The 136719-nt window shown below is 45.0% G+C and overlaps 2 protein-coding genes and 2 long non-coding RNA genes across 14 annotated transcripts; 2 read left to right on the forward strand and 2 right to left on the reverse strand.

Annotated features, from left to right (window-relative positions):
• Window positions 1-1761: 1761 nt before the first annotated feature.
• Window positions 1762-82199, forward strand: ST3GAL5 (ST3 beta-galactoside alpha-2,3-sialyltransferase 5). 11 transcript variants are annotated; one of them, XM_030921208.1, is made up of 8 exons: window positions 27148-27279; window positions 31795-31882; window positions 57464-57587; window positions 59695-59806; window positions 73112-73455; window positions 74734-74920; window positions 76454-76612; window positions 80979-82199. In XM_030921208.1, exons 3-8 carry the CDS (start codon window positions 57466-57468, stop codon window positions 81225-81227), a joined length of 1173 nt encoding a protein of 390 aa, XP_030777068.1. In that variant the 5' UTR covers window positions 27148-27279; window positions 31795-31882; window positions 57464-57465; the 3' UTR covers window positions 81228-82199. The 11 variants fall into 11 exon arrangements, with proteins under 11 accessions (XP_030777070.1, XP_010380294.1, XP_010380297.1 ...); XM_030921210.1 differs by lacking the exons at window positions 27148-27279; window positions 31795-31882 and adding an exon at window positions 1762-1783; XM_010381992.2 differs by lacking the exon at window positions 31795-31882 and having other exon boundaries at window positions 27056-27279.
• On the reverse strand, window positions 21551-26906 carry LOC104677061. Its single transcript, XR_750000.2, has 3 exons — window positions 26312-26906; window positions 24909-24940; window positions 21551-22099 (listed from the first exon to the last, which is right to left on the reverse strand). It is a non-coding gene; the product is annotated as an uncharacterized LOC104677061 (long non-coding RNA).
• On the forward strand, window positions 53425-56278 carry LOC115894271 (putative uncharacterized protein BRD3OS). Its single transcript, XM_030921216.1, has one exon. It carries the CDS (start codon window positions 54926-54928, stop codon window positions 55178-55180), a length of 255 nt encoding a protein of 84 aa, XP_030777076.1. The 5' UTR covers window positions 53425-54925; the 3' UTR covers window positions 55181-56278.
• Window positions 82200-97568: 15369 nt separating the features above from the next.
• LOC104677059 lies at window positions 97569-110188 on the reverse strand. The gene is made up of 3 exons (XR_749999.2): window positions 109969-110188; window positions 106335-106423; window positions 97569-100344 (listed from the first exon to the last, which is right to left on the reverse strand). It is a non-coding gene; the product is annotated as an uncharacterized LOC104677059 (long non-coding RNA).
• Window positions 110189-136719: the final 26531 nt, after the last annotated feature.

A 136719-nucleotide genomic window follows, 5' to 3' on the forward strand; every position in this document is an offset into this window, starting at 1 on the left:
GCAGGTCCGAGATCGGTGAAGTGTGGAGTGTGGAATGGAAAACAGGGATGGAGGACAGATGTCACTGATTGCTAAACTCAGGGGCTGCCAGACTTTCTCACTGCACAGGGGCCACAACATGCTGGCAGTCTCACCCCACCTTCCAGGCAGGGCCCTGGAGGACTCCTCTCTGGGGATTCTGAACAGCCCAAGAGGAAAAACCTAAAGACACTGCAGCTTGGGTTCCATGGGAAACAGCAAGTCCAGACCCTCTACCGTCTGACCTGGTACCATCCACACATGCTTAATTGATGAGGAAGTGTCACCCATGGTGGGCCTTAGGGAATTTTAAGAGGACTTACAGAATTTGGGGTGGAAGGAATCATACAAGAAATGTGCAGAGGCTGGGCGCAGTGACTGACGCCTGGAATCCCAGCACTTTGGGAGGCCAAGGCGGATGGATCGTCTAAAGTCAGGAGTTGAAGACCAGGTCGGCCAACATGGTGAAACCCCGTCTCTACTAAAAATACAAAAATTAGCTGGGCGGTAGTGGCGTGCGCCTGTAATCCCAGCTACTCGGGAGGCTGAGGCAGGAGAATTCCTTGAGCCTGGGTGGCAGAGGTTGGAGTGAGCTGAGATCATGCCACTGCACTCCAGCCTGGGTGACAGAGTGAGACTCCCTCTCAAAAAGAAAGAGAAGGAAGGAAGGGAGGGAGGGAGGGAAAGAGAGAGAAGAAGGAAGGAAGGAAAGAAGGAAGGAAGGAAGGAAGGAAGGAAGGAAGGAAGGAAGGAAGGAAGGAAGGAAGGAAGGAAGGAAGGAAGGAAGGAAGGAAGGAAGGAAGGGAGCAGAGATAGGATTGTGTGATGCCATTCAGAGACATGGTGAGTAGGGCACTGGGCCAGCCACCAGGCAGGGGAGAAGAAAAAATAGGAGATGAGGTTGAAGAGGCTGACTGGGACCAACAGGTGCCTGATAAAGGATCCCGGGAGTGAGTAGGTACGAGTCGAATTCCCCTTTCCAAGGCCACATACCCCGACATGAGGCTGCATCAGCCAGTGGAGACAGTGCATCTAGCCCTGGAGACCAGATGGAGGAAGGCCTCTAAGGCTGGGTTTAGGAGATAGAAGTTAGTTCAGTAGATAATGGGGAGCCTGCTGAGAGTTTAGAAACAGGGGAGGAACATGGGGGATTGAGTTAGACTTAAGGAAGAATTAATTTCTGAGCCAGACACTGTAAGAGGTGACGCTGGGCTACACCAAAAGTTAACTGGGAAACTCTTTCTGATGAACTCGTGTCTGTATAATAGGAGGAGATGGGAGACTAGAAAACAGGAATTGCTCTGAAAGGAATTGAGCTCTTTGGATGAGAAACAAGAACTCCGAAGGAATGCAGGAGGAAGGATTGAGCAAGAGAGAAGGAAAGCAGCTGCCAACCTATCTAAGTGGAGAAAAAGACCTTAAACACAACAGGGGACTTCACGCATCTCTAAAGGCTTTGGCAGGCTTCTTTGCCTACATCAGCCTCACACTGGAATGCAAGGAAAAAATTATTTCCTTTTCCCGCTGCTGTGGTATTTCAGCTGAAATCAGCCTCATCAAAGCAGCAACTGTGTACCAAGGGGTTGATAAATAGAGGAAATTTGTGAAGTTGGGCTTCTTGGCAAATGTTTTGTCCTTGAAAATTCTGTTCCTCTCAGCCTTCTGCGCAGGGACTTCCCTTACATAGCAACAAGGTCCATCGCCTTAGGAAGACAGAGGGCAACGCCAGCAAAGTGCCCAGCGAAGGAAGCAGCACCACTGAATGGTAAGTTGCTCCTCCTCCCCAGCCTGCCTGTAAACTTGAAATTTTTTCTTTTTTGCTTTTTCATTTTTCTTTTTGAGACAGGGGCTTGCTCTGTCACCTGGGTTGGAGTACAATGGTGTGATCACAGCTCAATGCAGCCTCAACCTTCTGGGCTCAAGTGATCCCTATGCCTCAACTTCCTGAGCAGCTGGGACTACAGGCATGTGCCACCATGTCCAGGCAATTTATTGGTGTTTTTGTCTGTTTGCTTGTTTGTTTGTAGAGACAGTGTCTTCCTATGTTGCTCAGGTTGGTCTTAAACTCCTGAACTCAAGCAATCTTTCCATCTCAGTCTCATAGAGTGCTGGGATTACAGATGTGAGCTGCTGCACCCGGTCTAAACTTGGAATGAATTCCGTACTCTTATATCTGAATAAAGGCATTGAAAGTTTTGTTTACAAGCACAAATAACTGTTTAAAAAGGCAGCAAAAACTTCATTACTAGCCACTCACATCATGGTTTATTTAACAGGAACCTAAGGATATAGGAGATTCCAGGATAAATAATATATATTAATCACACATTAGAGTACAGTGAAGACTTTCACAGGCATTATCTTGATGCTTAAAGCTATGCAGAGGGTCTTATGATTATCAGCCTCTTACAGCTAAGGGAATCAGGACTCAGAGAGGTTCAGTGACTTGCCCAAGAATATGCTGGTAGCTGTTGGCAGAGCTGGGACTTGAATCCCAGGCTCCTGACCTCCAGTCCGATGTCCTTTCCTAGGTGTGGATGGTGGTGTGGGAGCTGTGAAGGTCTAGGGTTATGTGTGGTGCGGAAGGGTGTCCAGAGGACCTGAGAGGACAAACTGGGAATCTGCTTTGGGCCAACCCCACGTGCTGGGTTGAAGTCACAGTCAGGTGCCCCAAATCTCACTTGTTGTCAAGGCCTCTTCCCTCAGCTCTGGGTGAGACGGAAAAAGAGGAAAAGAAAATAGGAGGCAGTGAGCTCCAGGCCATCAGTCCACCCCCAAACCCAACCTTCCATCCTGGTTCCTGGCTCCACTGGAGGGGCTTGTCCTGGAGAGCCAGCCCCACAGTCACTATGAACTCAAGGTTTCCCTATCAGAGGCAAGATTGCAGGGTAAGGGCTGGTGCCCCCTGGGGAACTCTGTCCCCTCGACATGTGACCACGCTAGCTCAGAGTCCCAGGAGCTGCCTGCATGTGTGTGAGCCCAGTCAGTGGGTAAACATGGAGGCTGCTCTTGGGGTAGGAGCTGGACATGCTCCACGAAGGACTCTGCCTTCCGAGCTCGGGCCCTGGACAGATGTTCACAGGAACTATGAAAGAGATAAAGAAACAGCCATAACTCTACATTCAAACATTAGAGCCCAGCTGGGCTGCCACTTGAGGCCAAAGCCACCCTTGTTCAAGGGCTGTAGGGTAGGGGAGATCCACGCACAGAGGAAAACGCCAGGGGGAGGAACAATTTATAAGTTGTGGGAACTCTGGCCCCAACCCCAGGAGTGGAGACCAACAAGACTTCCTTTATCTTCAGGAGGAAGGCTAAAGTGCTCTCTGAAGCTGGACTCCTTTCGGAATTCAGAGACCTCTGAGCTTTCACTGCTCACCCCCACACACAGTGCACACGCACTTAACAGTTTGTACACCATAACCGGAGATGCACAGATCCAATGCTGCCCATCTAAGGGCCTCAGCTGGAAAACCCAGGACCCAGAATGAGACTGGGTGACCACTCCTCACCCCTTTCCCTCAGGCCTCTCTGGGAAGAACAAGAGACTGAGGAAGGCCACCCCCGTCCCATCCCCAACTCAGATCATGTCTCTAGCATATAATGTTAAAATAAATCATTGTTAAAAAATTACTGGGGTGAGGCTGGGTGCAGTGGCTCATGCCTGTAATCCTAGCACTTTGGGAGGCCAAGGTGGATGGATCACCTGAGGTCAGGAGTTCGAGACCAGCCCGGCCAACATGGTGAAATCCTGTCTCCACTAAAAATACAAAAATTAGCCAGGTGTGGTGGCAACTGCCTGTAATCCCAGCTACTCAGGAGGCTGAGGTAGGAGAATCGCTTGAACCAGGGAGGCAAAGATTGCAGTGAGTGGAGATCGTGCCACTGCACTCTGGTCTGGGCGACAAAACAAGACTCTCATCTCAAAACACACACACACACACACACACACACACACACAATTAGCTGGGCATGGTGGCACACACCTGTGGTCCCAGCTAATTCGGGAGGCTGAGGCACGAGAATCACTTGAACCTGGAAGGCGGAAGTTGCAGTGAGCTGAGATCACACCACTGCATTCCAGCCTGAGGGACAGAGCAAGACATTGTCTAAAAAAAAAAACAAAAAACAAAAACAGGATGAGCATTCATCTGTCACCCATTAGAACATCTTTTGTGCTTTAATGTTCTTAATGGCCTAATGAATGCAGCTTGCTCAACATGGCCCTGTAAAGGGCCTACTTGAGTCAGGCTAGCTGGGGGATGCTGATGATACAAAGAGGAATTCAGTGTGATCATAGAAGCAGTCACTGTTTAATCAGGGAAACACATACACTACTTGTCACCATTCAAGCCAGTGCTAAGCAGAGTTATGGGAGGACAGGGAGGAAATTACTATTTCTGGAAAGAGAGGGAAAGTTGGGCTGCAGGTTTTGAGAAGAAGAGATGTAGGGGACTTTGCACCTTTGCCAGACAGGACTCCTGATCAAAGGACAGTGGTGAAACACAGGTGTGTTGAAGAAGAGGCAAGGCTCTCATAGGGCTGATGCATGACATCTGGGAGTCCTGGGGAAGGGGAAGGAAAGAGGTGAGCTGGCCACGATCCCATTTGCATCTGGGGCCCAGTAGAACATGGATGAGGATGGGGAAGAAAGTACAAGAGTGAGAGATTCATAAGAGGACATTACAATATGAACACTTGGGCATTGTTAACAGAACTGACCAGTTTCTCCCTTGAGAAGTAGTATGTATGGTCAGAAACACATCGAACCAGGGATACCATTCCTAGCTCTGTCACTCACAGGCTGGGGGATGTTGGATAAGGAATTCCCTCTTGGGTCTCAGCTGGCACCCATATAGGTGTGAAAAATGTGTGCCTACCACTGGTGGGGTTTGATATTGCATCCCCCTAGCATGAGACAGATGGCCTCATGAAAGGGGTAAGTGAGGAGGGCTTAATGAAGGGACTATTTATAAAGGGGTGGGCATGGTTAAGGGAACCAAGAAGAGATGGGGAAACTCGGGAGACTTGCAACAGCTGGAAGCACTGTCACTCCTGTACCTGAAAGGGCAAAGGGTTGAAACTCTCTCTACAGCCATGAGAGAGGGGTTGCCTGATGAGACCCATGGCCTTTGTTAGAGAACACAGTCACTGCCAACTGGGGCAGGGTAGGGTGGAGATCAGGGTGATAAATATCCCAATCTCTGACTACTGTCCAGTGCCTCTTGGCTGAATACACCCCGAAGCCATAAGACAAGAGAATCAGTTGAGGTTAGCCTGTAGAGGCCAGCTTCTGAGACAGAGCAGGACAGGAAATGGATCAGAAGGAGGAGATAATGGAAACTATCTCACACGGGTAGTAGGCTGACACATTTATTGTAATAGTTGTATGTTAATTTTAATGTGTAATAAAAAGAATATACCTTGCATATCAAAGCTATGAGTTCACAGTTGTTATTGCTTAGGATAAGTCTAAAGCAGATATTTAAATGAAAAAAAGACAATTTAAAGAAAAATGTAATAGTATGAGTGGTATGAGGATATGACAAAAATCACAAAGAGGACGTTTGTAAAGATGAAATTTGGGAAATTCTGGGTAGGATGATATGTAAGACTTCTTCCAGCTCTGACATTCCGGGTTTCTAAGTGCCTACATGCAGCTGTACCAAGTACAAGGAAAATACCAGGATCCGTGATAATGCACTTTCAGACCATCTCAGTACAATGTTATGATCGCGAGTAATGTGGTGAGATGATCACAGAACTCCTAGTTGTTCCACTACTCTTTTTAGATTTTTTTTTTTTTTTTTGTCTTAAAGGTTAAAAAAAAGCACAAGGCTGGGAGGCCAAGGTGGGCGGATGACCTGAGGTCAGTGAGACTAGCCTGACCAACATAGAGAAACCCTGTCTCTATTAAAAATACAAAATTAGCCAGGTATGGTGGCACATGCCTGTAATCCCAGCTACTCGGGAGGCTGAGGCAGGAGAATTGCTTGAACCCAGGAGGTGGAGGTTGCGGTGAGCCGAGATAGCGCCATTGCACTTCAGCCAGGGCAACAAGAGTGAAACTCCGTCTCAAAAACAAACAAACAAAAAAACAAAACAAAAAAACCCCACAAGGCTACCAAAAGATTTGAGCAAGAACATTCATAGCAGCATTATCTGCTATAGCCTCCAACTTGAAACAACTCAAATATCCACTAAGGGGATTGAAAAAATACTGTGATCTATTTATGCTATGCAGCAATGAAAATAAACATGTTTAAGCTACCTGCGGCAACATCGATGAATCTTACAGGCGCCATTTTGAGTGAAAGGAAGCAGACAGAGAGAGTCCACACTGTAGGATTTCTTTTACACAAAGTTCAAAATCAGGCTAACCTAACCTGTGGAACGGAAGTCAGAGGAGTGGCTGCCACAGCAGGAAAATAGTGAGAGGGTAGTGACCGGAAAGAGCCATGAGGCAGGCTCAGGAAGGCAGGCAATGTTCTGTTTCTTGGCCTAGGTGGCTACATGGTATGCTCATTTAGAGAAAATTTATTGAGCTATATACATTTATGGTTTTGTAAATTTCTGGTATGCGTCTTATATTTTTGTGAATACATTTATTGTTCTAGGTGTATAAGAAAATGAAAAGGTATGATTTTTTTCTTGTTGACCCTAGAAAAATGGCCACAAAGGCTGACGCTCTCTGGGATAAGCAGAGATGATGTGTCCCTGATGATTGAAGGCTTGATTAGTTCTCCCATTTCCACTATCTCCCTTCTCCTGTCTGCTTCAGCCTCCATTCTTGGTGGAGCTTCTGCAATCCACAAACATTTCACAATGTGATTGGCATTATGATTGTTTAGAAACAATCCTGTGGGATTGGCAGTAACAGTGCTCTTGTTCTAAATCTGGTTCTACCTAGTTGACCAGATGGCTGATTTTAGCCTCTGTTTTTTATATGGAGTCAGAAAAATGGGTCAGGGGCCTGCTCCTTCGCCTGTGGTTGGTACTTTTCTTCCTATTTACCATTAGTCTGGCACTGGACATCAGCTGCCCCGGGGTCCACAGAGATGCCACCACCATGCAAAGCCCAGCCACAGTCTGGACCATAAGACTTCCAACTTCCTGCACAGCTGTGGCATTTAGTGGTCAGTATCTGGGCATTCATGGACATTTCTATCATGCACCTTAGGGGAACTGGGCACAGGTCCTGGCCTCTCCAGGAAGCCCTACCCCTCTAATACTGCTCTATCCCACTACACGTCAGTAAGGGGAAACCTAAATCCCTAGGGTGTAGATCTCCTGAAGGGGTGAAGGGAAGAAACAACATCTCCAGTTCTCTGAGAATGAGACTAGAGGGAGGAGGAGGAACTAAGGTTGTTTGCCCTACCCACTAAAACCCAGGCACTATGCCCTTTTCCATGGAATGTTCAGAGAAAATGAAGTTTCTGTCTCTAAGAACCTGAGAGCCCAGTTGAGAATATAAGTGCATCCCTGAGTTTAAGAAAACACTAAAACAAAAACTGGCCAGACAAGCTAGTGTTTGAAGAGGCAGCAGAGGCCTGGGATCGACCTCTCCAGTTAATCTTGCATAGTCTACCATGTTACCATTTCGACATCACCACCTTCATCAGACCTTCAGGCCCTCCATGTAGAAGTTTTGTTTCACCCACACAGAATTTGTCTGCCCCGCAATTAAAAACATTTTTAAACTTGTTGTTAATATTTAAAAACTGAGATAATTCAACTTTTAAAAATCCAGATTTCTGACCTTTCTTGAAAATTCTAAAGATCTAGCGACACAGGGTGTTTCACTCCTATAAGCCAGCAATTGGCAGAAGTTGAGCAGGGACTGTCCCCTTTAGATGGAGCTCTCCAACTGCCATAGTCCCTACTACCTATTGTCCCACTTACTATTGCCTCACACCCCTTTATTTTGATCTTGAAAGATTTCCTTATTTCTACAATTCAAGGTTGACAGTTATCTTCTCCTAGAACTTTGCAGACACTCCCTGTCTTCTGGCAATTTTAAGCATAATTTCTATTTCTCCGTAGATAATTTGTCTTTTCTCTGTGGCTTCTTTTAAGACCTCCTTTTTGTCTCTAGTGATCAGCAGTTTCACTCTGATGTTTCTAATATTCCTGTTAACTTTCCTGCTTATTGATTTTGGGCGGTTCTTAAATCTGAAGATTGTGTGTTTTTGATTCTGGAAAAACTTCCATCGTTATTTCTTCTGTTATTGCCTCTGAACCATTTTCTCTATTTTTTATTTCTGGAAATCTGAGTAGGCATGTGCTAGACTTTTGGCTTATTCTATCCTCCACATCCCTTAATCTCATTTGCATTTCCTGTAACCTTTTTTCTGTCAGTGTTGCATTTTGGGTAAATTCTTTGTATCCATCTTTCAGTTCACTAATTGTATGTTTCTCTCTCTCTCTTTTGTTGTTTAACTGGTCTACCGAATTATTGTTGGTAGTTTCTTCCTACTCATACTTTCAATGCCTTCTTTTTTTCTAGAGATATATTGAACAAACTTATTTTATGTTTTGAATCTTCTAATTCATTCTCTGAATCTTCATTTTATTATTTTTGCCAACTCTCATGTAAAATGAAATTTCCTTACCTGTACTGTGATGTCTTAAATTGCAAATTTAAATTCTTTGGAATTCTGGAGGAGCTAGAGAGCATGCCGCTAGAGGTGATTTGCTTTTTACAAGTGTCTGAGGGAGTTACCAACCTAGGACAACTTTAAAATAATGTTTGGCTTGAAGCTTTTTACTCACAAAGGTGGTATGAATTCCTGTCCAAAATGCATGAATGTGGGCTTTTGGTTAGGAATTCTTAGGGGAAACTTTTGTCTTTGTTTTGGTTCCACTCTGAGCAAAAATGAGGTATCTTAAGGCAAATTGACTATCTTTGTTCAATTCCTTTGTTTCCTATGGGGAGAAAAGTCCAACCACCCTTGCTGAAATTTCCACCCTTTGAGGGCTCTGGTGTGCATAAGGATTTCCAATCTGATTTCACCCTCTGCTCCAGTCTAGATTTTGTCTCCTATCTCCAGCCTGCTGCTTGGCCAGGATTAGCAGGTGGCTCCAGGGCAAGTGCTGGCTCCTGCTCACCTCTCAGGATTAACACTTTCTCATTGTTCGACCTCAGAGGAGTTCCCTCCCATTCCTGCCAGCCCAGCCTTGCTACAAAACATGTCTTAATAGTTTTCCCAGTATCTTAGGGGTTTTGAGTTGGAAGATTTCTCCAGAATCTGGTTTGCTGTGTTGCTAGAGACATGGCCCTCACTTTTCTAGCATCATTTTCCAATAGTTCCCCAGAATCCTTTGCACATTCTATTTCTTCTTCCTAGACAACCCTTCCTCATCTTCTCCATTTGCTAAATCATATTATGGTAGGCAGAATTCTAAGATAGCTCCCAATATTCCTGGCTCTCGGGGTATGCACACTTTCAGTCATTCAAACATGAATCTAAGTGTTTCTGTGAAGAGCTTTTGCAGATGCAATTAAGGTTCCAAATCAGTTGACCTTAAAATAAGGAGATGATCTAGGCAGGCCTGCCCTAATCACATGAGCCTTTTAAAAGCAGAGAGTTTTGTCTGAGTGGTAGCAGAAGAGAAATTTATAGAGCTGTGCTCTAGTTGCCCTGGAAGAAAGCAACTGTCCACACCATGAACTTCCCATGGGACCACATGGCAAAGAACTTCCTATGGGGCTACCTTAGGAGCTGAGGGGGGGGTCTCTGGCCAACAGCTAGCAAGAAAATGAGAACCTCAATCCTATTATAACTGTAAAGAAAAAAATTCTGCCACAAAGCAATGAGCTTGGATGAGGACCCTGAGCCCAGATAGAAACTGGCCCTGACCACCACCTTGACTGATTTTTTTTCCTTTGAAAAAGAAAGGAAAGGGCATGGCGCCAGGCTGTCTGCCTGTGGATTTCATTTCTGCCTTTTAGTTTTTACTTCTTCTTTCTTTGGAGGCAGAAATTAGGCATAAGACAATATGAGGGGTGGTCTCCTCCCTCATTCCCCCCCTTTGAGACTCTCACTCATTTTATTAGTGGGAGTTCACACCTTCATTTTCACAACCTATGTCTTTCTGCATGACAGATAGATAGTGATTTACGTAGTACACTTGTGCTGAAGCATTCTGGTAAACTAGAGTAGCAATGAAACCTTTTACTATTTGAATGAGTACAGGTAGTAAATAAGGGATCAGTAAGCAGGTTCCTCTTACTACTATAATTTTTATTATAAGAGTTTTAAATCCTCTTAGCGCTGGGAACTATTTTTAAACATGGCCTTAGGGTCAAATCCATGCCACACTTGTACAGGCATATGTGCCAGTTTCGTCATGTCTTTAACTATATCTTCGACTACTTGCCCCGATCATGTATGTGCAGGCAGCAATTGGTAAGGTTAAATTTCTACAGACTTCTCTTTCAGCTGCAAGCAAGTAGTTGAGAGTCAATCTATTTTGATAGATAGTATTTCTCATCTGAGTTTCTTGCCGGGCCAGGACAGTCAAGGTTTTACTGGTTTTATTAGTGATGATCTCCAAGACAGCTTGCAACTCTATGATTCAGTTGAGCATGTAAATGGGGGTCCGGTATCCCTACAAGCCATCTTATGCCCAAGTGGCAGGCCCATAGTATTGTATAATTTTTTCAGGTGGCCATTTATCATCTTTTTAATTATCTATGGCTATGCTTCGCTTTTCACAGGAAGCATAGACAGGGAAGCCTAGGAGTTTGCCTGTTCTTACTAGCAGTAGGAAGAAAGATGGTTTAATAGTGCCAATAACACACTACCTGTCCACTGGTCAGGCAGCTTAGCGTAGGCTCTATGTCCACATATCCAGTATAGCCCAGTGGGGGCTGTCTAGTCCCGGTGGGATTCTGGGTGGGCCTAAACGGTCTGCAATTTTGGAAATTTACTGAATGGATTTTTCTCTGTGTGGTTTGAACTCCACCATGTAGTCTTCCTACAGGAAGGGTGAAGTTCTTTTCCACTCTTGCTATACAGTATTGTCTAATGATTGAGGCTTTTAGGACCTAGAAGTGATCCGGGTGATGCTTTTGGGCTGGGAATTCAACAGGAACTCGCTCTGTAGGTACTAATTCTTGGGCTTTCTATGACCATTGATTTCCTATTACAGTTCCTCCACATACATAACATGAAGTGACACTGAGAGACTGGGCTACATGCTCAACTAATTACAAAAACAAATTTCTTGTTTTTCCTGGAATTTCTGGTACTGGCATATTTAGTTTATCATAGAAGGTTTGAAATACTGACTCAGGAGAGTGCTTATAAACTTTTTCTCAAACCACGATATTTACTTGAAGATCCAGTCCAGCTCCATCAATTTTTAGGGTTATACATTTCCCTTTTTTCTAGCGAGGATTAAGGGGTTGGTTATTACTAGTTCTAAGGGGTTACACTGACCACTGGTACAGGAAGGGCTACTTTTCCCTTGCTGAAGGTGGACAGGATTTTTTTATTTTTTTTTATTCAAGTAGTCTAAATGACACAAGACCAGTATCTACATTTATTTTTACACAGTCCTAATTCATGATACATGTGCTTATTTTCTGCCATATAGCCTCTTTCCTAATTAAGAGAACCACATCCTATTTTTAACTTATTATTATTAATGACAGCACAGCATCAAATTTTGACGTGACTTGTTTGGGCACCTCTTTTGTTTTCTGTTTTGGCTAACACTTTACTCATATCATTTATGAGCCCCCACCAGTCTTCAGTTCTCAATCTTATTTTAAAAACTGTAGTCATGGGAGGCTCAGATGGGTCATAACACACATCAGGTTGGTCATTTCCTGGGCTACATACCTTGTATAGAATAACATTATACAAATAAGTTCTTTTTAGAATTCCAGTACACTTACAATAACCGTAAAATAATAGGACCATAGCAACCTTTTGTCCTACCTCAGTGACTTGATGTATACACTGGGAACAGCCCTCAGTCTGAGGGAGGTCAGTGGAAGTCCTTATTGTACAAGTCCAAATTTTAAGGAAAATGAGTCCCGTGATGAGTTTCCCCATGCTTCATTCATGCGTGGACCAGTCAGCTTCCAGGTGTGACTGGAGTAGGGCTTGTCATCTTCTTCAGAGTCACTTTGCAGGGGTTGGTAAAGCTGCTCCTATCCACATACAGCTCCCAGTCTACTGATGTTTAAGGATGGTCTCAGAGGTTAGGCCCGCTAGAATAAACTGAGTCCAATACCTCTACATAGTTATGTTCAACTGGGCTCTCTGATATCTGGAGCAAGGCGGTGGCATTTAGAATGTTGTAAACTTCAATGGTTATGCAGGGATTTTCACAGAGCAAGCTTTGGTATCTAGTTAGCCTAGCATTCGTTAGCTAATGATGTCCTTTGATATTTATTAAAGTCACCACAGCATGGGGGGACTTTATGTTTAGGTTTTGCCCAAGAGTTAGCTTATCTGCTTCTTGTGCTAACAGGGCCGTTGCTGCTAGGGCCCTTAGACATGGGGGCCAGCCTTTGGAAACCCCATCTAGCTGTTTTGAGAGATAGGCCACTGGTCTTGGCCAGGGCCCTACAGTCTGGGTTAAAATTCCAACTGCCATTTTTATTTTTCTGACACATAGGGTGTAGAGGGTTTTGTCAGGTCAGGTAGCCCCAGGGCTGGGGCCGACGTAAGTTTTTCTTTTAACTCATGAAAAGCTTGGTGCTATTGGTTGTAATAGATGTAGTTTATCTAATCTACATTTTTATTTACTGTCACCTACTAAAATATTGACTTAAATCCTGTAGCTATTTGATTTCAAGCTTTAAATTGATCTGGTATTCCTTGTGGGGCTCCAACTGCATCTAGATGTGCGAGTTGAAAGACCCATAAGGGGCTTCTCTCGCTTTACAATGTCTTATTTTTTCTCCCTCTGGTTGATGAAATGCCAGGGTGAAAGGCATAGCCAAACAGACTAAAGCACAAGTGCCACTCCAGTTATTCAGCAGAGTGCCCAGTAAAGGTCCACCACAATACCACCACACATCTGCTCAGGGATGAACAAGGGCTGACCGACTGATAAGCTCTTGAAAATTCTTAAGCTCATCACATCCCTTCAGGTCTCCAAGGAATGCTAAGTTTCTTCCCTGTCATGAGAGACACGAAATGAACTTAGTGTTGGGAGACGGAAGCTGGATGGCCCTCAGGGGCTGACCTGCAGGGTGCCAGACTTTGGACATAGCAGAGAGAGCTTGGCATGACTTATTACTCCAGGCTGTAGAATCCTGGGAAAGAGCTACCATGCAGCCTACACCTGGCTGACTGGAGGACCACCTTAGTGGAAGGGGGACAATCTGGGCCTCTGGCCTACCATGTGCACAAGCATAACAATTGCTTTTGTTTAATGTGCAGATGGAATATTTGATCCATTTTAACCAGGCATTTGCATCTTGGTATCTTGTCTTTATTGCTAAAGTTTGTTTTAAGTCTTTAACTTCTATGATCCTCTAGTAAAATGAATGTATGATTTTAGGAAATTACAAAAACCGGTTGAGGTGGTCTATCCTTGCTCTTTAGTGGTCCACAGAATGTTGGACCAACTACGGCATAAAAGCTCTACATTCGGGGCAAGACTCCTGGTTGGTACTGGGGTCTTTATTGAAATCTCCCTGGATTAAATGGTCCTAGTTTACTAATGTCCAGTCTGAGGAGAGCCAGGAGGGACAGAAGTACTTTTCTGAAGTAGAAAGCTATCTTTGACTTGGCAAGTCTCCACAGGGTATAACAAGGCAAGCATTAAATGCAATAGTTTGAGGCAAAATTGACTTGGTTATGTTAATAACTAGATGGTTAGCAATAGAATGAGGAAAGAAGGAAGAGTAATAGAATAGAAGAAAAGAGTTAAATTTTTCTTAGCTTTAGTTTGGTAGGGTTTTCCCCTGGGACTATGGCCCACGACTCTGGAGTGGGTGGCACTTTCTTGACTGGTGTGATGAGTCCATCCTTTTATGTTGTATGAACAGCAGTCTTGGTGGTTAGCAGCACAAGTTAGGGTCCTTCCCAGGCTGGCTTGAGTTTTTCTTCTTTCCAGCCTTTGATGAGAACGTGATCTTCAGGCTGGTGCTGGTTTACCAGAAATTCTAGGGGTAGTACACGTGCTAAAATACTTTTCGTTTTTGAGGGAAAGGAAAGTGGAAGATAAACCAAGTATATAATTTTTAAGAAACTGACCTTTTGTTTTAAATGTGGGGACCTTGGCAGGGGACTTTATAGTCCTTAGTGCCTTTTTACTGAGAAATTTCCTTTAGCACCTATTTTTATTAGTTTTTAAACCAAAGAAAGCCAAATACCATTTTATACACAATGCCTTTTGTATGATTTTTATACCAGATAAGCTAAATTTTATCTTTATATTAGTGGGTTACTAATGTTAAACTTAATTTTAATAAAACCATATAGACATATTTATCCAATTTTTAATGTTTGGCCATAGGTAAGATTTTATAGACTCTTTTTAACCTTTTATAATTTTTGCTAAAGAGCAGGTTGGTGATTTAAGAAAAACCTGCTATGATTTTATTTTAATGTCAAGTTTACAGAAAAACTGGATGATACCTCTTTAACTTCAGCCAGTGTTTACACACAGAATCTTCTTTCCAATTAACATTTTAAAACTTGATTAAACCTTTAAAACAAAATATTCATATTTTTAACCTTTTAATGTAGGTAAAAATTTATATTCTTATGCCTCCTTATAATTCTTTTACCAAAGGTATATTTTACTTTCCTTATACACCTTGCACATAAACTGTTTTTTTTAAATTATACAACATTTCTTGCATAAATTCTTTTTTTATAACATTTTTCTCTTTCACGAGTTTCGCAGACAATTCTTCGACATGTTTTAACTTTCTGACTTATTACAAATATTTATTTCTTTAAACAACCAGTTAATTTATTTCAGGACAAGAATTTACCATATAATACTCTTTTTATATAAATTCTGTCCCCCCCAACCTTTTTCCCCTTTTTTTTTTTCTAACAGAATAGCCCCATATTTTAAGATTTTTGAGTTAGTAAGCTACTTTTTTGCTTTTTTGATTTAGGATTGTTCTGTACTGAAATAGTGAGGTGTGCTCACAATGAGGTTTCCTCTAAAAGTTTTTTTTTTTTTTTTTTTTTACTTTTTTTCTGTTAGCAAAGTAGTTGCTGCTACAGATTGAATGCATTTGGGCCATCCGCGGGTTACTGGGTTAAGGGTTTTTGATAGGAAGGCCTCAGTGCTTTCAGGATACACCCTTGTTTACACTGACAACAAAGTAGTATTGGAGCACTATGGGGTTATGGAGAATACCTTCAATTATCAATTATAGATTTTAAATTTACCTTGGCTTTTAAAAGAATAGGGTACACTGTTTTTTTTTTTTTTTTCTTAACTACTTGTATATATCTCTCTTTCTCTCCTTCTTTCTCTCTTTGACTTTGTCTTTCTCTCTTTGACTTTCCCTTTGCCTCTGTCTCTTCCTCTCTCTCTCTCTGCCTCGCTTATGCTGCAGTTCTCTAAAGCACTGTGGAGAGATCTAAAGCCAGCTGTAATGAAGCATCTGTGCACGGGAACTGGTCTGGGTGCCCTGGCTTTACAGGTTACTTTGTGCCATACCTTTGAAACAAGGGACCTGTCCAGGCTTCCTTCTGATGGCCAACCTACCTCTAATGCTGGCAAGTCTATTTACACAAAGTTTTAAGTTTTCCTGGTGTCATAGTAATCCATAGTCTCCCTTAAATCCTTTCTTGAAATTTTTCGACATAGTTCCTAATAGGGTGGGCTTATTTGTGCCTCACCCATGCTTCTTTGAGACAAAACACCACGCTCACACCGCACGCACACCCCAAAACAAAGAACAGGTAAAAAGGCCACACACACACTTTTGCAGTTTACACCAAACCAAAATCAAAACCAAAATCAGAGTATCCAGAAATCCAAGCCAAGTCAAAGCCAAAACCAAAGCATCAAGCAATCCAAGTCAAGTCAAAAACAAAAGCCAAAGTGCCGGTACAGGCACACCGTGGGTGATCAGGCCACAGTTCCACCCAAATGGAGTAGGCAAGTTCCCAAGATCAGTCCCATCAAGCAATTTAAACCAAGTCAAAACCAAAACCAAAACCAAAACCAAAGTGCTGATAAAGGCATGCCATGGGTGATCAGGCCATGCTTCCACTCAAATGGAGTGGGCAGGTTCCCAAGACCAGTCCTGTCAAGAAATTCAAACCAAGTCAAAACCAAAACCAAAATCAAAGTGCCAGTAAAGGCACTTTGTGCTTTTAAGTGCACACTGTGGGTGATCAGGCCCCGCTGCCACTTGAATGGAATGGGCAAGTTCTCAAGACTAGTCTTACCAAGTTTCAGATGTCTGGACTCCAAGTACCACTTCCTTCCTGGTGTTCAGCCACTGTGTTGATCCTCCACGGGGGCTGCCACACACTGCTCTGCCAAGGCGTCCCACTGGGGCAATTGCCTACCCAGGAGCGCTCTCAGAATCTGTGTTGCTCCGGCTGGTCGGAGTCCCCTGCAGGGATATTCCACAGGGCAGGCTAAAGCCACCTAAGGAGTTGCCTCAACCATCCACCAATCACCTCGCTTCCTGGCCAGGGAACCAAGAAACGTAGCAGGATGAGCTGCAGACAAAACTCCTTAGACACCGAATTAAAGAATGAAGGAGTTTATTCGGCCAGGAGCATTGGCAAGACTCCTGTCTCAAGAGCCAAGCTCTCTGAGTAAGCAATTCCTGTCCCTTTTAAGGGCTCACAACTCTAAGGGGGTCTGCATGAGAGGGTCATGATCGATTGAGCCAAGCAGGGGGTATGTGACTGGAGGCTGCATGCACCAGTAATCAGAACAAAACAGAACAGGACAGGGATCTTTACAATGCTCTTCCATACAGTGTCTGGAATCTATAGATAACAGAACCAATTAGGTCAGGGGTTGATCTTTAACTACCAGGCCCAGGGCACGGCGCCAAGCTCTCTGTCCATGGATTTCATTTCTGCCTTATAGTTTTTACTTCTTCTTTCTTTGGAGGCAGAAACTGAGCATAAGACAATATGAGGGGTGGTCTCCTCTCTTAATCTGAGTTCCTTTCTCTGGAAACCATCGGGCCTTCCAAATAGTATCAAGGAACAGAAACTTACATATCACTGAATCTGGACAATGAGATGCCAGACCCCTTATCTGCCAGAAGACCACTTGCTTCCTATTGACCAAGTCCTCTTCCTTACCCCTTTCTAATTCCTATTTTCACACGCATGGTTACATTTCTTCCCTGCTATTTAAATCCCTAATTTTATTTATTTATTTTTATCTATTTATTTATTTTGAGATGGAGTTTAGCTCTTGTCACTCAGGCTGGAGCAAAATGGCACAATCTCGGCTCACTGCAACCTCCACCTCCTGGATTCAAGCAATTCTCCTGCCTCAGCCTCCCAAGTAGCTGGGACTACAGGCACATGCCATCATGCCTAGCTACTTTTTGTGTTTTTAGTAGAGACAAGGTTTCGCCACATTGACCAGGCTGGTCTTGAACTCCTGACCTCAGGTGATCTGCCTGCCTCGGCCTCTCAAAGTGCTGGGATTACAGGCATGAGCCACTGCACCCAGCCTAAACCCCTAATTTTAGTAGGTCAGGGAAATAGATTTGAGACTGATCTCTCATCTCCTTGGCTGCAGCTACAGACTAAAGCGTTCTTCACTGACAATACTTGTTGTCTCAGTGATTGGCTTTCTGTGTTGGGAGTAGTGGGACTTCGACCAAAGCCTTAGTATTTTGGTAACAGTTTCAGTCATGTGAGCCCCTGGGTGGAGAATCCAGTTACACTGTACCTGACTTAAACTGTCAGATAATAAAGATGTGTTGTTTTAATCTAATTTGTGGTAATGTGCTACACAGAAACAGAAAATGAATATAGCCTGAAACTAATATACCTATCAATATACCTACCTTATCCTTCAAAATCAGTCTTCAAAATCAAGGTGGCCTTGAGCTCCAAGACAGATTCTGCTGTGCCCCTGAAGCTCCCAGGGCTCTTTTTTGGGGGGTGGGAGGACAGGGTCTCACTCTGTCACCCAGGCTGGAGTGCAGTGGTTTGATCATGGCTCACTGCAGCCTCAACCTCCTCAAGCAATCCTCCTGCCTCTGCCTCCCAAGTAGCTGGGACCACACATGTGAGCCACCACACTCAGCTAATTTTTTGTATTTTTTGTAGAGATGAGGTCTCACTATATTGCCCAGGCTAGTCTCGAACTCTTGGGCTCAAGCGATCCTCCCATCTCGGCCTCCCAAAGTGCTGAGATTGCAGGAGTGAGCCACTGCACCCTGCCTTTGGCTATTTGTTAGTAGTTTTTCTCTTATATCTTGTTGTTTTACTGGTTTTGTTTGTTTGTTTGTTTGCTTGTTTGCTTGTTTGCTTGTTTGAAGTGTCTTTCTCTTCTGTTAGATCATTTGCTCCTTCAGGGTGAGGACTATGTCTTAGTGTATTTGTCTGTTTCCATGCTGCTGATAAAGAAATACCCATGACTGGGTAATTTATAAGAAAAAGAGGTTTAATGAACTCACAGTTCCATGTGGCTGGGGAGGCCTTACAATCACATTGGAAGGTGAAAGGCACGTCTTACACGGCAGCAGATAAGAGAGAATGAGAACCAAGTGAAAGGGGTTTCCCCTTATAAAACCACCAGATCTCATGAGAGTTCTTCACTACCACAAGAACAATATGGGGGAAACTGCCCCCATGATTCAGTTATCTCCCACTGGGTCTCTCCAACAACATGTAGGAATTATGGGAGCTACAATTCAAGATGAGATTTGGGTGGGGACACAGCCAAACCCTATCATTTAGGTAGGCTTGAGGCAGGAGAATAAGGTCTGGAGGCAGGGAACCTAAGACTGATTTGCATTGACTTCCTAAAATTGAATCAAATGGAAAACCCCACCTCTCCACATCCAAGTAACAAAAGGATTAGAGGCTACTCCCTCAGCACTGCAACACAGATGAAAAATGGAAAGTACCTCTGATTGGTCCTCTCCTGCAACCAGAGTGGTCATGGTTCACTCCTTCATTTTCATAGGGTATAACTAAGTAACCAGTGGGAAACCTCTGGAGGGTATTTAAACCCCAGAAAATTCTGGAACCAACCCTCTTGAGCCATTCACTCGGGCTGTTCCCACTCTATGGAGCATACTTTCATTTCAATAAATCTGTGCTTTCTTTGCTTCATTCTTTTGTTGCTTTGTTTGTGCATTTTGTCCAATTCTTTGTTCAAAATGCCAGGAACCTGGATGACTACTGACTCGTCAGGACCTTCTACTGGTAACAGGCTCTGGACTCTGACATCCTGGGTTTGAATCCTAACTTTGTGACCCTGGGCAGGTTATTTTATCTCCTTAAGTTTCTCAAAGCCTCAGGCTCCTTGGGTAAGATATGGGGATATGAGACCCTACCTCAAAGGGATACTGTGAAGATAAAATGAAGTAATTTATGTTATGCACTTAGCATGACGCCTCACATATAACAGGCTCTCAGCAAATGTTTGTAGAATCAATATATGGGTGAGGGACAGACAGAAGGGCGGTCTGAAGATGTGCCTGGATATGTTAATATGTGTCTCTCCACTTCCAGAAGAATTCATTCCACGAGGGATTCTTTCCTCAATCTGAGCCTCTTCTGCCAACTACCAGCCTTCCCATGATGTTTTTGTGTCGTCTTTTTCCCTCCTTTGTTTCTTTTACTCCCACTTCTCCTGTGATTGCTCACAGGAAAACATTCCTAGAAAAACCTCAAGAGACCAACTTATTTTGTGCTTCAGGGCAGCAGACAGAGCCTGTGTTCTGTTGGCTGCAGCTGTGCTCCAGCTCCTGAGGGCCTGCGGAAGAGACAGCCTCTCAGGGGGACCAGGCGGGAGTCCAACAGAAAAAGACAATGCTTCAGTAAGTAACCTGGGCCCGAAACTCCAACACAAAAAGGTTATATCACAGGGCAAGGGACCTCTCACCCCTCCTGCCTCACAGACATCCTCGGTCTTGGCTGCCACCAACATCTTTCTTCCCTCCTTTCCTTCTGGCCACCTACAAAACAGTCACATCAGCATCACCCCTAACAGTTTCAAAGACACTGGGCTCTCAGGGAAGGCACAGCTTCTGTCTTGGTATGGGGTGAGAGCCATTTGGCAGACAAAAAGAAACAGGCCATCTGGAGAGGCCTCTGAGACCTCAATAATTTGAACCAATGACTCCCTACATTTTTACTTATTGCAAAAAACAACATTATAACAACATTAAAACAGATTTGCTAAAAAGGAAGAAAGATTATTTGTGATCCCACCACCCTAACACAACTATTTTCTTTTTTCCAAATTATCTTCCAGTTTTTGGCCACATGATAGATGTTTGCATACGATCTGTGTTGCCTTTTTTATTTTTTTCATTTAATATTATATCCTAAATCTTTTCCAGTATTGACATATGATCTTCACATTGGCCATATTTTTTTTCCTGCAAATATTCCAGCCAATTAGACTGAGGCACAATTAATGATTTCTTAACCTTTGGGGATTCTTGTCCATCCCCTGGAATCTTTGAGGTTGGCTCTTGGCAAAGCTGTAAAGGAAAGTAAGTTTGGTTTTGGGGCCCATCTGCATCCCTTACAAATCTTCTTTCTTCCCTGCTAGCAGTTCTAGCCTTAGAGTTCTATTGCCATATCCCATTCCCCAACCTGTTCTCTAATATTGCACTGCCAGTCATCGTACTATCAGAAAAAGTAATAATATAGGTTCCAATTTTTCCTCAGTGTAAAAGCAATACATATGCATGTTGTCCAATACGGGAAACACAGAAAAACAAAAATAAAAACAAGAAGTAAAAATCTGCTATAATCTTGCTATTTATGATCATATGCCACGAAGATCCCATTTGTCTGAGTTAGGTACTTTCCTCCTGGACTCTTCTCTGCCTTCCAGCCTCATTTCATCATTGCAACTTGTGTTGCATAAGTAGGTACATGGCAAATCAGTTGGGGCACCTGGGGTTGGCTAGTTGAAACCACAAAGGAACTTCCTATCTCATACAACTGAAATGTACAGAGGCAAGATGGACTTCAGGACTGGTTTGATATAGTGACTCATATATGTCATAAAGGAAATGGTTTCTTTCTAACCGTGGTCTTCTGCTTCACATAGCATTACTTTCTTCCTAAAATAAGCTCTTCTTGTAGTTCAAGATGTCTGTCTTATCAACAGCTTCTGAGGCTACTTACTGCCTGGTTCTTATCTAGCAGAACATGAAAGCATCTCTCCCCCAGCATCTAATAAATTCCTGAGACTTCCTCTGATTGGATCAATGTGGTTCCTATGGCTACCCATGAACCATTCCTAGTGGCAAGGAGGATGGGGCAACGGGCTACTCTGGGTGGCTGAGACCATTAAGTCTCAAACTCTGGTCTCAGGATCAATTTACACACCTAGAAATTACTGAGGATCCCAAAAAATCTTTTTAACACAGTCTTTCTCTTGATATTTGCCAAATTAGAAATTAATACTGAGAAAGTTTTAAATATTTAATTTAAATATTTAAAATTTAAAATATTTATTAAGTCATTAAAATAATAAATCTGGCTGGGCATGGTGGCTCACGCCTATAATCCCAGCACTTTGGGAGGCCGAGAGGGGTGGATCACCTGAGGTCTGGAGTTCGTGACCAGCCTGGCCAACATGGTGAAACCCCATCTGTACTAAAAATACAAAAATTAGCTGGGCGTGGTGGTATGTGCCTGTAATCCCAGCTACTTCTGGAGGCTAAGGCGGGAGAATCACCTGAACCTGGGAGGTGGAGGTTGCAGTGAGCCATGATTGTACCATTGCACTCCAGTCTGGGTGGCAGAGCAAGACTGTCTCAAGTAAAAAATAAATAAATAAAATAATAATAATAATAAAACCATTGCATGTTAATATATATTGATAAAAATAACTTTCTTTTTTTTTTAGACAGAGTTTTGCTCTGTCACCCAGGCTGGAGTGCAGTGGCGTGATCTTGGCTTACTGCAACCTCTGCTTCCCAGATTCAAGCAATTTTTCTGCCTCAGTCTCCTGAGTAGCTGGGATTACAGGCACATGCCACCACGCCCAGCTGATTTTTTGTACTTTTAGTAGAAACAGCGTTTCACCATGTTGGCCAGGCTGGTCTCAAACTCCTGACCTCAAGTAATCTGCCCACTTTGGCTTCCCAAAGTGCTAGGATCACAGGTGCGAGCCACTGCACCCAGCCAAAAAATAACTGGTTTTGGCTGCATGCAGTGGCTCACATCTGTGATCCCAGCACTTTGGGAGGCCCAGGCAGGAGGAACACTTGAGCCCAGGAGTTTGAGGCCAGCCTGGGCAACAGAGGGAGACCACTGTCTCCACAAAAAATTAGAAATTAGCCTGGCATGGTGTTGGGTACCTGTAGTTCCAGCTACTTGAGGGAGGCTGAGGTAGGAGGATTGCTTGAGCCCAGGAGGTGGAGGCTGCAGTGAGCCGAGATCGTGCCACTGCACTCCAGCCTGGGTAACAGAGTGAGACTCTATCTCTAAAAAAAAAAAAAAAAAAAAAAGTGTTGCTGTTGCTGTCCTGGATTTGTAAGTAGCCTGAGTGACTCTTTGCTAGTCACTATTCAGAAGCTTCTCTGAGATCAGCCACTGACTTGGAGAGATACCAGTAAAGCTTTGAGATGTGGAGGCTGATCTTAGTCTGCTGTTCCGAGATCTCTGTCTTAATCCAGAATAATAGCTATAATAGCTAAGGATGTCTCTGTGGCTGGTGAAAAGGAAGTTTGGGGGTCTGCTTGTCTTGCTCCCCAAGTGGGTCAACCTAATGTGAGTGGAGTGAATGAGGTAGTAAGGGCTTAACAGATGTCTTGTGAGGCTTCAAGTCAGTTGTGATCATGCCACTGCATATCACCCATGCCTGGGCGACAGAAAAAGACCCCGTCTCAAAAACAAAAACAAAAAGCTACTATTTCCCAAAACAAAAAGATTAGTGAGAAAAATGACTTTCTTTTTCTTTTTCTTTTTACTGAATCCCAAATGTGATAGTAAGTTGTTGTTTTTTTTTTTTAAAAAAAAAAAAAAAAAAAAAAAACATTTTTGGAAGTCTCTTTAAGTCTAGCTTAACAGAAGACTGCTGGATTTTTATATCTGCTTCTGTATTCAATCTGTTGCAAATTATTTTGGTTGTAGCACATGAAGAAAACCCGGCCTCACATTGATTTGTAATTGGAAAGTTATGAGTATTTTAATCGCCTTTTAAGATAATTGTGAATATTTGTCTTTGATACTACACCAAAACTCTACAAGAGGTTGTTTTTAAATGTTTTTTGCACTGTGGAATCTGAAAACTTCTCTGTAAACTTCTATTGTTAAATTAAAATCCATTGTCTGCCTTGTACTTTAAATGGATCTTTACTCATGGATGACATTGTAACATCATGTGTTAACCATTTGGAAGGTAATGATTCACTGGGTAAATGTAGTTGTTATACATTATCCAGTATCCAAAAATCACATTCATTAATGTCACCATTGAGCTCATCAGAAAGGCCTTAAATATTGAGAAGCTGTCAAGCTCATGGTGATGCACGTTTTCCAAAATTCTAAATTTCTCTTGGAAAGTTGGAATTTTTTCATCATTGGCAACAAATAGTCCATTGTTTTCCTTGAAGACACAGGCTCATTTAGTTCATTTTCAAGAAAATACGTACCAAATACCCAAGTCAGAATAATCATAGTTTATCAGACATTTTCTCAAGTAAAAATGGTGTTCCATAAAGAAAAACAGCAAGTTCAGCTTGCAATTCAAACAATTGTACATGTGCTTTTTTAAGTTAGAAAATGATCTCACTTAGACAACCATGTTACATAGACAACTATCTTACATCTGTTTGCAGCAAAAGTACTTTACGTGTAGTTTTCGTTTTGTCATATTAAATAATAAAAATCCGTGACTCCACTTTGGGAGGCCGAGGCAGGTGGATCACCTGAGGACAGGAGTTCAAGATCAGCCTGGCCAACATGGTGAAACCCCTGTCTCTACCAAAAATCCAAAAATTAGCCAGGCGTGGTGGCAGGTCCCTGTAATCTCGGCTACTCGGAAGGATGAGGCAGAAGAATTGCTTGAACCCAAGAGGTGAAGGTTGCAGTAAGCTGAGATTGTGCCATTGCACTCCAGCCCGGGTAATAAGAGTGAAATTCCATCTAAAAAAAAAAAAAAGCCATGACTCAAGTTTTCAGATTTTAATAATTTTGCTGCCACTGCCTTGATTTCTGAAGGTACCAGTTGTTTGGCCCACCTTTGTTTTTGTGCTGTCAGTCAAGAAGGTAACTGATGTCTTAGATTATTATGAGATAGTTTTGATTTCAGAGTTCCCCTGAAAGGTCCTCAGGGACTGCCAGAGGTCTTTGGACCATATCTTGAGAACCCTGGCTTAGACCAATCAGAACCCTGTCATAGACTGTGGTAAACTCACTTAAAAGGTATGTTATATCACAAAGGAGGAGGGTGGATGGATGTTGGGGGCAACCACAAGGCCTGCTATGAGAATGACCAAAGCAATCAGCATAAGTAAAGAATTAGGCCAGGCACGGTGGCTCACTCCTGTAATCCCAGCACTGTGGGAGGCTGAGGCAGGAGGATCACTTGAGGTCAGGAGTACGAGACCAGCCTGGCCAACATGGTGAAACCCTATCTCTTCTAAAAATATGAAAATTAGCTGAGTGTGGTGACCCTTGCCTGTAATCCCAGCTACTCAGGAGGCTGAGGCAGGAGAACTGCTTGCACCCAGAAGGTGGAGGTTGCAGTGAGCCGAGATCATGCCACTGCACTCCAACCTGGGTGACAAAGTGAGACTCTGTCTCTTAAAAAAAAAAAAAAAGTGTTGCTGTCCTGGATTTGTAAGTAGCCTGAGTGATTCTTTGCTAGTCACTATCCAGAAGCTTCTCTGAGATCAGCCACTGACTTGGAGGGATACCAGTAAGGCTTTGAGATCTAAAGGCTGATCTTAGTCTGCTGTTTGGAGATCTCTGCCTTAATCCAGAATAATAGCTAAGGATGTCTCTGTGGCTGGTGAAGTGGAAGTTTGGGGGCCTACTTGTCTTGCTGCCCAAGAGGGTCAACCTAATGTGAGTGGAGTGAATGAGGTAGTAAGGGCTTGACAGATGTCTTGTGATGCCAGGGCAGGAGGTAGCTTCAAGTTCCTTTTCTTCCTCACCCCCACCTTACACCCATCCTTGGAAGCTGGGATAGTGCTGACTCTCATGGCAGCCATAATGCTATCAGGCCTGGCTTTGCAGACAAGGGGAATCTGGAAGAGAAGGGTAGGGGCAGGGGAGACAGAGAGAGGTAAAGAGTGTTGCATCAAGCACATGTGTCAGAGGCATTTAAACCAGAGGCCTCCATTTTGAGTGAAGACTAGAAAAATGAGGCTGGGACTTGCTAGGCTGCATTCCCTGAAAGATAGGCATTCCTGGCCTCTAGATGTTTATGGTTAAGAGAACAAATTAATAATGCTTACTAAACAGACCCAGACTTGAGAGTGTCCAGATATCCTGATATCTGGAGAACAAAGGCATTCCTAATTTTGCTTTAAAAATAATAACATAGATTATTGCAAAATATGGTAATTAGGAAAATTAATCCTTTATCACAAACCCTTGTAGCAGAAGACATCTCCCCACATATACAAGCATTACAAGCATTGTACCTTAGTTGGATACGTCCCTCCTCTTATTTTCAGGAATGCCCTGCTGGAGTGCAGTGGCGATCTCGGCTCACTGTAACCTCTGCCTCCCGGGTTCAAGCGATTCTCCTGCCTCAGCCTCGTGAGTACCTGAGACAACAGGCTTGCGCCACCACGCCCGGCTAATTTTTGTATTTCTAGTAGAGACGGGGTTTTGCCATGTTGGCCAGCTGGTCTGGAACTCCTGACATCAGGTGATCTGTCGTCTCAGGCTCCCAAAGTGCCGGGATTACGCGTGAGCCACCGTGCCCAGACACCACTTTACTTTCTTAATAAACTTGCTTTTACTTTGCACTGTGGACTTGCTCTGAATTGTTTCTTGCATGAGATCCAAGAACACTCTCTTGGGGTCTAGATCGGGACCCCTTTCCTGTAACACATGGACCTTGGGCTGATCTCCAAGATTAAGAGGGCAAGGTATTCAGCTGCAAGGGTCAGCTGTCGCTGACCCCGGCAGCTGCTCTGCCTGGCTAGCCTCGGCCAACTTACCGGATTTAAATCGCCCAGTGACAGGTTTTCCTCCAATGTTTTCAAAATGCTCCCACTATCCTCACGTTAGAACAATCCAGAAATAGTCTTATGGTAAAACCCTTTTGGGAGGTGTGAAAGTAGAGTCCTCCCACCGTTTCCTTCGCAACGCTTTTGCCCCAACCTCGATCGCCCAGGCAGCACTTTTTTTTCCGGCACCCCCACCAAGGGAAGAAGAGAGACATCTCCAAACCAGCTGCCCTGCGCCAAGCTGTTACAAAAAAGAGCGACGAGGCTCCCGGTTTATGCAAACATATTTGGCTCGGTGTCTAGGATCTTCTTTTTCAAACCCAGAAAGGGATCACAGGCACACGGCCGCGGTGCTGGGTCTGCCGCTCTGAAAGGAAGTCGACCGACTTGACTGGCTTCACTGGACTCCGGTCCGAAATCACCGGAAAGTTGCAGGCGCACAGTATACGCTCAGTTGTGTCCAAAAAATAACCTATCAATCACTGCCTTAAGCTTTGTTTCCTTCCTGAATTTTTTTATTTTCACGAATATTTATGCTTTTACAAACTGTTTATCATTTCCTCTCCAGAACCAAGGACTCACCCCAGCCCGGCCCCCGCCCCGGGTGCGTCCCTGCAGGGGGCGCCCTACTCCGGCAGTGCCCACTGCACCGCAGGGCGGACGGGCCGCGAGCCCGGGGGCGGGGCCTCCGCTGAGTCATCGTGCTCTCCGATTGGCCTTCCGCACCCTCGTGACGCCAGACCCCGCCCACGCGCCCCTCCTCCGCATCTGCACGGGGGAGCGGCGGCCCCCGGCTGAATGGGCGCGAGCGCGGCGCCGGGGGCGGGTGGGGGCGCTGGGTCCCGGGCTGGCTGTCGGCCGGCGCCCCCTCACTAGTATGCGGACGAAGGCGGCGGGCTGCGCAGAGCGGCGTCCCCTGCAGCCGCGGACAGAGGCAGCGGCGGCACCTGCCGGCCGAGGTACGTGGCGCAGCCCCCTCCTCGGCGTCGCGGGGGCTGGGGGCTGGGGGCTGCGGCGGCGACCTGTCTCTGCCCGGCCCGGCTAGGCGCAGCGTTTCCGGGCAGGGAAACGGCAGGGCACGGCAGGCCAGGGCACGGCACCCTCAGGCGAGCCCGGCCGGGGCGCGGGCGAAGGGTCGTGGTCCCGGGCCGTGTGGACTGGGCAGGGGCGCCCGGGCAGGTGTGGACGCGGTGGAGGGTGGGGCGGACCGCCGGTTGTCGGGTCCCGCCGCAGTGGCCCTTTACCCACCGCTTTCCGCTGCAGCTCGGGATTTAATTCATTGCTGGAAGCTTCGGAGCTAGCAGAGCCGAGTTAACTCGTTTTCCTGGGATGGGCTTAGGGGACCCCCTGCAGGGTTACTAGCAGCTCCTGAAACCGCTCTCTGCATCCATCGGGGAGGCGTGATGTCGGGCCGCTGGTAGAAATTCGCCGGTGACCTTCCCTGCACCCTCTCTGCAGCCAGCCTTAAGGAGAAGACAGGTTTTGGCGACCTTTTGATTTCTTCTGAATTGTAAGCCGTGACTTGACGCGGGTGTGCATTCATTGTACGCCTTGCGTGTGTAAGTAACGCAGGGTTTTCCGAGAGCATCCCCGAGGAGCCCTGCCCCTACCCCACACCAGCTTGGTGACCTTGGCAGACACTGATCCCGCTGTGGGGCTCGGGCTCTTGGTGTCTCCTGAGAAGCTTACCCTTATGGCCGAAGTCCCTTCCAGGCCCCAGGTTTTTCTAATGACAAAAAAAATACGTTTACGAGGATAGAGGGTCCTGCAGAATCACTAGCTGACTCGGCAGAAGAATTTTATATCCTCATGTCTTAAGTCATGCATGCGGCCTTTGCTTAATTAGGCATCGTTCATTTGAAGGGGAAAATGGTTTTATGTGCTGCCCTTCATCTGGCATCGGTGGTTGCCTGCTCCTCGTGCCAGAGCCGTGCTGGGTGTCACAGAAAGGAAGGAGACTCGTCTCTTGCCCTCTGGTGTTTAGCTGCCCTCCCCCGGGCTTATGGCTGCTAATCCTTTTCCACGGAAGGATACAACTGCTGAAACTGTGGAAGAGGAATCCATTTCTGCTGCATGAAGGGGCACAGACTTGAATACAGTCAGGACAGGTTGTGGTTTCCGTTGTGTAATCCTGAGAGCTTGATAGCTTCGAGGAGTGTCCAACATGGCTAGTCACAGAGCTTGGAAGCACCTGAATTCAGCTGTCACTTTGAGAAGGAGAGATTCATACGAACTGCGAGAGCGTATAACCAGCATGTCTTGAGTCTTTTACCCGTGTGCCTGTTATATGGGTGCTGCTGTTTTTGTAAGATGAAATGACCCTTGGATATTCTTGGTTATGATCAGCGTTTCTTCGTCTAGGCAAGAAAAGAAACAGGTGAGATAGGAAGGCATGAAGGGGCTCATGGAAGAGAGAGGGCTGGCAGGCATAAATTCTGAGAGCTCACATTTACGACTGTTTGGACGGTTCTTATAATTTTGGCATAAATTGTAAATTGTTGCATGTTATCAAAATAGATTGGTGATGAATGTTAAGGATATATCCATGGCAGAATAAGAACACACTCTTTGTTCTTTGGTTTGCCTCCTCTGGTTCTTCTCTGCTTGCCTTGTGGGACTATTTGCAGCGGTGAGGGGAATTTATCTAGCAGGTTGACTCTCAGGAAGCAGTGAATGAAAAGAGGTTAGTGAGTCCTCTGTGGGAGCCCATTCCAGGTCCTGGAGGGCTGAAGTGGGTGTCTTGGAGCCAGCAGTTTCTGGGAGAAGGGATAAGGCTCTCACCTTCCACACTCTCCTGGCTCCTGAGGAGCAATTTAATCCGCACTGCCTGTGGACACGATGGAGGACTGAGATCACGATGGAGGACTGAGATCACTCCCAAAGGGCATGCTCCGTGGTTTTAGTCTGCTAGGAAGCTCTGGCAGAAGTAAAACAACTGAGAATATACACACGTTAATGATGCTCCGAGCTCCCTAACTGCTGAGGAAGGAAAAGCAAGGGCTGGATCAGTGTGGGTGGCATAAGTTATCAGAGTCATCCAAAGTGGGGTGAATCACAGGCCTGGTGTGGGAGGAAACCATAAATATGTTGGTGACACGCAGGCTCGCCCAGGAGACAGCCAGCTTAAGCACATGTGCAAAGGAGAAGCAAGTGAAATGCATAAGGGAGCAGGAGAAAGGTCAGCTTTGAGGCTTCAAGGACACTACCAGGCTTGTCTTACCTGGACACCAGACAGACAAAGGTTGGTTTTTTTTTTTTCTTTTTTTAAAGTATAGCATAGATACTAGGAAAGTAGACATACCATAAGTGTCCTGCTTAATGAATTTTCCAGCCTGAACATGCCCATGCACTCAACACTTAGATCAACAAACAGAACTGGCCAGGACCCTGGGAGCTCCCCTTGTGTTGTACTCCAGTCATGGCCTCCCCCAGGATCAGCCTTGAACTCCTGAACTCAAGCAATCCTCCTGCCTTCGCCTCCTCAGTAGCTGAGACTACAGGCGCACACCACCAGACCCAGCTAATTTATTTCATTTTATTTTTGTAGCGACGGCTCCCACCATGTTGTCTAGGCTGGTCTCCAACTCCTGGCCTCAAACTGTTCTCCCACATTGGCTTCCCAAAGCGCTGAGGTTACAAGGCATGAGTAATTGTGCCCGGCTAGTGTATGTCTTCTTTCCTTAAGCATTGAGTTTCTGAGAGTCACTCACGGTGCTGCCCATGGTTGAAGCATGTTCACTCATTGGTGATAGGGGCCATCAGGTAAATATACCACATAGTCACGCATTGTCAGTGGACATTTGGGCAGTTTCAGCATTTGTCTGTTACAGAAAGTGCCACTGTGACCACTCTAGAGTCTGGCTTTGGTACATATGTGTATGCATTTCTGATAGGTCTATACCTAGGCGTGGTATTGCTGTTTTAGGAGCCCTGGGCACACCTGTTTTATTCCAGTTTTGAAATGACCACATTGATAGTTCCTCACTGTTAGCTGATGAGGGCGACAATTCTAAGGAGACTGGGGCAGGAATCAGGAGTCCTTCTAGCAGTCAAGATCAGTTTCTACTTGGCTGTGTATGGTCTCAGTAAGTGTCGTCACCTATAGGCCGCAGTCTCCCAGTGGGTCAGGCAGCAGGGCAAGCTGAGCTGTGGGGAACCGTTAGCTCCTAAAGAGCCTCTGACCTAAGGGAAGTGTTTCTCGGGTGAAACTGCCTGGCTTGGTCTCAACTCCCACCCTTCTTGCTGCAAACCACCCCCCCCCCCTCCCCCCCCCCCGAGCTCTCATAACACTGTACTTCCGATACTTTATGTCTACTTCTCTGGCCTGCTTTCTCTGCATTTCTGCTCAAAATTATCCGTGACCTAGAGGAAAAGCCCATTTCTTATTTGGGTTTTTGAGGCCATGTAAGACATTTTTGTTGTCCCATTATTACAGCATGGAAGAATATTCAGAATTAAGTTATTGGATGGTTCACCAAGTCCTGTACCCATGAATTCTTTCCTTTTTTCCTTCAATTTTTAACATCTGGAATTGTAACAGTTAAGTATCATGTGATAGGATAGGATCAGTTTGATAACAGATTAGAAAGGTCTGCTTTGGTGGAATAGTACTTCTGTCTTTTGACCGTTAAGGCTGTGTTTAAGACCATGTCTTTTTCATCATTCAGGGTTTATGTGTATTGAGTTCTGAGCAGGGGCAGTTTTTCTGTTACACATATCATTTCTTCCTCAGCCCTCCTCTCTCCTCAGCCTCTGCATTTTTATCCTCTTCTGCCCTGTTCTTCACCCCCTTTTTGCTTTTCGTAAACATCTTATTCTCATCTCTAATCTATACCCTAGCGGAAGAGAGTAGGACAAGTATGGCCTCTGATACTCTCCTCTCTTTGCTTGTCACTTTCTGCAATCTAGTTGTTGTCACCCAGGACTTGGGAACTGATGTGGGCTTCTTGCTCATCCTTCCTCTAGATCACCACTGTCCAGTGGAAATATAACCTGAGCCACACATCTAATTTTATATTTTCTAGTAACTACATTTTAAACATTGAAAAGAAACAGGTGGATCAAAGTTTCAATTTCCCAAAAAGTTTCCATTTCTAAACTCTTATGCACCTAATAACACAGCTGCACACTATGTAAATTATTAATGAGCTGCTTTATACTCTGCTTTTCACAGTAAGTTCACTCCCTGCCCCCACAAGTGAACCCACATGCTACAAAACATAGATATGACAAAAAGAAATAAATGCTTTCCTACTCACTTTATTCTCATCTATTGTAGACATGTTATATATACTAACTAATGTAATTTTCACCACAGCCCTAAGTGTTTGGTGCCATTGTCATCCCCATTTTATAAAGGAGGGTATTGAGGAACAGAGGTTAAGCCCATAGGGGCAGAGCTGGGTTCAGACTCAGGCAGTCTGGCCTGGAGGTGGTAAATGAGGCTGTCGTATCCATGTCTTTGTGGTCTGTAGTGCATTCCCAGCCTGCCCCGTGGAACGGCTCCTGGTGAAGTTGGCCAGGATGATCTCAGGGACCTGAGAGATGGCTGCATCCTGTAAGGTGAGTGCACTCCTGGGCAATGCCATCATCGCTTGCTTTCAGCTCCATAGCAACCTCCTAACTGGTCCTGCTTCGTGAGAGGACTTCCCCGTCTCCAGTCCAGCCTCGAGAAAGGTCTCCAAAATCCAGTTCCACTTTAAACCACCCCTCCACCGATTGCTCCCTTTTATGCTTAGAGTAAAATTGTGGCCCCCTGTGGCATGGACTGCTTGCTTTTCTAGCGTCTCAGGGTGCTGTGCCCTCCTGGGTAGACCCTTTAGGCACACTGCACTTGGCATTCTTTAGGCACGCTGCACTTGACAGTCTGCCATCCGTCCCCACTGTCCCTGTTCCCGAGGCACCTGCCTCTCCCATCCCACTCCAGTTCCTATTCAGACCTGGGCAGAAACATTCTTTCCTCTGGGAGCCCTTTCCTAAGACACACATTGTATTAGTCCGTTTTCACACTGCTGATAAAGACATACCCCAGACTGGGCAATTTACTAAAGAAAGAGGTTTAATTGGACTTAAGGATCCATGTGGCTGGGGAAGGTCTCACAATCATGACAGAGGGCAAAAGGTACTTCTTGCATGGTGGAGGCAAAAGAGAAGGAGGAAGAAGCAAAAGTGGAAACCCCTGATAAACCCATCAGATCTCATGGGACTTACTCACTATCGTGAGACTAACACGGGAAAGACCGGCCCCCATGATTTAATTACCTTCCCCTGGGTCCCTCCCACAACACGTGAGAATTCTGGGAGATACAATTCAAGTTGAGATTTGGGTAGAGACAGAGCCAAACCATATCGTTCCTCTCCCGGCCCCTCCAAATCTCATGTCCTCACATTTCAAAACCAATCATACCTTCCCAACACTCCCCCAAAGTCTTAGCTCCTTTCAGCATTAACCCAAAAGTCTACAGTCCAAAGTCTCATCGGAGACAAGCCAAGTCCCTTCTGCCTATGAGCCTGTAAAATCAAAAGCAAGTTAATTAGTTCCTAGATACAATAGGGGTACAGGCGTATTGGGACAGCCATTCCAAATGGGGGAAATTGGCCAAACCAAAGGGGCTACAAGCCCCATGCAAGTCCGAAATCCAGAGGAGCAGTAAATTTTTATTTTTATTTTTTTTGAGACAAAGTCTCTCTCTGTTGCGCAGGCTGGAGTGCAGTGGCATGCGATCTCAGCTAACTGCAACCTCCACCTCCTGGGTTCAAGTGATTCTCCTGCCTCAACCGCCCAAGTAGCTGGGATTACAGGTGCATGCCACCACATCTGGCTAATTTTTTTTTTTGTATTTTTAATAGAGATGGGGTTTCACTATGTTGACCAGGCTGGTCTTGAACTCCTCACCTCAGGTACTCCACCTCAGCCTCCCAAAGTACTAGGATTACAGGTGTGAGCTACCGCACCTGGCCCAAATCTTAAAGTTCCAAAATGATCTCCTTTGACTCCATGTCTCTCATCCAGGTCATGCTGATGCAAGAGTTGAGTTCCCATGGTCTTAGGCAGCTCTGCCCGTGTGGCTTTGCAGGTTACAACCTCCCTCCTGGTCGCTTTCATGGGCTGCTGTTGAGTGCCTGAGACTTTTCCAGGCACATGGTGCAAGCTATCAGTGGATCTACGATTCTGGGATCTGGAGGACAGTGACCCTCTTCTCACAGCTCCACTAGGTAGTGCCCCATTAGGGCTCTGACCCCACATTTTCCTTCCGCACTGCCCTAGCAGAGGTTCTCCATGAGGGCCCCACCCCTGCAGCAAACTTTTGCCTGGGCATCCAGGCCTTTCCATACATCTGAAATCTAGGCACAGGTTCCCAAACCTCAGTTCTTGACATCTGTGCACCTGCAGACTCAGCACCTCATGAAAGCTGCCAAGGCTTGGAGTTTCCACCCTCTGAAGCCACAGCCCAAGCTGTACGTTGGCCCCTTTCGGCCACGGCTGGAGTGACTGGGACACAGGGCACCAAGTCCCTAGGCTGCACACAGCATACGGACTCTGGGCCTGACCCATGAAACCACTTTTTCCTCCTGGGCCTCCAGGCCTGTGATGGGAGGGGCTGCTGTGAAGGTCTCTGATGTGGCCTGGAGACATTTTCCTCATGGTCTTGGGGATTAACATTAGGCTTCTTGCTGCTTATGCAAATTTTTGCAGCTGGCTTGAATTTCTCCCCAGAAAATGGGGTTTCCTTTTCTGTCGCATAGTCAGGCTGCAAATTTTCTGAACTTTTATGCTCTGTTCCCCTTTTAAAACTGAATGCCTTTAACAGTACCCAAGTCACTTCTTGACTGCTTTGCTGCTTAGAAATTCTTCCACCAGATACCCTAAATCATCTCTCTCAAGTTCAAAGTTCCACACATTTCTACAGAAGGGGCAAAATGCTGCCAGTCTCTTTGCTAAAACATAACAAGAGTCACCTTTGCTCCAGTTCCCAAGAAGTTCCTTATCTCCATCTGAGACCACCACAGCCTGGATTTTTATTGTCCATGCTACTGTCAGCATTTTGGGCAAAGTCATTCAACAAGTCTCTAGGAAATTCCAAACTTTCCCACATTTTCCTGTCTTTTCTGAGCCCTTCAAAGTGTTCCAATTTCTGCCTGTTACCCAGTTTTAAACCTGCTTCCAGATTTTCGGGTATCTTTTCAGCAATGCCCCATCTGCTGGTACCAATTTACTGTATTAGTCCATTTTCATGCTGCTGATAAAGACATACCTGAGACTGGGCAATTTATAAAAGAAAGAGGTTTAATTGGACTTAGAGTTCCACATGTCTGGGGAAGGTCTCACAATCATGGTAGAGGGCAAAAGGCACTTCTTACATGGCAGCAGCAAGAGAGAATGAGGAAGCAGCAAAAGCAGAAACCCCTGATAAACGCATCAGATCTCGTGAGACTTATTCAATATCATGAGAATAGCACCAAAAAGACCAGCCCCCGTGATTCGATTACCTCCCCTGGGTCCCTCCCACAACACATAGGAATTCTGTGAGCTACAATTCCAGTTGAGATTTGGGTGGGGATCCAGCCAAACCATATCACATATACACCCCAAATCTGAAACGTCATCTGACACTCTGCCCCCATGTCCAACATAGATAAGTTAAAATAGACCTACTTGTCTCCTTTTTAAAATGAAATTATGAGAGTTTTTTGTTTTGTGTGTGGTTTTTTTTTTTTTTTTTTTTTTTTTTTTTTTTTTTTTTGAGACAGATTCTTGCTCTGTCACCCAGGCTGGAGTGCAGTGGCACCATCTCGGCTCACTGCAACCTCAGCCTCCCAGGATCAACTGGTTCTCCTGTCTCAGCCTCCCGAGTAGCTGCGACTCTACAGGTGTACACCACCATGCCCAGCTAATTTTTGTATTTTTAGTAGAGATGGGTTTTGCCATGTTGGTCAGGCTGGTCTTGAACTTCTGACCTAAGGTGATCCATGCACCTCAGCCTCTCAAAGTGCTGGGATTACAGGTGTGAGCCACCATGCCCGGCCTGTGAGAGCTTTTTGAAGTAGGGACAGTGTATGTGTTTCTTGTTGCTGTCTCCCCAGGCACATACTCCTATTTGATCAAAAATGGATTGTGTAATTAAAAACTGTTATGTCTGTTGGGGAGCCTGCCCAAATGCTGGTTTCCCAGAATTTCAGAGCCAACAGTAAAAGGGATGTGATTGGGGCATAAAAGGAAATTATATGTTTTAGTTAGACCTGAATATATGTTGTTGGTTTTAGAAATGGAAATGTAGCTTGTTTTGAGTTTTAAGCAGCCCAAACAAAATCTCCTTTTGTCTCCTGTACAATACATTCTCCCTCTCCTTCCAACCCTAAATTACCAGGTCCTGCCAAACTCCAGGTTATCACTGTCTCAGTCACTGTCCCTCCAGTTCCTTTTCTAGGGTCATTATTGTTTTCTGATTTGGGGCTTTCTATGAGTCCTTTGGTTCTTCTGTTCCTATGAGACATACAGGATTACTGAATACTATGGGTTATGGGAAAAACTGCCTAGCAAATTCCCCACCTTCCCTTCCCATCCACTTGGACAGGGTGTTCCCTGAGGAATATTTCTAAGGTCCTATTTGGTGATACCACTTTTATGCTCCAAAACCTTAAGAACTTTCACCCTTACTCTTTCTGGGGCAGTGGGCTCTTCATTGTTTTAGAATTTGCTCACAAACTTTCCCATCATCTGATACCCTGTGTTCCCCATTCTGCTCAAGTTTAGTAAAAGCCCCACATGTTGGAGCCTTTGGGTACTGGATCCCAGAATTGCTTTTTGTTAACAGTCAGTTCTGCTGACTTTCGCTTTCTCCTATTAAGTATTATTTATTCAGCCCAACTACTTGTATTTCCTTTGGGTTAAGAGGGAAGTGTTCCATTAAACATTTAGCTTCTAGATTTTGCTTTATTTGAGACATTCATGGGATTGCCACAGAGTTGTTCTCTCGTAGCAGATTCTATGTGTATAATGTGCTGTCACACAGGCCCACCACAGGAGAGCTATTATGTAAAAGCTTGGTGGGACCTCTAGGGGAGGGGCAGTTTTGGGGCAATTTCTTCAGTTTACTCCTAGGGTCATGTCTTGCTCCCTCTGGCCTCTTTCTCTTTGAGGGACACCCTTACCTTTGCCATTAAATCATCTTGAGAAACAGTAACATTTGAAGCCTTCTTGCATACCTTCTCCCCTGCACCTCCCCCTCTTTAGCCTCCTGAATTTGTTACACAGGATGAATCTTGGCTGGCCTAGTGCTATAATAATAGCCCCTCCTGGCTTGGTCACCAAGTCCTGTGGCACGTTCCTCCTCCACATCTCTTGGTTGGCCACCTTCCGGCCTTTCTGGCTGTGGCTCAGCTCCTCCGTCACCCCTCACCGCACTGATCTCAATGGCCTTTTGACCACCCTGTCCCTTGGCCTCTTTCATTCCAATATGAACTCACCACTCTCCTCCTTAAGAACCACTTAGGACCATCTCCTTTATGTAACATAAGAGGGCCTGGTTCCTTCCTAGCTGCATCTTCTGCCCACTCCTCCCCAGGCCCCAGCATACACCTCTCTCTGTGTGTCTTGGCATTACTTTCCGTCTGGAATGCCTCCTCCTCTCTCTCTTCTGTCTCCAGAGTCTTAGTCATTCTTCAAGGACCCATTCATACATAACCTCCTCAGGGAAGCCTCCCTGATTCCTCTGATGAAGCCTGTGGTTTCCTGCCCAGGATGCACAAGGTCTACTGTAGCTCCTCTATCACAGCATTACTTGGTATTTTGAGTATTTGGGCATTTTCAGTTATCCTAGCTGGATTATTTATTTAAAGAGGAAAGTGGCTGTGTCTTATTTATTTTTATATTCCCAGTGCCTGGTGTATGGAAGAAGCTTATGAAATTTTTATTTAAAGGATTGCTAGGTAAACAAAGGAAATTAGACAACCATACAGGCCAGCTCTTCTCAACTGAGGTTCTACAGGAGACTTTTGCCCCAATACTGTCAGGCAACCATTGTATGTTATGAATTAACTTCTCTCCTTGCTTCTGGAATGATTCTAGTTATAGATCATTCCTGGGAGAATTGAGAAAAATCTATCCCTTTTTGTAGGACTTCATTCCCAAGTGGAATGCACTTTGAATGAGGCTGGTGTAGATAGCATGATCCCTGTCATGGTGATATATCTATGCAAAGAGCAGAAGCTGACAGAATACAGACCAGAATGTTAACAGTGGGTATCACTGGGTTGTAAGATAACGGTGATTCTTAAATGTTCTGTTCTTACATTATTTTCTGAAATTTCTATTTGTATGCTAACAGGGTTTTAAAAATATGTCTTGGATAAGGCAAATCAGAGTTTCTAAACCTGTTCATCAGTTGAGAGTAGAGTTCTTGTTTTTAAATGTAGCACCCTACATTGTGCCACACTGAGCTGGGAATCACCAAGCTGAGCCACGCAGCGTTGCCCTTGGAAAATTAGGCATTGGTGTGAAGATGGCTCCAGCTGTTAGCTCTCTGGACCTGGGTATCTCTTCTTGCTGCCACTGGACACTTTGTGAATGGAAAGGCTAAGGTTCTAGCAGACATGGAAGCACCAATAGAGAAATCACCATACTCCCAACTTTGTATTCTCAAAAGCAAATGTAGAGGTTCTTTCTTTTTTTTTTTTTTTTTTTAATAGCTAAGAGTGAACATAAACGGGGGAATTAAGTCTGGTACGAGTCTTACATGTTATTTTTTGTTCATCACTTACTGTTTTATCCAGCCCTAGTTTCATTCCTGAGTTTTGAATTTGTTTGACCTCACACAGTCATATTCTTCTCCTTCAAGAATCTACCAGTCGATACTGAAACAAGTAGATTTGGCGATAAACAGGATATTTACTTAGTCTCTAAGTTTCTCGCATCAAGTCACTATTAATTACGAAGGGAAAATAGTTAACTCAACAGTGGAAAAACCTAGCGTCTACCACCTTAACCCTTAATCGAATCAACATCACATGCCTCCTGAGAAGTGCTTTGAGAAGGGCACAGGATCACTTCTGTGATATTCCAGCCAAAAATGCATAAATTGAATCTAATCATGAAGAAACATTAGACAAGCTCTAGTTGAGGGACTTTCTACAAAATAAGTGGCCTGTACTTTTAAAAAATGCCAAGGTCGTGAAAGACAAAGGAACTGTTTCAGATTAAAGAAGGCTAAAGGAACATGACAGTGAATGCCAAGTGATCCTAGACTGGACCCTGTAACAGAAAATAACATATATACTTGCTGTTTTTGTTCTAAGGGCAATCATTGGGGCTAGTGGAGAAATTTATATAAGGTCTTTAGGTAACAGTACTGAATCAGTGTTAATTTCCTAATTGTCATTATGCTGTGGTTGTTTAAAGGGGATGTCTTTGTTTTTAGGAAATACTGAAATATTTAGGGGTAGGTGTCATCATGTCTTCAACTTTCAAATGGTCCAATAAATATGCACACAGTATACTAATGGAATGGCAGCACAAAGGTAGTAAAATGGTAACAACTGGGGAGTCTGGTTAAAGGGCAGATGGAAATTCTTTGTACTATTTTTGCAACTTTAAGTTTGAAATTATTTCAAGATACAGTTTAAAAACTGCAGCCTCCAGATTGTGGGTGCTGTGGCCAGTCTAGCATCGGAAGCCAACGTGGGGCTTCTCAGTGTCTGCCCTTTCCATGGTCATTACAGAAGTCATGCCCACAACACTGAGCTTTTTTGCAGAATTTGTTTTGTCTCCTCTGGTACCATCAGAAAACAGGGTGGAGGGCCGGACGCAGTGGCTCACACCTCCCAGCACTTTCGGAGGCTGAGGTGGGCAGATCACTTGAGGTCAGGAGTTTGAGACCAGCCTGGCCAACAAGGTGAAACCCCATCTCTACTAAAAATACAAAAATTAGTTGGGTGTGGTGGCGTGCGCCTGTAATCCCAGCTACTCAGGAGGCTGAGGCGGGAGAATCGCTTGAAACCTGGGAGGCGGAGGTTGCGTTGAGATCATGCCACCTCGCTCCACAGAGTGAGACTCCGTCTCAAAAAAAAAAAAGAGAGAGAGAGAAAAAAAAAAGAAAACAGGGTGAAGGAACACTAACAGTGTGGCTTTGCTGGACCACAAGGTTCCTTCTAGCCCCCAACCACCCATTGTCACTGCTATTTTAGGGGACTGGCAGTCCTTGTAGCTCTCAGGCATCTGGTCAACCAGGTCTGACCCATACATTTACCTGGTTTAGACTAGCCCTACAGCTGCCTCTGAAAGAGGCTTTCCAGGCAGAATATAAGTTTTAAAATATATTTAAACACATTTGAGGGTGTTTATGCAAAGAGATCAGTGCACTTCACCAAGGTGCTTTGGTGGAGCCCTTGGAGGGTGCGTTTTATCCAAATCCTCAGCATTTGCCAGTTAAAGATGGGTCTCTCCGCCACCTTGACAGAACTCAGGTTGTATGTTTTGGCAGAAATCGCGAATTTACTATGTTTTGCATGATGAAGAGGGTCCTTCCTCAGCCCCACTTTTAAAATCCAGTTTAGGGCAACTTTCTACACTTCTGGCTGGAACCTCTCCTGTGGGGAGGGGAGCAGGCGGCAGGGGCAGGTCTTGGAATCAGAGGAGGATCTCTGAGGTGCTGCCTGTAATCGTTTTGTGGGTAGGTCTGCTTGTAAGAATTTGTAAAGAGGAGTTCCTCTGAAACTCCCCAGCCCCGGGAAGCAGAAGGAAGAACAATGCTGGGCTTCTCTTCCTGTTCCTGGCTTTTCCTTGGAGTTCTCCCTTCCCAGAATTTCCTGTCTCTCAACCTCCACTCTGTTTTCTCCACCCCAGTGTTCCCCCACTGTCTTTCATTTTTATGTCTTAAATCCATCTTCTCCCACTTATTCCAGCTTTCTGGTTTTCTCCCCTAGATGGCTGTAACATATTTACATCCATTGAGTAAGCTAAGCTTCATGTTTCTTGTTCTTCCTTTGAAATGTAGATGAGTGAGTATCGTAACATTTTACTGGAGGAAGGGGCCACAGAAATCTTGTCACCCAACCCGGCTTTTTACAGATCACCAAACATCCTCAAAGAGATTGAGTGATTTGGCTGTTAATCAAATAGCCAAACAGTTGAGTATTTCATCTCTTTGCTCTTCTCTTAAAAACAAAAACAAACAAACAAAAAGGCAAGTGTGGTAACTCACGCCTGAAAATTCCAGCACTTTGGGAGGCTGAGGTGGGAGGATTGCTTGGGGCCAAGGGTTTGAGACCAGCCTGGGCAATAAAGCGAGACTCTATCTCTACAAAAAAATTAAAAATGTAGCTGAGTGTGATGGTACACACCTATCATCCTAGCTACGGGAGGCTGAGGCAGGAGGATCACTTGGGCCTAGGAGTTCAAGGTTACAGTGAGCTATGATCATGCCACTGCACTCCAGCCTGGGTGACAGAATGAAACCTTGTCTCAAAAACAACAACAAAGAAAAAAAAAAAAAGATCCATTTGCCATTTTCTTCCATGGTGGGGGGAGGGGATGACAGTCATTTTATACTGTTCCCCTAGCCTTCCCTCAACAAACACATACGGTGGGTCTTGTTTGAAAAAGGATCTTAGTCCCTGTTTTCCATGTGCCTGGTGCCATCTGGACATTTAATAAACACCCAATGATTATGATACTTGGACACCTAAAAGGTGTGGTCTTCACAGTGGTCTCTTGTTAGGACCATAGTGAATGTGGGTTAACTTTGTGTGGGGAGATCTAGTTGCAGGCCACTGATCATTCATTCTTCTGTTCATTCATTCTGCAGGTACTTGTTAAATGCCTTTTATATGCCAGGTACTTTTTAGGTTCCTGGATTACAGCAGTGAACAAAATGGACAGTCCCTACACTGGGAGTCTTATATTTTAATAGGGAGAGCAGAGAAGAGGCAAATATGTGTCAGTGGCAATGAATGCTATGAAAGAAAGCAGGAAAGTGAGGGGGTAGAAGTGGTGTTTTACAGAGGGTGGTCAAGGAAGGCAGCTCTTGAATGAAAACCAGAACGGAGATGGTGGGGAGGGAGCCAACCAGAGGGGCAACAGAGGAAGGGCAAGTGGAGCACGAGGCGCCCTTGGTTGACATGGAGTGAGGAGGAGAGTGTGACAGGTGGAAGTGGAACTGGGCTCTGAGAGTAACCGCCCTCCTGACATCTTTACCACTTCAGTAAAGTCTTGGCGAAATCCCATCATGTGTGCCGGGCACATTACAGTTTTAGAGAATGTTCATATAGTCCAAGGGCTCAGAATTAATTGCCTTAACACTTTTACATTTATAAAAAGCAGGTAATGATGTATTCTCAACACTAGAGGAATAGTAGATTTGAAGTAGATTAAAAAGCATGAGAATCAATGAAGTGCTTGCATCTTGGTTGATGGTCAAAGTTAGTACAGTGTTGATTGTGCATTCACACAGCAACATTTTAATTTTTTTCAATGCAAAAGGTAGGTCCTTGTAACTCTGCTCAGTTTGTGGGAGAATCTGAAAATATGTAGGCTAAAAATCTGTTGTTAATTACACATGCTTTCCACCAGCTGTGAGAAACTTGCTGGTGGGCAGGATTTCTCAAAGTGCTGCACCCACAAAACACTGGGGAACTTGGGTAACATGCACAGTCAGTGTCCTCACCTGGATCTACTACTAGGTGGGGCATTCTGGGGATGAAGTGTGGGAATCTGCATGCTTTGCATCTTCTTCCAGTGTTGTTGGGTTTTTTATTTTTATTTTATTTTATTTTATTTTTTTCTCTCTTGAGATGGAGTCGTTCTGTTGCCCAGGCTGGAGGAGTGCAGTGGCACGATCTTGGCTCACTGCAACCTCTGCCTCTCGGGGTTCGAAGCGATTCTCCTGCCTCAGCCTCCCAAGTAGCTGGGATTGCAGGTGCCCAGGCCGGCTAATTTTTGTATTTTTAGTAGAGACGGGGTTTCACCATGTTGGTCAGGCTGGTCTCAAACACCTGACCTCAGGTGATCCACCTGCCTCACCCTCCCAAAGTGCTGGGATTACAGACATGAGTCACTGCGCCTGGCCCTCTTCCAGTGGTTCTTGTACATGGGGAGGTTGGAGAATTCCTGGTAGAGATAGTGGTGAGGGTGTTTATAATTTAAACTGAACAAATACCAGGAGCTAGTGGGAAATGGTTGGGTGCGGTCTCAGCACCAGCACTTTCTCAGTGGTTTTGATTTCATGGGTGATATTTCACACTCCTAAGAGACAAATGAGACACTGCCCACTCAGTTGAAATCGGAAAGTACCGTATAGTGGGGGTATTTTTCCTTTTGGTGGCAGGAGTGGAGTGAGATGGTTATAAAGAGGCCCTGCTGCGGTGTGTCAATCCAGGAGTGGGTGCTTTCCTCCTACGTCTGTGTACAACTCTGCACAGCTGTGCACTCTGCATGGGCCAGCTGCCCTGCCTGGGTCAGTGTGTGGATTCAGGCCCGTGTGTGTCTGTTGGCTTAGGCACCATTATACAGGTGAGGACACAAACACGTTTCCCGATGAGTCAAGAATTTTTAAGATTGTGCAATCCAAACAAACCTAGAAAAAGATTAGATATTAAAACTTATATTATCCATGTTTATACCACAGGCAATATTGCGTTGTCTCATTACCCTCATTGACTTTAATAATAAGGCCATGTGGAAATTTTAAGGTATACAATGACTTGATCCCAATGGTTAAAATCAGGGGTGACTTTGCCCTCCCCCGGGGATACTTGGCAATGTCTGGAGACATGTTTGGTTGACAAAACTGGAGGGGAAGAGAAAGAGGACCAGAGATACTACTAGCATCTAGTGGGCAGAGGCCAGAGCTGCTTCTGAACATCCTGCAATGCACAGGACAGCCCCTAGCACAAACGATTACCTGGTCCCGATGTCATTAGTGCGGAGGTTGAGAAACCCCACAAAAAGATCAATTGAATACCATATATCTGCATTATGATAGATTAGGATTCTAAGTGAGTTTTGATGTAAAAAAGAGTTCCACTGCTAAAACTAGTTTGAAATTAGCAACCTAGATTTTACAAGGATGACAAGCTTCTTGGGAGGACAAGGGAGGACAGGTTGACTTCTGGAATCATAAGAGAGAAGTAACGTGTCAACAAGAGCTCAATAAGCCACAGAGAAGGCCCGGGGCTGGGGTGCTCTTGAGCATTTCCAACTAGAGTGTTGCCCCCTGCCCCACCCCAAGCTGCTGCTCCCTCTTGGGTAGGGGTAGAGGAGAGTTAGGTTTAGAATATGCTTGCACTCCCTGGATCCTCGCCTCTGGGCCCCAGCTCTGTGGCTGTTGTGGCTGTTGTCATTATACCCATGGGTGGCATCAGTGAGCCCACCTTGGGAACACGCTCTCTGACCTCACTGTGTGGGTGCTGCGTGTCAGACATGCTTCGGAAGGTCCCTTTTCCATAAAGCTCTCTCCACACTGCTGTAGTTACAGTCTCGTTATTTCTCAGGACCTTGGGTTTCTGGAGAGCTGGAACTTGGTCCATCATCTTGTCTCTATGTCCTCACATAGAGGGCTCCACAGTATGTTGGAGGAATCAGTGAAACTTCTAGAAATTACACTTTTTTGTGGATACAATGGGAGTACCCGTGTTACTTATAATTAGGTTAAAGTGATTTTAAATGCATTTTGTTTAGGAACTAGTGTGTTGCTTTCTTAAATAATGGTCATTTCAGAGTCTGAAACTAGACTTGAAATCGGCACATGGGAATTCCACATTTTGTTTAACGCTTCCTTTCTTTCTCTTCTACTCCTTCACGGTCAGTTTTCCCGAAGTCAAGATAGGCCTGCACTTTGTTCTTCAACCCTTACCTGTTTCTGGTAGCCGTTAACTGTCTTCTTTATTTAAATAGCCCCAGGTCCTTTCCTCCAGCTGTGGCAGACCCTACTAGTGCCTTTTAAAGCTGCTCTCTCTCTTCCTTTCTTACTGACAGAACCCTAACTTTGGGCAAGCAGCCTGCCCAGCTTATAAAAAGTTCCCAGCCCACTCTGCAGCTGGGGCAGCCATGTGATGGGGTTCTGGCCAAGGAGATGTGAATGGAAGGCCATCAGGGGTCTCAGGAACAGTTTCCCAGATAAACTGATCTAGGAACTGCTCCCTTCCTGCATCTTCCTTTTTGCCTGATGTCGGAGCCACCCCTCTCTTCCTGTGTCTCCCTCTCCTCCAGCCTGAATGGGGCAGAGGTTGGCCACGTGCTGATGCTGGAAGAGCAGAAGATGCCAGGAGCTGGGGACTTCCTGACATTGCAGATCCACCGCACCAGCCCTGGTCTGCTTGTCCCCAGACTTACTGTTCTATGAGAAAAATAAACCTCTTCTTGATTAAAGGCCACAGCAGCCAGGTTTCCATTACCCAAAGCCAAGTGCAATCCCTGACTGATGCTCCAGCTTAGGTCCCTCCTGGGGTGTCAGGCCTGTTTATCAGCTGTTTGTGGGATTTACCAACCTAGCAGCCCACAGGCTTTTGGGACTCTGCAAGGCGAAGCTGAACTTAGTGTCTCCATGGCGTTTTCTCCTCGTGGCCTCTCTCTACAGAGGGCTCCTCTGCCCTCCTTGTGACCTGAGTCATCCTCTCCCTTGACTCTCGCCTCATCTGTTCCATCCCAGGTCCTATCCATGCTGAGCCTGTGGTGCCCAGAGCACTGTGATAGTCCCCCAGCAGCCTCCCTCCTCCCTTGTCCCCGCTGCTGCCCCATGATTTTCTCCACGTTTCATGTCCCCCTCCTGAATAAAATCTTCCAGGGCCCCTCATCATCCATGATCTTCCTGAGCTTGACCTTGATCTACCTTGACCTTGCTGACCCAACTTACCATCCTAGAAGCAGAGCCTGGGACAGGGGTTCAGGGACTCCTGATTTGCTGAGGGAGCTCCCAAAATGAAGAGAATAGGACCAGGCAAAGCTGAGCAAAGCTGTGGTCTCAGCCCAGACCTCGGTAGCTTGAATTGCTCTCACGGTGGTCCCACCTCGAGGCAAGGGGGCCAGCCTTTAACACGTCAGTCATTTAGTGTCTGGGGATGGAAGGTAGATGTGCAGAGAAGGGGGCACCCGTGTTCTAGTAGCAGCCAACATTCAGTGGCCATAGCAGGGCCACAACACTGCTCTCGTCCTGCCTGCACCCCCCAGCCCCACCTTGGGGCAGGACTTGCTTGGCCCCTTCATTCTGTCTGCCTACAGCACACCACGTCTTCCCTCCTCTTGGCCGCCCCCCGTGCCCCTGCTGTAGTTGTAGCTGCTGCATGTTGTCGCTAGGCGACTTTAACCTGCATGCATCCCAACGCTGTCTTCTTGGCTGAGGTAAGGCTTCCTGCCTTGTCTTCCTTTCTCCTTTGCCAAGTGGAATTCTTCATGTCAAACACAAAACTCCAGCGGCGACTTGAATGGCTGTTTTCTCCCTTCCCCATGGATGATAGGTCCCTAGTACCAGTGTAGGCGCATGGGAGAGGGCAGTTCACTTGTTCTGCACAGTGGGTGACCTGCTGCAGAAGTTCCAGCCGGCCCCATGCACGTTCGCAAGTACCACCTGGACATTTTTTTTTTTTTTTTTTTTTTTGAGATGGAGCTTTTAACTCTGTTGCCCAGGCTGCAGTGCAATGGCACAATCTCGGCTCACTGCAACCTCCGCCTCCTGGGTTCAAGCAATTCTTCTACCTCAGCCTCCCCAGTAGCTGGAATTACAAGCATGCGCCACCATGCCCAGCTAATTTTTGTATTTTTAGTAGAGATGGGATTTCACTATGTTGGCCAGGCTGATCTCAAACTCCTCACCTCAGGTGATCCACGTGCCTCGTCTCCTGGACATTTTCATGTGGTAATTTATCATCTCAAATTCATCATCTCCACTCAAGGACAAAAATTGACTTCCATTCCTATTTATTTCTCTGATTGGGACCAAGGTTTATCCCTGTGTGCTTTTGTTCATCACCAGTCTTGCTTTTGTTCTGGCTCAGAGACTTCTGTCCCCATTCCTTCCCCATCCCCCTCACCAGGGTAGGCCTCAGGCTCCCCTCCTGCCTGGACACCACAGTAGGGAGGGCCCAGGATCTTGCCTTGTTGCCCACCCAGCATGCAGCAGACTAGGCTTCCTAGGCTTCCTTGTCTCCTGCTGTTCTGGGAAGTCCTTCTGTTCTTGGAATCCTCCCACCCCACAGAGTATTCTCTGCTGGCCATATTAGCCTATAAGCTGCACCTGCTCGCCTTCCCACACAGTCCACTGCAGCCATGTTGGTTTATTCTCTGCTTTCCCAACTTCAGATTTTTATTTATAACCATCTATGCCCTGGTGTGACTTTATTATTTTAAAATGCAGCCCCCTCCCAACATTACAAATACCCTCCTGTTGTTCCAGGTCCTCCCCATCCTGACCACTTTGCTGCTGGAAAGGCATGGGTGTGGAGGTGGGTAGATGTGGGCTGGAGTTCTCAGCTCTGTGTCTACCCATGTGTATCCTCTGGCAGGTTAAATGCGGATAGCAATCCAGTGATATAAGTTTTTTTAGGATGTAGTGAGATCATATGCAGGCTTATCCTTCTCAATAAATATCAGTGTGCCTTACTCATGCACCAGTAATTAATCTCTATAGTTAATTTGGCAATACATCATGTACTGCTTTATGGTATTTATTATACTCTTATATTAAATGGTTAATTCTTAATTTTGAAGAAGTTAAATGTCTTACAAATTGAAAGCCCAAGTTTGCCCTTATATGTCTTCATTTGGGCCTTAAGAATTATTGAAAATACAGAAATAAGTTCTAGTGTTTGATAGCACAGTAGGGTACCTATAGTTAACAGTAATTTATTCTGTAATTCAAAGTAACTAGAAGAGAAGATTTGAAATATTCCTAATACAAAGAAATGATAAATGAGCCTTGGCAGCATAGCGAGACTTTGTCTCTACTAAAAATTAAAAAAATTAGCTGGGTATGGTTGGTGCACACCTATAGGTCTACCTACTTGGAGGGCTGAGGTGGGAAAATTGCTTGAGCCGGGAGGTCAAGGCTGCAGTGAGCCATGATTGCACCACTGCACTCTAGCCTGGGCAAAAGAGTGAGAGCCTGTCTCAAAAAAAAAAAAAAAAGATAAATGGTTGAGGTGATGGATATCCTAATTACCCTGATTTGATCATTGTAAATTGTATGCATGTATCCAGATATCACATGTATTCCATAAACATTTAGGATTCCAGCACTTTGGGCAGCTGAGGCGGGTGGATCACCTGAGGTCAGGAGTTTGAGACCATGGTGAAACCCCGTCTCTACTGAAAATACAAAAATTAGCTGGGCATGGTGGCAGGCGCCTGTAATCCCAGCTACTTGGGGGGTTTAGGCAGGAGAATCACTTGAAACCAGGAGGCAGAGGTTGCATTGAGCCAAGATGGTGCCATTGCACTCCAGCCTGGGCAACAAGAGCCTAACTCCGTCTCAGAAAAAAAAGTGTATATTTATCATTTTAAAAAAACACACAAAAAAATTATTTCTTTATATGGGCTCTTTAAGAAGAATCTGTTACATTTTAATATGTGGGTAGAAAAATATAATTTTGAAAGTCAGGCCTTCTCTGCATCAAGGTGGTTGGTGAAACCATGATGCGGAGGCTGTTCCTGGAAACCTGAGTGAGAAGAGGATCAAATTGTTAAGCCCTGGGGATCCTAACTCTTAGGAGATGAAAAAGGAGAAAGAGGAGGTAGCCACAGGACAGAAAAAGACAGAGCAGCCTTGTGATGGTCTGCCAACAAAAGCCTTGGAGGAATGCCTGTAACTGCCATCGCCTCCAAAACCCTCATAAGAGACTGCGTATTTATTCAGTAAACAGATACAGATGCTCTTTATGTAACTCTTCCCCGTCCTAGGCACTGTGAAGGCAGTGGTGTGCAAAGCAGAGACCCCTGCTTGCATGGAATCTGCATTCTAAGTGGGGGAGACAAGACAAACATGTAATTCAAAAGTATAAACTTATGAAGAATCACGTGTCTCATGATTAGTGTTAGAAAGAAAAAAGAAAGCATGCATACAGGAATATCCATATAAGCAATTTTGGTAAGTAGGGCACATCTGTAGTTTTATTATTCTAACCCAAGCATTCACATTATGTAAGTTAATTGAATTAAGGAGAGGGTCTCGTTTGCTTAACTGAATGGAGGCTGTGTGTGCATGTGTGTGTGCACGCACCATTGGCTGGGTGACTTTAGTGTGGGAAGGTGTTTGTGACACCCTGTGTCTCTAGCTGAAGCTGCAGTGCCAGAACAGATCAGGTGAGAGTGTGAGCCTTCTGAAGGGAGGGGCCTCTGTCATCCTTTGTCCATCAGGGATTCACTCACCATCTCTTTGGAAGCCCAGTGAGGCTTCCACAGAAAGGGAGCAGGCAGCCCAGTTTCTGCACCCTGAGGCAAACTGGACTTGCTGAGTGCCGACATCCTTTATTTTGCATCTCCATAAATCTATTTTTTTCCAGCTCAGCAAACGTGTGGTCCTTTCTTAGTGAAGTTCCTCATGATTTGTTTCTGCTTTTTAAGTCTAAATGCTTAATTTGGGGGATATTTTTGTCCCATACTAAAGAGATGATCAAGGGGTCCTAAAAATATTTTGTTTGGGTGATTTTCAAATGTCTTTTCATAGCTTAAATTTCAATCATAGCTTAAGGATTTCCTCCCTAAGTGAAGATAGTTTCAGTTTTTCAGAAATAGAACTGGTAATGCATGGAATTCAGGTAGTAAAAAAAGGAATGCAAAAAGAAATGAGCTCACTCAAAATGGCACCACCAGGCCACGCATGGTGACTCACGCCCATAACCCCGACACTTCGGGAGGTGAGGCGGAGGCATCGCCTGAGGCCAGGAGTTTGGGACCAGCCTGGGCAACATAGAGAGACCCCATCTCTACAGATAAACAACTGGGCACAATGGCACGTGTCTGTAGTTCCAGCTACTGAGAAGACCAAAGTGGGAGTATTCCTTGAGCCCAGGAGTTTAAGGGTGCAGTGAGTTATGATCACACCACTGCACTGTAGCCTTGGCAACAGAGCAAGGCTCTATCTGTAAAACAACAAAAACAAAACAATTGTACCACCTGTTGATGACAGGTGTACTTTTTTCCATATGCCTCTACACCTATAATTACCTATGGCTATATGAACATTCTTCCCCTGCAGTCTGATCATTTTTTCTTGGTTAAAAGTATGATTGCCGGCCAGGTGGGTGGATTACCTGAGGTCAGGAGTTTGAGACCAGCCTGGCCAACATGGTGAAACCTCGTCTCTACTAAAAATACAAAAATTAGCCAGGTATGGTGGTGCATGCTGGTAGTCCTAGCTACTCGGGAGGCTAAGGCAGGAGAATCACTTGAACCCAGGAGGCAGAGGTTGCAGTGAGCCAAGATCACTCCAGCCTGGGCGACAGAGTGAGACTCCATCTCAAAAACAAGCAAACAAAAAAGTATAATTGCCAGCTGGGAATGATGGCTCACACCTGTAATCCCAGCACTTTGGGAGGCCAAGGCTGGTGGGTCGCTTGAGCCCAGGAGTTAGAGACCAGCCTGGGCAACATGGCAAAACCCCGTCTATACAAAAAAAAAAAAAAAAAAAAAAACTAATAATAATACAAAAATTAGCTTGGCATGATGGTGTGTGCCTGTAGTCCCAGCTACTCAGGAGGCTGAGGTGGGAAGATGGCCTGAGCCCACGAGGTCGAGGCCACAGCAAGCTGTGATCACACCACTGTACTCCAGCCGGGGTGACAGAGCAAGACCCCGTCTCAAACCAAAAAACAAAAATATGATTGCTATTGAAATTTATGACACAATTATTCTAGCAATTAACAAAGCATGTCCCTGATTCAATGTTCATATAATCCAACCTTCAATTGCCACCTTTTCACCAAACAGAACATCGCAAACAAAAGAAATGAATGAAAACAGTCCAGATGGTACCAAGGTGATCATGACTTTCAGCTGATAAGCCCTGGCTTCTCCAACGGATCATGGAAAGGCCACTCCACTGTTTGTCTGTTGTACCCAGCTTGGCCCTTCTCTTGTGACGCTGAGGGACGTGGAATCCACATGGTCCCTTGCAAATCAGAAGAAGTAATACCTGCTGAGCTGAAGTAGAGGGATTTGATGAAACTTCTTGGGAAGTCAAACTCATACTGTGGAGGCTAAAGCAACCCCATCTTTGATGCTAATCTGCCATGTTGACTTCTGACCCCAGTCCCAGGAAGGCTTCTAAGGTTTCTACATTCACATACTTACTGTAAATCTTGCCCTTAGGTCAAAATAGTCTTGCAGTTATATCATAAGTCCTGCCCTTCGGCAAATACTTGCATTTTCCTGACGGTTGGATGTCAACGTCCTATACATTCCTTCAGTATGGTGTATAAGACCTGGATGTATAAGCCCTCAGTCTGGGGAGTAATAGCATGGGCAACCATTATGCTGTCTCGCCGCCACCCAGGACATGGCCTCTGTTTGTAAGTCCCCATCACGGATTTCTTTCTGAGAAACTAGATTTGTCAGCCTCTTCCTTGGCCTATGGGGGTGGGTTTGCATATGCCTGCCCACCACAGAGCACATACCTTTAATAGATATATCCCAGGAGATAACTACATGTGTAGATGCATAGATTTTTTTTTTTTTTTTTTTTTTTTTTTTTTTTTTTTGAGACGGAGTCTCGCTCTGTCGCCCAGGCTGGAGTGCAGTGGCCGGATCTCAGCTCACTGCAAGCTCCGCCTCCCGGGTTCGTGCCATTCTCCTGCCTCAGCCTCCCGAGTAGCTGGGACTACAGGCGCCGCCACCTCGCCGGCTAGTTTTTTGTATTTTTAGTAGAGATGGGGTTTCACCATGTTAGCCAGGATGGTCTCGATCTCCTGACCTCGTGATCCGCCCGTCTTGGCCTCCCAAAGTGCTGGGATTACAGGCTTGAGCCACCGCGCCCGGCCTGATGCATAGATTTTTATAAAACTGCCTTTTTCTTACATTTTTCAGTGTCAATAAATGTAAGTACTGAGTACTTTAAGCTAGTGCTTCTCAAACTTTAATGTGCACATAAATGTCCCGGGATCTCATTAAAATGCTGGGGCAGGGCCTGAGACTCTGCATTTCTAACCTGCTTCCAGGTTACACTGATGCTGTCGGTCAGAGACCCTGCTGTATAGTGAGATCTTAAGTACTGTAGCGTATTCATGTAGTTTGTGCTGTAATTTACCACCAAATTTCCTGCTGTTGGACATTTTAGATGTTTCATTTATTATTTTTTTTTTTGTAGAGGCAGGGTCTCACTAGGTTGCCCAGATTGGTCTCAAACTCCTGGCCTCAAGTGATCCTCCCATCCCAGTCTGCCAAAGCGCCAGGATTACAGGTGTGAACTACCACACCCGGACATTTGGATGTTTCAATAGAGTTTATGCTTTATTCTTGCCATTATAATTTCTGTTAACCTTCAGTTTTAGTTTTACTCTTAACCAGTATTGAGAAAATGCTTTTCTTGGAAGTTTATCTTGTTTGATGTCAGGCTACAGACATGTAATGCACATTTCATTCCATTTGAGATGTTTCTTATGGGGCTGCTGTGTGCCGATCTCTGTCTTAGGTGTTAGGGATACAAAGGTGAACAGAGTTCTGGCTCTGCAGCTCATTCCTCCAGGAGTCTGCAAAAGAAAATTCAGTTCATTTTGGTAAACAGAGATAGGGACGTGCCCACGGATAATTGTGGTGTTGAAAAATGACCTCAGAGATAAGGAAAGAGATGCTTGAGCTGGGTTTAAGGATGAAAAGTAGTTCACCAGGCAGATTGTTGGGTGGGATTCCAGATTGTGGGCACATCATGTGCAAAGGCACTGAAGCAACAATTTGGCACATCCAGGTTTCTAACAGTACTTCTTTGTGCAGTGTGATAGACAAGTTTGTCACATGAAGTTACAGAATCTGAAATAAGCTAGGAACAAGTAGGCAAAAATGTATTTTTGAAAGATGGCTTTGAGAAGACAAAATTGAGATCAGGGCATTCCAGGTGAGTGATTTCTATTAAAGGCATGTAGTGAACAGGAGAAATTCAGGAGGTATTATCGGCAGGCCCTGGGGATTGACTAGGATTGAGAATGAAAGTCTGGTTGACCTGCAGGTTTTCATCTTATGGCTGAACGGGTGGTTCAGATACCAAGGAATGAAAGGAATAGAAGAAAATGCCAGGTTCTGTTTAGGAATGTTGCCTGAGGTGAGGATAGCAAGCAAGTCATTAGGTATATAGGTCTGGGCTTAGGTGAGAGGTCCGCATTAGATGGATTTGGTCTTCAGGAAGCCATTGTCACCCCTAGTCTGAAGCTTGTACTTGTCACAAAGTTGCTGGAAGTGCCACGGCATCTGCTGCCTAAAAACCCAAGAACCCAAATGCCCACGACTGCTGCAGGAGTCACATGTAGACACCTTCCCTTGCCTGCTACTACTGCTGTCCAGAGCTTCACCAAGTCAGGGGAAAAGAAAGATTGTCTCCCAGTCTTTCACCAGCACATCCTAGGATCACAACTTCATGAGAAGCCAGCTGGTAAGAGAGAATTTGGAAAATATTTACAGGCTTATAGTCTGACGGGCAGAGTAGAACAAGAGCCAGAGCACTGTATGGCTCAGCAACAGAGCACGTGGAGGCGGAGGCCCCAGAGTCTTTCTCATACTCTTACCACAGTCATCTTTGTTCTCTGGAGGTCCACTTTGGTATGAAGTGAGTATCATTCCAGTCATCTCAGAAGCTTCCATTTTAAATATGCACAGGCTACAGGTAGCCTGCTGGTTCCCACCACTTGGCTGACCATACATGAAGTAACCACAGAGTTGTGGTGTTTGAAAACCTTCCAGGATCTCGGTTGTTCTAACTTCTCATTTAATAAATCAGCAGATTCTTCAGCAAAGGTTTATAATCAAGGCCCTCAACACTTACTGAAACTATTTTGATAGAATTATACATAATGATAAAAATTCTTGCTACACAGAATTAGAATTAAGGAGTTAAGGAAGAGATTGTTTACAGTAGCAGAAAAAAAAACAACTTGAATTTTTTTCAAAGAAGATGGCAAAACCCTAACGGGAAAAATAAAGTGATTAATGAATGAGATATAACTTCTTCCATCCAACTAAAAACTATAGTGAAGACATTATTTCTTAAATTAATATATGCATTTATTATAATAATAACTAGTGCCTATATTAGTTAAGATATAACTTTGCCTTTAATTAACAATTCCTTAAACAAGACAGAAGCTTATTCCTCTATCATAGACCAGTCCAGAAGTAGAGTGGCAGGTTTCTGCCCTATGGGGTTGTCCCAGGGGCCCCAGCTCCTTCTCTTGTTGTTCCACCATCCTTGAGTAATGTCCTCTCTGTGTGGTCCAGAGTGGCAGATCATATGTCCATATTTCAGTCAGGAGGAAGAGGGGATAAAGGAGAAAACAGAGTATGCCAAGGGATGCACCTTGAGAATTGCACAGGATGCTTCTGCTCATATCCCATTGGCTAAAACTTAGTCTTGAGTCCTATCTCCAGGGAGGCTGGGAAATGTAGTCTTCATTCTGGGAGGTACTATGCCCCCACTAAAAATCCAGAGCTCTATTAAGTTGAGAGTTAGGGGAAAGTGAATATATGGGGGAGGCAGACCAATTTCTACTACAGTACCCTTTGGAATATTATTTAGAACTTGAAAATTGTGAATAAAATTATTTCAAAAGAATAAATAGGGGAGCCCTGCAGCGCCTCGCCCCGCTGCCCTTGTCTCCGAGGCTCGCGACGCGCGGGGCCTCCCGGGAGCTGGATGCTCGGAGCAGAAAGGCGGCCCTGGGGGCCCCTTCCGGTCCCGGGGCTGACGCCTGGCGGCGTCGCCGGGAACCCGCGCCCTTTCAAGCGCCGCTGGCTCCTGTTTCACAGATGGAGACCCTGAAGCCCCAACAGGCAGCCTCCCCAGCACCGCCCAGTGACTGAAAAAGCTGGCACTGGGCGCCCGTCTCACTCCCCACCCAGCTCCCAGGCTGCCCCACGGGAGCATCTTTGGGGAGAGACGAGACCTGAACAGACGCTGGGGCCGGATCCCCAGGGTGGGTCAGAACAGCCGCTGCCCTGAAAGCCGTCTCGGACAGATGCGTGCAGGGTGTGCCACCGGAGCTCCTTGCAGCTTGCGTCTGGGGCCACCATGTCCCTTCCTCAGGGCGCTGGATCCATCTCTTCAAGCTCAGTGGTCCAGGCCATGGTGGCAGAATCACCCCCCAGGGTGTGACGCCACGTCTTTATCAATTCCACACAGCTGCACCCGGAAGAGCTGTGGCTGGGCGCTGCTCTGACCTGTGTGCGGTCCCCTGAATGGGTCTCAGGTGTCTTCAGAATGGCAAGGCCGCCTCATTTCCTTGCCACACAACCCTCCTGAGGACGCTGCCTGCAAATGGGCTGAATTCCTAATTTCTACCATTCAATTAAACGAGGGCTCCTTAAACCCCAAAGCTGGGAAAGCTGTCCGTTAATTTAGTGCGAAGCTTGTGGCAGCTGTCCACTCGTGGGCCATCTCAGAATAGCAGGATTCCCAGGAGTCCAGCGGGACAGGGGAGGGGATGAGTGGCCGCGTCCCCCTGGCAGAGAAGGCCTTGTCTGAAGGCTACGCCCGCCTCCGATACAGAGACACCTCCTTGCTCATCTGGCAGCAGCAACAGCAGAAGTTGGAGTTGGTGCCACCTGGGACATACCTGAGCAGGAGCCGAAGCATGTGGTACTCACAGTATGGAAATGAGGCCATCTTGGTCCGAGACAAAAACAAGCTCGAGGTCTCCAGGGACACAGGGCAGTCCAAGTTTTGCACAATCATGTAATTCCGATGTGAGCACCTGAGCCCAGGACCACACTTCGAGGAAAACAGACCCGAGTTTCATTCAGTTGTCTTGATTTCTAATCCTTGCTGGAAGATTTTGAATAATGAATGTGAAGATCAAACTGTGGCCTAAGAACCCAAGCAGCACAGAATCTGCCCCCGAGTCCCTCAGCACAGCCGCGGTCTGACTGGTGCACAGGACACTTCCCCTGTAGAGTCCCCTCTGTAGTCAGCTGTTGCGACATTCAGATTCTCCAGGTGCTGCTAGGGACAGCATAGGCCTGGGCATTGCTAGATGCTTGGTTTAACCAAGCCAAGAGTAACCCTCACATCCCCGTTATAAACCACCTTTTCAAGTTTGTATAGGTTTTAGTTTTTTGTTTTTAGCATAAATGGCGGAGTAGCCGCAGCATCTCACCGGGAGCTTTGTCGCACTTACATTTTGTTTTTTGCTTTTTTGAGACGGTCTCGTTCTCTTGCCCAGGCTGGACTGCAGTGGCACGATCACAGCTCACTGTAGGTTCGATCTCATGGGCTCAGGTGATCCTCCCAAACTCAGCCTCCTGGGTAGCTGTGGCTCCAGGCGAACTACTGTGTATAGAGACAGGGTTTCCCTATGTTGCCCAGGCTGGTCTTACACTCCTGGGCTCAAGCCTCCCATGATGCTGGGATTATAGGCGTGGGCCACCGCACCAAGCCCGCATTTATATTTTGAGTTACCAAAATGATCGTCATGTGTGAAGCATCATGGTAGCTTCCAAGTATTTGCGGCCCACCGGCCAGTGGCTCCAAAACACATTCAGGAAACCTGAGAGTTGTAAGTTGCACATGTGTGGCGTACAGTGATTTCCACGTAGTAACAGGGCTGAGCAAGGCAGGCTCTCCATCAGACTTAAAGCATTCAGCCTCTCTGCCCCCAGGCCGACACTGACATGTGTTCACTGTCGCTGCCACAGCTGGCCACCGGTGTGTTCAGTCTCCATGAAGGATTCACCCTCTGCTCTGACATCTCCTTGGCTACACAAATGTGCAGGTGTCTCTTGTCAAAGCTAATTTTTCTTTTCTAAATAAACATCTTTTAATACAAAAAAAAAAAAAAGAATAAATAGGCAGGCACAATTAACATATTTTTTAAGAAAAGTTTTTTTAAATTGCCATATTCTCTTTTTTTCTTTTTTTCTTGATGTAACACTTCTGCTTTTAATGTAATTTTCTTTTTAAACTTTTTTATTATATAAATTTTAACCATACACAGAAATGGGGAGAATCGTGTAGTGAGCCCTAGTACCCATCTCCCAGCTTTAATAGGTTACCAGCTTAAAGTTAGTCTTATCTATTCTCCCTGGCCCTCCACTTATCACCTTCCTGAGTTTTTGAAGCAGATCTCATTTTCGCTCTTTGATCTGTAGATATTTCTGTATGTAGCTCTAAAAGGTAAAAGTCCTTTTTTAAAAAAATAAACTTTAAAGTTTAGGATAATTGTATTCACATGCAATTGTAAAACACAGTCTAGAGAGATTTTATGTACGCTTTACTCATTTTCCCCCACTGGTAGCATCCTGCAAAACTATAGTACCATATCACAGCTGGAGTCTGACATGGATACAGTCAAGATGTAGAACATCTCCATCCCTTTGTGTTGCCCTTTTATAGCCACATCTACCTCCCCTTCCACAGCCCCTGACACTCTCTAGTCTGGTCTCCATTTCTATAATTTTGTCATTTTAAGAATGTTAAAAATCAGCTGGGTGCAGTAGCTCATGGCTGTAATCCCAGCACTTTGGGAGGCCAAGGCAGGTGGATCACGAGGTCAGGAATTCGACACCAGCCTGACTAACATGGTGAAACCCTGTCTCTACTAAAAATACAAAAATTAGCCAGGCATGGTGGCACACACCTGTAATCCCAGCTACCCATGAGGCTGAGGCAGGACAATCACTCGAACCCGGGAGGCAGAGGTTGCAGTGAGCCGAGATTGGTGCCACTGCACTCCAGCCTGGGCAACAGAACAAGACTCCATCTCAATTAAAAAAAAAAAAAAGAAGAAGAAGAATGTTGTTAAGAATCATACAGTATGTAACATTTTGGTTTCAGCTCCACATAGTTCCCTCTAGATTCATCCACTTTATTGCATGTAACAACAGTTCATTCTTCTTTATTGCCGGATAGTATTCCATGGTATGGATGCAACATATAAAGGCTCTTTGAAAACCATAATCCATCCTCCTGACTCTCCCCTCTCTTTCTCCCCACTGCCCTCTTCACTCTTCCCCTCTCTTCCCAGCAATGCCAAGTGAGTACACATATATGAAACTGAGAAGTGATTGCTCAAGGCCTTCCCTGCAATGGTACACCCGAGCTCAAAGCAAGATGAGAAGACCCAGCTTGTTATTAAAAGACATCCTCAAGTAAGTACCGCCCCTGGGACTGTAGATCCCCCTGCTTTGGGTCAACTGTGTAGAAGGAGGAGAAAAATTCAGTGAGAGTCTCAAGATGGCTAATGTTGGAGAGGCACACTTGGTCAAAGGCTCATTCAAAGGCACGTCTGAGTGAAGACTGAGTGCACAGCTGGAGTGGGCCTGAACAGCTGACTGTATAAAATTGGTAAGTGCACAGTGCCCAGTAGCTGCTCAGGCCCTGTACCTTGGCCTGGTTGCCTGGGAGAGCAACTCTCACCATGCACTGCTCTTCATGCCCTTATTTAACAAAAGAGGGCTTTTCCCTTAGCTATTGTAAGTTAATCTAAAATATGGTTAATTAAATTTCCCTGAAGGCACTTGAATACTATTAAATATCGAATACTAAAAATGATAACAGGTGTTTGAGCCAGGTCACCCTTACATGCTAATAAGTGGTAGAATTAATGAAGGAGGAACTTGGCAGGTTTTTTTTTTAACATATATACCAGTCAAACCCAGTTGAAAATTGCCCTTTTTTCATGTCTAAACATAGAAATCCAATCTTGCAATCTAGTCTTCTGTCTCACTTTACTGACTTAGGAGGTGTAGGAAAAAAGAAAATTTATAAGAATAAAGCTTATGTCATATTCAGCCTCCCTTTAGTCACCAACCAGTATTTATTGAGGCCCACAACGTGCCTGACATGCTGGACACCAGCCACAAGGCAGCAGGGGAGATAGACCTGCGTCCTGTGCTGCTTAGGCTATAGGTGAGGTGGACTCACACCGGGAATTAAGGCACAGTCTGATATATGCTACAGACACTGGGCTTGCCTTCACGCCCTTTTCTTTTCTTTCTTTCTTTTTCTTTTTTTTTTTTTTTAACTAAAATAAGGGAAGTATATTCACTGAATGTAACACCTTTTCTGGGGCTGAAGAGAAGAATAGGTAATATTAGGTTTACAAGATTAAAAATTCAAAAAGTATTAAAGAGTCTCAGTGAAACAGCTTCTCATCCCTGCTCCCCATTTCCCCTCCATACTTAAAGATAACCAGTGTCACCAGTTTCTTGTGTATATGAGAAATATTGTGTGTGTGTGTGTGTGCTCTGCCATGCCCCCTGCCCAAATCCACTTTTACACAAATTGATAGCATCCTGTTCACTTATCATTGTACACAATCCCATTGTACACAAGGGAAGAATTAAGATGCTTGTCCAAGTTGTCATGGGAAGCCTGTTTAAATTAGAATTTTAAAGTTTTAAAAACGCTCCCACCAACACTTCATTGTATTCTCATCCTCAAATATTAAGAAATATTTTGTATGTATTATGTATAGAGTATTATGCTAGATGCTTTTTTTGAAAAAAAAAAACTGCCCCTTTGTTTAGCAAATGGATTATTTTCTCTTTACTTATTTCTTACATTTGTTTTTTCAAGAACAGAATTGTTTAAAGCAGTGGTTCTTAAACTTTGGTTGGAACTTTTTAGCTTGTGGTTTGTGTCACTGGAGAACTTAGTAAAAATGAGATTTCTAAAACTAAGACTAGACTCAGCTCTTTTCTCCAAGTCGTGTGTGTGTGTGTGTGTGTGTATGTGTGTATTAAACCATATAATAGTGTGAATTTATCAGATCTTTAAAAATATTTTTTAGGTCATCTTAAGGGTAACTAATGATCTCACTTCCCAGTCAGCCTCACTTCTGGGTAGAATTCTTTAGAAATACTATGAATAGACTGTGTCTTTTTTTTTTTTTTTTTTTTTAAGGACTGACAGAATTTTAAAGTCACAAAAGATTGAAGCCAAGATTCTATCGCTCAAGTCTATTACTTGATTTGAAGTTCAATAATTGGCATTGTGATTCAGGTTTTGTTACAGTGCTCTTGCAAAAAAAAGGTTATTCTGTGTTTGCTTATAACAAAGACAGTCATAAATGACTAGTTTATCTTGTCAGGAAAATAGGAAATGGCCCCTTCCTTTCACCCCAACGTCAACGTAAAGATTGTAGTTTTATGCTGCATAGCAGGCAGACTCATTTAGGATTCCGTTTTCAGTTTCACATTGCATCTCATGATTCTCACATGACTACATCATAATACCTAATTGATTTTTTTCCAGATGTACATTGCTTGTGTTTGGAGTGTGGATCCTTTATATCCTCAAGTTAAATTATACTACTGAAGAATGTGACATGAAAAAAATGCATTATGTGGACCCTGACCGTGTAAAGGTTAGATATCCCATTGGTGTGGTTTAAATGAAAACATTGCCAAGCATATGCTTAAATTATAATATCATTAGTCTACTATGTTACAAATATATGTTAATAAAAGTTTGAACACAGAGGGGAAAGTACTTAATCTCAGCACTCCAAAACCAAAGACAACCTTCTTCTAAAAACCTACCACTAACTACTCCACAGTAGCATTCTCCCATTTACTGCAGCTGGGATGTGGGATGAGGTAGGCTCAACCCAACAGGCTCTAGGGCTCCTCTTGGAATTAATTTGTCCTGATGCTGTAAAGTAAACAACAAAGAAATTCTCTTCTTGTTTGCTTGTCTCCCTTTTTTTGTTTTTGTTTTTTTTTTTGAGTCAAGGTCTCGCTCTGCACCCAGGGTTGAGTGCAATGGCAAGAACACGGCCACCTCAGCCTTCTGAGTAGCTGGGACCACAGGTGTGCATCACCATGCCTGGCTAATTTTTTAATTTTTTTGTGGCGATGGGGTCTTGCCGTGCTGCCCAGGCTGATCTTGAACTCCTAGGCTCAAGCTATCCTCCTGTTTTGGCCTCCCAAAGGGCTGGGATTACAGACATGAGCCACCATACCTGGCCAGAAATTCTCTTAATATCATCTGTCCTTCCTATGTTTTATTTTTAATTTTAATGAATTCACATTACATTGCAAGATTTTTCTTTCCGCTTACATTTATGTTTCCAAATCAAGTGACATATCGAATGCTCATTTCACTGATTATTTTAGTTGCTGGATTATCCGATAACATTTAGCCCAGGATGGAGGAAGAGATGATTTTAAATAAATTAGCATGGGAGGAATGATAACTGACATGTATGGATGCTGTATATATATTATCTCATTTAGTCATTGTGACTGGGAGAGATCGCAGTACCATCTCCATCTTACAGATGATGGCTTGAAAGGTTGAGCTGCTCACCCAAGTTAATGTCTAGTTTAGCTTGCTAGTTTATAATGTAGTTTAGTGCTCCTGTGTACCAGGAGGTGTTCTAAAAGTGTATTAGCAATGTTAGCTCATTTAACTCTCATCACATTCCTGGTGATGTAGTTGCACAATCATCCCCATCTCACAGGCGGGGAAACTGAAGAGCAGGGAGATTTACTAACCTGCCCAGGGTCACCTGCGGCAGTACGTAGTGAAGCCCAGGCTTGAACTCAGTGGTGTGGTTTCAGAGTCTGAGCTCCTGACCACTCTGCTCTCTGCCTGGGTAGGGAGTGTCCACAGAGAAGCCCAAAGTTAAAAGCAGCATGGTGCAGAGAGGAAAGAGCTGAAATGTTTTACCTCAATTCAAATCTGACTGCTACTTAGTAATGGTGAAACTCTATGCAGGTGACTTGATTGTTTTGAGTCCCAGTTTTCTCAGCTGTGAAATGTAGAAGTTGAGTAAGACAATATACACAAAATTCCTTTCTTGGTCCTAATCTTTACTCTTACGTTTCTACGTTAATTTGTGCATCCTTTGAAGTGCCTCCAGTTTTTTTTTTGTTTTGTTTTTTGTTTTTTTTTTGTGTGGTACAGACAGGTATAAACAAATAAATGAAGAGCTTAGTTAGCAAAGGCATAGCTTGGCTTCTGCAAAACTATTGAGTCTCGGGGTCTTGCTGTCGCAGGGCCAGCCTTCCCGGCATAGGTGTCCTCAGGTGTCTGTTGGCTCATTTCATTTCATCAGCATTAACACATCTGCTTTGGTCGAGTAGGATGTGCCCTGTACCCTCTGCTCAGGTTTCCGTCTCCTCCTGCACTGTCTGGCCTTGCAAACATACCTCCCCCCATCCTTTCCAGTTCCACGTCCCTTCACAGCTCTCTTGGATAAAGGTTTTAGACACCCGGTCTCTGTTTTTGTCTCCTGAGAAAGTCTTTAAACGATGGCACTTGGTAAGGCTTACTGATGGGCTGGGAACTCTTCCCTTTGTTTCTTTGCTGCTGTTCTCCACTCTGTATGCATCCTCTTTTTCCTGTCCATTACCATCTGACCGACTGACTGCAAAGTGATTTTTCTAAAGTCTGGGTCAGTTGAGGAGAGAGGTGAGCTTTCCTGTACAAGGCCAAGCATACTATTCCACAAGCACAGGGTGGAGAAGGTGTGTTTTAGTAATACCCTGGGGGAAATCAACTTGGTAGTTTTCCTGTCCAGTCAGGGCCATGTGTCAACCCGTGCCCCGGCTTCCTGTGATCATTTTGAACTTAAGCCACATGGTCTGCTTGTCTTTGCAATGGTCAGTCAAGTGCTCTGGTTGTTAGGCTGTTACTTGTTAAGGCTCCCCTAAGGAATCCTAGTGATTTGTGAGAATGAGCAGACGAGAAACTCAAGATCACCGCCCTGAGGAATCATGGAAGGGATAGGAACATCTGCGTAGCTTTAAGGAGAGAAGACCTGGTGCAGGGCACATGGCAGTCAGTGTCAATGAGATGCCACCCCCGATACAGGCTGCAGAAGGATGGGCATGCCCAGGTGGCCTTAATGGCAGAGCTCTGTATCAGGGGGTGGCAACCAAGCTCAAAGGAGAAAGGTTTGACAGTCCCAGGCATCCAAAGATGGGATAAACAGACCGCCTTTGTGGTGACTCTCTGGAGGTCTTTAAGAAAGTCAGGGGTCTGGCCGGATGTGGTGGCTCACAGCTGTAATCCCAGCACCTTGGGAGGCTAAGGTGGGTGGATCATGAGGTCAGGAGTTCAAGACCTGCCTGGCCAACATGTTGAAACCCCGTCTCTGGCCGGGCGCGGTGGCTCAAGCCTGTAATCCCAGCACTTTGGGAGGCCGAGACGGGCAGATCATGAGGTCAGGAGATCGAGACCATCCTGGCTAATATGGTGAAACCCCGTCTCTACTAAAAAATACAAAAAAAACTAGCCGGGCGAGGTGGCGGGCGCCTGTAGTCCCAGCTACTTGGGAGGCTGAGGCAGGAGAATGGCGTAAACCCGGGAGGCGGAGCTTGCAGTGAGCTGAGATCCGGCCACTGCACTCCAGCCTGGGCGACAGAGCGAGACTCCGTCTCAAAAAAAAAGAAACCCCATCTCTACTAAAACTACAGAAATTAGCCAGGCGTGGTGGCAGGCACCTGTAATCCCAGCTACTCAGGAGGCTGAGGCAGGAGAATCACTTGAACCTGAGACAGAGAGGTTGCAGTGAGCCAATATGGTGCCATTTCTCTCTAGCCTAGGCGACAAGAGTGAAACTCTGTCTCAAAAAAAAAAAACGAAAGAAAGAAAGCCAGAGGTCCTGTAGGTAGAATTCAGACATCAGACAGGGAGGGGCTCAGGGACCTTTCTGATCCCTTCCATGTCTGAGATTGTATGGTTCTCAGCAATTCGCCAGGGCCTGACTGGAAAATGAGGCTGGTTTCGTAACCTGGGGCTTTCCCAGTTCTGAATTCTGGGTGGAGTTGTCTCAATCAGAAGGCTGTCAGAGAACACCTGCATGCAGCCCCGCCATTCCCCAACTCCGTGACTTTCAGACTGAACCTCACTGCTACTTCCAAGCTCCTCTGAAGCTTGCCAGAGTCCATCGGTATTATCCTAATTCATGTGAGCTTCTCATCCTGCCATCTAAAATATAAGTTACTTGAGAGTAGGGACTATGTCTGTAAAAATACATAGTTCCTGGTATTCCAGGGAAAGGCGTAGTGAGCCAGGGCTGCCCTTTAGAGTCTCCTGCTCTTCCCATTGCCCTGGTTGTGCATCTCCTTACCTGCCATCCTGCATCCAGCGATGCCCTGCTGTGGCTGGAGTAGTCGTATTCTACAATTTGAATCTAATATGTTGCTTCCCTCCTCAAAACTCTTTGATGCCTCTCCTTTACCTTCAGGAAAATACCCAGACTCTTTAGTCTGGCCCATGAGACCGTTCATGACTTGATTCCTACTGATCTGTCCAACCTCTTTGTGCCACCTCCATTGTCCCAGCTCTATGTATTTTAGGCACACTCAACCCCTCAAAGGTCCTTGGGTGAACTTCTTCTCTTCTTTGCTTTTCTCTCTCTCTCTCTTTTTTTTTTTTTTTTTTTTGAGACGAAGTCTCACTCTGTCTCCCAGGCTAGAGTGCAGTGGCACAATCTTGGCTCACTGCAACCTCCACCTCCTGGGTTCAAGTGATTCTCCTGCCTTAGCCTCTTGAGTAGGATTACAGGCATGCACCACCATGCCCAGCTAATTTTTGTATTTTTAGTGGAGACGGGGTTTTGTCATGTTGACCAGACTGGTCTCGAACCCCTGATCTCAGGTAATCCACCTGCCTCGGCCTCCCAAAGTGCTAGGATTACAGGCGTGACCCACTGTGCCCAGCTTCTTTTCTTTCCTTTTCAACAGGGCCTCGCACTGTCACGCAGGCTGAAGTGCAGTGACCTGATCATTGCTCACTGCAGCCTCAACCTTCCGAGTAGCTAGGATTATAGCTTGTACCAGCATACCTGCCAAATTTTTTTTTTTTGTAGAGACAGGGTCTTACTATGTTTCCCAGGCTGGTCTCAAACTCCTGTACTCAAGGGACTCAAGTGATCCTCCTGCCTCAGCCTCCCAAAGTGCTGGGATTATAGGCATGAGCCACCATGCCCTGTCCTCAAAACACCTTTATTGAGATATAATTAACACACCGTATAGTTCACCCATTTAAAGCATACAGTACAGCCGGGCGTGGTGGCACCTGTCTCTAATCCCAGCTTTTTGGGAGACTGAGGCAGGAAGGATCATTTGAGGCCAGGAGTTTGAGACCAGCCTGGGCAACATACCAAGGCATCATCTCTATTAAAAATAAAAACATTAGCCTTGTGTGGTGTCTCACAACTATTGTCTCAGCTACTCCAGAGACTAAGGCGGAAGGATCACTTGTGCCCAAGAGTTTGAGGTTACAGTGAGCTATAATCATGCCACCGCACTCCAGCCTGTACAACAGAACAGAACGAGACACTAAGAAAAAAAAGGGAGACAGTGCAGTGATTTTGTGCAATACACTGTGGTTTTAGTGATTTACAGAATTGTGCAGCCATCACCATGATCTAAGTTTAGAAGGTTTTTATATCCCCAAAAGAAACTCCATATCCATTGGTAGTTACTCCCTATTTCCCCCTACCCACAAATCCTAGGCAACCAGTAATCTACTTTCTGTCTCTGTAGATTTGCCTATTATGGACATTTCATGTTATCCATTTCATGGTCTCTTGTGACTGGATTCTTTCACTTAGGATAATATTTTCAAGGTACACACACGTTGTAGCATGTATCAGTACTTCATTATTATTTCTGGATAATACCTCATTATATGGATATACCACATTTTGTTTATCCATTCATCAGTTTGTGGACGTTTAGGTTGTGTCCACTTTTGGCTATTATGAATAATGCTGCTGTGAACATGTGTATGTAAGTATTTGTGTACCTGCTTTCAGTTCTTTTATGTATATACTAGGAATATAGTTGCTGTGTCATATGGTAATGATGTTTTGCTTTTTGAGGAACTGCCAAGCTGTTTTCCAAAATGGTTGCATCATTTTACATTCTGGTGAGCAAGGTACCAGAATTTCAGTTTCTCCGCATCTTTATCAACATTTGTTACTATCTTTTCTTTTTTACTGCTGTCATCCTGATAGATGTTAAGTGATATCTCATTGTGGTTTTGATTTGCCCTTCCCCGATAGCTAATGATGCTGAGCATCTTTTCCATGTGCTCTCATTGACCGTATGTGTGTGTGTCTTCTTTGGAGGAATGCCCATTCAGATCCTTTGCCCATTTTTAAATTGGGTTATTTGACTTTTTATTCTTGAATTGTAAGAGTTCTTTCTGTGTTCTGAATACCAGTCCTGTATATCTGGTATGTGATTTGCAAGTATTTTCTCCACTCTCTAAGTTGTCTTTTCACTTTCTTGATGGTATCATTTTTAGCACAAAAGCCTTGAATTCTAATGAAACCCAATTTACCTGTTTTTTCCTTTGGTCATTTGTGCTTTTGGTGTCATATCTAAGAAACCATTGCTTAGTCCTAAGTTTTCTTCTAGTGTGTTTATAATGTACTACCTCTTACATTTAGGTCTTTGATTCATTTTGCATTAATTTTCGTATGTGGCATATTAGTCCATTTTTGCTACTGATAAAGACATACCCGAGACTGGGGAATTTACAAAAGAAAGAGGTTTAATTGTAGTTACAACTCCACGTGGCAGGGGAAGCCTCACAATCATGGCGGAAGGCAAGGAGGAGCAAGTCATGTCTTACATGAATCGCAGCAGGCAAAAGAGAGAAGCTGTGCGGGGAAACTCTCGTTTTTAAAACCATCAGATCTCGTGAGACCCATTCACTCTCACAAGAACTGCACAGGAAAGACCCACCCCTGTGCTTCAGTCATCTGCCACTGGGTCCCTCCCACAACACATGGGAACTATGGGAGCTACAAGATGAGATTTGGGTGGGGACACAGATCCAAACGATATCAGTGTGAGGTCAGGGTCCAGGGTCATCCTTTTGCATGTGGTTCTCCAGTTGTCCCAGCACCATTTGTTAAAAAAGAACTTTCCTCTATTTGCTGCAATCTTTCTTTCTTTGCTGCCTAGAGCCTTTCCCTGCCTTTCCCCCTTCTGTTATTCATATTTTAAGTCAAATCTCAGGTCAGGGGTTACCCCTTCTAAGAGGCTATCCCTGACCATCCCTCTCTGTGTGTGAGAGAGCCCCCTCATGCCTTAATCCTGATGTTTATCATTGTAGGATTTCAGCTGTTCATCTTCCCACTTGTTTTCCAGGCCAGGTCTTGGGAGACAGGGGTTGTGTGCTTAATATTTTACATTACTTAATACGCACTTATTTATATTCAGCTTCAGGGGGAAGGGGAGGTAGTACTTGAATCACAGTGCAATCTTCCATTATCTGTGAACTCTAGATTGTACAGAAAATCTAGTTATAACATGTAATTCTTTGAGTGCATTCAGTAATGCACCTTAGGTTTAATGTGAGGAACAAGACTGATAGTTCTCCTCAACCCTAAACATCCACTGGTAGACAGGGAAAATCCCAGCACCAGCTCCCTGCCCCTTCTCCCTGAACCATGGAATGTAAGTCCTTTCATTAGGCTGCTGGGCCAATGTTTAGACCTAAACTCATGGCTGGACTGATAGCAGCCCTCATAGATGCCAATGCCCTGCCTTGATGGGCCTCAGTGAGGACTCCTGACCAATCACTGATGAGGGGAATGGGAGGACTTCTGATAGGGGAGTTGGCCTCTGCAGTCCCACACCTGCCTGGAGAAGGCCAAAGCCACCTAAGCAAAACTGAGCAGCAGCCCACAGTGTCCATCTACCATGTCACCCCAGTGCTGAGCGACTTCTAAAAGGTTACTTTTTTCAATTATTTAAAAAACACTGAAAATTCAAGTAATACAGAAATAAGTAAAGGAGAAAGTCCCCTGTAATTTTTCACAGGGAAAGAGGAAGGAATGGGGGGCAGTTTTGTAAATCAAACATGTTTGTAAAACTCTGTGAGTTTGAAATTAGTAAAATAGAAAGTGAAAGCCTGCTGTAATTATGGTGGAATTGAGGATGTCTTATTGTGTTACTAGAGACTTTTTTAAAGTAGGTTTTTAACATTTGACCTTGTTAAATGCTCCACTTTTCAAAACAGTACTGACAAGATGTCCTGCTTCCTTCCATGCAGAAGAGGTGGTTTGTGCAGAAGTGCAGGCCTCAGAAGGCTTTGCACATGAGGGGAATGGCAAGAGTTGCCTATCACTAAGGATCTGAGGAGGAGGGATCACAGGATATGGGACTGAAAATGAGACAGGGCCAGATAGCGGAAGGCCTTGAATGGTACACTAAGCACGAAGCAGCTCCTTAATTTGATATCTGGTTGTGCGTCATTGAAGCATGAGTAGAGTGGAGGACATGGCCTGTGTGGTCCTCGTGTTCTGAGTAACTGTGAGATGGAGTTCGAGTGTGAGTGCTCTACAAAGAAAATCCCGTCTCCAGGCAGTCAGTGGGATTTGATCCTTACCACAAGAGCACATGGACAAATTTGAATTATTGTGGATGTATATTGGCAGAAGAAGGTCTCAGAGCCATAAGGGTGGGACCGTGTTAGCTCTGTTGGTTCCACTCAGCAACTCTGTGAGTGGGACCCTGCCAGCCCTGCTCGACGTGAGCATTGTCTGGTGACACTGGTCCCCGCCTGCATGACTGCAGCAGAGGAGGTGTGGCTGTGACAGTTGTGGGTTTTGTATTTTCTATTTAAATATGTCCCTCAGTGTGCCAGTTGTTAAAAAGACTACCAGTGGGCTCTGAAGGGATGTCTGCACACTTTGAAAGTGTGGTTCAGATGTGAAATTGCACTTAAAAGATGTTTGAAGAGAGATGAGGGAACGTTGATGTCAGTTTCGGTTTGGGCTGTGTCGTAGCAGCATTTTGAGCTTGGCCCTCTCTCCTCTCTGAGAGCTAAAGACCTAATCTCCCTGCGGATGGCATTGCGTGCAGTTAATTATGGCCAAACGGACTCAGCTGCTTCTTCGTCGTCTTCTCTACACCGTGCCTTTAAAGGAAGCGGGGTCCTCCCTGCTGAGGCGTTCAGTTAGCCCAGGCACCAGCACCTCCAAACCGAGTCTTTTCTCTCCTTAGTGCTGCTTCCCCCTCTCCAGGTCTTCCTGGGATGTCTTAGAGGTAAGAAAACTGAAGACTTGACCTAGGGAGAAACGCTTTAACAAAGACGACGCTGCTAGTTAAATCAATCTAGAACTGAGTCCAGCCTCCAGATCTCCTGATTATTTTTTTTCTAACAGTTGACGGGATGAAATCTATGTAAGATTTACTCCTTTGAAGCCCATTATTTGATGAGTATTAAAAACTTATGCAGCCACGCCTCTGTCACCCCAATCCCACTTTAGCACATTCCCATGGCCCAAGGGAGTTCCCTGGAGCCCCTTTGCACTCAACCCCCACCCCAGGCTGCCACCGACTGGTTGAGTTTATACTGTAGTGTTCTTTCTGTGACTTGGTTATTTAAATTTTTCTCTGCTTTTAACTGGGTAAAAGTTATAACTTAAATGTGAGTAAAATATGGCAATAACTTGACCCTCAGTTACTGTCCTTGTGTGATATCATACTAGTCTCCACACATGCCACGTACTGGGCAAAATGCTTTGGGCATCAGAGCACCCTGCGAGGAAGCGACCAGCTCCAGCATTTCCAGGTGTGGGAAATGAAAGTTCCACAAGGTCACTGATGCCCCCAGATCACGCAGTCTGTGACAGAATTGAGCCCCTTCCCACATCTCATTAACTCCAGACAGGAGTTTTCTTTCGATCTGAATGTTCTGCCCTGTTCCGGATTTTTTAAAAAAAATAATAAGTGCAATAGAACATTGCCTTTTACTAAGAATTATGCCACTTACTCGTATATTTGAGAAGGGTTGTCCTTAAAATTTCAGAGTGGAAATGAAAGTGGGGATTTTGCTGAGGAAAATTACTTTGTTTTTAATGCCCTTCTGTGAATTTTGCATGATGTTTTATGGCACGCTGCCACAGCATTCACAGTTGGCACTACCAGATGTGTACTTTGTCTTCATCATGGGCAGCCTGCAAACTCAGCCTGGAAGATGTTAAAAACTTAAACCTTTATTTTTGTCCCTGGATTTGAGACCAACGGGAGTTCTTGTATTTTACGAGTCACCAGCTCCGGCTTCCCAGTGAGCCTCATCTGGATGAATGCCATCCGGGCCCCAGCTGATGCTTCCGAGGCCTTCCTGGAAGCTCTGGAGTCCTCACGGCCTAGTCACACTGCTTCCTCTCTTCATTGCAGCTCCTGAAGGTGGGGCATTCCCCTTGAGGCATTTTCTTCTGAGCTGTGAACCACAGGCAAGCAGTGGAGAGGGAGGAGAGCAGCTGAGACAGATGCCGGTTCAACCCTATTTTAAGATGTGGGACAAGCTCTGAGGAAGCCCCCAACACAATATCTGGTTGCGCGCCATTGAAGCAAGAACAGAAACCATCCCAGAGTGGAAGACATGGCCCATGTGATCCTCGTGCTCTGAGAGGCTGTGAGATGGAGTTCCATGTGAGCTCTCTACAGAAAAAGCCCTGTCTCCAGGCAGTCAGTGGAGATTTGTTAAACAAGTTGAAACAAAAGAGGACAAGGAATTGCTGTGGCTTTAGACGTTGCCGGGGCATGTAGAACACTCACTCAGGATTTACTTACTGCATCTGCCACGAGTTAGGCGCAGGAAGGGTCACAGTCAGAAGGTGACTACTGAGACATGTGCCCTGCCCACAGTATAGAAAATTAAGTTTGGGCCGGGCGCGGTAGCTCACGCCTGTAATCCCAGCACTTTGGAAGGTGGAGGCAGGTGGATCACTAGGTCAGGAGTTCGAGACCAGCCTGACCAACATGGTGAAACCCTGTCTCTACTGAAAATACAAAAAGTAGCCAGGCGTGGCGCGTGCCTGTAATCCCAGCTACTCAGGAGGCTGAGGCAGGAGAATCGCTTGAAACCAGGAGACAGAGGTTGCAGTGAGCTGATATTGCACCACTGTACTCCAGCCTGGACAACAGAGTGAGACTGTCTCAAAAAAAAAAAAAAAAGAAAAGAAGAAAGAAAAGACAAGAAAATTAAGTTTGAAGCCTGAAATTGACCTCTTGGTGAGAATGGAAATGGAATGAAATTTCATTCCTCTCCAGATGAAGCTTCTGAAGAGGAGACCTGGCTGCCTGGCGAGCATCCAGCTCACTCATGCACCTCTTTCTAGTCCTGTGGCCATCAGTGAGCTTCTCCGGGTCCCTCTTGCCACTTCTCAGATGTTCCTTTCTGTCCTAGGAGATTTGTAAAACCAGACACTTGGGATATGATTCTCTAGTGGAGAGTTAGGCCTCTAGGTCTCTAAAAATTGCCATTCATGACCTTCGGGCCTAGGGTTTAGAGATGAATGTGCAGTGTGGGTGGCTGCTCTGTGTGTCGTGCCTCCACCAGCTTGGCATTAAGCACCCAGAGCATCGCCTGCTGGGCAGGCCTGGCCGGGGTGAGCCCCTCCACTGAGGCTCAGGGTCATGGCAGATTCCTTGCTTGCTTTTCCTGCTGATTCCTCATGAAGATGCCGATTCGTATTTAAATGTTTGTTCTCAACGGTGGTGTTTGTGTGCTGATTTCTATAGGTAGAGGCTATTGTTTTAGGAGCCAGGTTTGCTGTGCTAGTTCAGACCTCTTACAAAGTGAAGACACTAATGATCATCTTGCAAGGTGCCATAGTGTCATGAGGGTGAACTGAGGCAGTGGCTATGCATGGTGTCTGCAGCAGCGTTTCTGAGGCTCCAAGAATATCAGTTCCTTTTTCAGAAATGAGGTCAGATCCTTGGGATGTAGACAGTGTTCTCTTCACAGATGCTAACAACTTAGCAAAGCTATAATATATTGTTTCCGCTATAATAGGATAGATGCATTCCTAAAAAAATATATTAAGCAAAAATCAGAAAATAAAAATAACAAGACCTTGAGGAAAAACACAGTTGGGGCGAACATTTAAACCTATACCCCAGTAATAATCCTCATAATGACACTGACAAAATTGAAGAGATATGTTAAATTCCTAATAATATACCAGTAAACATAGGATTACACACAGACACACACACACACACACATTTTTCTGCCTGCGAGAAGGTAGTGAATAGGGGGGTAATGCAGAGCCAAGGCTGCTAAATACGGAGACAAGGACAAAAAAGCACAAAGATTAGGAAGAACTACCTGACGGGGTTCTGAGGCAGCATTTGTCCAACTGAGCCAAGAGGAAGACTGGGGTAAATGGACACACATACCATATTCCCCCAAGGTTGTGTTTTTGTTTTTGTTTTGTTTTGTTGTTTTTGTTTGTTTTTTGAGACGGGAGTCTCACTCTATTGCCCAGGCTGGAGTGCAGTGGTGCGATCTCAGCTCACTGCAAGCTCTGCCTCCCGGGTTCATGCCATTCTGCCTCAGCCTCCCGAGTAGCTGGGACTACAGGCACCCGCCACCACGTGCCCGACTAATTTTTTTTGTATTTTTATGGAGACGGGGTTTCACTATGTTAGCCAGGATGGTCATGTTTTTGTTTTTATTTTAGAGACAGGGTCTCCCTCTGTCACCCAGGCTGGAGTGCAGTGGTACGATCACAGCTCACTGTAGCCTCAACCTTCCAGGTCGAGGATCACTCGATACTCATACCTCAGCCTCCCATGTAGCTGGGGCCACAGGTGCACACCACCACACCTGGCCTATTTTTGTTTTTAATTTTGTGTAGAGGTGGGGTCTTACTATGTTGCCCAGGCTAGACCCGAACTTGTGGGCTCAAGCAATCCTCTCACCTTGGCCTCCCAAAGTTCTGAGATTATAGGTGTGAGCTGCCGTGCCCGCCTTTCCTCTGAGGTTTGGTACATTCAACTGGGCTAATGAACTTGGCATTTAGTGGCAGCTCCTGGCTGAGGCAAAACATTAAAATGCATATGGAAATGCAGGCTGGGAAAATGCTTTGAAACCAATGCAATTTCTATGTCAAGGAGACATTGTTCCCTGATTCTATTTCAGGTAATTTGCATTCTAGACTGTGAGGTTCTGTGCCTCAACTGATAAATAAGCCTGTTCGTCATCCTGCTAGATGAGAACCTGATATATGAAATCTTTTTTTAATTGTGACTTAAAAAAAACATAAAATTTACCATCATAATTATTTCTAAATGTACCATTTGGCAGCGTTAAGTATATTTACACTCTTGTGAAACAAATTTCTAGAATGTTTTCATCTTGCAAGACCGAAACCTGTACTCATTAAACAACTCCCTTTTCTCCCTCTCTTCAACCCTGGTAACCGCCATTCTTTCCTGTTTTTATGAATTTGACTACTTTAGATACCTCATATGAGGCAGGTCAGACAGTATTTGTCTCTTTGTGACTGGCTTCACATAGCATAATGTCCTCAATATTTAACCAGATTATAGCTTGTATCAGAATTTTATGAAACATGAAGTCTTAAATACCCCAAAGTACATTTTTACCCCAAATGTATTTGAACAATGTTAGGCAGGGAGTGGGAGGTGGGAGTCCTTCTTGCTTTGCCTGTGCAATGAAATGAATAGCCTGCTGTGTTTATCTCCTTGTCATGTGATTCTCCCAGGTTGTTTCTTCAAGTTTCTGAGCCTAACTTAACTCTAAAAAGCAAATATTCTGTGTTAAAAGACAGTAATCAACACGGGAACTACATCAGACATCATAGGACAAATTGTCATCTAGAAGAGTATATTTTTAACGCAGGAGAGTTTTTAAAACCCAGATTGGTGTGATTTCATTCCAGAGAGCTCAGAAATATGCTCAGCAAGTCTTGCAGAAGGAATGTCGTCCCAAGTTTGCCAAGACATCAATGGCGATGTTATTTGAGCACAGGTATAGCGTGGACTTACTCCCTTTTGTGCAGAAGGCCCCCAAAGATAGTGAAGCTGAGTCCAAGTACGATCCTCCTTTTGGGTTCCGGAAGTTCTCCAGTAAAGTCCAGACCCTCTTGGAACTCTTGCCGGAGCATGACCTCCCTGAACACTTGAAAGCCAAGACCTGTCGGCGCTGTGTGGTTATTGGAAGCGGAGGAATACTGCACGGATTAGAACTGGGCCACACCTTGAACCAGTTTGATGTTGTGATAAGGTACATTGCTTTTTTGTTGTTTACTTATTTTTATTGTTTATTTTATTTTATTTTTTGAGTCAGGGTCTCACTCCTGTCATCCAGGCTGGAGTGCAGTGGTGTGATCTCGGCTTACTGCAGCCTCAACTTCCCAGGCTCAGGAGATCCTCCCACCGCAGCCTCCCCAGTAGCTGGGACCCCAGGCACACACCACGTGTGGCTAATTTTTTACATCTTTAGTAGAGATGGGATTTCTCCAAATTGCCCAGACTGGGGTACATTGCTTTTAAAACCAACCTTTCTTCTCTAGAACTCAGTGCACTGCTCTTGGTCAGTGCGGCTCCAGGAAAAGTGAGGGATGCAGGAGGCTGTTCATAGTCCCTGCTCGCAAGGGACTTACTGTTTGAGAAGTTGAAACAAAAACACAAAATGGTTGGATGCTCCAAACTGTCATACTGACCCTAAGTTGGAGGAGCATGCTGCCGGCTGCAGTAAGTAGCAGAACCTTGTCAGAGAAGTGAGGTTTGGAAGGTGGGTAGATTCAAGTAAAACAGCAAAGGACCACAACTGCCAGGCAGGGGCAAGAAGAGGACACAGAAAGAGACTTGAGTCAATGAGGGGCCTGGCTTCTGGATAAGGGGCTTGGGGCTAGTGAGTGCTGGAAGGCAGTGCTGGCTGGTATATGGAAGGCACACAGAGAAGTTCAAACTCACCATCATAGCCAATAGGCAGTCATCCTAGATTCTTTTTTGGTTTCACTGTTTAAAAATTGTTTTCTGGCTAGGCACAATGGCTCTTGCCTGTAATCCCAGCACTTTGGAAGGCCAAGGCAAGAGGATTGCTTGAGCTCAGGAGTTCAAGACCAGCCTGGGCAACATAGAGACAACTTGTCTCTACAAAAAGTCACCAGGCATGGTGGACGAGATTTTCCCTTCTGATTCCTTTTTTGAAATTCTGGCAAGAGCTAATATCTGAGCACAGTGGGAAATTTCCGTGGATATTTTACTGGCACCCAGAGAAAGTCCCAAATGTAATATGCTTAGATTGAGTAAAAATATTAGAGCTAGATGAAATTGCTTGACATTCAGGGATTAGATACAAATGTTCAGTCAAGGACTAAAGGCTGCATTCCTCGAAATCCTAGAAAGACAGAGCTGGGAGGGGAGATGAGGCTGCAAACCATGCACTGATTCTTAGTCATAAGAAGACATGGAGGACATGACATGGATACTGCCTGGTGTGCAGAGATGGTTGATGGCCTGCTTTGTCAGTGTGTCTTTGTCTTTTTTATTTAAATAGGTTAAACAGTGCACCAGTTGAGGGATATTCAGAACATGTTGGAAATAAAACTACTATAAGGATGACTTATCCAGAGGGCGCACCACTGTCTGACCTTGAATATTATTCCAATGACTTGTTTGTTGCTGTTTTATTTAAGAGTGTTGATTTCAACTGGCTTCAAGCAATGGTAAAACATGAAACCCTGGTAAGCACTAATACTTCTATTAAATCTGCCTTAGTAAAAAGTGGAGTCTTAGTTGTATTTATAGCCTTTTATTTTTAAACATGCACAGTGGAATGCATACTTTTGTGTTGTCTTTCAAATGATGATCACTCTCTTTGTAGAAACCCCTCAGCAATTCTTTTTTTGGGGGCAGAGTGGGGGGAGGCGGTGCAGGGATGGAGTCTCTCTCTGTTGCCCAGACTTGAGGGCTGGAGTGCAGTGGTGCAATCTCGGCTCACTGCAGTCTCCACATCCCAGGTTCAAGCGATTCTCCTGCCTCAGTCTCCTGAGTAACTGGGATTACAGGTGCCTGCCACCATGCCCGGTTAATTTTTGTGTTTTTAATAGAGATGGGGTTTCACCATGTTGGCCAGGCTGGTCTCGAACTCCTGACGTCAAGAGATCCACCCGCCTCGGCCTCCAAAAGTGCTGGGATTACAGGCATGAGCCACCGTGCCCAGCCACCCCTCAGCAAATTTGCTGCAAATTGCTTTTAGAACCTAATTAAGAGACACATGAAAATGATGATCATTGCTTAATGGGAATATCCAGATTGTGACCAAAATTGCTATTACTGAGATTGTTCACCCACCTTGTTCTCCAGACATGAACTTGCATAGCTTTTGGCTAGTTCCAGAAATTAGATTTACTTAGATGGATGTAAGCCTTTTTGAGGATATTCAAAAGAATATAAAATCGATAAGGAATACTCCTGAAGAGCTTCTCCAAAAATGCTTTGGTTGGTGGTTCCCTTGTTGGAATAAATTCATGGCATTCCAGAAGGGCAGCTGTGGAGGAGATGGCCCTCACTTGCTCATATTCCTTTTGTCTCTATTGATCACATTACTTTATAGTCCCACCCATTATATTCAAATACATTTCAGAGGTCAACTGTCGAGGAGTGTGTGCACATTTATAGACATATGCACAAACTAGCTGTCTGTGAAACTCACGGGACATATTAGACTTTTCACATAAACTCCATGTGATGATGAATTTGTATTTCCAAAGCTGATTCTGTACCAGTCATCATGGTCTTCTGGATTTTCTATTGGGCAGAAGTTCTAGCTGGAAGATGAAGCATATATGAAATGACTTCAGTCAGTTGCCAAGAGACTTCATGGGACTAGGAAATAGAGTAAGTGGGAGAGGATGCAAGGTGAGGGCAGTCACAGCACTTAATAGCCTTAAATTCGACCTATTCGCTTGGGCTTCCCTGGACAAAATGATAGCTTTAGCGCCATTGAGGAATGTCTACCTCAAACAAATACAAGCTGGTTCTGCAATTCCTGTCTTTGTCCAGTGCCGCCTGTGTGAAGTGGCTATTTCAGAGTTACTTTTTTGAGTTGAAGTGGTGGATTTCCATCGCTTTTGCAATCTACAGAACTAGATTGCTGCAGAAGGCAGTGCCCAGGGCCACGTGGGGTCACACCCATGGCCTTGGCCTGATGAGTGGGAATGCTTTCTCCCCTCCCCTGGAAGGATGACTAACGACTGCTTGCTTGCTTTCCTTAGCCGTTTTGGGTGCGACTCTTCTTTTGGAAGCAGGTGGCAGAAAAAATCCCACTGCAGCCAAAACATTTCAGGATTTTGAATCCAGTTATCATCAAAGAGACTGCCTTTGACATCCTTCAGTACTCAGAGCCTCAGTCAAGGTTCTGGGGCCGAGATAAGGTATTTTTGTTGCTACTCAAAGTTAATCGTTCCCTGTTTGAGGGGAGATGTGTACAAATTTCACTTTGGCTCAACTATATACCCAGAAGCATCTCCAGTGGAGAAACCTAGCCTTTGATGAGATGCTCCATATGTGTTTACCACTCTGCACTTGGCTGCAGGGCTCCTCGTTATTTAATTGGCCTTCTCTCCAATGACTCTTCTCTTTTTTTTTTTTTTTGTGTGTGTGTGTGTGTGTGTGTGTGAGACAGACTCTCCAGTGACTCTTCTCTTTTTTTTTTTTTTTTTTTTTTTTTTTTGTGAGACAGAGTCTCGCTCTGCCGCCCAGGCTGGAGTGCAGTGGCCAGATCTCAGCTCACTGCAAGCTCCGCCTCCTGGGTTTACGCCATTCTCCTGCCTCAGCCTCCCAAGTAGCTGGGACTACAGGCACCCGCCACCTCGCCTGGCTAGTTTTTTGTATTTTTTTAGTAGAGACGGGGTTTCACTGTGTTAGCCAGGATGGTCTCGATCTCCTGACCTCGTGATCCGCCCGTCTCAGCCTCCCAAAGTGCTGGGATTACAGGCTTGAGCCACCACGCCCGGCCGACTCTTCTCTTTACTGTAGGCAGCACATTAACACTTACATCAGTGAGATACTATTTAAGGTATTCTTACTCCAGGACTCCATATAACTGCAGGACACTGAAAGGTACTTTTGTGATCCGGAAAGTTATTTACATTTTATTTTTAAATTTTTTTTAAATTAAAAAATTGTGTACCCCAGAGAAAAGTCATATTTACATTTTCACTCTGTGGGCCACTCAGGTGAGAATTGATTTTTATCACCACTTTGTGGGTGATAGTTATAAAAGTCAATCCTCAAGAACAGTGTTTTTCAGTTAACGCCTGGGTCTCATCTCAGACATTAATTGTTTTGTGTTTTAAGATTTTCTAAATTCCCTGGACGATTTTTATTTTGCAGTCTAATTTGGGAACTTTGTGTTTTAGGCTGTTTATTGCAGTAGATTCTTTACCTGCAATTAGCAAGTGCTGCCACCAGGGGCGTGGGGGTACACATACCTTTATTACTTGCAGCTTCTTGATCTGAATAACTTGATCTGTGTCTTTAAAACTTACGACTGGTGTGGAAATTATCCCATGTACAATGAGAGTAAACACTCTCAGAATACAGAGTTCTTATTAAATCAAAAAGTAAAAGATGAACCAATAGAAAATGGGCAAAGAATAGGAATAGACATTTCACAAAAGGAGAATTAAAATAGCCAAAGAATGCATGTAAAAATGTTCAACTTTACCAATAATCAAATAAAAGCAAATTAGAGCCACAATAGTATTTTTGCCCACTTTCTTAGCAAAGACTTAAAAGTTTGATAATGCCCTTGTTTGACAGGAATGTACATAGAATGATCAGTTGGCACTTTTTCTGGAGGATATTTTGGCAATATTAAACCGTTTTAAATATGAATCATCTCTGACCCACCAATTTTACACTAAAAATGTTATTACAAGGAAATTAGAGAAATTTGCAAAGATGAATATTCTAGGATGTACACTATAGCATTAACAGCAGAGGACTAAAAACAGCCTAAATGTTCATCACTATGGGATTGTTTAAACAAATTATGATAAAGTCAGTGCAATATTTTCTGACTGTTAAAGATGAAGAAGATAGGAAAACACCTCCATAGTATATTAAGTAAGAAAATAAAGATACTAAACACTAGGCTGGGTGCAGTTGCAGACGCCTGTAATCCCACACTTTGAGAGGCTGAGGCGGGCAGATCACCTGAGGTCAGGAGTTCGAGACCAGCCTGACCAACATGGGGAAACCCCATCTCTACTAAAAATAAAATTAGCCAGGCGTGGTGGCTCATGCCTGTAATCTCAGCTACTTGGGAGGCTGAGACAGGAGAATCGCTTGAACCCAGGAGGCAGAAGTTGCGGTGAGCCAAGATTGCACCATTGCACTCCAGCCTGGGCAACAAGAGTGAAACTCCGTCTCAAAAAAAAAAAAAAAGAAGAAGAAGAAGAAGAAGATACAGAACACTTTAAAAATAAAAGTATGTGTTTAGTGTAAAAGCTTGGAAATAGACTTTTATTGTAAAGAATGCCCTTCTTCAGAGGGCAAGTCTGTAGAAGACTTCTCCTTTCTGCTTTATAATCTCTTAGTTAAGCTGAATATTTGCCTATTTTTATAATTGATAAAATGGCATTTTTCTTTTGGATAAAAACAGTAATTTAAAAGAGGACTTCTGATCTAAAATTGCAATATCAGAAACTTCCTCATGTATATGTCCTTCCAGCAGATGAAGAAGCCTGTTGAGCAATAGGAGATGTGATCTCAAAGGGCATGCTGTGGAAATAACATGCTTTGGAGAGTTTTTCATCGTTGTTTTAGTTCTCCCCATATGTCACTCCAATGGACAGTTGATTTCACACACTCCTTCCACAAACATTGAATATTCCCTGTGTGCCAAGCTCATCACTGGGGGTATGGGGTTGGAGAAGACAGAACAACACCTAGAGCCCTGGCTAAACAGGAGGAAAGTGTCCTTTGTGTTTATTTCTCTTGGTTTCTATTTCCAAGCATGCAGAATGGCTGTTGAGTTCCTTTTTAACAAGTGAAGTTGGCTTTGAGAGGTAGATGCATCAAAGAGCAGGAAGCAGATTTTAATAAATGATGGCCTCAGTAGATGTTCCCTAATCCCACCTGAATCTGTGAACTCTGGAGGGTCCACTGTTGTTCCACTTTACAAAAAAGGAAAGATATTTATGGTAGCCACTGGTTCAACTAAGATGAATGAAAAGGGAGGCACATTTTCACATAAAAAACTATTCAAAAGGATGCTAATATTAAGAGTATCAGTAGATTGGCGGCAGCCTTCGAGGAAGCATAGTGAGCTGCAGGGCCCTCTGTATTCCTCCCGTCCTGTGTACTATTTTTACCCAAGACTGACATGGAGATCCAGAAAGCACGATGCCACATTTGCACGTTCCAGGAGGCACAATAAGATGCCAGACATCAGGAGGGAGTGGGGACACCATTAGAATCTAGAAAGGTGTAGACAATGGAGATTCCAGACCAAGGTCAGTAGGATACATTGTTAAAGGAACAAATGTGAAAATATTTAATTCAGGACTAAAAATATAGTTGTGGCTGGGCATGGTGGCCCATGGCTGTAATCCAAACACTTTGGGAGGCCAAAACAGGAGGATTGCTTGAGCCCAGGAGTTCAAGACCAGCCTGGGCAACATGGTGAAACCCTATGTCTACAAAAAATACAAAAATTAGCTGGGCATGGTAGCATATGCCTGTAGTCCCAGCTACTCAGGAAGCTGAGGTGGGAGGATCACTTGAGCCTGGGAAGGTCAAGGCTGCGGTGAGCCGTGATCATGCCACTGCACCCCAACCTGGGCGACAGAGTGAGACTGGCCCTGTCTCAAAAAATACATATACAAACAGAGGGTGGGAAGAAACTGGCTTTGCAGCTCTACATAGGGAAATGGCCTGCAAGTGCTATTTGCCAGCAAAGCCAGTGGGGCCCTTAAGTGGCATGTAGCTGGCGGTGGTGTGAACGCAGTCTTCTGCAGTGAGAACTGAGAATCCTCTGTTCTCAGGAAGGGATGCGTTCCAGAAACTGTGCCCTGGGAAGGACCATGGAAGGTCCTGTGGCCACTTATCCCAGAGCAGACCTCTGTCATTTGTCATTGAGAGAGGAAATAGGCTTTTTTTTTTTTTTTTTTTTTTTTTGGTGATTCTGGGCGTCACATGTAGGACCAGTGGGGCAGACATTTTAGAAGGAATACCTTTTTTTTTTGAGACGGAGTCTTGCTCTGTCGCCAGGCAGGAGTGCAGTGGCTCAGTCTCGGCTAACTGCAACCTCCGTCTCCCGTGTTCAAGTGATTCTCCTGCCTCAGCCTCCCAAGTAGCCGGGACTACAGGAGTGTGCCACCACACCCGGCTAAATTTTGTATTTTTAGTAAAGACGGGGTTTCACATATTGGCCAGGCTGGTCTTGAACTCCTGACCTCGTGATCTGCCCACCTTGGCCTCCCAAAGTGCTGGGATTACAGGCGTGAGTCACCGCGTCCGGCCTAGAAGGAATACCTTTTAACTTGGTGTAAGAATTGTCGGACTGTCCCTTGAAAGCGTGTGAACATCAGAGGCCATGTTTTAGAGCCTAGATTCCTGACTTAAATGGGAAGTTGAACTCTAAAGTTCATGATGTATAAAATTATGTGATGTATGAAATTGCAGCCCCCAATGTAGCTTTCATGACCCTGCATAGCATATATAATACCAGCAAAATGATGACTTGTGCTAAAACTGTTTTTTAACTTTTTGGTCTTCTTTTCTGTTTTTCAGAATGTCCCCACAATCGGTGTCATTGCCGTTGTCTTAGCCACACATCTGTGCGATGAAGTCAGTTTGGCGGGTTTTGGATATGACCTCAGTCAACCCAGAACACCTTTGCACTACTTTGACAATCAGTGCATGGCTGCTATGAACTTTCAGACCATGCATAATGTGACAACGGAAACCAAGTTCCTCTTAAAGCTGGTCAAAGAGGGAGTGGTGAAAGATCTCAGCGGAGGCATTCATTGTGAATTTTGAACACAGAAAACCTCAGTTAAAAATGCAACTCTAACTCTGAAGGCTATTTTTGACAGCCTTCTTGATGTATTTCATCCTGCAAATAATTTGAAGTGCAGCTGGTGTTTTTAACTTTTAATTTAAAAACACACAAAATATTTTAGCTCTTTCCACTGTTTTTCCCTATTTATTTGAGGTCAGTGTTTGTTTTTGCACACCATTTTGTAAATGAAATTTAAGAATTGAATTGGAAAGACTTCTCAAAGAGAATTGTATGTAACAATGTATTGATTTTTAAGAAAGTAATTTAATTTGTAAAATTTCTGTTCGTTTACACTGCACATTGAATACAGGTAACTAATTGGAAGGAGAGGGGAGGTCACTCTTTTGATGGTGGCCCTGAGCCTCATTCTGGTTCCCTGCTATGCTGCTTTGTGTGACCCATGGAGGATCCACTTCCAGGATAACGTGCTCCATAGCTATGCTGCTGATACAGGGTCTGCGACGCAGCAGCATGAGGCCTGGGCTGGTCGGAGGAGGTCACAGCCCTTCTCTGTTGGTCTGCCCTCTGCCGAAAGACTCAAGAACCAACCAGGGAAGCTGTCCTGGAGGTCCCTGGTCAGGGAGGGACATAGAATCTGTGTCCTCTGACAACTGTGAAGCCACCCTGGGCTGCAGAAACCACAGTCTTCCCAGCAATTATTACAATTCTATTTTTACTGCCCTTTCAAAGCACTTAAGTATTAGATCCAACGTGTTTCAGTGTCAGTCTGAGGTGGCTTAAAAAATCAGAACAAAACCTCTATTATCCAGAGTCATGGGAGAATATACCCTTTCCAGGAATAATGTTTTGGGAAACACTGAAATGAAATCTTCCCAGCATTCTAAATTGTGTATTTAAAAAAAAGAAACTTATCTGAATGCCTACCTGGCAGTGTATACCAGGCAGTGTGCCAGTTTAAAAAGATGAAAAAGAATAAAAACTTTTGAGGAGCTCTCGTAGTCTGGTTAATTTCAGTGCTTATGTCTCTGAGTCTACCCAAAACCTCCTTCTTAGATGCTGCTGCTAGGTGGAGACCTCTCTGTGGATGCCAGTAGTGAGTGACAGAGAATTAAGGTGCCTGGTCCTGCAAGCTGCTTGAGCCCAGACAACTGAACCCTTCTGGATAGATGCTGGGTGTCGGTGGCTTCCTCCCCAAGGACAGGCTGCCCCTAGCTTTGTCTCAATGGCTCTAGCCTCTGATATCAGAAGATCTCCTGCTACTCTGTTCCCAGCCTGCCCCAGACTCGGCTGCCACCATCGCTGTTCTCCACTCTGGCTGCCGTTGTCACTAATGCTACCTCCCTCCACTTGCCCTTTCTGCAACTGCTTGTGCAGCCCCAGTGCAGCCTTGACCCCCAGCCCATTCCACCGTCTTCCCACCTCCCTCCTCGGCATAGGAGGTCACAGCATTCAAAGCAGAGTCCCTTCAGTCTCCAGGGATCTGGAATCCAGCTCAGAGTGGCCAGGAGAGCAAAAGTCATATTTCTCTGGTTTTGTGTCTTTACAAATAATTTTGTATGAATTTTATTTCCTATGCTATAAGCTACTGCTTGTTTAAGAGAAAAGGTTTTAAGATTATCACCCAACAAATGAGTTTAGAAAATTGAGATTGTGGAAGATGGTCCACAGCTCCCTTGTGGCTCAGGTGGGGCTGGGCTTACACCACACAGCTCCACCTCACATCCCTCAGGGGCTAATTGGAGAAGCCGGAACTTCCTCAGACAACGTTCTTAATGCTACGAGCACCTCCTTGCTGGTATGTGGAGACTTGCCCATCTGCTTCTCAAGGCTACTGGGATGTGTCGCACTCAAAGCTTCCACTTGGTCAGCTTGCAGCAACTCTCAGGCCCGCTCCCATCCCAATTCCTCCTCCCTATAAGGCCCTTCTTGCATCCTTAGGTTGCTTTGCTCATGTCTCTCAACTTTTACTTACTCAGGCAGTAAGTACATACCCTAAAAAGGCATATTTTTGTAGACCTATTATAGAGCCCACCAGCCAGTAGGAGTTGGCTGGAGATCATTCTCAAGAACTTTTCACACTTTGGCATTCATTTGTTGGAAGTTTCATTTTCACTTCAGAGCTGCGCCCCCATTACTCCCCCACCCCATGCACACTCGTCTGAAAACAGACCTTTGCTAGGTGCCTCTGGGTGTTCTAAGGTTGATCTCCAGTAACTGAGAATTCACTGTCGCTCTAACAGCTTTGTATTGCATTCTAGACCGGCACACACACCCTCTGACATAATGAAATCACTGGTTCTGAGGCAACTTAGGAAGACTTACACATGTTCTGTATTTTAACATACTTCTAGAACTTTGAGCTGCAGAAAATTTCAGTTTTAGCTTTTTTTATTTTAATTTTTGATTGATACATAATGATGTCCATATTTTGAGGATCCATGTGATAATACATTCATGTAATTTTAAGGAGCAAATCTGTGTAACTGGGATATCTGTCACATTAAATATTTGTCTTTATGGCAGAAACATTTGAATTATTCTAGTGATTTTGAAATACACAGTAAATTGTTGTGAACTATAGGCATTCTACTGACCTATCAAACACTAGGTCTTATTTATTCTACCAAACTGTGTATTTGTACCCATTAATCAACTTCTCTTCATTTCCCCCTACCCTTCTTGGCCTCTGGTAACTACCAATCTACTCTCTGTCTTCATGAAATCCACTTTTTTAGCTCCCACATAGGAATGAGAACATGTGATATTTGTCTTTCTGTGTTTGGCTTATTTCACTTAACATCACCTCCAGTTCCATCCATCTTTCTGCACATAACAAGATTTCAGCCTTTTTATGGCAGAGTAATATTCCATTGTGTGTATACACCACATTTTCTTTATTCATTCACCCATTGATGGTTGATTTCATATTTTGGCTATGTGAATAGCACTGCAATAAATATGGGAATATAGATAGCTCTTCAATATGTCTTTTGTTTTGGATATTGATGTGGTTTGGCTCTGTGTCCCCACCCAAATCTCAAATTGTACTCCCGTAACTCCCATGTATTGTGGGAGGGACCCTGTGGGAGATTATTTGAATCTTGGCGGTGGTTCCCCTCATACTATTCCCATGGTAGTGAATAAATCTCACAAGATCTGATGATTTTTTCAGGGGTTTCCACTTTTGCATCCTCCTTTCTTGCCACTGCCATGTAAAAAGTGCCTTTTGCCTCCCACCTTGATTCTGAGGCCTCCCCAGCCATGTGGAAAGGTAAGTCCAATTAAATCTGTTTTTGCTCACAGTCATGGGTATGTCTTTATCAGCAGCGTGAAAACAGACTAATATGGATATAAAGTCAGTAGTGGAATGGCTGGATCAGATGGTAATTCTATTTTTAGGTTTTTGAGGAAGCTCCATACAATACTCCATAGTGGCTGTACTAATTTACATTCCCACTAACCATGCACAAGCATTTCCTTTCTCTACATCCTTGCCAGCATTTATATTCCCTGTCTTTTTAATAAGAGCCATTTTAACTGGGGTGAGATTATATGGTGGTTTTGATTTGTATTTCTTGATGATTAGTAATATGAAGCATTTTTTCCATATACCTCTTGGCCCTCTGTCTTTTTTTGAGAAATGTCTCTTCAGATGTTTTGCACATTTTAAAATCAGTTTGCTTTTTGCTTTTGAGTGGTTTGAACTCCTTATATATTTTGGTTATTAACCCCTTGTCAGATGGATAGTTCACAAATATCTTCTCCCATTCCATGGGTTGTCTCTTGACTTGTTGATTGCTTCCTTTGCTGCACAGAATCCTCTTAGCGTGATGTAATTCTATTTGTCTGTTTTTGCTTTGGTTGCCTGTGCTTTTGAGGTTTCACACAAAATATTTTTGCCCAGACCAATGTCCTGCAGTGTTTCCCTAATGTTTTCATGTAGTTTCATAGTTTTAGGTCTTAGATTTAAATCTTTAATCCATTTGCTTTGGTTTTTGTATATGGTGAGAGATAGGGGTTCAGTTTTATTCTTCTGCATATAACTATCCAGTTTTCCCAGCACCATTTATTGAAGAGATTCTCTCCTTTCCCCACTGTATGTTCTTGATGCCTTTGTCAAAAATGAGTTGGCTATAAATGCATGGATTTATATCTGGGTCTGGGTTCTCTATTCTGTTCCATTGGTCTGTATGTCTTTTTATGCCAGTACCACGATGTTTTGGTTGCTATAGCTTTGTAGTATATTTTGAAGTCAGGTAGTGTGATGCCTCTAGCTTTGTTCTTTTTCCTCAGGATTGCTTTGGGTATTTGGGGTCTTTTGTGGTTCCATGTAAATTTTGGAATTTTTTTTTCTATTTCTATGAATAAGGTCACTGGGTCCATAAGCATGAAATACCTTTCTATTTTTGGGTGCCCTCTTCGGTTTCTTTCATTAGCGTTTTATAGTTGTCCTTAGATAGATCTTTCACATCTTTGGTTAAATTGATTCCTAGGTATTTTGTATTCTTTGTAGCTACTGTAAATGAAATTGATTTCTTGATTTCTTTTTCAGATTGTTTGCTCTTGGCATATGTAAATGCTATTGATTTTTGTATGTTGATTTTGAATACTGCAACTTTACTGAATTCACTTATCAGTTCCAACAGTTGTTTGGTGGAGTCTTTAGGTTTTTCTAAGTATAATATCATGTCATCTGCAAACAAGACTAATTTAAACTTCTTTCTTTGATGCCCTTTATTTCTTTCTCTTGACTTATTGCCCTGAAACTTCCAGTAGTGTGTTGAATAAAAGTGGTGAAAGTGGGCATCTTTGTCTGGTTCCAGATTTTAAAGAAAAGGGTTTCAGTTTTTCCCTATCAGTATTATATTAGCTATGAGTTTTTCATAGCTAATAGCCTTTATTATTTGAAGTATGTTTCTTCTATACCTAGTTTGTTGAAGGTTTTTTCCTTATAAAGGCATGTTTAATTTTATTGAATCTTTTTCAGCATCTATTGAAATAATCATATCGTTCTTGTTCTTGGTTCTCTTAATGTGATATATTGTGTTTATTGATTCGTGTGTTGGACCATCCTTGCATCCCTAGGATGAATCCTATTTGGTCATGATGAATTATATTTTTAGTGTGTTGTTGAATTCCATTTGCTAGTATTTTTTGAGGATTTTTGCATCTATGTTCATCAGTGATATTGGCCTATAGTTTTCTTTTTTGGTTGTGTCTTTGTCTGGTTTGGTATCAGGGTAATGCAAGCCTCATAGAATGAGTTTGGAAATATTCCCTTCTCTTCAATTTGTATGAAGCATTTGAATGGAATTAGTCATCATTGTTCTTTAAATGTTTGGTGGAATTCAGCAATAATGCAATCAGGTCCTAGACTTTTCTTTGATGGGAGACATTTTATTATGGCTTCAATCTCATTACTCATTATTGGTTCGTTGAAATTTTCTATTTCTTCATGGTTTCAATCTTGGTAGGTTGTATGTGTCCAGGAATTTGCCCATTTCTTCTAGGTTTTCCAACTTGTTGGCATGTAACCGTTCATAGTAGCCTCTAATGATTCTTTGTATGTCTGTGGCATCAGTTGTTATGTCTCCTGTTTCATTTACAATTTTATTTATTTGAGTCTTCTCTCAGTTAATCTTGCTAAAGGTTTGTCAATTTTGTTTTTGCCAAAAAAAACTTTTCATTTCATTGGTTTTCTTTATTTTTTAGTCTCCATTTATTTCTGCTCTGAATTTTATATCTTTTCTTCTAATTTTGATTTTAGTTTGTTCTTTTCTAGTTTCTTGAGGTACATCATTAAGTTGTTTATTTGAAGTCTTTCTACTTTTTTGGTACAGGCATTTATTGCTACAAAATTCCCTCAGTACTATTTTTGTTGTGTTCTACACATTTTGGTACATCATTTTCCGTTTTCATTTGTTTCCAGAAATTTTTAAAATTTTCTTTATTTCTCCATTGGCCCTAGGTCATTCAGGAGTGTGTTAATTTCCATGTGTTTGTGTATTTCCCAAGGTTCCCGTTGTTATTAATTTCTAGTTTTATTCCATTGTGGTCAGAAAATATCCTTGATATGATTTCTACTTTTTTGCATTTGTTGAGACTTGTTTTGTGGCCTAACATACAGTCTGTTTTGGAGAATGTTCTATGTACTGATGAAGAAAATGTGTATTCTGCAGCAGTTGGGTGAAATGTTCTGTAAGTGTCAGGACTAATTTGATCTAGTGTGTAGTTTAACTCCAGTGTTTCTTGATTTTCTGTCTGGATGACCTGTTCATTACCTACAGCAGAGTGTTTAAGTCCCCTACCATTATTGTATTGCAGTCTATCTCTCCCTTCAGATCTGTTAATGTTTGCATTATATACTTGGGAGCTCTGTTGTTAGGTACATAGATATTTATACTTATTTCCTCTTGCTGAATTATTCCTTTTATCATTAGTGATCTTTTTTGTCTCTTTTTACAGTCTTTGATCTGTAGTCTGTTTTATCTGATATAAGTACTTACTTATATCAGCTACTTACTCCTGCTCTTTTTTGGTTTCCAATTACATAGAATATCTTTTTCCATTCCTTCACATTAGAAGTGAAATGATCTTCTTGTAGGCAGCATACAGTGAGGTCTTATTTCTTTATCCATTTGGCCATTCTATGTCTTTTAATTGGAGAACTGAGTCCATTTACATTCAGTGTTTTTGTTGATAGGTAAGGAGTTACTACTGCCATTTTGTTGCTTGTTTTCTGATTGTTTTGTAACTCCCCTCTTCCTTTCTTGCTGTCTTCCTTTGTGATTTTCTCTGATAGTATGTTTTAACACATTGCTTTTTATTTTTAGTGAATCTACTGTATATATTTATATAATCTGTAGGTTTTGCATTGTGGTTACCATCAGGCTTACCAAAACAATCTTATGGATACAACAAGTTATTTGTAAAGAGATGGCAACTTAGATCACACAGAAAATAGAAACAAAGAAAAACGTAAAAACAAAAAACTGAAAAAACCTCTACACTTTAACTGCATCCTCCCCACATCTTGGCTTTATGTTATCTCAATTTATATATCTTTATATTCCCTATCTCTTAACAGGTTGCTGTAACTATAATTGTTTTTGATAGATTTGTATTTGGGGCTTTATACTAGATAGGTAGATTTGTATACTATAGTTATGATGTGGATTATATACCACAATTACAGTATTAAAGTAATACTGGGTTTGTTCATGTATTTAATTTTACCAGTGGGTTTTAAACCTTCAAATATTTTCTTTTTGCACATTAGTGGGTTCTTTCTTCTTTTCCTTTTTTAGTTTCTTTTCTTTTACTTTTCTAGTTTCTTGAAAACTATCATAGCTCACTGCTGGCTCGAATGCTTGGGCTCAAGCAGTCCTCCTCCCTCGGCCTGCCAAGTAGCTGGGACTACAGGCACTGCTGTGCCCAGTGAATTATTTTGTGTAGAGACGGGGTCTCACCATGCTATGCAGGCTGGCCTCAAACTCCTGAGCTCAAGCAATCCTCCCACCTTGGCCTCCCAACATGCTGGAATTACAGGTATGAGCCACCACCTTCCAGCCAGTATTTTTCTTTTAGATTGAAGAACTCCCTTTGACATTTCTTGTGAGTATGGTGGTGGTGAATTCTCTCCACTTTTCTTTTTTTTTTTTTTTTTTTTTTGGTCTGGGAAAGACTTTTATCTCTCCTTCATTTTTGAAGGATAGCTTTGCTGAATACAATATTTTTGGATAGCAGATTTTTTTTCTTTCCATACTTTGAAAGTGTCTTCCCATTCTTTCATGGCCATTGAGAAGTATGGTTTCGGTTGAGAAATTTTGCCAGACAAATTGGCCCTACTTTATATGTAATTATTTTCTCTTGCTGCTTTTAGGATGGTTTTTTTGTCCTTGGCCTTTGACAGTTTGATCATTATGTGCCTCAGGGTAGATTTATTTGGTTTGAATCTGTTTGGTAGTCTCTGACTTTCCTGTACCTGAATATTATCTGTTTCTCAAGTTTTGGAAAGTTTTCTATTATTGTTTTTTTGAATAAGTTTTCTACTCCTTGCTCTTGCTCAACTTTTTCTTGAATGCCAGTAATTCTGAGATTTGGTCTTTAAGGTAATTTTCTATGTCTTGTAGTCCATTTTCATTTCTTTTTCATTCTTTTTTCTTCTCTAAGAACAAAAACTAACTGGGATCTTATCAACAACTTCACGTGTTCTAGGTGTTCTGTTGCTTTCTTCATCCGTCCAAGAACATGTCTGTAAGGCATTGGCAATGTCTGTTTCCACAAACTGTGGGATGTTCATTTGTTGGACTCAGTAGCTGAAATAACTTGTCAAACCTGTCTATTGCCTGGACTGCTCTTTAGTGAATAACGACCTCCTGGTTACCAGTGATTTGTGTAGCAGATAAGGCCTTGGTTATAACAGAGAAAAAAAGTGATGGTCACACTGCAGTCTAGGTTATTAAAGATTTCTATTTATTTTAAGATAGGGTCCCACTTTATCCCCAAGGCTGGAATGCAGTGGTGCAATCTTGGCTCACCACAGCCCCTGCCTCCTGGGCTGAAGCAATCCTCCCACCACAGCCTCCTCTATAGGTAGGACTACAGGTGTGCACCACCATACCCAGCTAATTTTTAGTTTTTTGTAGAGATGGAGGTCTCACTATGTTGTTCAGGCAGGTCTTGAACCCCTGGACTCAAGCAATCCTCCTGCTTCAGCCTCCCAAAGTCTTGGGGTTACAGGTGTGACCCACCATGCCCAGCCTGTTAAAGATTTCTAAAACCATGAATCACTTTGTTTTGGCTACATTCTAACCCTATCACTTTGGGACCTCTCTAGATATAAAAATGATTGTAGAATTTACCCTTTTCCTGTCTCAAGAGAGCCTTTTAGGTGAGCACTGTAGGAAAATTAAGCAATGGTGACATATTCTCCTCATCAGGTTTACAGCATTCAAGTGCGAGTTATTTTTTCATTCTTTCTTTGGAGCACTTCAGTAAGTCCGCTGACAAAGAAGAAAAATCCCTGTGGTTCAGCAGAATTTCCCTTCTAATGAAGTGAGCTTTTTTAGTACACTTGTGTATAGCAAGCAAGAACTGTGGAACAATGGACCCCTTCCTTCATACACACACCATGACAAAATACTTCTCTCAAAGGTCCATATGTTTGCTGCCAGTGGGACAAGTGCCCTCTTTCCAGGCACCAACCCTCCACACAAGGTACCCAGATGATGATACACTCAGCTCTCGACTAGTGGGTAGCAGATTCCAGTGCATCAGAGAGCACCTGAAAACACATCTCACTCCCTGCCCCTTGCACTGGAAGGCAAGACACCTGGTCCAAACTTCTAGCTCTATATTTTCTCTTTTTCCAGTTTCTAGGGTCATTTTACACAGCATGGATTTGTATTCGTGAAGCAGGGTATTTGTCTGAGTTGGGGTATTTGTGAAGCGGGATATTTTTGAAGCAGGGTATTTGAGTTGGAGTATTCATGAAGCAGGGTATTTGTCTTGAGTTGGGGTGACCCTTGCCTACAACCAACACTCAATATAAAACCAAACTAAATTGGGAAGGAAGACTATTCATTAAACCACATACACAAGTTCTATTGACTAAAAATTATGTTCCTCATATGAAATTGCTGTCTAAACTGCTGAATGTTTGTTTGTTTGTTTGTTTTTGAGACAGTCTCACTCTGTCACCCAGGCTGGAGTGCAGTGGCATGATCTCGGCTCACTGAAACCTCCGCCTCCTGGGTAAGCGATTCTGCTGCCTTAGCCTCCCGAGTAGCTGGAACTACAGGTGCACACCACCACACCTGATTTTTGTATTGTTAGTAGAGATGGGGTTTCACCATGTTGGCCAGGCTGGTCTTGGACTCCTGACCTCAAGTGATCCACCAGCCTCAGCCTCCCAAAGTGCTAGGATTACAGATGTGAGCCACTGCACTGGCCTGCTGAATATAATTTAACTTTCGTTATCTGAATGACTAGATTGGACTAATTTCCAATGTTAAATTTCAACCCATTTAGCAAAGAAGAAAAGCATCCCATATTAGCATAATATGAAATTTACTTTTAGTTGCAATTTTTTTTAAATTGGATTTTTCCAGTGAGTTGTGTCAATAAAGCATGCAAGAAGGAAGAGAAGTTTATAGATTTTCTTCTGTCTCAGGGAAAGAAGTGAGATATCAAGCTGTGCACTGGTGTCAGGCTGCCATCCAAGACTGTGCAAATGCTGCCGTTATAGCCTTTGTGTAGCTGGAAAAGTTACAAAATGTATTTTCAGAAAACAACTATTCAGTAGATACCTCATGGTAGCTGTGCACTAAGAATTTGGAAGTCCTAACGAAGCAATATGCTTTCATTCCATCCTCTGTTACCTGGCTTATGTTTGACTTATTGAAGAAAATCAGTTCCAACAAAAGATTGACATTTATGACAATGAGTTCATTTAAAATATTAGGTCCTTCATATGAAATACCACCTTAAATTACCAAACAGTGGTATGACCTCAACCAATGACTAAAGACAGGGGTAGTATGCACTGAGGTTCAGTTAAGGCTGATTAAGAACAGTAGTCAAGGCCAGGCACGGTGGCTCATGCCTATAATCCCAGCACCTTAAGAGGCAGAGGTGGGCGGATTGCTTGAGGCCAGGAGTTCGAGGCCAGCCTGGCCAACATGGTGAAATCCCAGCTCTACTAAAAATGTAAAAATTAGGCCAGGCACGGTGGCTCACGCCTATAATCCCAGCATTTTGGGAGGCCAAGGTGGATGGATTACGAGGTCAGGAGTTTGAGACCAGCCTGGCCAACATGGTAAAACCCCATCTCTACTAAAAACATAAAAATTAGCCGGGCATGATGACAGGCACCTGCAGTCCCAGCTATTTGAGAGGTTGAGGCAGGAGAATCACTTGAACTTGGGAGGCAGAGGTTGCAGGGAGCCAAGATTGTGCCACTGCACTCCAGCCTAGGTGACAGAGTGAGACTCCATCTCCAAAAAAAACTGGCTGGGCGTGGCAGTGCGCACCTGTAATCCCAGCTACTCAGGAAGCTGAGGCTTGAGAATCACTTGAACCTGGGAGGCAGAGGTTGCAGTGAGGGGAGATCCCGCCACTGCTCTCCAGCCTGGGTGACACAGTGAGACTCTGTCTCAAAAATTAACAAGAACGGTAGTCAAATGAAAAGGTAGTTTCACATCAACTGTTACTCATAGTATATCAAGATGTCCCATCAGGCTGGTTCATTTGAAGTAGGAAGAAATTGACCATCAGCCCTAAAGCAATGAGTAATTCAAGTGTACATCTGTAACTAAGTTATAAACTCTTCAGTGAAAGAGTTTTATTATTCCATCTCAAGAACATATAACAAGGCCTCGTCTGTCATAGGCATTAAATAAATATGTTTTGATTTTATTTGATTTCATATCTTTGGTGGAACGTAAAGATGGGCAGTTGATGGTCTAAGATTGAATACAATGAAGAGCTCTTGGGTCTAGAATCTGGGGTAAGGGAGTCTTGCGCTAAGAGGAATGGAATATAGGTAACTGAAGCAATAAAAGAACAGTTGCTTTTATATATATATGTAATTGTCCTTGTGATTTAAATGATATTTTAAAATGTGTCAAAAGCCAGATAGGCCCATTTCATGTCTGTGTACATATCCATACATTTTGGAAAACCAGCTTACTGCTGAAGTTTACAAAATACGTGTGCACCCTACCTTTTCAGAGACCTGCCAAAGGTATATCAAAGTGTGGGCTGGAGTTTCAAACTCTGATAGGGAAGTTCCTGAGTCAGAGGCTCTGTGTTTTGTGTTCAAGGCAGTTGTCATGAATTTATTACATGGAATTTGGAAACCAAGGTAATATAACTCTATTGTATTGAATATTTGCTTTTAAAAATTTTTGGCTATCCATTATATACTCAATAAACATTATTTTTAAAAGATGGTAATTACTACAGATCTAATCATTTTGAATTGTACAACCCTGTCTTTAAAATAATGGTGGGCAAAAGACCTTTTGACTGTGGGGTTTTATTCTAGAGCTGTGTGAGTTTCCATTGTGATAGGATGAAAAGAGGGTGACCTTCAAAACCTTCACACACACACTGTCTTCATGTGCTCGGGTTGCTACAACACAATACCACAGAATGGGTGGTGTATAAACAACAGAAATGCATTTCTGTCTGTTCTGGAGGCTGGGAAGTTCAAGACCAAGGTGCAGTGTCTGGTGAGGTCCTGGTTCATAGATGGCTGTCTTTCTGCTGCATCCTCTCGTGGTGGAAGGGGCATAGGAGCTCTCTGGGACCTCTTTTGTGAGGGTGTTAATCTCACTCATGAGGCTCTATCATCATGACCTAATCACCTCCCAAAGGTACCACCTCAAAACACCATCATATTGGGGGTTAGATTTCAGTATATGAATTTGGGGGTCACAAACATTCAGACCATAGCACATACCGACTCCAAACAAACGAAACTGTAGATTCCAGCCTAAACCAAGCATCTTGTCCTTGAACAAAAGGTTGAGTGGAATATCATGTCAATGGCCTTCCCTTCTCCATCTTTTGCCGATGGCTCACCTGTATCACTTTTGTCAGCAAAACTTGGCCTAAATTTAAGAACATGGTGTGCACTGTGATGCCAGGGGGGCAGCTAAGGAGAGGTCAGAGGGACAGGCCTCCTGTCTTCTTGCTAAACTCTCCAGCTCTCCCAACATGACCACTATTAGTCCCACAGGAGACTGACAAGGCATGGAAAAACCACCTCGTTTAACCTTCTGCTTCACAGAGGAGCAGCTCCTTTCGGGTTAATGCACACTGGGGTGTGCAACCTCGGTTCCTACACTGCCCAGTCAGCAAGTCAAATATCCTGAGGTTGTCTTTGGACAATATGACCACCACACTCACTGCTTTATGTACTTATTCCTAATAACCTAGTTTATGTTTTTAACACCTTTATCCCAAGACGTTTGGAGTCACTTTCAGAAGGGGCTCTCCTGATGACATCTATCTCAGCCTGACACTCAAATTGTCTCCAGAATTTTCCTCAGTTCCCCTCCATAGACAGCCAGTCCTGATTTTCTTTCCCTCTCCCGTCTCTCTGCCAACCCCTCTCCCTCGCTCATTTCCTGCCAGGAGTTCAAGACCAGCCTGGCCAACATGGTGAAAACCCATCTCTACTAAAAATAGGGATGAATATAGTTTAACTTTCATTATCTGAATGACTAGATTGGACTAATTTCCAGTGTTAAATTTCAACCCATTTAGCAGAGAATCATTATCCCAAACTTGCCCACTTCCTGCGTTGTACATTGGTTTAACTTCCCCTCAACTAGACCACTTCCTGCATTGTACATTGGTTTAACTTCCCCTCAACTAGAAAGAATCCTCTGTCTTCAGGAAGTGGACACGTTTGGGATAACAATTTTGAGAAGATTCTGGCTGGGGCCAAAGAGCCAGATTCGAAGACCACAGTCTTGTTCCTGTTTGTCAGAGTCAAAGCTTCCTGCAGAAACAAAGGACTGCCTAATTTTTATTTATTTATTTATTTATTTATTTTTATTTTTGAGATGGAATCTCACTCTGTTGCTCAGGCTGGAGTGCGGTGGCACGATCTCGGCTCACTGCAACCTCCGCCTCCCAGGTTCAAGTGATACTCCTGCCTCAGGCTTCCGAGTAGCTGGGATTACAGGTGCCCACCACCATGCCTGGCTAATTTTTATATAGTTTTTAGTAGAGACGGGGTTTCACCATGTTGGCCAGGCTGATCTTGAACTCCTAACATCAAGTGATCCACTCACCTTGGCCTCCCAAAGTGCTGGGATTACAGGTGTGAGCCACCACGTCCAGCCCCTGGACTGCCTAATTTTTATTGTCCAAGTTTGAATACTCCCCTCAAAAAAGATTTTAAATATTTGTAACATTGAAATATGAACTAGAAAGGAGAAAAGCTCATTTAGATCATTTTTTTATTTCTTTAGGCTTCTGGAAGTTTCTATGTACATAAAGAGGTGACTTCCTTTGAGTAACAAACTTGCCTTCATAGAGGCCCTCAGCTGTCCCGCCCACGCACTAGGGAAATTCAGGACCTCTATTACTACCCCCTGATGCAACTTGCTGTGAGAGGGAAGGGAGAGGAAAATGTTTTGAAGAGTTTGTCCTATGGGCCAACAACCCTCGTATCCACAGGAATGGCATGGCTGGGTGCTTGTCACCCCTCGGCTTTATGGGTACCTCCATGTTGTCATTGTCTGGCTCAAGGATCTACTGGCCCCAATTCTGGTTGAGTTCTGACTGGGTTGGAACAAAGGTCCTACTGACACCTAGCTACTACAGATGCACCCACACATTTTCCAAAACTTGGGACTGAAATCGGGCTCAACGATTGCTTTATTTTCCCACACACTAAAATACCCCCGGTTCTGGAATATGGAAGTGACAGTGACAGAGGGGGTCCTTCTGCAGGACCCTCAGTCCTGGCACTCTGGCTGACTGTTCTGGCAGACCATGCTGTTCTGAACACCATTTGTTCAGACTCTGAAACCAGCTGATGCTCTGCCCATCATTCCAGACACTCTGGGCTGTATCTTAGTACCCAGCAGGGCTGTCCTCGAGATACTGTCCTGTGGCTCCTGGCGCCAGTTCCTATACTGCCCTGCCAGCACCGCCACCTTTAGTTTCCACGGCCTATAGAGAGCCATGCCTGGACGCTGATAACAGGCTGCGCATAACAAGGACCCTGCCTGCTGTTCTGGAGCTTCAGTCTAGAGGGAAAATATGCTAAACAAGTCAACAAGACAAAGCAGGTGTCAAAGCAAAGGGGAGGTGCACCGCGGAAGCGCACCAGGGAAGCCAAGTGAGTCTAAACTGAGACCAAAATGCTAATTAGGGGCCGGGAGGAGGGCAGGAGGAGCGTTCCAGGCAAAACCAGCAGCTTTCGAGAAGGGTTGTTAAAGCAGGACATGCTTTAACAACCAAATCACGAAGTGAGTGTAGGCTCAGGGTGTGACTGCGATGAGGGAGATGAATGTGGGGGTAAGGAGCAATTTGGAGCCCCTGAGGGATGTTACAGGGGCGGGGGGCGTGGGGAGTGACTCAATTTGGCCTAAACTGAAAATCATGTGGCTGTGGGTGGAAAGAGAATGGGGAGTGGGGAACCAGGAGCAGAGAACTGATGGAAAAGTCACAGAAGGTGATCTCACCGCAAGCAACACTGAAAAGCGGGTGATGCTGGGGACCTAGACGGGTTTGGTGGACCTCACATCCTTCCAGGCTGCCTTCTGACTGGGTATTCTGCCAGCCACTTTTCTAGATCCCTTTGGGGTGGGTAGGTGTTGACTGGAGAGAGATCCTGGGATAGGAGCCAGGAGGCGAGGAGGCAGCCCCAGCTTTGCCACAATGCCCCTGTAATGCTTTCAGGAAGGTCACAGCCCCTCTCAGAGGTTCCAATCGGTTGAACAGGGGTTTGGTGAGACCCCAGCTCATTCATTTGTCGTTAATGAAAAGAAACCACCAGGGCTAAGAGGAGTGGCTGTTAGAATGGTCCACCGCGCCACCTGGTGTTGTGAGGCCGCGTGCACAGCTCTCAGCGCTGGGCTACCAGGTGGCCCCCAGCGGGTCTGGCCCATTCTTTGGCAAGGTTCCCCCAGGCAGTAGGCTCTGGCACCGTCTTTAGCTGCTGGGGCACTTCTCTCCTCCCTACACAATCTGGATTTTCTCCTCCTTCTCTGACCACTTCTCGGGCTCCCCTCCCCTCTCCCACATCTCTGCCCCTGATGCTTTTTTCTCTTCCTGAGATGGTCCACTCCCGTGGGTCCAATTACTGCCTTTGATATTGCCTTTTTATTCCCATACCCAGGTCTGCAGCAGGGTCTCCCTTCAAGTCCCCAGAGCCCCAGCACATCATGTCCACATCCTTCAGGACATCATCTCCTCCCAGTCAGCCAGGACCTCAGACTCTGAAAGCTGACAATGCTATGTGTCACCTCAGAGCTGACACAGCTCCTCGTCTGAAGAACTCAGTCTCCTCAACCTGATAAAGGACATCTAGAAAAGGCCACGGCTAATGGGTTTTCACTCAATGCTGAAACACAAAATGCTTTCCCCAGAAGATCAGGAACAAGACAAGGATGTCTGTTCACACAGCTTCTGTTTGTTCAACATTGTACTAAAGAGGCCAGCCAGGACAATGAGGCAAGGAAATGAAGTAAAAGCCATCCATATTAGAAAGGAAGAAGTACAATTGTCTTCATTTGCAGATAACATGATCTTGTATATTGAAAATCCTAAGGAATTCACTAAAAAGGATTAAACTAATAAATGAGTTTAGCAAGTTTACAAGGATATGTGGTCAGTGTGCAAAACTCAGTTGTATTTCTATACAATAGCTATGAGCAAATCAAAAATGAAGTTAAGAAAACAATTCCAGTCTGGGTACAGTGGCTCACGCCTATAATCCCAGCACTTTGGGAGGCTGAGGCAGGTGGATCACTTGAGGTCAGGAGTTCGAGATCAGCCTGGCCAACATGGTGAAACCTTGTCTCTACTAAAAATACAAAAAATTAGCCGGGTGTGGTGGTTGGCACCTATAATCCCAGCTACTTGGGAGGCTGAGGCAGGGGAATCACTTGAACCAGGGAGTCAGAGGTTGCAGTGAGCTGAGATCACACCACTGCACTCCAGCCTTGGTGACAGAGCAAAACTTTGTCTTAAAAAAAAAAATCCCATTTATATTAGCATCAGAAGGATACTTATGAATATACTTAACAAAAGATGTACAAAACTTATGCTCTGAAAACTACAAAATACTGTTGAAAACTAAAGAAGATCTAAATGAGTGGAAAGATATTCTATGTTTATAGATTGAAAAACTTAACATTATTAAGATAGCAATGCTCCCAGATTCCAAATTCAATGCAATCCCTATCAAAATTCTGACTACAGCAATGGACAAGTTGCTTTTAAAATGCGTGTGAAAATTCAAGAAAACGCAAATAGCCAAAGCAGTCTTGAAAGAGTTGGATAATTCATGCTTCCCAATTTTAAAACCTGCTACAAAATGAAAGTAATCAAAACAGTGTGGTATGGGCATAAGGACAGATCTATACATCAACAGAATGGAACTGAGAGCCCAGAAATTAACCCATATATCTATGGCCAGTTGATTTTTAGCAAGAGTGCCAACCTCTTTCAATGGAAAAAGAATAGTCCCCTCAGCAAATAATGTGGGGACAACTGAATTTCCACATGCAAAAGAATGAAGTTGGATCCATATTTCACACTGTATAAAAAAACTAACCCAAAATGGATCAATGACCTATAAATAAGAGCTAAAACTATAACTCACAGAAGAAAACATAGTGATAAATCCTTATGACCCCGGATTTGGCACTGCATTTTTAGATTGACACCAAAAGCAAGATCAACTAAAGAAAAAATGGATAAACTGGCCATCAGAATTAAAAACTTTGGGGCTTCAAAAGACACTATCAAAACAGTGAAAAGACAACCCAAAGAATGGGAAAAAATTGTTTGCAAATTATAAACACGGTAAGTTGCTTGTATCTAGAATACATAAAGAACAATTACAACTCTAGAATAAAAAGACAAATAGCCCAATTAAAAAATGAGCAATGAATCTGAATAGATATTTCTTTAAAAAAAGATATACAAATAGCCAATAAGCACATAAAGAGGTCCCGAATATTATTAGCCATGGGAGAAATGCAAATCAAAACCATAATGAGATATCACTTCATGTCCACTAAGATAGCTTTAATTAAAAAGTCAGATGAGGCCGGGCACGGTGGCTCATGCCTGTAATCCCAGCACTTTGGGAGGCTGAGGCGGGTGGATCACAAGGTCAAGAGATCAAGACCATCTTGATGAACATGGTGAAATCCCGTCTCTGCTAAAAATAGAAACATTAGCTGGGCATGGTGGCAAGTACCTGGAGTCCCAGCTACTTGGGAGGCTGAGGCCGGAGAATCGCTTGAACCTGGGAGGCAGAGGTTGCAGTGAGCTGAGATCACACCACTGCACTCCAGCCTGGGAGTGAGACTCCGTCTCAAAAAAAAAAAACAGAGTCAAATGATTTAAAAAGTTGAAGAAAATGTGGAGAAACTGGAACCCTTATACATTGCTGGTGGGGAGGTACAATGTTGTAGCCACTTTGAAAAACAGTCTGGATGTTCCTCAAATGGTTATAAAGTTACTATGTGACTCAATTCCACTTCTAGGCATATGCCCAAGAGAAATGAAAACACATGTCCCCACAAAAGCTTGTACATGAATGTTCATGGCAACATTATTCCTGACAGCCAAAAACATGGAAACCAACCCAAATGTCCACCAACTGATGAACAGATAAATAAAATGTAGTATATCCATACAATGGAATGTGATTTGGTCATAAAAAGAATGAGGAACTGATATAACCTGGATGTACCTTGACAGCGTTACACAAAGTGAAAGAAGCGTCGTATATTGCATGATTCAGTTTATATGAAATGTCTAGGACAGGCAAATCTATGGATACAAAAAGGAGATTAATGGTTGCCTGGGGCTGGGGAGATAGAGGAATTAGGGTGACAGCTAAGGGGTGCTGGGGTATTTTGAGTAAATGAAGAAGTTCTATAATTAATTGCAGTGATGAATCCTCAGCTCTGTAAATATACAAAAATCCATTGAATTGTACCCTTTAGATGGATGCATTCTCTGGGATGTGAATTATATCTCAATAAACCTATTTTAAAATGTTGTTCAAGTTTTCTTCATCCTTCTGAAGACACTAAAGCTGTTGGCTCTGTGGCCTCCTCAAAACCCATGACATCTCTTTGTGACCATTTGGGTGCTGCAGGTCAGGAATCAGTGATGTTCAACCTCCTTTGCTGAAGCCACCCTCCAGTTCCAGCTGAAGCCAACTTCCGTGACACGCATCCCACCTCACCCCACCCAGCATGGATCCAGCTGTCCTTTCTGCTGCTTGACCAGGCTCCACTTCCAAAAAGCATCTTGGAACCTCAAAGATTACACGCCAGCAATCCTCAGCTGCCAGGGAAGACATTGGAAGTGTCTTCCAATCTGGTCAGCTGCTGCTGCTCACTCTGAGGCTGGATGGACACTCCTCTGCAGACTCAAGGAAGTGCAAAAGTCAGTGAAGGGGACATCATCTCCTTGACCCAAAGAAAGGCTCCATGCAGCTACCTGCATAGGCCCCTGCAAGGCCAGAGGGAAGACTCTGATGGCTCTTCGGGACCATCCTGTGAGATACCCTCCCACTTCCTCACTTTCCTGGCTACAGAAATCTCCTGTTACCAGGTGTGAGGGTTAATACTGAGTGTCAACTTGATTGGATTGAGAGATACAAAGTATTGATCCTGGGTGTGTCTGTGAGGGTGTTGCCAAAGGGGATTAACATTTGGGTCAGTGAGCTGCGAAAGGCAGACCCACCCTTAATCTGGTGGCCACAATCTAATCAGCTGCCAGGGAATATAAAGCATACAGAAAAATGTGGAAAGGTGAGCCGGGCCTAGCCTCCCAGTCTACGTCTTTCTCTCGTGCTGGATGCTTCCTGCCCTCAAACATCAGACTCCAAGTTCTTCAGTTTTGGGACTCAAACTGGCTCTCCTTGATCCTCAGCTTGCAGACAGACTATTGTGGGATCTTGTGATCCTGTGAGTTAATACTTAACACACTCATATATATATATATATATTAAACAATTAGTTCTGTCCCTCTAAGAGAACCCTGACTAATACACCAGGCCTCCAAATGGTTACCGAGGCTAGCTGGCTGTGCCCTGGAGGCTGCGTCCCTATAACCTCAGAACTTCCTTCTTCACATGTCCTGGAGCCCAGTCATAAAGAGAGGGAGAGAAGTTTGCAATGGACAGCTGTGCACAGAGAGGCTGACCCGCCCTGCCTGGAAGGAAATCACCAGCGGAAGCAGATTTGCCTGAAGCCAGTGGAGCTTAAACTCCAGGGCACTCACGTGTACGTGCCCTTTTCAATTCTATTGTGATTTGACACCATACTTTGTATGATTTCAATTCCTTTACATTTGTTAAAGTGTGTTTTATTGCCCAGAAGTGTTCTCTCTTGATGTCTTCATTTGCTCAGGCTGCTAAAACAAAATACCATACACCAGGTAGCTTAAACAACAAAAATGTATTTTCTCACAGTTCTGGAGATTGGAATTCCAAGATCAAAGTGCCAGCCAGGTTGGCGTCTGGTGAGGGCCCTTCCCTTGGGTTGCAGACAGCCACTTTCTTGCTTTGTGGTCACACGACCAATGTGGAGAGGGAGGGAGGAAGGGACAGAGAGAAGCACAGGAGAATGCAAGCGCTCCTTGCTTATAATCCAGCGGAGAGCCATGGCTCACACCTATAATCCCAGCACTTTGGGAAGCCTAGACAGGTGGATCATCTGATCCCAGGTGTTCAGGATCACCCTGGACAACATGGTGAAAACCTGTCTGTATAAAAAATACAAAAATTAACTGGGCGCGGTGGTGCACGCCTGTAGTCCCAGCTTCTCGGGAGGCTGAGGTAGAAGAATCACTTGAGCTGTGGATGCTGAGGTTGCAGTGAGCTGAGATCTCATCCCTGTACTCCAGCCTGGGCAACAGAGTGAGATCCTGTCTCAAAAGAAAAAAAAAACACATCAATCCTATTGGGTGGGGTCTCCCCTCTTAAGACCTCATTTAACTTTAATTACATCCTTCAAGACCCCATCTCCAAATACAGTCACATGGGTGGTGAGGGCTTCAACCTATGAATTTTGGAGGGACAGAAACATTCAATATCAAACACTTGCTGACTTTTTCACGTGAGCTTGTGTAGACTGTATATTCTTGCTGTTGTTAGATGAAGTATTCTGTAAATGTCAATTTAATCCAGACAATTGATGCGGCTGTTCAGGTAAACTATGTAATTACTGATTTTCCACCTTCTGGGGCTGTCAATTACTGATAGAGGGGTATTGGCCTCTCCAAATATAATAGTGGATTTGTCTGTTTCTCCTTGCGGTTCTATCAGTTTTTGCCTCAGATAGTATGAGGTGCCTACACATTAAAGATTGCTATGTTTTCTTAGAAAACTGATGTCTTTATCGTTACGTATTTTTTTATTATTATTATTATTATTATACTTTAAGTTCTAGGGTACATGTGCACAACATGCAGGTTTGTTACATATGTATACATGTGCCATGTTGGTGTGCTGCACCCATTAACTTGTCATTTACATTAGGTATATCTCCTAATGCTATCCCTCCCCCCTCCCCCCACCCCCTAATAGGCCCCAGTGTGTGATGTTCCCACGAATTAAGAGACTGTCAGAGTGGATAAAACAAAGCAAGACTCCAACTACATGTTAAGAGCAATCTTCTTTAAATATAAAGACCCAGATAGATTCAAAGTAAAGGAATGGAGAAAGATTAACTATGCTGTCACTAATGAGGTAGAAGAATACATAATGATACTCATTATGTATTCTTTATTCCTGACAGCTTTCCTTGTTCTGAATCTGCTTTGCCTGAAATTAACATAGCGGCTCTAGGTCTCTTTTGACTAGTGACAGCATAGTTTATCTTTCTCCATTCCTTTACTTTGAATCTATCTGGGTCTTTACATTTAAAGATTGCTCTGAACATATAGTTGGGGGCTTGCTTTGTTTTATCCACTCTGACAGTCTCTTTTAATTCATGTATTTAGGCCGGGCGCGGTGGCTCAAGCCTGTAATCCCAGCACTTTGGGAGGCCGAGACGGGCGGATCACAAGGTCAGGAGATCGAGACCACCCTGGCTAATACGGTGAAACCCCGTCTCTACTAAAGAATACAAAAAACTAGCCGAGAGACGAGGTGGGCGCCTGTAGTCCCAGCTACTTGGGAGGCGGAGGCAGGAGAATGGCGTAAACCCGGGAGGCGGAGCTTGCAGTGAGCTGAGATCCGGCCACTGCACTCCAGCCTGGGCAACAGAGCCAGAGCCAGACTCCGTCTCAAAAAAAAAAAAAAAAAAAAAAAAAATTCATGTATTTAGACCATTCGCATTTAGTGATTGTTGATATAGTTAGGTTGACATTCTAACATCTTTGCAGCTGTTTTTTATTTGTTGCACTTGTTCTTACTTCCTTTACAAAATTTTCTGTCTTTTTCTGCCTTGTCTGGTTTTAATTAAGCATTTTATATGATTCTGTTTTCTTTCTTGTAGCATATCAATTATGTCTTCTTTAAATTTTTTAAAAGTTGCCCTAGAGTTTTCCATATACATTTACAACTAATATAAGTCCATTTATAAGAAGACTGTTCCCAATTCCTCCCTCCTGTACTTATAATGCAACTAGCATTCATTTCATTTATCCATATTCTATAATTACCCAGCACATTGTTGCTATTATTACTTTCAACAAAGTAATAATCTATCAAAGTAATTAAAAATAAGACAAAGATTTTATTTTACCTCATGTATTCCTTTTTTTTTTTTTTTTTTTTTGTCTACAGTCAGCCAATCTAAACTTATTCCTTTTCTGACATTCTCCATTTCTTTAGATCCAAATTTCTGGCCCTATTTCATTTTCCTTTTCTCTGAAAATTTTATTTTAACATTTCTTGAAAGGTAGGTCTAACAGCTACAAATACCCTTTGACTGGGAGCAAATCTTATTTCTCCTTCACTTTTGAAGAATAATTTCATTAGCTACAGAACGTAATGGTTGTTTGTTTCTTTCAACACTTTAAATATCTTCATTTTCAACAAGCATCTTAGAACCTCAAAATTGACACATAAAATTAATTACAGGTTCTAATGGAAAAAGTAAAAAACATACAAGAATAGATGGGTAATATAAGCAGAGAGATGAGAAATCAGAAATCTAGGAAAGAATCAAAAGGAAATGATAGAAATCAAAAGTATGGTAGGATGTGAGGCTGGCTAAGTGGGTGTCCGCTTCCTCCCTCACCACTTCACATGTGTTCCTCTTAAGCTGTGTGCTCGGTCGAAGAGGACAACTTTCCCTGATAGAGGAGGACTGCTCTTCAGTACAGGCATGCAAATAACTCCCTTTGGGAGGTGATTAGGTCCTAACAGTGGAGCTCTGCTGATTGGGGTTCATGCCTTTTTCAAAGATGCCCCAGAGAGCTAGCTTGTTCCTTCTACCAGATGAGAACACAGCAAGAAGACATTGTCTCTGAACCAGTCAAGGAGGGCCTCGCCAGACACTGAAACTGCAGTGCCTTGATCTTGAACTTCACAGCCTCCAAAACTGTGAAAAATAAATATTTGCTGTTTATAAGCCACCTAATCTATGGTATTTTGTTATAGCAATCTGAACAGACTAAGACACATTGCAATTCTCAAATCCATCAACACAGTGAAACAGGTATCATTCCCATTTTACAGATGAGGCAACAGAGGCTCAGAGAGGTGGCATCACTTCCCTAAGATCACACAGATGCTAAGCCACGGAGCAGGGATTTGAATCAATGCTGCCCCTTCATGTCATGCAACTGTGCACAGACATTCCCTACCTGACCTGAGATTAGGACTATGGAGACTCACCCACCCCAGAAGCTCAGAAGCTCAAGCTGGCCCTGGTCAGGGGATTGGCTATGCAGAAATCGGGAAACCATTGGAAGGGGACTTCCGGTCACAGGCCTTGACCATGCAGCAATTGGAACAGGCAGTCTGAAGAGATCCTGTTACTTCTAAAGAGATCCAAGTCTCCCAAGCCAAAAAGTTGTTAGACCCAGGCTGGTGTTCACTGCCAGAGCTCTAGTGTGAGTATTCAGGTGGTCACTTAAGAATTCTGAACTTCCATGGTAAATACAATGTTACGTGTTTTTTGCCACATTAAATAATAATAATAATAATAACCCTGAATGTCATTGGAGCATTGTTGAGAAATAGCAAAAACACTGGAAATTACCTAAATATTCAACAATAATAGCCAACAGTCACTGGGTTCTTGCTATGTGCCAGCGAGTAGTCTAAGCACTTTATGTACATTATTTAATAACATCCTAAAATAAGGTAAGTACTATTATTATATCCATTTTACCAATGAGAAAACTGAGGCAGGCACAGGGAGGTTAGGCTATTACCCCAAGGTCACACAGCTAATGAGTGGTAGACAGCCTGTGCAGGTGGGCTCTAGAAGCTGTTACACTAAACCCAGTTTTGGTTGTTTCCACAGTTGATTATAGTTTGCACCTTAATTTTTTTCTTAAATTTCCCCAGTTGCAACTGTTTACATTTTTGTCATATATAAAGTGAAAGAAATCCAGTTATAGAATAATACATGTAGTATTATCTGGGTGGGGAGCATGGCTATCTTACAGTACTTAGCATATGACATAGCTATGATCTATGATCAAGCAATCTCACTCCTGGGTATATACTTTTATCCTGGGGAATTCATATACAGCTCTAAAAAGACCACGTTTAAGAATATTTATCAGCCGGGCGAGGCTCACACCTGTAATCCCAGCACTTTAGGAGGCTGAGGCGGGAGGATCACAATATCAGGAGTCCAAGACCAGCTAGATCAACATGGTGAAACCCCATCTCTACTAAAAATACAAAAATTAGCTGGGAGTGGTGGCACACGCCTGTAATTCCAGCTACTTGGGAGGGTGAGGCAGGAGAATTGCTTGAACCCGGGAGGCAGAGGTTGTAGTGAACTGAGATTGTGCCATTGCACTCCAGCCTGGGCGTCAGAGCGAGACTGTCTCAAAAAAAAAAAAAAAAAAATTATCACAGCATGTTGGGCGGCAATCTGAATGAGCAATCCCTCGGAGAGGGGGAGGTACAATGTGGCCGACGCATGCTCCATGGTACTATGTGGCAGTCAGAAGCAACCAACCTGGTGTCTACAGTGCAAGGTGGACCTATCTTAAAATCAAACAGCTGAGAGCAACAAGCAAACAGAGAATGAGATCTGTATCAATCAGCATCCAATCAGCAGAGTGGAAACGGTGGCAAACATTTTAAATAGAGAGATTCAATGCAAAGCATTAGTGACAGAGGTGTTAGAATTGCTGTAAGAACATAAGACTACCTACATATTTCTACCTACAGGAAGCAAAAGGGAAAATGGTATTACCGAGGGGCCCATACTCACCAGCTGCTGCTGCTGTTGCTGCCACCACTGCTACCGTTGCTGCTTGGGAGAGGTGCTGCCAGATGTCTCCTCCCCACTGTTAGCAGAACCTAACAGGCAGAAAGACAAGGGAGTGTTGGAATATAGTTTTCAGATTTCCAGTCCCAGCAGTAGAGAGGATGGCAGAGACGGTGAGAGACAATAGACACGACCCAGCGCACTCCACCAAATAGTTCCCATGTCACCCATGTTTAAACTTCCATGTGACAACACTGACTACAACCCACGCTCTGCCTAGCAGGACACAGCCACTACTTGCCTAGATGAAGACATACTCATCCTCTCCACGAAAAATTCGACACGAAGGTCACTGCTTCCATCTCTGGGCTGCGTTAATTCCTCATCTAGTTCAGTCACCAGTCCCACTGGAACTTTCTGCTGTTACCTAAAATCTATACTGTAATGCTAAATGCCACCAACTTTTAAAATGTAAATGATTGGGAGAAAGACAGTGAGGGAAAATGGTGAATGTATTTCACAAGGAAGAAAATAATGCATAGCTCTCACAGTTCACATCTGTAACTGGTCATACGTGGATATCAGAATTTCTGTGTTTGTAAGGACACACACCTGTGGCCGTACTTTGGGGTTCAACTCCAGCCAGCCAGGATCGGCCCACATCTTCTGTTGAGAACCAAAGTGGCTGAGCAAGTGGGAGTGCTGACCAGACAGCACTCACTGGAGTATGTTGGGAAAGTGTTAGCCCTTCTCCAGGGACCTTAGTTGCAGACCCTAGAAACCAAGACCCAAACATCCTCTGACACTGTGGTTAAGAGTGCAGCCTCCGGAGTCAAAGAGCCAAGCTGCACTCCAACTTGCACTACTTCCTAGACGCGAGGCCTTGAGCAAGTTACTAACCTCCCAGTGCTTCTCATCGGTAATGGAAGATAAAATGAGAGTATTACACTATACAAACATTAGCTATTTGTATTAATATCTGTCATTGTGAATTGTTTTGTTTTTTATTTTAAGTTTTGAGGGCAGTCCAGAAAGGACTACTTACAGTAGCTTGGGTTTTAAATTAATGTTCCATTAAAATGAAATAACCTAGTTATCCTTAGCTGTTATGCTCGGTCTACAAATCTTGTTATTCTGTTTATAAATGGGGCAAAATAAATACAGCAACCTTCAATTTTCTTTGATTAATGAGCTATTAACTCAACTTGAAGACACTAAGTTCCCTTAATAATCATTTGTAAATTTAATTAATTAAATTCTCTTAAACACTGTGAACTGCATTATAAATGTAATATATTACATTTCTTTTGTAAGCACTTCAGTTGCCTAACAGAGCAAAATATCTTCAGATAATAAATTCCAAATAAATACCAAATAATGCCAATAATAAATACTAAAGCAAAACGGCCTTAACAAGCAAAATATCTTCAAATAATAAATTCTTATAAATCTAAGAAAGAAAATGTTATTAAAATAGTGAAGCATCAGTTTTCCTTGAAATCCCAATAATATTCACAAAAATAAGGTCAATTTTTTCCCTTTACAACTTAAAGTCACAAGTCTAAATTCTTAAAAAAATTTTTTTTTTAAGTTTTAGATTCAGGGAGTACGTGTACTTGAGTTACATGGGTATTATATGTGTAAGAGTGGAGACTGGGTTCCAGTGTACTCATCATTCAGATATTGAACTTTATATGCAATAGGTCATTCTTCAACCCTTCTCCCCACTTCAGCCCTTCTCCTTTCTCCCAGCCCCCTCCCCATTTTTGGGGTCCTCAGTGTCTATTATCTCCATCTTTACACCCATGTGTACCCATTGTCTAGTTCCTACTTACAAGTAAGAACATGAGGTTTTTTATTTTCTGCTTCTGAGTTAGTTCACTTAGGATAATGGTCTCTAGCTCCATCCATGGTGCTGCAAAGGACATGATCTGGTTCATTTTTGTGGCTGCATAGTATTTCACGGGGTATACAAACCACATTTTCTTTATCCAATCAACAATTGGTGGACACTTAGGTTGGTTCCAGGACAAGTCTAAATTCTAGTACATATTTAAAACTGGAGGCAACAGGCTAATCTGTCGGTCTTTAATGTTAGATTCTTTAGACTATTACAGTATTTTAAAGAAACAAACATACACAGATTACTCCTAAACTTAGCATGAAAGTTTTGCTTCTAAAGGCTTACCTATACAGCCAACAGACACATGAAAAAATGCTCATCATCACTCGCCATCAGAGAAATGCAAATCAAAACCACAATGAGATACCATCTCACACCAGTTAGAATGGCAATCATTAAAAAATCAGGAAACAACAGGTGTTGGAGAGGATGTGGAGAAATAGGAACACTTTTACACTGTTGGTGGGATTGTAAACTAGTTCAACCATTATGGAAAACAGTATGGCAATTCCTCAAGGATCTAGAACTAGATGTACCATATGACCCAGCCATCCCACTACTGGGTATATACCCAAAGGATTATAAATTATTCTACTACAAAGACACATGCACACGTATGTTTATTGTGGCACTATTCACAATAGCAAAGACTTGGAATCAACCCAAATGTCCATCTGTGACAGACTGGATTAAGAAAATGTGGCACATATACACCATGGAATACTATGCAGCCATAAAAAAGGATGAGTTTGCGTCCTTTGTAGGGACATGGATGCAGCTGGAAACCATCATTCTTAGCAAGCTATCACAAGAAGAGAAAACCAAACACCGCATGTTCTCACTCATAGGTGGGAACTGAACAATGAGATCACTTGGACTCGGGAAGGGGAACATCACACACTGGGGCATATCATGGGGAGGGGGGAGGGGGGAAGGATTGCATCGGGGAGTTATACATGATATAAATGATGAATTGATGGGTGCTGACGAGTTGATGGGTGCAGCACACCAACATGGCACAAATATACATATGTAACAAACCTGCATGTTATGCACATGTACCCTAGAACTTAAAGTATAATTAAAAAAAAAAAAAAGTAGAAAAAAAAAAAAAGGCTTACCTTATTTCACTATCTTCATGTTTAAACTCAAGCTTTCCCAGGTTAGAAAAGGGCTCTCGAAGCAGCAGATGCACCATCTCTAGCAGGACGAGGGTGCCACCCTTGGGTAATGGGTGACACTGGGCTGACAGTTTTATTGCCACAAGTGCCTTTTTTGCAGGGGCGGGGGGAGCTTAGTGTCTTCAAGTTGAGTTAATAGCTCGTTAAAGAAAATTAAAGGTCACTTTTTATTTTGCCCTATTTATAAACAGAATAACAAGATTTGAGGACTGAATATAACAGCTAAGGATAACTAGGTCTCTAATTTAGGTATCTAACCAAATCTCTTGGTTAGAGATTCAAAACTGAGGACTGCAGATCTGGCTGCTGCAGAGTCCAAAGGGCCACAGTTGGACCTGCCAGGCCCTTTTTATAGTTGTGATGACAACAAGTCACCCCAAGTTCATTCTTCTCAGATAGGATTGGCTTTGCATCCGGGCTCCTGGGCATTTAGCCCCTTCCCCAATTTTCCATAACCTTCTTTTAACTTTCACTGCTTCAGGTGGGGAGTGGCATGCCACATTCCTCACATCCAAGCCCTTGCCCCAAGTTTCTGCAAATGGAGTCAACCAACCTGCTCCCTGTCTGAGCCGTGTCTTGTTGGTTTCAGTTGCAGCACGCAGGGCTCTCCAAGGACACAGCGCTTTGCCACGGGCACGTGTGGCTACCCAGCACAGAGTTTAGAGGGGCACGAACTTTTCCTGAAATAATCATTTGTCTTTTGTTTTTGACATATTTTCCTTCCCTGTTCAGCCAACCTTTCCTGCTTTTATTTTCTGGAATCTGGAGCAATTGAAGGTTGTTAGGCTGGGGGTTGGGGAGGGGAGGAAAAGGTTTGAGGAAGGTTTTGAGAGAACTCCATGGCTGGGAGCAGCAGTGCCTGCTGAGGTGGGGGTGGGGAGACAGGACCTCAGGTGGCATGGCCAAGCTGTAGGGGACCTCAGGGGAGTGAGTGGCATGGCCTCAGCACCAGGCTGCCAAACTGGGCAAGGAGGCAGCACAGCCCCCAAGGCTTGAACACGAAGCTCTCATAGTGGCCCTGACGCACTTAACATTTAAACACTACCCCCTCACACCCATTTTCTGGCATCACTTTAGACTCCCTGGCTGTTGCACAGGCCTAGGGAGGAGCAGCACCCACTCCCACCTCCAAAAGCAAGTCAGAATGAAGTTTTCTGCAGCCCAGCCAGAGGCGGAGTCAGATCTAATTTACTTTTAATAAAATAAAGAAGGGTACTGTTTCCAGCATCCCTGAGTCCTGTTATATTTTGCATAAAATGATTCGGTCTAGGGTAGAAGGAAGGGCATTGCAGGATGGGTCTGGCTCCGCCATTTAATAGCTGTGGGACCCTGAGCAACTTTCTGCACTCCTCCTAGCCTGTTTTCTTATTTGGAAAATGGGAATGAGTTTCCCACCTACCAGGGTCCCTCCTGCCCCTGAGCCCCGGCTGCTTGAAGTGGAGGCGCTGTTCACGCCGGTGTGAGGATCAGCCTGTACCGCCGATGCCAGCCCAGCCTGGCCAGCAGAGGGCGCTGCCACGCCATGCAGACTGTTTCTGCTCCAAGTCCACCAGCTCTCCCGGCGGTACAGTACCAGCAGCACGTGGTGGCCAGTGTGCATTCTCTCCTGTTCACTGGAGCAGTCCAGATGCCCTGACCCTCGATCTGCCAATTTTTAGACACAAGTAACACGCCCCCGGGTTCTCTGGCCCCCTTAGGCTCATTACTTGCAGATCCTCAGCTGCCTTGGCACCGTGCCCTTCTGGAAGCCCCTGGGGTGGCTCACGTGTGGTCCCATACCAGTCCGCACCCATAGGGCACCACTGCAGCTCTGCCAGATGTCTGGGGTATCCCACATGGCACTCCAGATTCCCAGCAGCCTTCATCTGTACATGCATCCCTCCCTCAAGCTTCAAAGGTGTGAAGTGTTTGGGGCCAGGAACACCCTCCACTCTAAGGGGTGGGGAGAGTGAACTACGAGTCCTGCAGAGGCCAGACCAGGGGACGCCAGCCTTTCCATCATCAATTCCTCCCTTTTTACTGCTGGGCCAGCTCACTGCGTCATCCTGTCACCCCTCAAGTCTAGCTCCCCACCACAAGTGTGACTCCCACTTAAACCAACACTTCAGCTCCCACAGTGTGCCAGGTGCTCTCATACCTTTCCTGTCTCTCAATCCCAAAGTAAAATATACATGATCACTGCCATGGGGAAACTGAGGCTCACAGGAAGGTTAAGTGATTTGCCCAAGACCTCATGGAACTGCAGTATCAGGACCCACACCCAGATCTCTGGATTCCAAGGGCCATGTTATTCCCACAAAACTGTCGTGCCTCTTGGGTGTGGGCACTGAGGGTTTGGGTTGTTTGGGGGAAGCAGGATGACAGCTCTAGCTGCCTAGTAGAGGTCTGGGAGATCCAGTATGTGGTCTCAGGCCTGGCATGGCCCATGCTGAGGTTGGTGTCATGTGGCTCATGAGCAGGCCTGGAGCCCCTCTGATCCCAGAATGGAAATCCTTTGCAGGCTGCTGGTATAAGGCAGCCCAGCCAGGAGCTCACATGCCTGCAAGGTCTCTGCCATTACCTGAGACATGGGCTCCTGGGAGGCCCTGATGACAGAACAATCAAGGGGGTTGTAGGGGGAAGGGTGGGCAGGGGAGTCACACCCCCACATGCTTGGCAGCAGATGTCAGGAACACCAGGTGATGCCCACATTGTCTCCTGCTTCCTTATACAAACTGTCTGGGGCTTCTCTTTTTCCTTCGCACAAGTCACCAGTGAGGACAATGTCCCCAATCACCCAATATTTACCACCAATGAAAATTCATTTCCACAAATGGGAGACTCTGCTCTGCACAAAAGACTAGACCAGACCTGTAGGGTTTTGGGGTTTTTTGTTTTTGTGTTTTGAGATGGAAGCTTGCTCTGTTGCCCAGGCTGGAGTGTAGTGGCATGATCTTGGCTCACTGCAACCTCCGCCTCCCAGTTCAAACAATTCTCATGCTTCAGCCTCCTGAGTAACTGGGACTACAAGTGCGTGCCACCATGCCTGGCTAATTTTTGTATTTTTAGTAGAGACAGGGTTTCACCATGTTGGCTAGGATGGTCTTGAACTCCTGACCTCAGGTGATCCACCTTCTTTGGCCTCCCAAAGTGCTGGGATTACAGGCATGAGCCACTACGTCCGGTCTCAGATCTGTAGGGTTTGACAAAGGACCAGAATGAGGGAAACAAACACATCACAGACCAGCGTGGCCCAAGTCAAAAAGAAGGGAGGCTGAAGGCACTGGTTTTGGATGGAAGTGTTGCAGCTCAGAGGAGCCAGCCTCACTGGAGGGGTGGCCAGCGAGTGGCCTGATGCACAGGCCGGCAGCCAGCGAGCTGGGGAGTGGGGGAAAGGCTGAGCCAAGGCAGAGAGGTAGGAGGGGGCAGCTCGGACACTTGGTGGGCCAAGGTGGGAAGTGCTTGAGGGCACTTGGCAGGGCTGGAACTGGGACAGTGGGATAAGGCCCAGGTGTGGGGGGCTCGGTGCCAGGCTGAGGATGGCATGGACACACAGCTCACCAGCAGCTCTGGCCACCAGTTCCTCTGTTACAGTTCAGAGTGTGGCAAATCACCTGCATTATGAAAATGATGGCCTGGGTTCAACTATTCATTGTTCAGTTGACTGGCCAGCCAGTCACCAGCTTTGTGACCTTGGGTAGGTCAATCAATTGACCTAGTTTCTGCCCTGAAAATGGAGTTAAAGTATTACCTCATGGGGCTGCTGTCAGGATTAAATGAATTGATTTGTAGGCAGCACTTAGCATGTGCCAGGCTCAACATGATGCTATCACTATTAATCCATATAAATACTAACAGCTACCATTTAGTGAGCACCTACTATGTGCCAGGCTCTGAGCTAGTTCCCCACCTACATCATGTCTTTAACCTCCAAGGTAACTTACCATGATCAAGCCCATTTTACAGATGAGGAAATAGAGGCCCTTTCCCACAGTCACAGTGCTGCCAAGTGGGGAGCCGGGATTCCACCAGGCCTGCCTAACTCCCAAGCCCAGGCTCTCAGGATCCAGCATCCGACAGCTGCATCTTTCTGCAGGGGAAGGGGCCTGGGCCCTGCAGAGTGTGTGCTTTATGGACCACAGGGATTTCTGAACCCAATTTTGGACGCATGTGTGCCTGGCACGTCGGGGGCAGGAGAAAAGCTTAGTTCCTTCCGCTGCGCCTCAGCTCACACACTCCGCAGACCCTCCTGGCGCCCACACCTAGGAGTCTTGGTTTTAGGCGACACATCGTGATGCCTGTTAAAAGCAGAGCAGGGGAAAGGAGCCCTTGAACAGTCCAAATGTGTCCCTCGCCGCGCCTGATTCTCCCAGAGCCCCGGCGGGCCCAGACAGAAGTTGTGTACACAGGATTTTAGTATTTCCTCTCCGGCTCCAGCCCCAATTTGAGGGCCTGTAAAAGCTTGAATGGCGTCCAGTGCGGCGTGGTTTGCCTAAGCTCGGCTCCCGGCGCTGAGTCAAAGCAGCCCACACAGGGACCGGGGCGCCTGCTGGGGGGGTGGGGGGGGCCTGCGGGGGCGGGGGGAGGCCGGGGGCGCCCACACCCACTCCAGGCCCAGCCGCCGCCTTCCAGCCGCCGGGGCTGGCACTGCTGCTGCTGAGCAAACCTGGGGACTCGGGGTACGTTTGTGGCGGGAGGCAAGGACTGGTTGCATGACCCCTTTCCTCCGCCTGCACCTGGGAACCTCTCCCGCCTCATTGGGATTGGGGCGGGGGGCGCTCCCTATGGCTGGGAGGCTGCTTCAGATGTCTTCTCTGAGGCTAAGAGGCTCTTCCAGTCTCTGATTTTTAAACATGCCTCCAGCACCCCTCTCCCTGCCAGGAATCACCCAGTACAGTGGCCAGACTGACCCGCTATGTGAGTCTAGGTAACTCACCCACCCTCTCTAGGTCTCAGTTCCCTCATCTGTAAAACCAGGGCGGGCTTGGGCTCCATCTCTGGCTCCTGCCATACCCAGCACCTTGGAGTCTAAGAAGATTGGGAGCCACCTGGGCATAAATGCAGATAAGGTGCCCATGCTCTCTGGAGAGGACAAAGGTTGGTGGGGGTGGGGAGTTTTTCTCCAGGGGCTGTGACACCATGGCACCCACAACCAGCCAGTAAGGGGAGGAGTGTGTTTCAGGGTCCAGCAGATCTAGGGGCAAGTGGCCAGGTGGGAAAGTGATAGCTGGGGAAGCTCTGAGCCCCTCACTATCAGGAGCCTGGGGTCCCTGGAACCCTGAGCACAATGGCCTCTTGTCCACACAACCCATGGGTCAGGCAGGGCCTGGGCCTGGCACCTGAGGAATCACGGCAGGCACGGCCATGCTGCATAGCCTCTGCTCTGCAATTCCCAGATCCAAAAGCTCGGAAAACCAGCCGTACGTGCATGTGTGTGAGCATGTGTGTAATGTCCAGGGCTAAATCTGACCTGAACAAAACTCATCTGGTGACTTGAAGTGACACGAGATAATTTTAGTCTGTATTTATCTCACTCCTTGGGAGTATTTATACCTTACATTTGTGAATATTAATTACATGAATATAAATGTGTTTGATGACAGAGTCTGCCCCACATCCTGTTGGGGGAGGGAGAGTTACATAATAAACACCATATCCCTAGATAACTTTTCTAACTCCCCTTTAAAAAAAATACACAACTTCAAAATGTCCTGGCCCCAAGGGTTTCTAATAAAAAGCCGTGGACCAGTGAAAACCATAAAAATGACAGAGCCAGAGAAATGGCAGTGGCAGTGATTCGGGGGTTTCTTCATGTATTCTATGCAATGACACCCTGGGGGATGGGATCTGCTGGCCCCTCAGCCCATCAGGAACATGTTGCAGGACTAAGAGTGACTTAGACGTTTAAATATACGAATGCTCCTGACCCCCAAAGCACATTTGCTTATGGGTGGCTGAAGGGATTTTTTTTTTTTTTTTTTTTTTTTTTTTTTTTTTTTGAGACATGGTCTCAGTCTGTTGTCCAGGCTAGAGTGCAGTGGCACAATTATGGCTCACTGTAGCCTCAAGTTCCCAGGCTCAAGCCAGCCTCCCACTTCAGCTTCCCGACGAGCTGGGACAGGCGCACACCACTATGCTCAGCTAATTTTTGTATTTTTTGTAGAAAAGAAGTCTCACTATGTTGTCCAGGCTGGTCTTGAACTCCTGAGCTCAAGAGATCCATCTGCCTCCGCCTCCCAAAGTGCTGGGATTACAGGTGTGAGCCACCGTGCCCAGCCAGGATTCTTTTGGTCTCATTTTGTAGTAATTACGGATTCATAGGTGCAAAGAAATGTACAGGAAGGTCCCATGCACCCTTCACCCAGATAATAAAGACAACTTTTCCAAGGTCACTGTGGTTGTCATAAATGCATTCCCCCCTCTGTCTTCCAGGTCCATGGTAAGATCATACTCAGGGACCCTCTGAGGTGGGGCAGGGCCATGAAACTGGACCTGGCCAATTTGTTATGAGCAGAAATTAAGTGAATTTCTCCCAAATCAGGGCATTTAAATGTCATAGTGAGGCTGGACACAGTGGCTCATGCCTGTAATCCTAGCAATTTGGGAGGCCGAGGTGGGCGGATCGCTTGAGGCCAGGAGTTTGAGACCAACCTGCCAACATGGTGAAACCCCGTTTCTACCAAAATACAAAAATTAGCTGGACGTGGTGGCATACACCTGTAATCCCAGCTACTCTGTAAGCCAAGGCAGGAGAATCGCTTGAACATGAGAGACAGAGGTTGCAGGGAGCTGAGATTACATCACTGCACTCCAACCTGGGCCATCGAGTGAATGAGACGCTGTCTCAACAAATAAATAAATAAATAAATAAATAAATAAATAAATAAATAAATAGGAAATACCATAGTAAACCCTCCAGATCTCTTTCATTCCCTCTGTCATGGCAACCAGCAAGTTAGAAACGGTGGCTGCTCCATCAGCCTGGGTCCCAGAGTGGGGACAAATGGAGCAGAGCCCCAGTGAACTGACAATGGACATTCAGAGTGAATAAGAAATGTATCTTCATGTTTAAGCAATTATACTTGTAGGGGCATTTGTTACCACACATGACTCAGCTTATCACCAAGTTGGATTCTGGAAGATTCCAGGTCCTCCTCGTTCCGCAGTCAATGAGCTTTGCTAGGAGTTTTCATATGACCTTCCCATCTATTCTCAAGAGTCCTCATGGCTTACTATCACGTACCACAAGAAGAGACCAGCTTTCCAGTAGCCCTCTCTGCTACCAGAACACCAGGCTTTAGACAGTCGCTGTCCCCAAGACCCCTGTGCCAGCTCAGCTTAGAAACGGTCAGTAGGGAACTCAGTGATGGTGCTCACATCCCACTCTGCTTAGCACTAGCCACTGCCCCCACCCAGGGCCTGGATCTACTTCAGAGGGCCCCTCTGGGATGGACAGGGATGAACTGGGACCCACTGAGGCAGAGACCTGGAATGGGAGTGGGGAAACACAGTGGACTTCACAGCGTCAGGTGCAGAAAGCAGGATGTCTGAATTCGTGCCATGCACCAGGAGTTCCTATGGCAGAAGAAACAACATCTCTGGCCATGTTTGGGGACATGCCTTTGCCTGTCAATATCCATTTCCCCTTCTTCCTTGTAACAAACCCAATTCATTTGGAATGGAAATGGGCCTGGTCCCACAAAGAGGTTCCACCACTCAGCATGACAAGCCTGTTTTCCAGTTCCCCAGCCCCTTGCACCCAGGATTGTGCCATAAGATATAGGTGGAAGTCAGCTGGAGTCAGGGGGTGGGGTGCAAATGTCAGGTAAAACTGGTTTCCTGACAAAAGGGGACAGATGCAGCTGGTGTGGACCTCTCTTTCCACCTTTCTGCCTCTGTTTTCTTTTGAACATAGACACGATACTTAGAGTTGTACCAACCACATTAAGACCACGAGGAGAGGCCATAAGAATCTCAGAGTTGTCGAGTTACCACAGCAAAGTCAGCAACCACCATTTACTGATTTCTTATTATGAGAAAAATGCACCCCTGTGTGATTAAACTTCTAGAACCAGGTTTCCTGTTACCTGCAGCCAAATGCCTTCCCAACTGGTTCAGTGCCTAGCAGGGGAGTTAGAAGAAAGGACTTCTTTTACCAACTCTTGGACTTCTCTTTCCTCATCTGGGACCACATGTCCCCCAGATCAATCCTGTCCCTAGAAATTGTCCCTGATCAATTCCGTCCTTGTAGCAGGAGGTCTGATGTAATCAACCCCACATCCTGGACCCTGATAGCCGTCTTTTGCACCTTCCACATTGCCACCAAAGTGATCTTTCCAAAACCATGGCACCCCTCTGTCAAAAAATTGTATCACTCAAATTCCTTCCCAAGCTTTCAAGGCCCTTCCCACGCTGAATTCAACTGACCTTTGCAGTTTTCTATCCCTTTACCCCTCACCAGGCAGCCCCCTCCCATGACTTCACCTCCTTCAACCTGCATCCACCATGGGCTGAAATGCTTGTTATCTCCTTTGCACGCTTTTTGCATACATTTGTTACAGCAAGTGCCACGATACTTATGATTAATTGTTTATAAATCTTTTCCTTCCAGAGAGTGTGTGCTCTGAGGACAGAGGTCGATCCTTACTCTATTTGTATGTGTGTCACCTTCTAGCATAGCCAGTACTCAAAAAAAAAAACCCAGCCTGCTGAATAAATAAAACCCCAGTGCTTTGGTTGTACATTGAATATTAACCTTGAGCTTCTTCTTTGGGCTCTACATGGAGTTGCTCTTCAGGTAACCTGTGAAGGTCCCCACTATAAAGAAAGGGCTTGCTCAGTTTCTTGTTAAGCAATACTTATTGAGCAACTACTATGCACTTGTACCAGTTAGCTATCACCGCATTCATGCTGTGTAAAAAAATATTTTTCAAAAATTCCAGTGGCATATGACCACGACCATTTATTTCTTACTTGTCTGAGGGTTAGCTGGAGGTATTACAACATGCTATTATTACAAGCCCCACTTTTCAGGTGAGGAAACCAGAGGTGCAGAGAGGTAGAGGTAGAGTCCAATTTTGCACAGTTGATAAGCAGCAGAGCCAGAATTAAAACGCAGGAAGCCTGGCTCAAGTTGGATTCTTAACCACGGTGTTGCACTACCTCTCCATCTTGGACAGCATCCCACCTCTGTGCATGAATAACTTACTCATTAAAAAAAAAATCACAGCCTAATATTTCAATAAATGGATGTTAATATATCATATCATATGTCGTATGTAGCCAGTTTGATATGGTTTGGCTATGTGCTCACCCAAATCTCATCTTGAATTGTAGCTCCCATAATCCCCACATGTCATGGGAGGGTCCTGGGGGGAAGTAATTGAATCTTGGGGGCAAGTTTTTCCCATGCTGTTCTTACGATAGTGAATAAGTCTCATGAGAACTGATGCAGTTCCCCCGCACACACTCTCTTGCCTGCCACCATGTAAGATGTGGCTTTGCTCCTACTTTGCCTTCCACCATTATTGTGAGGCCTCCTCAGCCATGTGAAACTGTGAGTCCACTAAATCTCTTTTTCTTTACAGATTACCCAGTCTCTGGTATGTCTTTATTAGCAGTGTGAGAACAGACTAGCACCACCTCTGTGCATCAATATTTTACTCATTTTTTTAAAACTCACAGTCTAATATTTCAATAAATGGATGTTAATATACCATATGTAGCCAGTCCCTACTGATGCATGTTTAACTTTTTCCCAGTCTTTTGCTACTATGCAATGGTGCATGAATAATTTGTGCCCCACTCATTCAGCATTTGTGAAGTGTATCTGCAGGAAAAATTCCTAGAAGTGGAATTGCTGAATCAAAGTTATGTGTCTTTATAATGGTAATAGCTTTTGCTGAATTGCTTACCAAAAATCTATGGAGTATCAGTGTCTCCACACCCTCTTCCACACCGTGTGTTAGTGAGATTTTTGATCTTTAACAGCATGATGGATGAAAAATAGTGTCTCAGGGTTGTTTTAACTTGCATTTTGTCTTTACTATATATAGGTTGAAAAAATGATGCTATCTCATGGGGTTGTTGTGAGGATCAGATGTATTAAGACGATTAACCCATATCAAGTTATTAGCCAACAGTACCCAGAACCCCAGAACATAGTAAGCACTTGATAAATGTTCAGTGCTATTACTACTATATATTATGTGAAGGTGGTGGACGAATAAGGCACAGGGCAATATATATAATATGCTTACTATCTGTGGGTGAAAATGAAGCAAGAATATATATACACACACATATACATACATATATGTGTATATATGTATTTGTGTATATATGCATACATAACAGTCCTCAGGAAAGATATGCGAAAGTAGAAAACATTGATGCCTCTAAGGAAGGAAATGGTTGCTGGTGACAAGAGTGAAGAGATTTTTCACCTCATTTCCTTTATTTCATAATTTTTAAACCAGATGCACAAATCATTTATTCTCAAATGTCTGTAGTTCCTGATATCCTCCTGCAGCGGGAGGGGAAGGTTCCAGCCCAGTGGTTTTGGCCCCAGTCCCCAGGAAGTGGCCACAGCCCCTCTTGCCACCTTCCCACCCTTGCCTTTTGAGAGTGCCAGACTCAGCCCTGAAGACAGTTCAAAAGAAACAAGGTAGGCCGGGTGCGGTGGCTCAAGCCTGTAATCCCAGCACTTTGGGAGGCCGAGACGGGCGAATCACGAGGTCAGGAGATCGAGACCATCCTGGCTAACCCGGTGAAACCCCGTCTCTACTAAAAAATACAAAAATCTAGCCGGGCGAGGTGGCGGGCGCCTGTAGTCCCAGCTACTCGGGAAGCTGAGGCAGGAGAATGGCGTAAAACCCGGGAGGCGGAGCTTGCAGTGAGCTGAGATCCGGCCACTGCACTCCAGCCTGGGCGACAGAGCGAGACTCCGTCTCAAAAAAAAAAAAAAAAAAGAAACAAGGTTTACACGAGCTGAGGAATTGAAAGGTCGGTGTCCTTTCTCCCCCATCTCCCCACCTTCTCCAGCCCCTATCACTGTATCCATGCCCATCAAGGTAGGAGGAGAAAAGCCAATGCAAAAAGGAGGGAACCTGAAGCCTCTGCCATCTTCAAGACTCCCTGAGGGGTAAACAGAAAACAGTCCTGGACGTGGGTGCCCTGAGCTTCAGCCCCCCACTTGCCACTGACCTCCTGTGGAGGCATCATCTCCCTGGGTCTCAGTTTCCTCAGAGTTAAAAGTGTTACTGACACATAGCCTCCATCAGGGCATTTGGATTAAACGAAGTAAGAAATGTGTAGGCACACTGAAACATACCAAAGCCTGATGTTGGTGAGGCTTCCAGAATGTAAGAATAAAGTAACAGGCAGTGCTCTGGAGCTGTCACCAGAGAGGGGCGTCTCTTGGTGTCACTGCCGGTGCCACTCCACAGGGCACCTGCTGCCAGCATAGACCTCCAACCCAGGAGGACCTCCTCTCATTCAAGAGAATGAATGAAACACCTGCCTATGCACTACCAGATGTCACACAGTCACTGTATAGAGAATGAAGAGAATGATGCAGGAAAAAGAAGTCAACTCCACGTTTAGTAAGTGTCTGCAGGAATTTTGCAGAATGCGTTAAAACATCAACCTTTGATGAAACCCATGGATTAAAAACTTACGTGCTCAGCCATTAAAAGGAAGGAAACTCTGACCTATGCTACGGCATGGGCAAGCCTTGAAGGCATTATGCTAAGTGAGCCAGTCACAGAAAGAAAGATTGTATGATTCCACTTAGATGAGATATCTAGGATAGGCAAAGTCATAGACACCAGAAGTAGAGTAGAGCTGCCAGGGGTTACAGAAGGGAAATGGGGAATTATTATTTGATACCTTCTGAGTTTTAGTTTGGGATGATGAAAAGTTCTGGAGATGGGTAGTAGTGATGGTTGTACAACACTGTGAAAGTACTTAATGCCACTGAATTATAAACTCAAAAATGCTTGAAATGTTAAATTTTATGTTATGTATTTTTACCACAATAAAAAATTGTTCCCTCCAAAAAAAAAAGAAGAAAAAAATCCCCAACTTAATGCTCAAAGCAAAATTTGAACAATCACCATAGCAGATACTGAACTAGTTTGGAAATAAGAGCCCTGAAATAAACATTCAATCCCAAGACCAGCAGTTGTGGGCATGGAGCAGTGTGGAGAGCTGAAGGGAGCAGCAGGGCCTGTCAGAAGAGGGACCCACTAGGTCCAAGCAGACGTAGTCTCCTGGCCATGCTGTTTGGGGTTCCCATCAGTTATTAATGAGGAGCCACTGGGCAGTGAGACTAGAAGCCACTGTGTAATTTTTTTTTTTTTTTTTTTGAGATGGAATCTCACTGTGTTGCCCAGGCTAGAGTGCAGTGGCACAATCTCAGCTCACTGCAACCTCTGCCTTCCAGGCTTCAAGCCATTCTCTTGCCTCAGCCCCCCGAGTAGCTGAGATTACAGGTATGCACCACCACACCTGGCTAATTGTTGTATTTTTAGTAGAGACGGGGTTTCACCAGGTTGTCCAGGCTGGTCTCAAACTCCTGACCTCAAGTGATCTGCCCACCTCAACCTCCCAAAGTGCTGGGATTACAGGCATGAGCCACCGTGCCCAGCCACCACTGTGGAATCTTTATGGTCGTGTAGATCTAAGTCTGCATAAGCAATGTCACAAAATGTGTATGGTTCTCATGTTACATTGTGATGTCACTCATGCTAAAATGGATCCTTTTTAATGGATCCATCATATAGCCCTGAGTTTAAGCAAAGAGGAGGACACATCCAGCGGATTGCCTGGGTCAGGTGAACCTCACCGTCTCAGTCCATTTGAGCTGCTGTGACACGGTACCATAGGCTGTGTGGCTTCTAAACAACAGAAATGTATTTCTTGAAGTTCTGGAGTCTGGAAGGCTGAGCTCAGGGTGCCAGCATGGTCAGGTGCTGCTGAGGCCTCTCCTGGGTTACAAGCTGCCCTCTTGAGTTGTGTTGTCACACAGTGAAAGAGGGTGTGAGAGGTCCCCAGGGCTCCTATGAGTCCCATTCATGAGGGCTCCACCCTCATGACCTCATAACCTCTGAACAGCCCCACCTCTGAGTACCATCACATCGGGGTTAGAATGTCAATATATTAATTAGGCGGGACACAAATATTCCGTGCATAACACCTAGCCATTAAAATAGAGATTCTACTCTTCTGAGTGGGCGACATCAGGAAAGCTCCAGTCCCGTACCTCCTAATAGAATTCTGTCCTCAGGAGGCTTAATTTGATTTGGGTGTGTGACCCATGACTGTTCTCAGGGAGAAATGATGTTATTAAGTAGTGTCCACCTCTGCGCTGTTGTCACCTCTGTTCCTGAACAGACAGAGCCTGAGAAGAGAAGGGGGTTGGGATACAGACACAGCTCAGGGGGAAGAGAGCCGGAGTCAGAAGCGAACTGTGAGTGGTTCCCCACGGCCGGGAGGAGGGTTTGCTCTTGTTGTTTGCAGAATCAGTCCCCTGCACAGGCAAGGGGAATGATCACCAACACCTGGGGCCTCTGTGACCTAGAGAAAGCCTGACCACTTGTAGTACCTGCCACCTCATCGGCCAAGACCTGACATACCCCTCAGAGCATGAGTGTCCCATGGCCTGATTAAGGAGAGCAGCATATGTTAAAAGTACTAAGCCACATCTCACTTTGGAGAATGTATTCGTTGGGATAAAATTTGGCTGTCATGACAGAGACTCAAAGCTCCCCAAACGTTATGCCCATCACAGCACACAGAGAAAATTGTAATAGTTGTGTAGCTCACAGGGGTAAAAGAATAAGGCTGTGTCTTAGTTCCTTCAGACTGCTAAAACAAAATATCATAAACTGGATAGCTTATAAACAGAAATTTATTTCTCACAGTTCTGGAGACTGGGAAGTCCAAGATCAAGACACTGGCAGAGTGGTGTCTGGTGAAGGCCTGCTTTTAGTTCATGGATGGTGTCTTTTTGCTGTGTCCTCATATGGTAGAAAGGGAAAAATCTCTGGTCTTGCTAGTCCCTTATAAGGGCACTAATCCCATTCATGAAAGTTCTACCCTCATGACCTAATCACCTCCTAAAATCATCACATTGGGAATTAGGTTTCAACATATGAATTTTGGAGAGACACAAACATTCAATTCATGGCAGGCTGCTTACATGCAGAAGCAACTGGCCCTGAGACAAAGGGGATCAGTAGCTTCATACACCTGCAACCCATTGACAACACTCCAGGAAGGCCCAACATTGGTTGGGAAGCTCTGGCTTAATTAATATAGATGTTCATGTTCCTCTCACGTAGAAGTCTGAGTTATTATGCTGACCCTGTCCTATGAAGCCATCAAGGGCCCAGACCCCCTCTACGTTGTTGCTCCTCCATCCCTAGCATGTTGCCCTTATCTGCAAGATCCCAGATGGCACACTGCACATCTACCTTCCATCCAGATAGAGGGTAAAGGAGAAGGGAAGACCAACCCATCCTTTTAAGGGCATGTATCAGTTGTCTATTATTGCAAAACAATTACCCCACAACTTGGTTGTTTAAAACAATAAACATTTATTATCTCAGTTTCTGTGGGTCGGGAATTCAGAGTTTACAGTCAAGATGCCATCCAGCATCACAGTCACCTGAAGGCTGGTTTGGGGGTTAAGGACTTGCTTTCAAAATGGCTCTCTCACATGACTGTTGGCAGGAAGCCTCGGTTCTTTGCCACATGGGTCTTCTCTCCACAGGACTGCTCCTACGTTGTCCTCATGACGTGGCAGCTGATTTTCCCCAGAGTAGATGATACAAGAGACAGAGAGCAAGAAGGAAGCCAACTGCCTCTTCGGTTCAACCTCAGGTGTTCATTGCTTCTACCACATTCTACGCATTAGAAGCAAGTCGCAAAGTGCAGGCTATGCTTAAAGGAAGGGAATTAAGCCTCCACCTAAATGAAAGGATTGTCAAATAATTTATGGCCATATATAAAACTACCTAGCACAGGGCACATCCAGGCAGTTGTACACATACCTCTTCTGCTTGCACCCATTGACTAGAACTCAGTCCTACAGCCATACAGAACCCCATGGGAAGCTGAGATACGTTGTCTTCATTGTAGTGGCTGTCCACACAACGAGAAATTGGTGATCTATTACTATGGGAGAGAAATGGGAAATGAATGACATTTCTGCCTCAGAGGAAGCAAAAACACAGATATGCTAGGAGGGAAAAAAAAGAATCCTGTGGAATATAATTTACATTCTAGGAGAAGAAAACATGTTTTTTCATCATTGACATTCTTGAAAATGCTCATGACATATAGTTGAATGAAAAATGCAGGTTGAATAGAGCACGATGCCATTTATGACAATGTGCATATGTATATCTCAATGAGTGTGGAGGCAGAGAGGTGCCTGGAAGGATGTTCACCAACACAGTCACTGTGGTTATCTCCAGGTGATTAGATTATTGGTGATTTCCTCATATATTTCTATGTCACCTTTCTATATCATTTACTGTTTCTCAAAAACAAAACAAAACAAAACAAAAAAAACAGAAAAAGCGGTAAAAATATTTCTTCCTATTCTTTCTAATCAATGCCACCTCCCTGCCAACCCCAAGCCAACCTAGAGGAAGAAGATTGATGAGGAATTCCTGGCATTGTGCAGTGAGTCTGGCTAGTGAACCTGTCAGCTCTGAGTCATGCCAAGCGCAGGGCAGGCAGGTGGGGCAGGGCCAGGGACCTGGTTAGATAGTCAGGCACACCAGTGAACACTGAATCAGGGCATGAAGTCACAGCTGGGACCATGTGAGTGGAGAGGGCTTATGCCAAAAATCATGAAAGCAGAGGTCAGAGGCTGGAGAGTCAGCCCAAACAGTGAGAGTGGCCAAGGTGTGGCATTGGAGGGGATGTTTCAGGGTCCAGGGTCCACATGTTGGCCCTGAATGTCAATGATGAAAAAAACATGTGGACCTTGCACCAGGGCCAAGCATCAGGCTGAGCACAATGTTCCCATTTCCAACAAGACCCCAGGGCTGGGAGAAGAAGAGATTCCAGAAAGCTATGCTCTGTATAAGAGATGGGAGCCAGTGCAGGTTGAAAAGACCCCAGGTGCCTCTCCCACCCCCAGGGCATGGCTAGACAGGAGGAACCAACTGGATTGCAGCCCCAACATAGCCACGAGGGCTGCCAGGGAGCCTGTTGCTGCCCCAGCAAGAGAGTTCGCTGCCAGGGCTGACTGCGCTGCCCCCTGCTCAGGCAAGGATGGTAACTGGATTTAATGTCACCTGCCAGCTCTGATATGTGAGCAGTAGCTCCCTGGACTATGGGGCTGAGAAAGATTCTAAGGCCGAGCTGGAGCTTAGGAGGAACTGCTGAAGTGATTAATTAGTGATGTCTGTCAAGGCACAAAAAGGAGGGTATGTTAGCCCAAGTGCCACCATTCCAGCAGGCACTCTTTTCCCACTAGGGGTTCACCCTCACCTCTTCTTCCCCGACTTGTCTGCCTTCCATTGCAAGGAAAACTTCCATGTAAGAAAAATTACCCACAATCCTATGTTTTCATTCTGGCCATTCACTGCTAGAGTTTTCTGCATGCAGAGAGCCTTTTTATATCATTCTCATCAGAAAGTACATCCTAACTGTAAATGTTTTTCCACAAGGGGTTTCCTATGATTATTTTTTAATGTCCTTTTTAAAAAAGTAACACAAGATCATTGTAGAAAGTACAGAGTACCAACAAGAAAAAAACCTTACAACCTTTCATTCTAAAACCCATAGAGGACCCCAGAGCCTGCCAGGCAGTAGCAGACCAGGAGGGTCCTCATACTAGAGCAATAGTGCTGAGAATGGCCATAAGTATCAGAATTACCTGGGATGCTTTATTTAAAAAAAAAATGCAGATTACCTCTTACACACATGTTAGAAAACATCAGTCCTCCCCTACCTACCTCCCCTGTAAAAACAAAAATGGGCAAAGGCTATAATAAACAAGACAATTCACAGAAACATAAATTCAAGTGGTCAATAAGTGTGAACAATGTTCTTCTCTATTAGGCAGGAAAATGAAAATTAAAACAATGAGATGCCTTCCCTGCTTCCCTAGAAGACTGGCAAGAACTTAAGTGTGATAACATCCAGCACAGGCAGAGAAATGGGCATGAATTGCTACAACCTCTTGGGAAAGTAATCTGGAGTTGTTTATTAAAATTAAAAACACTCTATACATACACTGGACAGAATAACCACACTTCCAGGATCTAGTCTACAGAAGTCAAATCACCAGGACATAAAGATACGTGTACAAGTACACTTAATGAAGCACTCATCCATTTGCACTACCAATATTTGTTCATCAGCTACTAGGGACTGAGGACAGCATTCCTCATTCCAACAAGCCCCAAGGGGCACTGTTTAGACACAAGGGATACAGTGGTCAGCAAAACAAAAACCCCTGCTCCCATGAACTTTATGGTCTAGAGGCAGGTGATAGTGTTTTCAAACTGACATAGCGTGGCAGTGGGTGATGAGTACTATGGAGAAAATAAAGCAGGAGAGAGAGGGCTAGGGGAAGTAGGGAAGAATTGCAATTTAAAATAGAGCCATTGGCTGGGCGTGGTGGCTCACACTTGTAATTCCAGAACTTTGGGAGGCTGAGGCGGGTGGATCACTTGAGGTCAGGAGTTCAAGAACAGCCTGGCAAACATGGTGAAACCCCATCTCTACTAAATATACAAAAATTAGCCAGGCATGGTGGCACACACCTATAATCCCAGCTACTTGGAGGCTGAGGCAGAAGAATGACTTGAACCTGGGAGGTTGCAGTGATCCAAGATTGCGCCACTGCACTCCAACCTGGGTGACAGAGTGAGATTCTGTCTCAAAAAACAAACAAACAAACAAACAAACAAATAAATAAAATAGAGCCATCATTGAAGGGCTTGCTAAGAAGGTGGTGTTCGATCAGAGAACTGAAGATAATGAGGGAATGAGCCAAGCGGATACTGAGGAAAGCATTCCAGGCAGGGGAAACAGCTGATGCAAAGGCCTAATGCAAAGGGTGGCTGGATTTGGTGTGTCAAAGAACCACACAGATGACGACAGCAGTGGAGGTGAGGTCAGCAGGTGGTGCCGGGCCTTGAAGGCAAGGACTCAGCTTCGCTCTGGGTGATGCAGATAGGAATATCTATTGTGATAGAGCAATATCTGTTCCTATCCATCTCTGGGATACAGACAGGAAATGGAAGTCAGCAGCCTATGAAGGGCACGATCTTGAGTGAGTGGGGAGTCCCGAGGACTGAGCCCTGGGGTGTGAAAACAGGCAAAGGGGGCCTGGAAGGAGCAGCCAGAGAAGCAGGAGACAAACCAGGGAGACGGAGCTGCAGAGCCAGTGAAGACAGCGTCTCAGCAAGGGAACGGGCTGCGCCGATGCCTGACACATCCAGGCCAGTGAGGCCTAAGGCTCGACCCGTGGAGTCAGCACCATGGACACCCTGAAGAGACCAGCTCAGGGGAGGGACGTGGATGGCTGCTGGTGGGCACTTGAATAAGCCCCTCAGGGAGGAGAGTGGGAAGGACTTCTGAGAGCGGGGACAGCAGCTGACAGGCCCGGGGCAGCAGCTGCGGAGGGGCAGCTGTGTTTCTCCGGAGAACAATGGGGGACCCTGTGTCCTTGAGCTCCAAGGCGGGCGCCTCTCTCCCAGAGCCAGGAGGAAAGCGGATCCCTGCGTTAATTAAGTCTCATCAGCAGCAAGGCAGTGCTTGCCAAGGTCCTGTCTCTGAGGAAGCACTGGGCAGCAGGGACAGGCACTGGCTCCTTGGGAAAGTGCTCAGGCCTGGGAGGAAATGAGCCCTGCCTAAGGTCCCGGCCAGAGGAAGGCCACAGCCCTGGGAGGGCCCAGAGGACCTGGGCAAGGACAGGCTGACCGAGGCCAGTGCTGAGGGAGAAGGCAGACAGAATGAAATGTCTCTGCCTGCCTGTTGTGGATGATGCCCAGTGGGGCAGGGCTGGCTCTAAACCCAGCTCTAAACGCTGGGTTTAGACTGGAAATTCCTTAGATATTTAACTCAGTCTGTTGTTGAATGAGCAGATATTATCCTATCCGTCTCTGGGATAGAGACAGGAATTGGAAGTCAGCAGCCTGAGTGGGGAGTCCTGAGGACTGAGCCCGGGAGTGTGACAACAGGTGAAAGGGACTGGAAGGAGCAGCCAGAGAAGCAGGAGCCAAACTAGGGAGATGGAGGCGCAGAGCAAGTGAAGACAGCGTCTCATCAGGGGAACGGGCTGCATCAGTTAGGTACCTGGAGAAGGCTTGAGTCATCATCTCTTCCAACCACTTTTTACAAAGGGAGAAACTGAGGCTCAGGGAAGGGAGTGACTTGCCCTGGGTCACACAGCCAGTGAGTGGCAGGGCTAGCATAAGGGCCCTTGGCACCCTGTGACCACCTACGGGCCAGACGGTGCCCAGCAGATGTTGCTGCCACTGGAATCCACGCACTGAGGAAAGCAGCTGAGGCAGAATGGGCCGGGATAGAGTGGGGAGAGCCGAGAGAGGGCTGGCTCTGAGAGGGTTGGACTCTGTGGGGAGGAAAGGGGGTCCTGAGGACAGGCCTGGCTCAGTGGGAAACAGAGACGAAGCTCTGCAGGGAGGCAGGCCTCAAGGTAGGCTCAGGACCTGGGGCTGGGGGTTGCAGACAGGCCCTGGGAGGAACGGACACTGCCACCTTGTGAGCGAGACATTCACTTCGATCGCTCCGAATGGCTTTGGGTTGGAGAAGCGCAGTACTTCTCACTGTGCGCTCCGTCTGGCTCCAGCTCCTTAGCCATTTTGTGCCGAGAGCATTCATCCTAATTCAGACTTCCTTCCCACATCTGACTCTGCTGGGTTCTGCAGGATAACCCCAGGGCGGGGCTGGGCTGGGCTGCGCTGAGGTGGGCAGGACCCTGCAGCCCCTCACCAGACCAGAGAATCGCGAAAAGTTTTTCTAGCCCAGGCCGGCAGCGCTGCATCAATGCAGGTCCTGAGGGCCGTTCTGCCCGGGGCAGGTGACCAGTCACACTCACCACCTTCCAGGAGTGCACGACGGAGCCAGGAAGACAGATGGAGATGCAAGGAACCAGGCCACAGGGGAGACAGGATGTGTCCTGGGAAGCCCAGGCACAGGGAGGTCTGGCCAAGGTCAAGGGAGCTTTAGTTGAGCAGCAGGTTTGAGGTCTGGGGAGAGGAGCTTTATCCAGATTTGAAGGGCGAACCCCCGTTTATTTGTAATTCCTCTAGAGATGCTGTGTTGTTTTGTTTAACAACTCTGGAAGGTCTTTGCTCTTTCAAATAATTCTCTGGCTCAGAAGAAAATCTCTCAGGAGGGGAAATACAGCTGTTCCAGCAAGAACAGGGAGGGTCCTTGGCCTCCGGGGGCAGTAGAGCCAGCGAGGGGAGTTTTAATCTGACCCTGAATGCCAGCATCGGGGCAGGACAAAGCAGTGTGAGGCCCAGGTGGGAGACTGCCAAGCCAGGAGTGACCTCAGAGGTTACAGGCATGGAGTGGAGGATCAGGCCAAGCTGGAGACAAGGCCTTCGGGTTCCTAGAGGGGCCCATGTTGTCCACGTGGACAACATGGAAGCTCGACTCTGGGCGTCTCCTCACTTGCCTGAACTGGGGTTCTGGGCCCCCTAACCCATTAATCCCCAGCATGTCTGCCCACTAGAAAGGGGTCTCCGTGGGAGGTGCTGACAGGGAAGGGCAGGGGCAGTTGTTCAGAACAGCGTGTCCAGTTCCTTGTAGGCTGCCAAAAGGGGCCAAGGCCTCCCGGGCAACTGCTCCCCTCAAACTTGGCTCCTCTCCAGCTCTGTTCTCAAAACCAGGGACGGCAGCCCTGACAGATGGCACCAACACTGAGCTGTCAGCCTTCCCAGCAGGCCCCACAACCCAGCAGGACCAAGTGTCCTATGGGGTTTAGAGAACAAGGCTAGCCCTGGCTTTCCGCCCAGGGCTAACCACTGACCACCACCCCCCAGGTACCTCCCAGATAGCTTCCCCACTCAGGGCTTCAGCCTTTGCCTTAAGTTTAGAGACTGGGCTGACTGAAGGCCTTCTGTCAGTGCCTGGGGCAACCGTGTGGGTAAGAACATGAACATCCTGGGTCCTTCTAAATCCAAACGTTCTAGTGGCTCCAAAAACCAACAGTGCCCAGACTGTGTTCTGGGGACCTTTCTTGGTGTCCCATGAAGAGAAGGATCCGTGAAATAAAGGATAAGCATTCTCCATCAACAGAGATGTGATCTGTCCATACAATGGAGCATTGTTCAGCCATGAAAAGTAATGAAATTCTGACACATGCCAACATGCAGATGGACCTTGAAAATATTATGCATAGCGAAATAAGCCAACAGAGAAGGACAAATATTGTGTGATTCCACTTATATGAAGCACCTAGAATAGGCAAGTTCATAGAGACAGGAAGTAGAATAAAGGTTATCAGGTCTGGGGGGAGGCGGGGAAGGAGAGTTATTGTTTAATGGGGGCAGGGTTTTTGTTGGCTTGAAAACGTTTGGGGTACAGATAATGGTGATGGTTGCACACATTATGAAGGTATTTAATGCCACTGAATTGTACAGTTAATGGTCAAAATGCTAAGTATTATTTTATGTATATTTTACCATAATAAAATTTTTTTAAAGGATAAGTGTTCATAAAAGTTTGAGAGGCACTGAGTACAAAAAGTTAAATGAGATTTTCTACTGCAGGACTTTTTAGAGCCTTTAGGAAAAGGATATATTACATTGTGGTCCTCAGTGGACAGGATCATTGAATCAGTTGCTCTTAGACAGCCTAATCTTATTCATCTTAGATGTGCTCCCCAGATTACAATATTGGACTTCCTCGACTGCCTCTCACACCAGGACCTGTCCAGAAAAAGCACTTGAATCTTCATCAAACCTCCTGTCCTGATTTTTATTTAGGAAATAAAGGTCAGTGTAGCCATCTCAAAGCATACCAAAAATAAAGAAATAAATAAACTTGTTGTTTTTGCTCTATTTTCTTCTCCAAAAATAGAAATTCCTTTCCTGGGATTTAGAAGCACTTTTGAGTTATTTAAAAAAAAAAAAAAGGGTGCGTCTGTGCGTGTGTGTCTGTGTATCATGTGCATGTGTGTGCTTGCCAGAGGGGAATTCTCTAGAAACTTCTGGTTGTGGTGCTGGAAATGAAATCCCAGAGGATGAAAGCATGTTGTCTGTGGGCCAGACGGCTTTGGAGGTGGTTGGGCGCATGGGCTTGGCTCTGCCGGTTTCTTGGGGAGGGGGCAGGCTCTGTCCTGGTCTCACTCCCTGCTGTGTGGCCCATCTGCTGCCTTTGGACAAACCTTGGTGACAGGAGAGCCTGGGGAGAGGCTGGCTGGTCCAGGGCGGTGCATCTTTCCTCCCGGAGGTGAGATCTTGGATACTTGCTTGGCCGAGGGTAGGTGAGCGCCCTCACCAGCTGCTGTATTTGCTCATAGTCTATCCATTAGCCACCATATTGGTGGTGATGGGCATGGAGTGGGGCAGGGGAAGATGTTAGAATGAAGAAAAAATACTAGATTTAAGTGCCAGCTGTGGGACAACCTCGGGTGAGTCACAGCCCAGAAATGTAGCACCAGGGAGTGAAGCCAGAGGGGAAAAAAGTTACAACTGCCGGAAACATGATGAACCCGTCAAAAATACATGAAATTAGCTGCGCAAGTTAGGAAGTAAAAGGCAAGGTCTTGTTTGTTTTTTCACGCATGTAAGCATTTAAAAAAATTCATCAGGAATGGAAAAAATAATTCCTCTCCACACCACTGCCTTGGGTGAGGGATGTTTTGGGGAAATCGAGGAAAGGTGTCTGTGTTCTCTTGAGGGCCGCAAGGTAGAGAGAAGGAAGCAACCTTAGGGGGCCCCTGAGCAAGAGATGAATTCAGTAGACCCCAAAGATCAAAGCCAAGGATGTAACTCCCTCGAAAATCCTCAGAGACATGGGCAGTGCTGGGCTGGCTTCCCACGGAACATGGTGCCCGGGAGTGGAGATGTTTTTATTTACATGTGAAAAAAGATGAGCTCCGGGAGCAGAAAGGTGACCACCTAGGTTGTTGCTGTCAGGTTAAGTAGGGCCTCTCTGTCCGGTGATTGAAAGAACTAGAGTTCCCCAGGCACCCAGGCACTAGGCGGGACACAACAACAGGTAATATCAGGACAAAAAGGAACTGTTTCCTTTGCAACAAACATTAAGGTCAGAAAGAATCTTGTTTCATGGGCAGCCAGAGAGAAGGACACAGGGCCATGGCTGAGGAAGAGGGGCTGTTAATGATATCTGAGGATGGGATTCGGCCACCGCCTCCAGATGGCCAAGCTGTGGGCATGCCGAGACCTGCTGGCGACAGGGAGATGTTGTGGACCTGGAGGGCACATGAGACCATCATGATGGGCAGCTAAGGAGCCTGGGCTGTAGTCTGGAGGCGATGGGCCCAGGGAGGAAGTTTGGAAATAAACCTCAATCAGCCATGGCAGAGGCAGGGTTGGAAGGGACAGACCATTGACAGGGAGGCCAGTCAGGAGGCAGCCACATGGCCCGTGAACAACAGTGAAGGTGAACTCCTGACATAACCTCAAACACACCATGCTGGGGTGGCCCAAGGAGGCTGGCCCACTCCAGGGAGGCCTCAGGACCAGGGTGGCAGAAGGAGCTCATCTCTCCAATTGATTAGTAGTAACTGCTTGGAGCATTGTCTGGAGCGGAATTCAGGCAGCGTGGGAGCCCCTCCAGAAAAACAGCCACTATTGGTTAGTGATGTCCGAGGTGGGGCTGTAAGGAGGCAACGTTCACTCATTCATCTCCACATTCAACAACCGTTTGTTCAGAGCCGGTGTGCCGGCATGTGTGCCGCGATGCTGTCCTCCGTTCACTCATTCATCTCCACATTCAATAACCATTCGTTCAGAGCCTGTGTGCCAGCACGTGTGCCGCGATGCTGTCCTCTGTTCACTCATTCATCTCCACATTCAACAACCCTTCGTTCAGAGCCTGTGTGCTGGCACGTGTGCCGCGATGCTGTCCTCTTCGCTCAGCTCTCAAAGGCTCGGCCACATAAACAGCAAAAAGTCCATGGCCAGCCTTCTCTCGGCTCTAAGCCCCTCTCCCTTCAAGCCTCTCCAAAGCCATATAAAAGATCACCTGGCCTGGGTCCTGTTTTCTCCAGGTCTTGAACAAATTAGATGCTTGGGAGTTACTTGTGGAAGGAAGAAAACAAAAATGAGTGCATTATCACATTTTCCATGTTTTATTCCTTCATTCAGCAAAGAAACCAATATATACACTTTGCAAGAAGGCCCTTTCGAGGATCAGGGGTTGAATTAGATCCAAACTTTACTCTCCAGGAATTTATAGTACTATCTGAGATTAGACACATACCCACAGTTCTGGAAAACACTGTCATTGTTTGTCCAAGTTCCTCGGGGTGCCTGGCTTCAGGAAGGCAGGCATAATTTGTCTGGGGTCTGGGTCACCAGAAGGGAGACACATGGGACAGCAAAACCCGGGGGCAAAGGGTGAAGCCAGCCCCTCCCCACAAAGCAGGGACCCTGTGCCCCGCTGTCTTCCTGGAACCAGGAAACAGAAAGCAGCTGTGAAGGTGGCGGGGCAGCAAGAGGGCAGGAAGAGAGCGACGACGGTACAGATCCACTCGAAGGGTGTCCTTGACGATGTCTGAGTCTTGCTGTTTGTTGCCTGGACGGCTGGCAATGACCACTTCGTGGCTCAGCAAGCAGCATAGGAGGGATGCAGGTGTAACCCCAACTCCAGCCCCCAGCCGGCTTCCCACGGCTGACCACAGCGCGGCCCGTCTTATCCTAATTAGCTGCACCTGTGCCTCTATCCAGGCTCACCGGCCAGCTCTTGAGCAGAGAGTTCTATTTGTACCTGCACACGGCAATGCTACCCAGTTCCCAGCCCCTGGGACCTGCCTACTCATGCCTCCGCTAGCTGTGAGAAAGGGGAATTTGTTGGAGGTGGAGAAATCCAGAAAAAAGGAGAACAGCACAGAGCCTTGAAGGATGTGGCCATGGAGACAGGAAGGAGCATGGTGTGGGGAGATGGACACTTGCTCAAAACCTCATCTCCGGAATTTAACCCTCTCTTCTGGAATAGTCTCAAGCCAGACCCAGGAAGCAGCACAGTCTGTGGGCAGTCTTTGGAGAGTCTTGCAAAGCTTGGCCTGTGAGCTGAGATCTACAACTCCCAGAGCCATTCTTTCTGGTTTTGTCTTGCAGAGAGCAGAAGGCTGGCACACACGCATGAAGATGGGTGTGCACACGTGGGGCTTCATGCAGACACACCCATGAAGATCTTGTGGGCCCCTGGAGAGGGTCCCCTCATCCCTTTAAGGCCTGTGCCTGGTGACTCAGAGCAGACAAAGCAAGGAGAGTGTGCAGGTGACTCTGTGACCACAAACCAGAGGCTGGACTGCAAAGCGCTTTCACAGGCCCCATGAGGGCAGCTCCTCATCATTTATATTTTGCTGAGAGTCTTCTTGAATGGCTGCCTGCATAAAACTGTTTAGAAGATTGCTGGTGGAATCTGAATCTATCTGAAATAGAATTCCATTTTCTGGAAATGTACATGAGTGTGTGTGTGGGTGTGCATGTGCCCATGAGAGGGAGTGTGCGTGTGTATGCATATGAACACAAGTTGCTGTGCTGGAGAGGAAGCTGGGAAAGGAGAGGAGAGCATGCATTTAGTCATCCACATACATACATATGTGTACACACACATGCATTCACCCACAGCCTGTCTCCCAAATCCATGGCTCGAAGTCACTTTATTTTCGTAGACCAGACTTCACTTAGACCAGCAGCTTCAACCTTGCCTGCACATTAAGATCACTTGAGGAGCTTGTAAAAATCCCAATGACCAGGCCACACCCTAGACCAATACCTCAGAATTTCTAGAGATGAAATTGGGCATCAATACTTCATATCAATATGTAATAATCTCCTTTGGCGATTCCAATTTCCTGCCAGTGCTGAGTGCTCCTCTGCCTAGAAAGCCCTTCTCCTACTCCCCTGCTCGGAAAGCTTCTACTCACCCTTTAAGACCCAAGTCCCATGGCTACTTTCCAGGAAAATCCTTCCTGAGAACCTCCCCAGGAGTTAGTTCTTCCTTTCCTGAAGCTCCCAACAACACCTTAGTCATCTGAATGTAATCATAATTATTTGCTTGTCTACCTGTCTGTCCCACCGTCCATACAGAACCCGGAGCTCCATGATGCCACGCACTACACTAGATCCATCTCTTCATTCCCCCTGCCTGTCTTAGTATCTGACAGGCAGCTGGTCATCAATGACGTTTCAGAATGCAAGGGAAGTATGTAATGAAATATGTATGCAGGAGGGGGATGGGAGGTGGAGGATGGGCTGTTTCTGGGTGGTAAGGCCATGAGTCTGCTCCCTTGGCAGCAGAATGGAGTACACTCCCTTTAGTAATAGAAAGCGTCCTCTATGTCAACAGTTAGATGCTGGTCGGTCCCCATGTCCTGCTTCCTTAGGAAGTACCGTCAGGGTTACTCAGAGGCTCCGAGGGAAAACAGAGCGGTGCTGTTATCTGTGCCAGGTCACAGGGTGACTGAACCTTCCTAACGGACCCTCCTGGCCCCATTCCATGCCCACTCTGTCCCGTCTGCATCCAGAGCACCTTTGCTCTGAGGGTGCTCAGGGCCACCTGGGTCCCCTGTTTCTGTGCCAGTCCAGGGATCCAGGACAGCACAGACACTACGGTCCTCGGTAAAGGGCCAGCCTGAGAAACACTAGGGGGGCTCCCTGCAGCCAGCCCCAGCCCAGCCCAGGAGTCAGGCAGCAGAGACGAGAAAGTGACACTGGTGAAACCAAGGGACAAACTGTGTCCTGCATGGCTGCAGCCTCTGGTCCCCTCCTATCCCCCTTTCCTTGGCCAGCCCTGTCCCTTCTGCCTTGACAGTGCTCTCCTATTTTTTATCTTATCACCCCTTCCCCCAGTCCCAGTGGGCCTTTATTGTCCCTACCTTAGGCCCACTGAGGTGAAGCGATGTGATAAGGCCACACAGAGACTTTGGGCTGGGACTGGTGATGGGGCTGGAAAAGTTTTGAGAGCACAGGATTTGAAGTGAAGCCATCCTGATTCAACAACTGGCTCTGTCACCAACTGGCCCTGTCTCCTTGGGGCCTCAGTTTCCTCACCTGTGAAATGGGGTTAATAATAGGGGCCCCCATCTCATAAATACATGGTGCAGAATGAGTGCAGTGTGGACAGAGAG

This window comes from Rhinopithecus roxellana, chromosome 17 (assembly GCF_007565055.1).
Source record: "Rhinopithecus roxellana isolate Shanxi Qingling chromosome 17, ASM756505v1, whole genome shotgun sequence".
NCBI classification, from domain to species: Eukaryota; Metazoa; Chordata; class Mammalia; order Primates; family Cercopithecidae; genus Rhinopithecus; species Rhinopithecus roxellana.

Excerpts from the sequence above, each read along its gene's own strand:
- LOC115894271 (XM_030921216.1), top strand. The coding sequence starts at position 54,926 with ATGAGTGGCCGCGTCCCCCTGGCAGAGAAGGCCTTGTCTGAAGGCTAC.
- ST3GAL5 (XM_010381992.2), top strand. The coding sequence starts at position 27,198 with ATGCGGACGAAGGCGGCGGGCTGCGCAGAGCGGCGTCCCCTGCAGCCG. Across the intron at positions 59,807-73,111 it reads TGGACCCTGACCGTGTAAAG|AGAGCTCAGAAATATGCTCA; the intron begins GTTAGATATCCC and ends ATTTCATTCCAG. Across the intron at positions 73,456-74,733 it reads CAGTTTGATGTTGTGATAAG|GTTAAACAGTGCACCAGTTG; the intron begins GTACATTGCTTT and ends TTATTTAAATAG.